At 42.8% G+C, this 144,179-nt stretch overlaps 1 protein-coding gene across 1 annotated transcript; it reads left to right on the plus strand.

Moving 5' to 3' along the window:
- The first annotated feature begins 1,718 nt into the window (after positions 1-1,718).
- rad18 (RAD18 E3 ubiquitin protein ligase) lies at positions 1,719-81,558 on the plus strand. Its single transcript, XM_083772287.1, has 12 exons — positions 1,719-1,845; positions 13,814-13,892; positions 15,018-15,079; positions 17,156-17,226; positions 28,090-28,766; positions 29,772-29,871; positions 37,503-37,690; positions 41,100-41,170; positions 41,473-41,533; positions 52,939-53,070; positions 54,765-54,843; positions 80,797-81,558. The coding sequence occupies exons 1-12, from the start codon at positions 1,804-1,806 to the stop codon at positions 80,894-80,896; spliced, it is 1,662 nt and encodes a 553-aa protein (XP_083628413.1). The 5' UTR covers positions 1,719-1,803; the 3' UTR covers positions 80,897-81,558.
- Positions 81,559-144,179: the final 62,621 nt, after the last annotated feature.

Raw genomic sequence — 144,179 nt, forward strand, 5'->3', positions numbered from 1 at the left:
ACCAAAAGGGGTTCCCGCCCAAAATGGGTTTCAAGGGCGGCCCACCGGGCATTTTCCCTGTACGTCAAGTGGCCAGTCCAGGCCTGATATCGGCCTAATAAAATAGGTTGAAAATGGGTGACATTACTTACTCCCAGGCCAGAACCCACCTCACCCCTGCTCATTTTGATATAGTTTGAATGGCTTAGGGTTGACGACGGACAGAGTACAGCAACTTGAAATGGGCCTGGTCTACAAGATATCACCACCACCTGTCAAAATACTTCCTTAAAGGGATTGTGAAATTAGAAAAAAGGTTTTGGAATTGTTCTTGTTTTTTTTAGGTTTTCTAATCTCAATTGCACCCAAAAAACATGAACTTTTAACATTCAGTAGATTTTCTGTGATCTGGGGTTTTCTGGCTCAAACAGGTGCTCTGATTTGCCGGCAGTAAGTGACATCACTTACTGCAAATCCCATATATGTCAATGGGATTTGCCAGCAGATGTCACTGTTTCACTGTGTTGCCTGTTTTCATTGTAGCTCAAAAGGCCCCAAAAAACCCAAAGAAAACTTCAGACCACAGAAGATCCACTGAAGGTTAAAAGTTCAGGTTTTTTGGGTGTAATTGAGGTCATAAAACCTAAAAGAAAAAATAAAAATAAAAATAAATGAAAATGAATGTCATAAAACCTTTAAAGTCCACGATCACAGCACCAAAAGGAGTTCCACAAACCACGTTCAACACAGATTTGGCCCAAACAAGGGGTTAAATTAATTTCGCTCTCATGCCACTAAAATGTGGAATGCCCTACCAACTGCCATTAAGAAATGTGAATCCCTAGACTCCTTCAAAACCGCTCTCAAAGAGCACTTGTGGCCGCTGCAATTTGGCCCCTGTAAAAAAAGTTCAAGTCGAGATCCACCCCCCCCCCCTTTTTTTCCTATACTGTAGTGTAGGCCTACACGTTTCCCCTGTTTTTATAACGGTGTATATGAGGATTTTAGTTTTAGTTTTTGCATAGAAGTGTATATTTGTGTTGAATGTCTTTACATGTTCTGATGATGAGTACCCTGATGTAAAGTCTTTAGTGCTTTTTCTGGTTTAGCTGAAGATTTTGTATTGACCTGTGATTTCCTTGAACTGTACCCATTCTGCAAACTGTAGGCTATATGTTTTCCCCCCTTTTACCTCCTTTATGAATGATGCTTTCCTGTTTTTAGGCTATATAGAAGTGTATTTTTGTACGTCTCTAAATGTTATGATGAATTGAACAAGGTGGACCCTCTTGTAAACAAGTGTAATGCTTAATTGGGTCGTCCACTCACAGTTAACAGTCTTTGTATTGAGTTTGTGCTTGAAATGTACTGTAATTCTGCAAACTGTTAATCAATCAATCAATCAATCAATCAATCAATCAATCAATCAATCAATCAATCAATCAATCAATCAAACAAACTGTTAATCAGACCAGTGTGTGTCCAGTGGAAACCTCGTATGAATCTGATCTCAGGTCAGAATGGGTTAATATCAATGAATCAATTAATCAATGAATCAATCAATCACAATTACAAACAACAACTTAAATAAGTTCAAAGTGTTGCGGCCGGCCCTGTTAACATTGAGGACCGCCTAGGCGTCCCGGACCCCTTGTTGAAGACACCACCGGATGTCACGGGGTCTATAAAGGAAACGGTAGTCAGGTGGCGCGGGACTGAAATGGTTGTTATTGTTTATGGTTTATGTGCTGTCCTGACTCCTGTCCACAATAAAAGCAACCCATAGACCAGTAAGACCACAACGGGCTTCACAGAAGTTTAGGCATGGCTTCTCGAAATGAAGCGGAGTCCACACGGTGCCTCAAAGTAAGTTTTATTAACAACAGTCAAACGTTAGCCCCGTTTGGAAGCTCACTCTGTGAGGTGGGAATTGGGATGCTACTGTAGCCGCTTTCGGGACCCTATAGTTTAGCAGCGGTGGCCGAACGGTTTGCGGAGCGGTCTTGATATCGGACCGGCACGTTAAAATTACCACCGGCTGAAGTGCCCTTGGACAAGGCATTGGAACCCCTACCATGAAATGTTCTATGAGCAGGGCCTGGCTGTAAACAAGTTCTTAAGCTTAGTCCAGTTACCCTGGGTAAACATAGTACCTTTACTTTCCTTACCTTTTCTATGTACCCACGTCCCGAAATCCCGAATACAGAAAAGGTATAGGTTCCCGAAAAGGGGGTAGTGTGTTCCAAACGGGGCTATAACGTTTGCAATGCATGGCATGCTATTGCTAGTTAACATTATGTTACTTAGCAGTTTAATGCAAATGTCAGTGCAGCTGGTTTTGTGTACAACTGTACATAGTTTACGTCTCCCCTTTTCTTTAACCACTCAAGACCCCCCGCCCCAAGCGTATTAGTCTATAGCCAGAATGTAAACCCGGACATGTTGAGTACACCAACGTTTTATGTTATACTTATAAATGTTTAGTATGGGTCCCCAGTAGCCCTACAAGCAGAACCCAATGCTACTGAAGTTTCTGACATTTCTTAGACCCAGAGCATTGGGTCCTATTCCACCTCCACCCTGCCACCGGGTATGCACACACATGTAAACGTAAACAACTTCGGATAAGTCCTTCTGCGCTCTTTGAGGACTTTTCTTTTCCGTGTGAGGGCTTCTGAATGTGTGAACTTTAAGTACCTATAAATACCGCTGCGAATATCTCCTGTGGCGCTTGTTTGACCGATTTGGTCGCTTTGATTCTTCTCTTCCTTCCTTGTTTATTGACACCTCATTGTACCGCCTATCTAGCTAGCTAGTGGCGCTATAGCTATGACAGAGCAGATCAGAGGCAGGAACGTAGCCGGCACAAGCCAACCCCGCAGCGGGAGGCGGTACAATTGGATGTCAATAAACAAGGCAGGAAGAGAGGAATCAAAGCTTCCAAATCAGTCGAACAAAGTAAAGTTTTACTTAGTAGTACTAAGTAAAAATACTTAACGGCTTCCGCGACACAAGAGAATTTGCAGCGGTATGTATTGGTACTTATAGTTGACACCTTCAGAATAACGCAAAAGAAGACGTCAAACGGCGCGGACACGATGTTACAGAGGATTTTTTGTCCGTGTTCCAACATTCCCATACGAAAAAAAGTAACGCACAGGGACTCTACAGGTCAGCCCGGTTCGGTTCGGATTGGGCTGACCCAGGGGGTTCCGAGAGGGGCTAGGTCCCCAGCATTGATTGATTGAGTGAAATATTTATTAACAGTTTGCAGAATTACAGTACATTTCAAGCACAAAGACTTAACTGTGAGTGGACGACCCAATTAAGCATTACACTTGTTTACAAGATGGTCCACCTTGTTCAATTCATCAAATGTAGCATGTAGAAACTGACTTGCATATGTTGAGCAATTTTCACAATTAGCATAATATGTGGCCATACCATTAACATCCTATAGAAAGCAAAATATTCAAAATTTCATCATGCTTTATGTAGAATGTGATGTGTCAAACTAGGGGATTTTCATGATGCTGAATCCATTTCAAACATTATTAGTTTTGCAAAAAAACACTAATTGGGTTTAAAACGGCCAAGCCCAAATGTGCTGACATCATCACATTTGTGATGACGGTCACTTATGCCAATTATGAAAATTGCCCAACATATGCAAGTTAGCATCCGGCAGTTTCTACATGCTGGGGACCCATACTAAACATTTATAACATCAGTTTCTACATGCTGGGGACCCATACTAAACATTTATAACATCAGTTTCTACATGCTGTGGACCCATACTAAACATTTATAACATCAGTTTCTACATGCTGGGGACCCATACTAAACATTTATAACATCAGTTTCTACATGCTGTGGACCCATACTAAACATTTATAACATCAGTTTCTACACGCTGGGGACCCCTACTAAACATTTATAACATCAGTTTCTACATGCTGGGGACCCATACTAAACATTTATAACATCAGTTTCTACATGCTGGGGGACCCATACTAAACATTTATAACATCAGTTTCTACATGCTGGGGACCCCTACTAAACATTTATAACATCAGTTTCTACATGCTGGGGACCCATACTAAACATTTATAACATCAGTTTCTACATGCTGGGGACCCATACTAAACATTTATAACATCAGTTTCTACATGCTGGGGACCCCTACTAAACATTTCTAACATAAAACCTCTTGTGTACTCAACATGTCCGGGTTCACAATGGGGCTCCATCTATGGGCTGGCTACTAGACTATATAATTAAACTAACCTGAGTTGCTCTTAGCCCCAGTATGTTCCCTCAGCATTACGCTCATTCTTAGCGTAGTGCTGAGGCGTGTGTTAGTATTTGTCTTAGGGGTCAATGATGGGCAGCTGTTTGTGCTGCAGAACCCCACTAGCTGTCACGATTACACATTTTTAAGTTGATGATTAATTGTCACAAAAATGCCCGTGATTAAAAATGTGTGAAGTGAGGGGCGCTCTTGTAGGAGAAAAATAGCCGATATTTGCTAATCTACGACGTAAATTCTCCATTCTATGGCAATGGGAATTTAATGTTTGTGTAAAACGAAAATCTACAATGATAACTAGCGAGCGCCCCTCAAAAATCGTGAAAATAGCTGATCTAAGCTTACAAAACGTCACAAAGCAATGTGTTGTAACTGTAAGTAACCTTGTAGATCAGCTATTTTTGGAAAATGTATGAAGTTTTTTCAACATGGAAAGATTATGATGAGGATCAAGGGATCATGACGATGCAAAATCATAAATGACTGATATGTTGGACAATGTGATTATGTAATTTGTGACAGGCCTAATAGCCCCACTGCCATGTGGAAGAAAAAGCTGTTTGTTGTTGTTGTCTTGGTACACCAATGTTTCTTGCTTTAGATGGTAGTTGTCGAGGTGATGTTCAGAAAGAATTACACATTATCTTTCCTGCTCGCTTCTGGGTCTTGGGAGGGAGTTGGAATCGAGATATTTAGAATAGATCCTATTTCTGGTTTGACATGAATTGTGGACTGAAGGTCAAACATTTGAGTAAGCAGACAGGCTCCATTAGCTCACTGGTAAAAAATTTCACCACTTGCGCAGGAGACCGGCCGGGGTACAACTTCAAATCCAGACGGGTATAATAATAATACACTGATGCACAAACGTACCATTATTATTTTTAGTTTGATCATTTAACCCATTCAGGACAGGGAACCCCTTTTGGTGTTTTAAGCATTATCTTGTTATACTTTAGCTATTGAAAAATAGCAGATCTACAAGCTCATAGCGCAGCACCGATTGCAGTGCTACGATCTTGTAGATCTGCAGTTTTTGAAAAATAGTGAAAATGTGGCGCAAATCTTTGAATATATATATATTCTTTCAGAGCGAACGTTTTTTAACTAAAATCTTTGCTTCTGGGGGGGTCACTGGAGGAAGTTAGGAACAACATATTTTCAAAAGGGGATCGGCAGACGATTTACATGTATTTTTGGGGGTCCTTGACATGAAAATGTTTTGACGATCTGACAGAAAACTGTCAGGATTTAGAAGGCATGTAGTTTTTTTTCTTTTTTTTTCTTTTGTGGCTTTCGCCTTTATTTTATATATATATATATATGTTTTATGGAGGGACAGACAGTAGGCTGACAGGAAACGGGGAGAGAGATGGGGGGGGAAGACATGCAGTAAAGGCCGTCGAACCCGCGGCACACTGCCAGACTGGATTACCAGCCAAGGTGCCTGGACCGCTGAGCCACGGCCCAGGCCCTAAGGCCCTCATTTATCAATCGAGTGTAAAATCTGCCACAGATTCGAGTGCAGGTTTCGTAGTACACCCACGTCGCCACGGCATTTATAAAGTGATCGCAAACAGCTGATCCTTCCTTAATTTCGTTCTGACGTTAATAAATGTCACGGCTGAAATCTATCTGGCACGCCCTATGAAATCAAGCCTCGCCCTCGTTTTTGCGACATGAACAACGGCAATACGTTTCCTGAAACCATGGTTACATGAAAAAATAAGGTTCTCCCGTGCCTTGCTGCCCGCCTCACCCCCCTCTCTCATACACACGCACAGACGCACAGCACGCACACGCAACTTGCAAGCCCAACTAACTGGTGTGTTGTTAAATAAAGAACGAACACCTGCATGAATGAATTAAATGAAGTTGTAGGCCTACCCTGTCTGTTTCCCTCTCACCTCGCTTGCCTTGCTGTCATGCATGCACGCACGCACCTACATGACACATTAAATAAAGCTGTCTGTTTCTCCTCTCGCTTCGCTTCCCTTGCTGCCCGCCTCACCCCCCGCACGCACGCATGCACATATCGCAATTTGCAAGCAACTTTCACTGTGTGTTGTTAGTTGTATATTAAATTATTAAAGTATTTTTAATTTAATATACAACAAGATATATCAGTGAACGAAAACCTGAACCTGTGAACCATAATTAAATAACAAATAGGCACACACACGCTGCTGTTTTGCAGGTGCTCCTGTCCTGTCTGTCTGTCTCTCACTATCACAGTGGTCCGTCCGTGACCAACTGACCATGCACGTTCGAGGCTTGGGTGATATAGATTTTTTGATATCGGTATTGATACCGTGAATAATATTGCGATTATCGGTATTATCGATTATCAGCGTTTTTAATTTGGCTGGAACCCGAAATGCTGCCACACAGCAGTATTTCCAGATGTTTTTTTACGAACCAACTTGCTAGGACTTGTTACTCTCACCGGCGCCATGTTTTGTTTGCTTTCCTGGGCGGAGGCGGTCCGACAATGCTGCTGTCGCCTCGTCGCCGTAATTCAGCGTCAGTGCCAGTCAATGCATGGACACTTAAGTTACTAGGCAAATTATAGTTGTTTAAAATTAAATACTTGTAAATTCATCACACAGACACGAGACACACACATACAGTAATGTAGATTTTTATTTAAAAGAAATTCCATATTTTTACATGACGGTACAATTACGATATTGGGTATTATCGGTATTCGATATTATTTATATACTCCAAGATATTACCGATATTGATTTCAAATATCGCGATAAACGGTAATATCGATATATTGGCCAAGCCTCGACAGTCTATTTAGATTGCCTCGCAGTCGTAAGTCGCTGCAGTGGCCGGGCTGTCAACTGTCATTATATGAATGTGCAGCCAAAACCGTATATAGCCTCATGTGGCTGGTGGTGGGCTGGCTGGGTTGCCTGTTTATTAGATTGCACATACCATACCAACGTCCCATCATGGAAATATTTCAGCACAGACAGCTCAAATCCTCGCATGTATGCGCTCATGACACAGACACAAAGACACATCGTTGATGTATTCCTTAACTTTTTTTTTTTTTTTTTTTTTTTACATGTAGCCCATATACATACCTTTTATATAAACATTTTAGGAGTGAATACATATATGTTTAGATGCCTGTGACAGCCTCTCAGCTGGTCAAACAATGCTGCTCCGCTGTTCTACGACAGAATAACTGGTGAGGACAAAGCGTACGACAGCTCCCGACCAGACGTGACTTTTTGTCCTACTAAGTTCAATTTCAAGCTTTGGCGGAAATGTTAAATGCCGAAAAAGGTCAAATGTACGCACGGTTGATAAATGAGGGCCTAAATGTGTTTTTGTCTCCACCAGGCCGAAGGCATGGGGGGAGAGTATGTTTTGCACTCCGTCCGTCCGTCCGTGTGTCCGTGTGTCCGTCCGCGTGTGTGTCCGTGAGCAGCTAATCTCCGGCACCGTTAACCCGGTCGATGCCAAATTTTGCACACACACTCCCTGGATGCCAACGATGAACCTCTGCCCCAAAATTTCCAGAACGGCCTGTTATAGCGCCACCAGGAGGCCGCTTTGTGCAAAACAAGTTTTTGCACAATACACCTACAGATTTTGTCCAAACATCGCGCAAATTGGTACACAGTCTCTCTAGAGCCATTCAACGAAACGGGTCTTTCAGATTTCTCAGACTCCATCCTGATTGGTTAAGATTGGCTTCCAAAGTTCACAGGAGTGCTCAGTTTCATTTACTTTTGTTGCCCTTTTATCCAACCACCAGATGAAGGCAAGCTGCAATGTCCTACATTCCTATCCTGGTGGAGACCTGTGCCCAGAAGGGCACTTTTTCTAGTTTAAGATGATTTGAAGGTTGTTCGCATGCTGCCATGCTGGCGGTGTGCTAGCATATATGATATATCTAAATGACAGCGGTTTTACAAAGGCCCGCCCGGCAGCACAGTTTAATGAAATTTATTTGTGCGTGTTAAGTATTTTCTGTTGAATTATTCATGACAAAGTTGTAAAGTATGTATATGTAAAGTATGTATATCCATAACATAAACGAGCATCCATAGCAAACAATTCACTAGTACTTTGTTTCAATCATTTTGTTATTATTTTTCACAATTATATAACCTGATCTTCTTCTTAAATACACTAGTTTGAACTCTACCGTCATATGCATAGTTGCATACATCTGTCGCGCGAATTATCAAAACATTAGAAAGTAGACTATAGCCGGCGTATCAGATTGTGAAAATATAATAATAATAATAATAAATAAAAGTATTGAAAGAAAGAACTAGTGTATTGTCTGCTAGCGTGCTGCTTGCTTATTTTATGGACATACATACTGTTGACTTTTACAACTTTGTCATGAGTAATTCAACAAAAAATACTTTTAATAAGTAACTCGCACAAATAAATTGCATTAAACAGTGCTGCCAGGCGGGTCTTTGCGCAAGCGCTCCGTCATTTAGAATTAGGCGGTGTGCCATTATGAATGTCGCACTCAAAGAATGGAAAGAGCACTGTGTTCATCGTACTTGGTTTCATCATCATCATCATCATCGTCTCTTTATCTGTATAGTAGTGTCCAATACAGTATATGTTAATTTTTTCTAATTAATGTTTCTAATGAGTGCCCTTTGTCACAGGAAATGGAAGTATTAACACTATAGCCAGTAAGCTGTGACATTCTCTAGACCATTTTGTGTTTCCATTATTTTGTGGGAACAGTTTGTGGAAGGCTGGTTCCTGTTACCCCTCCCCCCCAGCCCCCCCCCCCCCCCCCCATGCTCCCCCATACAGAACTGCGTTGTTGAGATGAGTGAGAAAGAACTGTAATTGCTTGCACAAAGCCCTGACTTTGACCTTCACTCTATCAAATAAATACCCCGTTGGAATGAATGGGAACGGCAAATCTGAAGCCAGGTCTAATTGGCCAACATGAGTGTCTGACCTCATTAATGGTTTAAGTTGTGGCTAAATGGAAGCAAATCACAGGCATTGATGTGGAGTCGGCCCCCCCCTCCTCCCCCATCCCCCTTTGCTATGATAAGATTTTCCACTATTCTGATGGCTTTTCCCACTAGTTGGAATATTGCTGCTGCAAATGTCTTTCTGAAACATGAAATGGCGTTCCGGTTCCACAAAGGACAAACACTGTTGGACACAAAAAAATTCTAGAATATCTTTCTAGGTGTAGCATTAAAGTGAGTGGCAAAAAAGGGAGTTTAATGTCGTTTAATACAATCAGATATTGACTTTTCTGTTTGGATGTACTGTATTTTGGATGGTCTGTCAAGGCCAGAAAGTAGTTTCTTGCCACTTGGTAGGCGTTCCCGCCAGTGGCGGATCTACTAAAGGCAAGAGCAGGAAGCTGTTGCCTAGCTGTAGCATGGCTAAGTTTCTGCCTCCCCTACAAAGAACCGTTTATTTAAAAACGATATGCCTCCTATCCTACTCAAGGCGGACATGACAGTGTATCAGACAGAAGAATACACATCTATTCTCTGTGTGTCCTCCTGCGTCGCAGCGTGTCTGGAGGGGTTTGAGTCTTTTCACACTCTGGTGTGAAAAGACTCCCTCTTCACAGTGACGACGTATAAACACCACACACACGTCCCGACGTCGTCACCCCATTCTTCATTTGATTGTTGAGAAAGCAGAGCAGAGACAGCAATAGCAGAAAAAAAAAGTTTGTCCAGGCCAGGGTAAACTTATTTTAGGCTACCACCATGGCACTGCGGCCGGCCGGGTGCCTGCCTACCTTGTATTGGCTTTGCCTTAACACTAAGCATAGCCTCTTAGAGTATATATGAATAGAGAGGGCATCCGAGTTCTCCTTCCATCCACTTGCATTAAGTTGCTCAAAAGCGCATGAGGCGATTTCACTCCTCTTTCCGGGTAGGAACAGAGTGCATTCTGGGATGGATTTGCCCCAAACACATGAACGCGCTGCCGTTGAACACGCACGAACGCGCACGAGCGTGCTGCCGTCGTGAACGTGCACAATGATAGTCAACGGACCAGCGCGTTCATGTGTTTGGGGCCAGGCTGCAATACCTTCATTCGGCCACTATGTCCATTTGGCCTCAGGGTTTCCTCTGGGTGCCCTCTCTATTCATATATACTCTTAAGCATAGCCTCTGTGGGGGGTATTTATATGCAAATATCATGACCAATGACATTGCAATGGCATTGCAATGAACATCAATTATGACGTTTTTTTTAATTTAATAATTCAAATATGTTGTAGTATTGCAACGCTGGGTGTTACAGGGTTAATCAAATATTTCTTTGACCATACAGGGCAATGGCATCTTTGTATGTGCGTTCCTCGGCCAAACATTCAGACAGCATTACATTCACAGAAACCCACCCAATGATGGAACTGCATAACTTTCGATTAATTACGATTAGTTATTAAATGTTAACGACTACCGACTAATTTCTTAACGGCGCTTAACGATTAACATCCCTAATATGGGCCCTGTTTTCGTCAGTGCCTTATCTCTAAACTGCCCTATGACTTCTTGCAGCTCATAGCTCCGTTGTTGGAATGTCACAGAGACCAGATCTAAGTTCAGATCTAGAACAGAATTTCTCTGAAAGCTTGTCTGTAAATGAGTGGCATCCCGTAGCCTTGACCCCCATAGTGATTTAAATGCTTTGAGAATGCTTCATGTCAAGTAGCTGATCAATAGCAGGCCACCCCCCCCCCCTCTCCCCTCACACCATCATCACTGCAAGGCAAGCTGCCAACACAGTGAACTACATTTATTTTATTTCACACTACAGCACCAAATGGTTATTGGAGGAGCTTAGCATTATTGGTGACATGTTTGACATGATTATTTCAGCTCTATTAAAAATGGTCTGGTATTTTATAATTTGTAAAAAGGGGTGGAGTAGTAAGGGTTTGAAAAGAAATCTGGATCTCTTGGCATGTCAATGTAATTAGGCCAACTGATTTCACTTCACCTCGGGATGTAAACATCATTCCATTCCTTTCTTGGACACATTTCAAAACCCTTCCAGCCTGCAGGCGCCACTGGAAAGAATGTCTTTTTATGCCAATATTGCTTTTTGTCATAAATCAGCTATAGCAAAGTAGTGTAACAACGTAGGCAACAAAATACTAGATGGGTAGTCTAGTCGATGTAATAGACCTATTATTTTCTGAAACTTTTGTGAGATAGATTACCATGGCGATATGCCATGGTAATTAAGCCATTTTGGGCGGGAACCCCTTTTGGTGTTCTAAGCATTATGTTATACTTTAGCTATTGATAAATAGCAGATCTCTAAGCTCATAGCACGCCACCGAGTGGCACGCTACGAGCTTGTAGGTCTGCTATTTTTGAAAAGTTGTAAAAATGTGGCGCAAATCTTTGAATATATATTTCAGAGCGAACATTTTTAATTAAAATATTGCCTTCTGGGGGGGGGGTCCCTGGAACTGAAGCCTTCCAAAATGGGTTAACCCATTCTGAACGGGCACCCATTTTGGTGTTGGCATCATGTTATGCTTTAGCTATTGAAAAATAGCAGATCTACAAGCTCATATCGCGCCACCGAGTGGCGCGATACGAGCTTGTAGGTCTGCTATTTTTGAAAAATCTAAAAAAAACGACATTTTTAGAATCTGATCTCAGGTCAGAATGGGTTAATCAGACCCAGTGTTTGTCCGGCGGAAACCTCGTATGAATCTGATCTCAGGTCAGAATGGGTTAATCTGCAGTAGACAGTGAGAGGTTGTGAATAAACAGCTTAGCTAACAACACTGTAGAGCTCCAGAACCTGATGTTAGATATGAGGGGGCAGTGATCCAGGAGTCCCGGGTTGGTGTTGGTGTTGGCTAGCCTGGGAAGCATTCCTTCTCGGGTTTATGATCCGGTCGGGGAGCAGATGGTAACATGACGTACATGTCGTAGTCACTGATTTGTAGATCCTCAGGCAGTGTGTGGACGGGATGTGCTCACCTGTGATGTATGATGATAAAAGAGTGCCCTTCACTTCACATGAGTGTTTGTTTTGTCAATATTTGTCTGGTGTCCAGGCTAGACATTTGAATGTGTGCCCATTGGTTTGGGTGGCCAGGTGTCAAGTTGACACATGGCCGTAGGTCAGACTAATTGGATGTGTGGATGTGCATAAGATCAGGATAAATCGGCCTTCCCCAGGATTGACACACACACACACACACACACACACACACACACACACACACACACACACACACACACACACACACACACGGGGTGAAACAGAAAGCCTCTGTCACGAGTCATGATGACAGCATGATACATCTGCTCTGGCTTCTACAATGTTTACTTCTCTCCTCCATGTGGTGATAACTATTTGGAGCTTATACATAATGCATGGCAAGCAGCTGAGTTTATGTCCATGAGCCCGGAATAAATGAATGGAAACCATCTCTCCTACCGAGGCCTGCTACATAGGCTTCCAGCTCTCAGTAGACAGACTAGAGAGTGGGCTTTTTCATGTGAAGGACCCCCAAATTGACGCTAATCAGCTTGCGGACCCCCATTTCAAGAGATATACCAGGGAGTCAGGGACCAGTGATTCTCAACCTGTTTAATTTCAAGGACCTCCCCCCCCCCAGTTTGACATGCATTAGTCTACGGACCCCCATTTAAGGACATTTTTATCTCTGAGACCCCAATTTATATTCATCAATGTTGATTTTACTCTTGGGTGTACACATGGAAGCAAATGGACCCGTTAGGGTCCACTCCGTTTGGTTCCATTTGTACACTCTGAGTTACAGCCCATAAGTGTCCATTTGGTTCCAAACTATCATTTAGCTGAGGACCCCCTAGAACTCCCTCAAGGAGCCCCGGGGGTCCCCGGACCCCACTTTGGGAACCACTGGGCTAGGCACTTGGAGAAACCAGCAAGCGATAGACAGGCAGGCTGCCTGAGACTCGAGCAAACCGCTTTGGAGGGAAAAAGAACTGATGGATTACAGGATGGCGGATGAATGGATTACAGGAACGATGAATGAGACGGACTATAGCCTTCTACGTTTTACTGGGTCCTCCTCAGCCAAGTCTGACTCTGGGAGTTTTCCATGTTATATTTAGCCCCACAAGCAACTCGGATGCTATTATAATGCTATCTGCATCTAAGTTGCAATACCAACAACCCCATTCATGGAATGGGAAAGTCTTAAACCCGCCAAGTTTGCAGCTCTACGGAAAGCTTATCCTCTTTGTATCTGTTAAGTCTTTGTTTCATAAAAATCCACCGGCGTAGACATGATGTTATGACCTACTTTCTGTCAATACATTCTGTGCAGTGATTAGTGTTCAAGTTTGGAAGCGCTCATTGGAAATCACTAAATGGCCCTGTGTACCAGTACCATTCCGAATCGAAATTGCACGTAATGCAGGAGGGTGCTTCCAAACACACAGAAAGATAATCTCTGCACAGAATTTATAGACAGAAAGTTGATCGATGCTGTGTTTGACTGATGCAATTCATTCTATTTTTTTACAGGATCTCGATGACCTGCTCCGTTGTCCCATTTGTTTAGATTTCTTCAATATTGCAATGATGACAAAATGCTCCCATAATTGTAAGTACAAGCAGTCAGCCATGGTTATCCCCTGAAATACAGTTACAGTTATCCAGTATACAGTTATCCCCTTGTACTGTAAGTACAAGCAGTCAGCCATGGTTATCCCCTGAAATGTGCGAGGTCTTGATGGTTCAAGGTTGTCTTTATTTGTCTCCCTTGGGAGAAATGTGTCTTGGAAAAAAACACCCAACATGCACAAAACAGAGATATTGCACACATTTCCTTGATAAAGTGCAACTAGTCAATAAAGTGCTTTTGGCAATCCCTGAATCTCTGAGTCAGTAACGTGCATTCGGCAATCTCTGATTGAGCATTTTGATTGACAGGGGAACAAAAGAGTGTTTAAATCTATTATACACATACCGTGGAGTTCTATACCTCCTACCGGTCATGCGTAGGCCTAGTAAAACATTTATGTAGCCGAAAACTATACTACTAAGAACTACTTTTGTCGTTGTGTTTTAAAGTTCCTTACACACCAGTGTGATTTCTGTTTGTGTGTGTGTGTGTGTGTACACCCACACAGGACGTGAATATTATGCAGTGACAATTTTCATTCCGAATTTGGTCATTCTTTTTACCTCGCCACCGAACATTTCTACACTACCGTGTGGTCCTAAAAAATTGGGTTAAGACGAGGTGCGCAATCCCAGCAGACTATATAAACACGTTATTATTATACAACCTGTAATCAATGCATGGGGGTTTAATAGTTAGTAGACTAGATAAAATAAGGCTGCTGGCTATATTTACAGTAGCTAGATTCTATATTTACAGTAGCTACATTCTAGATTCTCATGCACTCGGTGTGTTAGGAGTATGCGTGTGTCATCTTGACATTGGTGGTCACTATTACTGTAGATTTGGGGTAATGAATGAAACATTAAATTCAATTCAATTAAATTAAACGGGGCAAGATCAATTTTACATTTTGAAATATTAAATGTCCAGAAAAATATATTGTAGTATTTTGGCGTGTGTGTGTTAAAGCCATTCTGTGTTGCCTAGAACTGGAGTGAGCCCCTAAAAAACACGAATTCACCCATGTTAAACTTAACTGCATTCACCCATGTTAAACTTAACTGATTTAAAGTAATGGAAATCTTGTGTTTACATTTACAGTTTGCTCTTTGTGCATCAGGAAGAGTCTTTCAATTAAGTTGCATTGTCCAGTGTGCAACTCGGTAAGTACGAATGTTGCATAAACAAACAAACCAGGTTCCTGACTTTAGTTCCATCAGTGGTTCCCAAAGTGGGGTCCTTGAGGGAGTTCCAGGGGGTCCCCTGACTCCCCACCCCAGCTAAATGATAGCTAGGAACCAAATGGACTCTTATGTGTCTGTAAACACAGTGTACAAATGGACCCCAACGGGTCAATTTGGTTCTATTTGTACACTCTCAGAGTTAAATTAACATTTATTTTACAATAAAAATTGGTGGTCTGAGGGATAGAAATGCCATTAAATGGGGGTCTGTACGTAGACTAATGCATGCCAAACTGAGGGTCCTTTAAATTAAACTGGTTGAGAATCACTGCTAGAGCGTTCTCTCATGGGGGTCCTTGGCATATCTTTTCAAATGGGGGTCCACGGGCTAATTGGTGTCAATTTGGGGGTCCTTGACATGAAAAAGTTTGGGAACCACTGAGATTCCACGTTGGATGGATGAAAGACTGGCATGCAGCCTTTTATTCAGTTTTTGTTTATTTCTGGACGGGAACCCCTTTTGGTGTTTTAAGCATTATGTTATGCCTTAGCTATTGAAAAATAGCAGATCTACAAACTCATAGCGAGCTACGAGCTTGTAGACCTGCTATTTTTTTTTTTAATCGTGAAAATCTGGCGCAAATATTTGAATATACTGGTATATTCTTTCAGAGGGAACGTTTTGAACTCAAATCAGGAAACTTTTAGGATTTAGAAAATTTCTTTTTCATTTTCTTTTAGAATTGACCTCAGGTTTAAATGGTTAAAGAACTTCTATTCCTCACAGAAGCCCTTCAGTTAGTTTTATTAGCTATAATCCTAGACGCAGGGCACTGCCACTAAGTGGTCCCTTTACTTTACCCTTTACTCTGCACTTGTGAAAACATTAATGAACAGAGCCATTGCATACTGGGATGTCCTCCCACATTTGACTCCAACTAGATAAATTAAATTTAGTGCCGGAAGTGCCTTCAAAATAGAAGCTCTGGGTGCCAGAGTTGTCTGATCGCTTTTACTTTGAAAGCCATGAAACAGGAAACACTTTCCTAAAGAAGTTGACTTTACAAAGAGACCTCAGATCCCCGATCATCTTAATATATTTTTTTACACTCCAAAAAGCGTTCATATTTTGCGGGAGAGACGGATGAGGAGCAGAAATGAAGCGCCAGCATATCGATCCATTCATCACCACGGAGAGCGCCTTGGATTAGGAGATACGAGTCATTCTTTCCGCCGCGCTAACATGGGAGTCAATGACAAGCTAATAGTTGCACTGAGCGTTATCATACGGCAAGCGAAAAGCGAAAAGCCAAAAAAAAAAAAGGAAAAATTCTGAATATTCTTATCTCGCCCCGCGTCGCTGGGACGTCGCTAGGACGTCCTCACACGTCAAAGGTACTAATATGTCGGGATCCTTATGACGTTCTCAGACGTCCTATGTCTTAATTGTGTTTTAACTCTTTCAGCGCCACCTGGTGGTCACCAGTTTAGGCTCTGAGTGCCCATTATAAAATAAATAATTTGTAATTATATTATGCATGTAATGTGCATGTCATCACCTGTACCCCATTTTAGAGGAATTCTCAAAATATGGATGAAAATAAAATAAAAAATATATTTTTTAAGAAAAATAAAAATAAAATAAAAATCCATTACAAAGACGGCAATAAGACGGGATAACGTCCCTGGCACGTGGGCGTGCCCACACAAAAACAACATTTTAACAAATACTGTATACTTTTTTGAAAAAATTATACCTCCCTTATACTGTATAACAATAAGACCTATTGGTCAGGTTTTAGGGTGGAAAGAAATCACGGCACTTCATCTTTAAGGAAGCAATAATCAGAAAGGACATTAGATTATTAGGCTATTATTATTGGTATTTTTGGACCGACAAATCTTATTTTACTGTTAATGTAAATGTTGTTCTCCAAGTTTGTGTTTATGCTGTACTACAATTTCTGATTATTGTCATGTTTTACTAATAAACAACAAACATTCCATTTCAAATTGAAGCTCATTACAGTTTCCCTTCTTTTCCCTCTGCTGTAGCCAATGACAGAACAATGTCTACAGAACAACCGGGCATTGGATGAACTGATTGTACCCTTTCAAGTTGTCAGGTAACCATTTAGCCAATATTTTACCAACGACTTTTCTACTTAACCCATTCTGACCTGAGATCAGATTCATACGAGGTTTCCACTGGACACACACTGGTCTGATTAACCCATTCTTGACCTGAGATCAGATTCTAAAAATGTCATTCGTTAGGGTTAGGGTTAGGGTTAGGGTTTTTTTTCAAAAATAGCAGACCTACAAGCTCATAGCGCGCCACTCGGTGGCGTGCTATGAGCTTGTAGATCTGCTATTTTTCAATAGCTAAAGCACGACATGACGCTAACACCAAAATGGGTTACCGTTCAGAATGGGTTAACCCATTCAGGCCTGACGTCGAAAAAAAAAAAAAGTTTTCTAAATCATGACAATTTTCTGAAAGATTTGAGGCACATTTTAACGATTTTTCAAAAATGGCAGACCTACAAGTTCATAGCTTGAGCTATGAGCTTGTAGATCTGCTATTTTTCAATAGCAAAATGGGTTAAAATGAGTAGTTGCTTTTGCATAACTACTCCAAAGTATCAAGTTTAACGTGGCTTTACAGTGTGAAGGCATAGAAGATCTCATAATTACAGACAGTTTGGGGTTCGCTCGTTTTTGTTTTCTAGACCGTCTGAGGGACGGGCGTTGTCAAGAGGCTATAGGTTTTCACTTTCCTTCTCGTTTTTATTTCCCCTGACGGCACTCAAATTGGTTTTTGGGTGGCCTGGTGCAAAAAAATTACATTTTCGTTTCGTACAGTCGTTCCTGACTGTACTGTACATTACCATGACCTTGAGAAATGAGATTAACAGATTATTTCACAGGATGCTATCCTTATTGACGATTATCCCTCGGGAGACCAATTTCCTAACTTTACAGTATGTGTATTTGAGAAACACTCGTCATCATCATATCTTGATCCACCCTTGGATCCAGGGGTCTTTTTGTGAATACAACGGGGATTTCATTTTCATCAACTGAGGTCATTCAATGTTGTCTCTTTTAGTTGTCTGTTTTTTAAGCTTAGGGGCCTATTGTTTCTATACATTTGAATTTTAATTAAAAAAAGAACAGGTGGATGTAATTGTACCCAGAGCTTGTCTAGTGGATAAAGGAATGTCCTAGTATTTTTAGATAGTTGATATTTTCCTTCATTGGACTGTTGTAGGAGTAAACAGTTTATTTTCTTCCAGTTTCCTCAACCACTTGTCTTAATCGCTTATACTTTGTTGACCAGATAATTGGGCGCGAGTCTGCAGTTGTAACTGCAATCAATGAGGAGTTTGGTCCACACTGTGGGAGCCGGGAGGTAGAGAACAGCCTGAGACGTGTCGAGGATCATCCCGGGTGATTTCTGGCGAAGGTTCAGACAGCGTCCCTGTGTTAGCTGATCTGAGGTTCTAGGATTGCATCTGGCTTAAGGCCTATTCATAGTCTGGATTTTTGGTGGTGAGGTGACCACCGAACTACAACATGACGTCACGAGCCATGGTGAAGAGCAAACCACCGCCAAAAATAGCAGCCCTACAAGCTCATAGCGCGCCACCGAGTGGCGCGCTACGAGCTTGTAGATCTGCTATTTTAGATAATTTTAGATAGATAGATAAAGCATAACATAATGCTAACTCCAAAAGGGGTTCCCGCCCAAAATGGGTTTTAAATGAGTATTAACTCTGACAAAATAGCCAATCGACAAGCCTTTAGATCTTTGCAGGTCAGTATTATCAAGTATAGATAATACTGAATTTGCAGCTCATCAATAACTTAATTCATCCTATTGTGTATGATGGAGGACACGACAAATTAAAATATCTGAGATACAACTTTTTTATTATCACAAACGATAATGATTGTCAGCGTCCCATATTGTGTCTTAACTGATGCATAAAAAAACTCACATTCACAATATGACACAGTCTATGGAGAGAATAAAATGATAGCTGCACATTATCTTGTTAGCCCTTTAAATGCTGGAGTGCATGGAATGAAACTGTAAATATCATGTGTGCTGGCTGAGGCCGGTCATCCCTTCATGAGGAATATCTCCCATGCCTCCGCTAATACAATAAAACCATAGCCTCCTATTAGAGTTATCGTCTTATCGATGTCACATGTTTGCTCAATACCTCATAACATGCCACACACGGTACAGTATAATACCTTTTGTGACCTCCTTTTCCTCGAGTCAATATTCTTTGCTTCAATGGAGTTATGAACTCCCACAAAATCAATTTCCTGTAGTGTCGGCAGGCCACAATGCCGCTGCCTCTCTGGATCAATCAGCATCGTGCCGTCGCCACTGAGACTAGGGCTCCTTTCAGGCTGCAGGATTGCAGATTTGCCATCAGTGGTTTTTGGAGTGAGTGGTTTATTATGGAGCCGCTCTTCCCACTGCCCTTTAATTTCCTGTTGTCTGGTTCTGAGCTTCTTAAACAGTTGCATTCATTCATACATGTAGTTGACAAGTAGTTCTGAGCTTCTTAAACAGTTGCATTCATTCATACATGTAGTTGACAAGTAGTTCTGAGCTTCTTAAACAGTTGCATTCATTCATACATGTAGTTGACAAGTAGTTCTGAGCTTTTTAAACAGTTGCATTCATTCATACATGTAGTTGACAAGTAGTTCTGAGCTTCTTAAACAGTTGCATTCATTCATACATGTAGTTGACAAGTAGTTCTGAGCTTTTTAAACAGTTGCATTAATTCATACATGTAGTTGACAAGTAGTTCTGAGCTTCTTAAACAGTTGCATTCATTCATACATGTAGTTGACAAGTAGTTCTGAGCTTTTTAAACAGTTAGAATCATTCATACATGTAGTTGACAAGTACTAAAGAAGTTATATAGCGATAACATTTAGCTTTCTCCAGCTACTTTCTCCACCATTTAAACTGTGGCAGACCTATCTGTCTAAAGCTTAGTCTTCCAAATTCGTTAGCTAAATATGTGTTGTTTGGGACTATGGTATGCACTGTTGAATTCATATTCCGTTTATAGTCGGATAATCTGGGACGCGCAGAGAGTGTTAGAGAGGCAGGGGCTGACATCCCGTAAGAGGGCACTTTTGGACACAAATAGCGAAAATAGCAGATCTACAAGCTCACAACGCATCGCGCTGCGGCGTGTTGTGAGCTTCTAGATCAGCTATTTTCGGGGCGCAACCCAGTACTCTTTAGCTAGTGGAGATGCGGTGTACGATATGAATTTCTAAACACATTTGTTCAATGCAAAATGCTGCGCTCAAGTTCAGGAGACTTCGGGGGAAAAATGAATGCTGCCTTCCTGCATGGCATGGAAAGGAGAGGCATTTGCATTTCTTTCACCATAGTAAATGCTGCATTCGTGGTCTGGAGAGGGCACTTGTTTTACAGACGGGTAAAAGTTTTAGGCTTAAAACTGCCTCCATCTCATGGTTTCCCTTCTGAACAACAAACTCTCAAAGCACTCTGTAAACGAATGTCCTCTGTGAGTGCCGGGGTTGGCTGTGTGGCAAATTGGCAATATGATACAGATGGAGATTGAGCGGGTAGTCATTTAACAATAGTGCCCTCCTTCTCCTTGGTGCTAGAAATGGCTCCAGAATTCCCATCTTCATTACGTACATTTGTAGCCTGAAAATGCTAATTCGTTATTTCCCTTTTCACTCTTTTTGTCAGACCTGTTTTATGCCAAAAAGCTTTGTCAAGGTAGGTCTTGTCAAAAGAAAGGACTAAATAGTGACTGAAAAACGTGTATCCTCACAGACAACATTATGACAGCAGTGTGGCCTTAACCCATTCTGGGCAGGAACCTCTTTTCATAGTGTGGCGCGCTACGAGCTTGTAGGTCCGCTATTTTTGACAAATCGTGAAAATGTGGCGCAAATGTTGACGTTTTTAACTCAAATCTTTGCTTCTGGGGAGGTCCCTGGAAGGGATGTCAGGGGTTAACCGGTTAACCGGTTAGCCGACCGTTAAGAAACATCCGGATATTTTTATCAGCTTTAACGGTTAATTTGCATAATAATAAATGCGTGTTCTGATCTTAAATCCCTTTATTTTAGATCGTTTTTAGTAATAGTACAACATAAACATTACAGAGACTGTAGTTGTCACTGTACAATACTTTAAAACAGTTGTCATGTTGCACACATGCCTAAAATTGCTATTTGCGCCGCCCAGCTTGTCGCACTCCAGGCTGCATGAACAGCGCTCGGGCTCTGTTTTCTGCTCCCTCAATGTCCCCGTTCTCTGTTGTACTTCAATGGCTAGTTGGCTACAAGTTACAACGGTAGCTTTGCGGTAGTCAAAATGTAAGCGAGTGACAGCGAGACGAGATGAACACATGTCGACCGTATCAATGCAGAGACCTACATTATTAAATCCATTATTGGCCATTTGGCCTGGAGGGAGAACGTTTACAGCCGCTGCTGCCCTCCTATCCGTCTCCACACTGGCACGGCTTACGGCTATCAAAAGTTAGCCATGTGCTATCGATGTTTGAGGGTTTTCTCGTCAGCGAAAAGTCAACAAACGGAACACGGTGACATGCATGCTGATCTTCCTTAATAATAAAAAAAGGCTTAGCCCATGCGTCCAGTGGCTTTATAGTTATAGGTTGCTCGGATCTGGACTGGATTTATTTATGTTTTGTTGGACTAGAACCGGCGGACCTCTGTACTGTAGACGCGCAGATGCATGCATCATGCAGATGCGATGCGTTGTTTATTGATGATTAAGCCAGAAGCCTACAACAATTTATTTATATTGTTAAATGTTGCTTTTTTGTTTGTCTTTTATAAAAGGAGCATAAATAAATGTATGCCATTCGTCTACCAACTTTAATTATGTAGCCTATACATGCATATTACATTTGGGGTAGCCTATTAAAAAAAGAAAAAAATCAACCACTATCCGGTAATGAACCGGTTAATCCTAACGGGTAACCGGTTGGGAAACTATCCGTTACTGACATCCCTAGTCCCTGGAATGACATATTTTCAGATGGGGTCGGCGGCCAATTACATATATTTTTGAGGATTCTTGACGTGAAATTTTTTGAGAACCACTGACATAGAAACACGAGGTTTCTCTGAAAACTGTCATGATTTAGAAGACATTTGTAGAATCGTCCTCAGGTCTAAATGGGTTAAATGTCTCAGGCTTTTATTGTCTCCACCAGGCGATTGCATGGTGGAGAATATGTTTTTGCCCCTGTCCGTCTGTCCATCCGTCCAAACTCTTGGCACCGTTGACCCCGTCTCAACGAAACTGCACACACACTCCCTGGATGCCAATTCAGAATTTTCCAGAAAAAAGAAAATAAGCGCTTCATGGGTACTTTATGTATAAAACTGCAGCCAGGTGCTCTTTGGAGAGGGTTTCAATAATACAGCACCCGAGTTCTTTAAAAGTTCTATACCTTTTGAGTAAAGATCAATGATCAACATTGGCTTCCAAAGTTTGCAGGATTGGCCCGTTTTGAACAAAATGTCATGAATGCAATGAGATTTTGCTCGCACATTCCTACTATGCCGAGGAATAAATCCCAACCTTTTCACATTGGCCTGTTATAGCGCCACCAGCAGGTGGATTTTTGCTAAACACATTTTTGGAACAAAATGTCTCAAATCATGAATCTGAAGTGAACGTCCAATTGCTGTAGACGAAATGGCACCCATTTCACATTGTCCTATTATAGCACCGCACCGCACCAGTAGGCCACAATAACCTACCTGACCTGGTTGAGACCTGTGCACTTTTGGGAGCACTTTTTTCTATTTATGTCTCAATTAGTCTACTCTGGTTCTAGGCCCTAGATTGCTTGTTTATTGTATATTGCATTTATAGTGTCCCGCCCCCACCTGTCCCCTCCACCTATTTGTCTTTTCTTTTCATCTAGCAGTGGTGGAGGAAGAGTTATATTGTCTTTGATCTTCACAGACTGGGGCCCAAAAGCCATTCATATTCCACAGTGCCTCGCTTGAGAGCAACATCCTTAAACTTATAAGCAGTGCAATTGCACATACACTGAAGGGATCTGGCGTTTGGCTTTGACTCAATTGCCTGGAGAGGTCCAGGTGGGTAATATGCCCTTCCTTGTAACATCTTATTTAAGCCAATGAGAGATTTGTTTTTTTCTGTGCCAAGAATGCTTCAGTCAAATCCATGTCCTCACAGAAAGATTGGCAGAGTTGGTCTACGCTAGTACACATTAACCCATTTTGACATGAGATCAGATTCTAAAACATGTCTTCTACATCCTGAGTTTTCAGAAAAAGCTATGTTTCAATGTCAGTCGTTCTTCGATTTTTCAAAAATAGCAGACCTACAAGCTCGTAGCTATGAGCTTGTAGATCTGCTTTTTTTCAATAGCTAAAGCATAACATCATCATCATACTATAATTCACCGAATGTGTGTGTGTCCGTGTGTCCGTGTGTGTGTCTGTCAGAAACAGTGCCGTAACTCCTTACTGCCTGCACCAATCGCTCCCACTTTTCACACAGGCATTGACCATATGCATATGGATGGATTTTTTTCGATTTGACACATTAATGATTATTAATTAATTTATTAGTCAATTACAAACGCACCCGGGCGCAGTACCCTTTACGGCCACAAGGGGGGGGGGGGGGTGTAATATCTCACAACGGGTAAGGACTAGTAATGCTAACACCAAAAGGGGTTCCCTCCCAAAATGGGTTAACCCATTCTGAACGGGAACCCATTTTGGTGTCGGCATCATGTTATGCTTTAGCTATCATAGCGCGCCACCGAGTGGCGCGCTACGAGCTTGTAGGTCTGCTATTTTTGAAAAATCGAAGAGCGACTGACATTTTTTTTAATCTGATCTCAGGTCAGAATGGGTTAATCAGACCAGTGTGTGTCCAGTGGAAACCTCGTATGAATCTGATCTCAGGTCAGAATGGGTTAATGATGAAAGACAACAGTGGAGACTGGCGATGGTAAAATAACTTGCCTGACTTGGGACGGGTATGATAGCTGGAGGAGTTGTACGCAGCACATTTAAAACCCGAACATCATATTGAGGGCAATTAAATTCTATTGATTTGCGTTCTTGATTGTTTCAACACAATCCAATCATGATGTGGCCTCACATGGATAACCATGATGTCTCTATTCAATTTGGACGTCAAGCCTCATTAACGATGCCATGATGAGAACAGCTTGACACTAGTACTGTGGTAGAGGGATAAATACAAGATTAACTTCTCCAGGACATGCAGGCCAGCTGTGGCTATGTTGACGATGATGACAAAATAAATGTATCTGTAAATTACAGAACTCTGTGTGCGTGCTAAGCAAGGGATAATGTATGACACGCAGTGTTCATGTTACTTTTAAAAAGTAATTGGTTATAGTTATAGTTGCTAGTCTGAAAAAGTTAATAATACTTGTTAATAAATTGTGAAAGTAACTACTTACTAGTTACTTTACTTTATAAAAAAATAAAGGTTTTAAAAATATATAAGATTTTCCAATTCAGACATTGTTTTCAAGTAAAATAAATTCCTAATTTCACTGGTCCAGTTGTGGTTTGTTTTAAGCTCTACTCTAAAAAACAGGAATAGAACACACGCCAATAGTACAATATCCAAAATCACAGACAATGATATGGATATAATATCTGCCCATGCACAGACAGGCCTAAAGTAATTACCCTATGTTAACCAATCATCATCATTCTCTTTCTCATGTGTTTCACTCTGGGAGCGCACTCAGCGCACCATGTCAGTTTACATGACAGACTCCACCATGTCAGTTTACATGACAGACTCCACCATGTCAGTTTACATGGCAACAATTGTGAAAATAGCCGATCTACAAGTTCACAACAAGCTTGTAGATTGGCTATTTTCACTATTGCCACAATTCAAATGAAATGGCAATGTCAATTGAAATAATATAAATGCTTTTTAACCTTCAGATAATGAACGCATTTAATTTTTCCATCTACACCAAACAAGTGATCTGCAAGCTCACAACACATCACACTGCATAACTGTGTTATTCACATGGAATACACATGTAATTCCCTTTGACCTCATGGGGTCATTGAGGGAGTCACCAAGCTAGATGTGACTGTAATGCCCCTGACCAATGAGTAGTGGTCAGGGTGGGCTACATGGGGGGGGGGACCCCTTAATTTAGGCGTTTCGCCAATAGCGTCCAGGAGGGATTACCCTCCAATACGCCTCAACCCCGCTCGCGAGACACGAGACAGCAGTGTGCATTCTGTTGTGACTGTATATTATTAAACTGCATGGGTCTGGACTCCGGAGCTTAAACAACATGTAGGCTACATCCTCCCAGCTCCCAGCCTTTACTCTGGCTGGCGGCTGCCGTAAGTGCCGTGCCCCGGTGCCCGATGCTGCTGAGTGCGGGGACTGTGGGAGCATACATTATAACGGGAGGAGGTGATTTCCACCCGGCCGCTGTTACTACTTTGCTGGGCCAAATTGATTCACATGTTGCTCACATTTTACAGGTTAATTGGGCAGAATCGTCCCGAGAAATCGCCTAATAAAAATATTCGGCGATTGGATTCATATATTCGCGATTGACGATGTATTCGTATCGTCACCCAACCCTACTGTATTATTAAATAAACTGCATGGAGAGGCAACACATGGCCCTTTTCCCCTCTGTATTATTTATAACACATGGCCCTTTTCCCCTCTGTATTATTTACAACACATGGCCCTTTCCCCCTCTGTATTATTTATAACACATGGCCCTTTTCCCCTCTGTATTATTTATAACACATGGCCCTTTTCCCCTCTGTATTATTTACAACACATGGCCCTTTTCCCCTCTGTATTATTTATAACACATGGCCCTTTCCCCCTCTGTATTATTTATAACACATGGCCCTTTTCCCCTCTGTATTATTTATAACACATGGCCCTTTTCCCCTCTGTATTATTTATAACACATGGCCCTTTTCCCCTCTGTATTATTTACAACACATGGCCCTTTTCCCCTCTGTATTATTTACAACACATGGCCCTTTCCCCCTCTGTATTATTTACAACACATGGCCCTCTGTATTATTTGAGCAGGGCATCCATGCAGGTATGTGCGTGCAGATCCCTCCTAATGGGGGGGATGAGGACAAATAAAAAGTTTTCAATATGGAAAGCAGGACCATTGCACACCTCATTGATTCCATTTTATGATCCAGTAATGGCCCTGCCGCAATTTGTTTGCTTTCCACCGTCCCAAGATTGTGGCCAACTGCTCTATTCTTCCTCGCGTAACGGTTAAGTGCAAGATAATTGAACACGCATAGTTTATGTCAAAGAGCTCACATTACTGTTGGCAGTATTTATTGCCAAGTGTATGTATATATATATATATATATGGGTGGCGTGTGCCTGTGATACATTGTATACATATATAAATATTGTTTTAATGTGGCTAAATTAGATTTTTTGCATTTATCCCACTATTCTGAATCTGTGAGTGAAAGGCAGATGAGATAATATCACTAAATTGGTGCCATGGTACATTTCAGCTTTGAAAATGGATGTGGAAGATTATTCATTTTTTTGTTCTGGAATAAGCATAAGGATAAGCATAATAAGCACAAGCTCATAGGAGCTTGTAGCTCTGCTATTTTTGAAAAATCGACTGAAATAGAAACATGGCTTTTTCAGAAAACTGTCTGGATGTAGAAGACATTTTTAGAATCTGATCTCAGGTCAAAGTGTGTTAAAATCTATTAACTAAAGCTAAAGCCCAAACCACACCACTTGCAAGAAAATGGTTCTAAGGTACAACCGCACCAATCAGAGCATGTGAGCGGAGCGGAGCGGCCGATAATTCCGCTCTTCGCTCTCGACGGCTTTTGTTACGCTCGCTCCTCGCTCGCTCAGCGCTCACCTTCATTTACGCATGGAGCGCTCCCCGCTCCGTGCTTGCTCCGAGGCTACACTCAGATGCCCGCTCCGCTCAGCAGAAAGAAATGACGGGGGAAAAATAAAATTCTGTTTTCCTGAAATTGGCTAATTAAACCTGAAGGCCTTCATTTCAGACCGCATGTTGCAGCAACATGCAGTCTTTTTTGGAGCATGAGCATGAGCATGATAAATTAGCCGTGCCGTGTGCATTGAGTGGCTCGGAGCGGAGGACAGTTCTCGCTCCGGAAGTCAATCTGACACATTTAAAAACCCGCTCCGCGCTCACGTCAAAATCCCCCCGCTCCGCTCCTCGCTCCGCTCCGCTCACATGCTCTGGCACCAATGCAACTCCTTGCAACTGCCATTGGGGATAATGGTTGCAAGTAGTTGCATGTTGCAAGGAGTTACATTGCGAATCATCGGTGTGGAATGGGTTTAAGTGAGGGCGTATTATTTGATTTAAAAACAACAAAACAATTTCTTGGCACTCAAAGACAAAATGTGAATGGCAAGTTGGCAACACGGAAATGTGTGTGGAGGAATTAATTGACAAAATGGATTAAAATATGCAAAATATGTATGCAAAAAGGAAAAGGACCACCTCCAACAACCTGCAAATGTGTTGGTTGTTCTGCCTTACATTTCAGCTTTGAAAACGGATGTGGAAGATTATTCTTTTTTTTGTTGTGGAATATACGCACACACGCACGCACGCACGCACGCACGCACGCACGCACGCACGCACGCACGCACGCACACACACACACACACACACACACACACACACACACACACACACACACACTCACAGTGACACAGACACACGGCCAACACAGACAGGCACACACACACACACACACACACAAACAAACTTATTTTTCTGGCAGTCCATCGATGTCAAAGATGACGTGGGTAGCTTCCTTAATGCTTACGAGTTTGCTCGTACAAATTATATTCTTGTTTTATCTTCATCTTCCAGGCAGCATTTGTCAAAAGCCATCGGTGACACCCCTCCACTGTTCCCAGAAACGCCGCCAGCAACAGCCGTCGGTTGCAGAACGTCAAGTCAGAGGGACACCCCCAAGAAGGACGGCTCCATTCTCAGTCACTTTTCCAAAAAGCCTCCCAAACCCCTCGACACTACAAAGCGTCCCAGACCCCTCGACACTACAAAGCGTCCCAGACCCCTCGACACTACAAAGCGTCCCAGACCCCTCGACACTACAAAGCGTCCCAGACCCCTCGACACTACAAAGCGTCCCAGACCCCTCGACACTACAAAGCGTCCCAGACCCCTCGACACTACAGACGCGCAGCAGTCTTCTCCCGCTGCCTCCCGTGTTCCGCAGGGTAACGAGAAAACGCACCTGCATACACAAAGTGCTCCACCTACTCTCACCGCAGAGCAGCCAATGGCATCAGAGGTTGTATGCGCTCCCACTGCAGAGCAGCCAATGGCATCGGAGCTTGTACGCGCTCCCAAGCGGAAGTTTATTAAGTTGGAGAACCTGGACATGGACTACCCGATCTCAGCCCCACAACCGTCCGATGCCGAGACCTTCTCTCCAACAGAACCTTCTCAACAGACCTTCTCTCCAACAGAACCTTCTCAACAGACCTTCTCTCCATCAGAAGACAAGAAGCCGGTGATTAAAGGTGAATTAATTAATGTGCTGCCTACCGAGACGGGGGTGCATATTGGGCCATTAACCCATTCTATGAGCTTGTAGATCTGCTATTTTTCAATAGCTAAATTATAACATGTTTAAAACACCAAAAGGGGTTCCCGCCCAAAAATGGGTTAAACCTCAGTGTATTCATCTGCGTGAGAGAGCAAAAACAAAAGTTAAATATTCAGAAAATATGGAGGATCCGGTTCATAAGAGTTTTGTATTTTGTCACGTGTGATCCATTAAATTCTGGGCGGGAACCCCTTTTGGTGTTGGCATTATGTTATGCTTTAGCTATTGAAAAATAGCAGATCTACAAGCTCATAGCACGCCACCGAGTGGCGTGCTACGAGCTTGTAGGTCTGCTATTTATTTTAAATCAAAAATCGACTGACATAGAAACATAGCTTTTTCAGACATTTTTAGAATCTGATCTCAGGTCAAAGTGGGTTAAAAGCTATTAACTAAAGCTAAAGCCCAAACCACACCACTTGCAAGAAAACCGTTCTAAGGTACAACCGCACCAATGCAACTCCTTGCAACTGCCATTGGGGATAATGGTTGCAAGTAGTTGCATGTTGCAAGGAGTTACATTGCGAATCATCGGTGTGGAATGGGTTTAAGTGAGGGCGTATTATTTGATTTAAAAACAACAAAACAATTTCTTGGCACTCAAAGACAAAATGTGAATGGCAACACGGAAATGTGTGTGGAGGAATTAATTGACAAAATGGATTAAAATATGCAAAATATGTATGCAAAAAGGAAAAGGACCACCTCCAACAACCTGGTTGTTCTGCCTTAACAATACTCTTACCATACAGATTGCATTCAAATAATGTTTTATTCATTCAAATACGTCCTGGATTAAATATTCGAGTTTACATTTTATATTTTATTGCTGTTGAGTGGTCGGTGATGAGTGCTGTGTGAGGTGATGCATTTATTACATTTAATTGGTATTTTATTTTGTCTTTTCCTTTGTACTCAGTGGAGTGCCCTGTGTGTTCTATAGGCATCGCTTCAAACGTCATCAACAAACACTTGGACACGTGCCTCGCCAGCGGACCCAAGAAGAATAGCTTAAGGAGGTACTGAAAGGAAGCACTTAAACTTAGTTAGGCATTAGCAGATGCTAATGTAAGATCGGACTTGGTGACAAGTGCCAAACAAACAGGGTAAACGTTGAAGTAATTAAGAGTGCAAAGGAAATTAAAATGGGCTGCCACGGGTTCGGTCGCCCCAATTCCATCTGCATAGTGAGTAACAGGTACGGTCGCCCCAATTCCATCTGCATAGTGAGTAACAGGTACGGTCGCCCCAATTCCATCTGCATAGTGAGTAACGGGTACGGTCGCCCCAATTCCATCTGCATAGTGAGTAACGGGTACGGTCGCCCCAATTCCATCTGCATAGTGAGTAACAGGTACGGTCGCCCCAATTCCATCTGCATAGTGAGTAACAGGTACGGTCGCCCCAATTCCATCTGCATAGTGAGTAACAGGTTCGGTCGCCCCAATTCCATCTGCATAGTGAGTAACAGGTTTGGTCGCCCCAATTCCATCTGCATAGTGAGTAACAGGTACGGTCGCCCCAATTCCATCCGCATAGTGAGTAACAGGTATGGTCGCCCCAATTCCATCTGCATAGTGAGTAACAGGTACGGTCGCCCCAATTCCATCTGCATAGTGAGTAACAGGTACGGTCGCCCCAATTCCATCTGCATAGTGAGTAACAGGTACGGTCGCCCCAATTCCATCTGCATAGTGAGTAACGGGTACGGTCGCCCCAATTCCATCTGCATAGTGAGTAACAGGTACGGTCGCCCCAATTCCATCTGCATAGTGGGTAACAGGTACGGTCGCCCCAATTCCATCTGCATAGTGGGTAACGGGTTCGGTCGCCCCAATTCCATCGGCATAGTGAGTAACGGGTACGGTCGCCCCAATTCCATCGGCATAGTGAGTAACAGGTACGGTCGCCCCAATTCCATCTGCATAGTGAGTAACAGGTACGGTCGCCCCAATTCCATCTGCATAGTGAGTAACAGGTACGGTCGCCCCAATTCCATCTGCATAGTGAGTAACAGGTACGGTCGCCCCAATTCCATCTGCATAGTGAGTAACAGGTACGGTCGCCCCAATTCCATCGGCATAGTGAGTAACAGGTACGGTCGCCCCAATTCCATCGGCATAGTGAGTAACAGGTACGGTCGCCCCAATTCCATCGGCATAGTGAGTAACGGGTACGGTCGCCACAATTCTATTTCGCCCCAGCTTTTTTCCGCTGACCTCACGCCGACAGCTCGGTGTGGTGGTTCTTGTATTCTTTATTTTGTTTTACTGAGAATAAGGTTAGAAATAAGTTTAGGGTTAAGCATAGTTTTACTGGGGTTAAGTTTAGGTATAGGGTTAGGTTTAGGCATAGTTTTACTGGGGTTAAGTTTATGGATAGGGTTAGGTTTAGGCATAGTTTTACTTGGGTTAAGTTTATGGATAGGGTTAGGTTTAGGCATAGTTTTACTGGGGTTAAGATAAGGAATAGGGTTAGGTTTAGGCATAGTTTTACTGGGGTTAAGTTTAGGAATAGGGTTTAGGCATTTTTTTACTGGGGTTAAGTTTAGGAATAGGGTTAGGTTTAGGCATCGTTTTACTGAGGTTAAGGTTAAGAATAAGTTATCCGTTTAAGCATAATTTACTTGGATTATTTTAGGAATGCCAGGCCGCGCTGTTCCGCCGGCTGTACGCCCGGGGCGAGTTGGTAAAGGGGCGAGTTGTTTTGTATTCTCATAGTGTAGCTAGCATCTACCTAAATGTGCATACAGAACCAATGTGTGAGGTATAGTTTTTAGACTGCAGCAAAAAAAGAAAAGGCGGAGTAAGTCGGTGCTGACTGATGTGATGGGTGAAGGTCATTCATTCCACGTCTTCGGAGCCAGGAGGAGGGAGAGGAGTTTAGTCACTGACGAGACCTAAAGCCAGGAGGAGGGAGAGGAGTTTAGTCACTGACGAGACCTAAAGCCAGGAGGAGGGAGAGGAGTTTAGTCACTGACGAGACCTAAAGCCGAAGTGAGAAGCTGAACGCAGAGGGATGGGGAGACATAAAGATGAGGTTGAGGAAGTTGAGGGATGTTGAATACCACGCATTCTGGATCTGTGGTTTGTTTTTCCATTTTGGTGTTGCATGTAATACTTTAGCTATTGAAAAATAGCAGATCTACAAGCTCATAGCGCGGCACCGAGTGCCGCGCTAAGATCTTGTAGATCTGCTAGTTTTGAAAGACTGTGAAAATGTGGCGCAAATCTTGGAAAATATATTCTTTCAGAGCGAACATTTTTAACTCAAATCTTTGCTTCTGGGGAGGTCCCTGGAACAACATATTTTCAGATGGGGGTCGGCAGCCAAATATACATATAATTTTGGGGTCCTTGACATAAAATATTGAGCACCACTGATATAGAAACATAAGGTTTTTCAGAAAAACTGATTTAGAAGACTTTTTTATTTATTTCGACGTCAGGCCTAAATGGGTTAAGACTCGATGGCAACAGTTGGAGAGAAACGGGAAATGACAAGGGGCTGAAAGATGGGTATGAACGTACAGTACCAGCCACTTTGCTTGTTAACGTTTGTTCCCCTGATGAAGATACTTATCTGAGGGCAGTGCTGTAAACTAAGTATAATTTGAGGTATTTACTTTAGTATTTACAATTTTCGATACTTGCCCAATACATCTCAGAGGAAAATATTGTACATTTACTCCACTACTAATTCTATGAAAAGTTACTTGATTTTGGTGATTTAAAAACACACTAACCACTTCAGCAGCCCTACTGTACATGGATTTGTTTTTACGTCCAGGACAGGCTTCAGACGTGCCTCCTCAGGAGACTTGGCTCAGCTCTGAACCCATTTGTTTTGGCGTTAGGAACCCGCTGCGGGTCTGGGCCGTGGCCAGGTATGGCCCGACGGCCCCCCCATCTCTCTCCCCATTTCCTGTCAGCCTACTGTCTATCCCTCCATAAGAAATAGAGGTGAAAGCCTAAAACGACTGCCTTTTTGCTTACTTACTATTTGTGATAGTTCTTGACGTTCACACAATGGCCATTTTGCTCTCGCCTCGCCTTGATGGGGTCATAGGTGTAGCGGACCCAGCTGGCCATGAAAAAGGTTGAAGACAATAATCAATAAACGCATCAAATATCAGCAACACACATTCCCATAAACCATAATTACATAACCAATAAAACCTAAAACTACCGTATCAAAATGCAACATGAAAATAAACCTCAAAATAAGACGCTCAGACCAAATATAAAGTCACCTTGTACCCTTTCCAGCTGGGTGCTAAAGTGGCATGTGCTTCACTGCTTGGCATCCATTCGTTCCAATAAAGTTTGGCCATCCGTCTCTCCGTTCCTTAGGCTTTTTCCTCTTAAGCCCTTTCCATCCGGTGACGGTCCATGGTCCACAAACCATTTGAACACTTCTGTTCTGTTACTCTGCTGCCATAGTGTCCCTTCCTCAACCTGAGGCAGCATTTAAACCCCAGTACCACAGCCCAGCCTAATTCCCCATCACCAGATTCTCTGCAGCTGGCCCAATTATCATGACAAGATAGAGCTCCACGTTTTTGCATACTGTATACCCCCAAGAAAAACACCTTCACATTAAAAGTCTCGACTGCGGGTCCGTTACAATAGGGGTGTATGACAGGTGCAAAATGACTGCGGTGTGAATATGGTCAATGTACATATGTGCCGTTTTTTAAGAACGTCACATGTCCTGCCATTGGCAATTCAGTAGATTGTCGGAAACGGAACATCGTCAGTGAGAAAGTTGGGCATGTGCCAAGGTGTTAATATGTTAATTCTATTCAGATACCCTGAATAAATACCGAAAGCGATCCTGAAAGCTTGAAGAGTTGTAATTAGGGCTGCGAATCTTTAGGTGTCCCACGATTCGATTCGATTCCGATTCTTGGGGTGACGATTCGATTCAAAAACGATCTTTTCGATTTTTCCGATTCTCGATTCAAAAAAGATTTTTTTTCGATTCTAAAGCAGTTTTTTTATTTTTATTAAAAACAATTAAATAGAATTTTAGCATGATCTACTCCAGTCTTCTGGCATGAAAGCAGAGTACATTTAGTAAAAAGCTTGTATAATTGTAAAGGTTTTATCAACTGAATGATTTAAACACACAAAGGTTAAATCCAAGAGTAAGAACATGTCTCATTTATTTAGCTTGCACAAATTTGAACCAGTACAAAAGTTAAAAAATCTCTTCTCACTCAATACCAGAACAATACATTAGTATTAAAACAGGTGTAAAATAAATACAATTGGCAGGCTTAGCTTAGCTGGTAGTAAATGCACTATGCAGAAACCCAGGCCATAATGCATTGCATGCACAGGTACATTAAATGTACCTGTGCATGCAATGCATTATGGCCTTTTTTTTCTTCTTTTTTTTTCTTGCACAAATTTTGTGCAAGAAAAAAAAAAAAAAAAAAAGAAGGAAAATGAGAATCGATTCTGAATCGGACGGCATTAGAATCGTGATTCTAACTCGAATCGATTTTTTTTGATAGGCCTAGTTGTAATGGCACATCTGTAGGCAAGGGAAACAAAGGTTGTAAATGTTGTCATTAAGATGTCACTATGGATTAAGTCCCACTGGAATAAAGTCACAGGATACATTCATAGGACATTATTTCAGATTCCGTAGTGTTGATGATTATATTGTATATTATTGGAATCTGTTTCAGAAAGTAGCTTGCCAGTAGCACATCATTATATCAACTTGAGTATACTCTGTTAATTCTCACTAAGACTGATGAGTTTTTTATCATTATTCATAACTAAAATGTTTTGGATGTTTAAAATATTCCACGTCTTGAATCCCTCCAATATTTTTCCAGTATCAAGACTTAATAAAATTGCTTGATTGTATAGTCCATGACAGATGTCTTGACGCATTAACCCATTTTTGGTGTTAGCTTTATGTTATGTTTTAGCTAAAAAAAAAAAAATCGAAGAACGACTGACATAGAAACATAGCTTTTTCAGAAAACTGTCAGGATGTAGAAGACAATATTAGAATCTGATCTCAGGTCAAAATGGGTTAAATAACATATATTTTCATTCATCTCGTTAAGAGGCTGTCTGTGGTGAATTTTTCACGAAGATTAATACACATACTTTGTCAATTTGCGGTTCTGGTGATGATTGGGCATGTTTGTGTAAAGGCACAGCACACTTGATCTACAGTGGACCTTGATGTCATAATGATGGATTGCGTAAGTTTCTGCTCCCTTAAACTCTCTCTAGAGGAAGGCATCATTCCAGACGAGACAGCACGGAGAGAAGTTCTATGCTTCCACCTCGCGTAGTGCGTTTTATTCTCCTCTTGGACTGTATAAGTGAAAAATGGACCAGAGAGAGAGAGAGAGAGAGGCAGGCCAATCTTAGACAACCCAAGTGTCTAGTGGGTTTATTATATGATATGCCCTGACTGACGAGTAGCAGTAGAATTACTTGAAGTACGACTTTTAATATCGGAGGTGAAAAGTACGTTTACATTTATTTATTATTGTACTCTCAGTAAAAGGATGTTCACTGGGGCTTTTAAACAGAGAAATGTTTCCAGTCAAAACATTTCATCGTTTTCCTTTCTTCTTTTTTTTTTAAGTCAAAACTTTTGACTTAAAAAAAGAGAGGAAAAGGATGACCACAACAGGACCACAATGGAAACAAGCACCCAGCAAGTTTTGTGTTCTGCTTTTAACAACGTTTGTAAACCTGAACCCATACCTCTGTTACAATCTGCAAATTGTTAAAAGTATTCAATCAATGAATACAATGTTTGTATACTCGGCCTGTGTCTCAGAACCCGTCTAGAATGTTTCTATTGCATTCTTTTTGTATTAATGCTTTACAGGAATACCTGCAGTTTCTATTGGTGTCACTGGTTGGTACCAATATTATCTTGAGCGTTAGTGAGGACCAATTATGAAGATAGGTTGAAAATGGATTAAGTCGCCGTTTAATTAACATTCCAGAACTGTTTAATACTATAATAATCATGATGGCCTATACGTACTGTTCTGATCTGGGTTCAAACGGGTTGGTTTATTACAAACGTTATCAATGTGGCTATGATGTTAAAAGTTATTTTTAGATTAAAGACTAATTATAAGGGTTGGATCAAGCAGATAAATTTAACCCATTTTGTGGGGGACCCCTTTTTGGTGTTTTAAACATTGTTATAATTTAGCTATTGAAAAATAGCAGACCTAGGTCTGCTATTTTTGAAAAATCGTGAAAATATCTATTTCAGATTTTATTGTCTCCACCAGGCCGAAGGCATGGGGGGAGAGTATGTTTTGCACTCCGTCCGTCCGTGTGTCCGTCCGTCCGTGAGCAGCTAATCTCGGCCACCGTTAACCCGGTCGATGCCAAATTCTGCGCACACACTCCCTGGATGCCAACGATGAACCTCTGCCCCAAACTTTCCACAACTTTATAGCGCCACCAGGAGGCCGCTTTGTGCAAAACAAGTTTTTGCACAGTACACCTACAGATTTTGTCCAAACATCACGCAAATTGGTACACAGTCTCTCTAGAGCCATTCAACGAAACCGGTCTTTCACATTTCTCACACTCCATCCTGATTGGTTAACATTGGCTTCCAAAGTTCACAGGAGTGCTCAGTTTCAAACAAAATGCTGCAAATCATGAACACATCGCGTGATTTCCGTGAAATTGTGCACACACATTCCCACTAGGCCGAGGACGAAATGCCACATGAACAATTTCAACTCAGCCTCAAGGTGGCGCTATAACTGGCCGAAAAGTGTTTTTACCTCTAACTGCACGGATCTGTGGTTAACTTTCTATGCCAACTCCCTAGAGGCCAAGGAAAAACCTTTGCCTGGAATTTTTCACATATGCTCTTTATAGCGCCACCAGGAGGCCGACATATGTAAAACACATTTTCTATTATTACTCCTTCAGATTTTATCCAAATTTCACGCAAATCGGTACACATGATCTCCATAGTCATGTGATCAATATATTCTCATATTCCATCCTGATTGGCCACAATTGGCTCCTACAGTTTTCAGGAGTAGCCCGCTTTGTACAAATCGCCACAACTCCTCAACGCAGCGTCCGATTGCGATGAAACTGTGCACGCATATTCCCACTAGGCTGAGGAAGAATCCTGGTGGAGACCTGTGCCCAGAAGGGCACTTTTTCTAGTTTTATTTTATTTTGAGGTCAGGCCTAAATGGGTTAACCCATTCTGAACGGGAACCCGTTTTGGTGTTGGCATCATGTTATGCTTTAGCTATTGAAAAATAGCAGATCTACAAGCTCATAGCGCGCCACCGAGTGGCGCGCTATGAGCTTGTAGATCTGCCATTTTTGAAAGATCGAAGAACGACTGACATTTTTTAGAATCTGATCTCAGGTCAGAATGGGTTCATCAGACCAGTGTGTGTCCAGTGGAAAACCTCGTATGAATCTGATCTCAGGTCAGAACGGGTTAAAGCTACTACCATGTTCTCTTGCGGTTGCGCAAATGACAGCGATGGCTTCGTTCAGACCACAGGCCAATTCCATTTGTTTTCCAGCCGTTTCAAAAAGCCCTGTAGCGTATTCTGTGAAGTCGGGATTTGACTTTGAAATCAAATTCGACACACCCCTTTCTGTTGCAGTTCTGGAGGTCCTAGCATGCGTCCGATGGGGAAGCTAGTCTACCACCTCCTTTCCCTGCAGAAGCTGAAGAAAAAGCTGAAGGAGTGCCACCTCTCTGTCGACGGCTCTCGGGAACAGCTGGAGAGAAAGCACAAGGAGTTTGTCCACATGTTCAACGCCCAGTGCGACTCGCTCACTCCCAAATCAGGTAGGAGCTCTCCCTTAGGTCCGCAGCTAGGGGGTGCAAAAGGGTGAACTCTGCATTTACCTGTCCTGCCTACGGCCACGTTGGATTCTGCTCCAACAAGGGGTTAAATTAGTTTCGCTCCTATGCCACTAACATGTGGAAAGCCCTACCAACAGCTGTTTGGTGTTAGCATCATGTTATGCTTTAGCTATTGAAAAATAGCAGATCTACAAGCTCATAGCGTGCCACCGAGTGGCGCGCTAAGAGCTTGTAGGTCTGCTATTTTTGAAAAAAATCGAAGAACGACATTTTTAGAATCTGATCTCAGGTCAGAATGGGTTAATCAGACCAGTGTGTGTCCAGTGGAAACCTTATATGAATCTGATCTCAGGTCAGAATGGGTTAATCAGACCAGTGTGTGTCCAGTGGAAACCTCGTATGAATCTGATCTCAGGTCAGAATGGGTTAAGACGGCCCAGGCCGTAGCGTAACGGTCTAGGCACCGGACTGGTAATCCAGTCGCAGTGTGCCGCGGGTTCGACTCCCGGACCCGACACGGCCTTTACTGCATGTCATCCCCCCATCTCTCTCCCGTTTCCTGTCAGCCTACTGTCTGTCCCTTCAAAAATCAATAAAAGGCGTAAGCCGCAAAAAAAAAAGAATGGGTTAAGACATGCAAATCCCCTGACTCCTTCAGAACCGCTCTCAAAGAGCCGCTGCTATAGAGAGTATGCACATGCATGATTTTCCCATCAGGACACGCCCCCCTCATCTAGACTGAGTGGCAAAACATTGAGCAGCATGGAGTGTTGGAGTTTGGAAGCGCTCGTTGGAAATCACTCAACCGTCCTGCGTAGCGTACCACCTGTTTCTAAATGTCACATAATGCAGGAGGCAGCAAAATGTTAGTGTTATTGAAAACAAGCACTTCCAAACTCTGACACTTAGAAAAATAATCAAATGCAGGGCATTTCTTTTTTTTTTTAAGATATTTTTTTGCGGCTTACGCCTTTATTGATTTTTTAAGGGATAGAAAGTAGGCTGACAGGAAACGGGAGAGAGATGGGGGGATGACATGCGGTAAAGGCCGTGTCGGGTCCGGGAGTCGAACCCGCGGCACACCGCGACTGGATCACCAGTCCGGTGCCCAGACCGTTACGCTACGGCCTGGGCAAATGCAGGGCATTTCTTGACAGAAAGTAGCTCATAACGTTTCTATGGTGGATTTTTATGAAGCTTTTCGTACGGCTGCAATGTTGGTGAGTTTAACATTGTTTAATGCAATCAGACAGGACTTTTCTGTTTGGATGAATGGGCTGTCAAGGCCAGAAAGTAGTTTTTTGCCACTCAGTGGGCGTTAACTTCCAGGTACGATGATGTCACGTGCATACACTCTATTCGAAACTAGACCCTGTAAAAAAGTATCCCTCCCCCTCATTTTTCTATACTGTACACCAGGCGTGCCCAGAAGGTAGATCGTGATCTACCAGTAGATCACAAAGGCTGTGCAGTGCAGGTAGACCACATGACATGCCCTAAAAATATATTGTTTAAAAAAAGGCATCTGCCACTTGAATTAAGGTGACTTGATTGACATCAAAAAGTTATATACAAGGAAACCCTACAAATTCAAAATGCTCCCCCTGTTTCCCATTCCAAGTGTGTCTTATATGTAATGCCATTGCTGATGGTCCCGCCCCCCTACCAGGGGCCAGGAAATGATTCCCCGTTCATTTTCCTCATAGACATTTCAAAACGTATTTATTTAAAGACCTTTTAAGCCTCGTACAAAGACAACTTGAGTTGTGACAAATCATGACGACAAACAAAACATTTTGGTCCGAATGCATTCGTTTGAAAAACTGCTTCTTGATTAGTCGATTTACCTGCATGAGCAAGATTGAGTCAGTTATATGTTCTAAAATATCGGTTTCGATATTATATTGTATAGTAATTACGCAGCTCTAGCAGTTTGGTTGATTTCTCTTTGACAACAGTAGAATATCACTAGTCAGTCTTGAACAGGAGAGAAGAGGGTGCGTTGTTGGAACATTGTGTATGTCTGCTTCTCTAATGAGTGATTGTGCATATACTTATTTATTTCGACGGGACAGCAGCACATATTAATCGACATTACATACAAATGCAACGTAAATATATATACCGGATTTCCCAAAGATGCTACTTTTCATCCACAGTTCCCACACAAAACATAAAATCGAAACAGGCAGGCAGTGACGCATATCGCACTACGAGACGAAGCATAGAAACATACGTATGCTTCACAGGCAGGCAGTGAAGCACATTACCCCATTTAGGCCTGCCGTCAAAATAAAAACTCAGTGGTTCTCAATATTTAATGTCAAGGACGCCCAAAGATTATCTGTATTTGGCTGCCGACCCCCATGTGAAAATAATGTAGTTCCAGGGACCCCCCCAGAAGCAAAGATTTGAGTTAAAAACGTTTGCTCTGAAAGAATATTTATTCATCGATTTGCGGCACATTTTCAAAAATAGTAATAATCTACAAGCTTGTAGCGCCGCACTCGGTTCCGCAAATACGAGCCTGTAGATCTGCTATTTTTCAACAGCTAAAGTAGAACATAATGCTTGACACACCAAAAAGGGTTCCCGCCCAGAATGGGTTACACTACGGGACAAAGCATAAAGAAAGATGCATCTCTCCTTCATGGAAACCCTGAAACTGCAGAGCGAGAGAGAGGGCTTTGGATACAGAATGACAGTGTGACTGTGCGACTGAAATCAACACTTGGGGAAAGAAATATGAATCCGTCTCTAGTCCTGAAGGGAGCAGTTCTCTCTCTCAGGTGTTGCTTAGTGATACTTGGAATTCAAGAGCAGAGATTCTGATAAAGGCTGCTGCTGGGAATGTTCTCCTTGTACCTGGTTTTATTTCATTTTGCCACACGCTGTGAAAATAGCCGCTACACAGGCTCACAACATGTGGTGCGCTGTGAGCTTGTATTTGGGATATGTTCGGTGCGTGACATGGACACATAAGTAAATATAAATCAGGCCATAGACATTTTGTGTGCACGCTGGCGTGCTCTTATCAGTAAACCCCCTGTTGCATACACATTCACACTTCAGAGTTCCTCTGGACATAGCCTCGGAAACCCAGACGTTTTATTTCCTGGACATAACAGAATTTAAAATTTCCCCAGAACACAAAGTGTTCCAGGAATCTGCAGGTTATATGCACAGGTTTTTTTTTAATTTGATCTCACGGCTTCCTGTTTTTTTACTATGTTGCATCTCCTGGGATGCCCTCATTTCCTGAGCAGTGACCTTGTGGGCTAAGTCCTTTTTTGGTATGGAGAAAAGCACTGCCCTGTATACAGTACAAACAATGTACCAACAATGTGTGTGTTGCAAGGATCACAGAGTTCTGCTCACACTTTGTCAACAGCTCAAGATATTGCCAAAGAAGTGGAGGCCAACGAGAAGACCAGAAGTCAACTGCAGCGGAAAGCCAAACCTGTGTGTATTTTACTTAAAAACTTAGAGAAGGATTGCCATGACATAAAAAAATGTCCAGTCATCCGTTTGTCTTCACATTTACGCTCATTATTCTTTACCATTTCATGTCTGAAAATGGCTCCTGTTCACATTAACTACAGATCCACAAAATGTATGATTAATTAATGTCTACAACTCTGGTTTACAGTAATTTATTATTCAAATGAATTTCTATAATTCATATAATTCCGTTCTTTTGCTTTATGCTGTCTGGCTTTTGGGTAACAGGATGCTCTTTTTTTTGTCCGTTCATTATTCACCAGGTCATGGTTTTCTCCAAGAATCAACCCGAAGAAGAAATTGATACCATGCATTCCAATTATAGTAAGTGACAGTCTCATTTTTATTATTGAGTTGTTGACCTTCAGTTTCGGGCTTCGGTTGGTTGGTTGCGTCGGGGCATATTGGGGTGGAGGGTGTATAGAATTATAAATCCAAATGCCTTTCCCAATATGCATAGCTACAGTGAATGTGCCAAAACAACTCTAACAAAGGCTGATGCGGCACTCGCCAGGGTGGGGAAAGATACATTAGATTAGAATATCAAATATGTTTTCATTAAACACATTTTCTCTTGAGAGTGCTTTTTGGTTTGTTTCATATCATAAAGGATGAAAAGGACATGTTCTATTCTCCTCATCCTCATTTTATTTTAGAATTTTCAATCGGTCTATACGTTTCTCTTGTGAACTTGGAAATGGACAATTGGTTTTGGATAGACCAGTTACTGAAATCACTGAGTTTTAAATCTTTCTGTAGGAAGACAAATGAGATGGGTGAAAAAACGAAAATGAAGAAACAACATCCCAAGCCACCCAAAATAGTGTTTAGTTGACGTATTTTGAGTTCTGGAAAATGCAGTAGATCCTAAAGCGCTGTATATTTGCCTTGGAAGCCGTCGGTGACCATCGTTGGAAAATGCTAGAACATTCTGTTCCCCACTTCACCTTGAGTGGTACTCCAGCTCCCATTTAACCCATTCTGAACGGGAAACCATTTTGGTGTTAGCATCATGTTATGCTTTAGCTATTGAAAAATAGCAGATCTACAAGCTCATAGCGCGCCACCGAGTGGCGCGCTACGAGCTTGTAGGTCTGCTATTTTTGAAAAATCAAAGAACGACTGACATTTTTAGAATCTGATCTCGGGTCAGAATGGGGTTAGGGCCGATTCATACTCCTATTTTACCGCTGTTTCGGCGCTGTAGTGCCGAAATGATTTCGGCTCGTCAGAAATTTTCAGTAGCACCGAAGAGCCGACTTTAGGACGGTACCCGCCCCCCCCCCCCCCGAACCTCAAATGACGTCACATTGTAGGCTTTACAGCGCCGAACCGACTTTTATTCGGCTCTAAAATAAGAGTATGAATCGGCCCTTAATCAGACGAGTGTGTGTCCAGTGGAAACCTCGTATGAATCTGATCTCAGGTCAGAATGGGTTAAGAGTGCTTTCTTACCAAGAAGCAATTTTGTTCATGTGGGGATGTGAACCACGTTGGGATTGCTAATCTCCAAAGAGCGTCCCTCCCAATCGATGCCAAGGTGGCTCGCTGGACACAACAGCTCCCTGTATTGATCTTACCTTCTTCACTGTTCATTATCAAGCCACCTGCAATACCCTTTCACTTTGCAGCACTATTGTCAAGAACAAAATAAGACCTTGCCGTAGGGTTGACCGACACGTCGCACTACACATTCTTTTTGACCTGAAATCAGATTCTAAAAATGTCTTCTACATCCTGACAGTTTTCTGAAGTCGTTCTTCGATTTTTCAAAAATAGCAGACCTACAAGCGAGTGGCGCGCTATGAGCTTGTAGATCTGCTATTTTTCAATAGCTAAAGCATAACATAATGCTAACATCAAAAGGGGTTCCCGCCCAAAATGGGTTAATTATTTTTGTGCCATCTACGTTTCCCCACCTTCCCCACCAGCGATGCGATTTTTAGCTCCGTCGAGCCTCCATTATAACAGGATTTTCAAAGCGCCGTATCTCCAAAGGTTCGAGAGATGTCCATGGTGCGCCTCTGCGCACCCATCGATCGTAAATCATTAAGTGAGTTTGTACCACATCGCTGAGAAAATGTAGCTGGTTGTACTGCTAGCTAAAGGTGGTGAGCTAATGTAGCTGGTTGTACTGCCAGCTAAAGGCTGTGAGCTAATGTAGCTGGTTGTACTGCCAGCTAAAGGCTGTGAGCTAATGTAGCTGGTTGTACTGCTAGCTAAAGGTGGTGAGCTAATGTAGCTGGTTGTACTGCTAGCTAAAGGTGGTGAGCTAATGTAGCTGGTTGTACTGCTAGATAAAGGCTGTGAGCTAATGTAGCTGGTTGTACTGCTAGCTAAAGGCTGTGAGCTAATGTAGCTGGTTGTACTGCTAGATAAAGGCTGTGAGCTAATGTAGCTGGTTGTACTGCTAGCTAAAGGCTGTGAGCTAATGTAGCTGGTTGTACTGCTAGCTAAAGGCTGTGAGCTAATGTAGCTGGTTGTACTGCTAGCTAAAGGCTGTGAGCTAATGGGAGTGGTGGTGTTCTCCTCCCGGATGCCCCCACCTTCCTGTTTAACCCGGAAGGGAAACAAGCTCCGCAGAGTGGGAGCAGACGAGCGGCATATCGGCAGTGTGAGCATGCTAACACTAGATGGCGCTAAAGGAGTTAAGTGTCTCGTCAGCGACTCGCTGACACGGCAGCGTAGCCACAACGTGTAAACGGGAAGCGGATTTGGTCTCGTGCATCTTCCCAACCAATCCGACACAAATACGACACTGTTTTATGAAAGCATCTGGAAAGATACGCAACACTGTTGGCATACATAAAGTTGAGGTTCCTTTCAATGTTACTGTACTGTAGGTCGACACTCAAAGCATAAATTGGCCATGGTTTTTCACCACCACACACACACAAACACACGCTCATAATTAACCCCCCACGAGTGTGATTGTTTTCATCCCCTGCAGCCAGAGGTTGAGTCGGGGCAGGGTGGTTGTGGAAGTGGAGCAACATGCCATGCCATTTTAACATGAGATTAGGGACGGGTTCCACAGAAAGTGGTACCTCTTTTCCTAGAAAAAAGCTGTCTTTAACAAAACCAGACTTTGACCTGACACGGGTATTACACAATCGACCGTTGCAAGTCGGTACATTTCTTCTAAGTGATCAGTGATCATTACTTTTAACGCATTCTGGACGGGAACACGTTTTGGTGTTTTAACTAAGCATTATTTAGCTATTGAAAAATAGCAGATCTATAAGGTAGGTCTGCTATTTTTGAAAAATCGTGAAAATGTGGCACAAATCTTTGAATATATATTCTTTCAGAAGACTTTTTATTTATTTCGACGTCAGGCATGTCTGAACATCAGTGTTAATTCTGTTTACCGGTATTTTGAAACGTCCTAGAGGATAATCCCTTGAGTTGCAGTAACTCGTTTTCAAGGGGATTCCTCAAATCATACAGTACATGTTCCGGCGTACGGCATGTCCTTTAATTAAAGTTTAATTACATTGAATGAATTACCTCCCTCCTTCTGTCTCACTGTAGCCTACAGCGTGGATTTTAATGCTTTGCCAGATCATTATGGATAACACATGTTTCACAAATATTTCCTTGCACAGACAGTCCAATCAAATTATTACGTTTATTGTAGCGGTAATAATTAATTATTAATTAATGCTTTCTTGACGTACAGGCTGAGGCAAGGGCAAAGTTACCAACATGCAATACGAAGCGATTCGCCAACGGTCGTTGACTAACTATAGACTAAGTCGGCCAAGGTTTTTGATATTTAGTTATTTACAATTTCAGAAGACTAATTAGGACTAAGACTAAATCTCTTCTGGCAAAATTAACTTTGCATTAAGACTAAGATTTTGATATTTAGTCGACTAAGACCTATTTGACAAAACAATTTCACACAGACTAAAATGGTGTGTTCAAAAGACTTAAGACTAAATCAAAAAATATTCCGAAAAAAAATAACACTGCTGAACATCAGGTAATTTGATGTGCACCCATATGACAAGGCTGACAAGTTCCAACACCTGTCCGCAGCAGCCAATAACATGGTGAAGAACTCGCAAGCATGTTTGATTAGAAATGCCATGTCTCCTTGACAACAGCTCGTCAATGTTTAGATGGCAGTTGCTCAGGAGGTAGAGTGGCATTCCGGGAATTGGAGGAAGGTACCTGGTTGGTTCAGTCTCCCCGGCTCAGTAGCCGACTCCCTCAGGCTCCTTGCCGAGTTGTCGCTGATTAAGACAACGAGCAACGAGCTAATTGCTGCCGTGCACAGAGACTGCTTCAGTTTTCGGGTCATCAACTCCTGTGCGTGCTGGATGGATTTCCCACTGTAAAATGTAATAGTTTTAGTAGTTAAAACGCTGGCTTTAATCCAGCTGCTCATGTGATGTCCCCCCTTCCGTCAAGCCAATTTAAATAAATGAAGAACTGTGTTCTGACGGGCAGACTTCAACATACGGCAAGACCAGAGTTGGCTAAGAATATGTTAAAACGTATTTTTTAAAGACGCAGGTCTTATTTAAAACTTTTGTGTTAAAAAATTAGGAATCAACTGATTTGTGACTGCATCCACTGCACGCTTTGCTGTGTATAATTGGTTTTTGTGTGAGTGTGTGTGTAATCTAGTGTATTTAAGGAGCGAATATTAACTTGTATTGTCTTTAGGAGTGAATATTAACTTATATTGTCTCTTAACATAGCAGACTACAGACAGTACATGATCTGTTTGAATTGGCTTTTAATGTGACTTTCTGAGGTAAGTCAAATGATCCCCCCCCCCCCCCCCCCCCGTAGAGGGGCTGAAAAAGGGCAGTGACTCACTGGTCAGAGAGGTAAGAGCTATTTATAGCTGCAGTGCTGTGATGACTGCTTGCTTTATCAGAGGAGGCTGTGGATGACGCACTGCCCTGTGTGTGTTTGTCGCCACACGCAACAGCTTTATCTTAATCTGAGGAACAGATTTCCATTTGTAACAGAAACCGTTGTCCACTGCTCTCGTTTGTTATTGTGCCAACACTGTCAGTGTGTGTGTGTGTGTGTGTGTGTGTGTGTGTGTGTGTGGCAAGGACATTCTAAGACGAGTTAGTCCATGGCATGATGGACGTATGTATGGTCACTCTGGTATTGAGAGCAGATTTCACCATCTGGTGGCACTGACTGGCCTCGCTCGCATTATGCTAAAGTGTCCAGTCAATCAGTATGGCGCAAGCATGACTATGCCAGCTGTCAAAGATGTCATTATCTCCTCCAGGACAATAGGCGTGCGTGCGTGCGTGCGTGTGTGTGGCTGTATGGATCATGATGACACACGCTCCCCATACTTGGCCGGCAGTGGCTCAAGTGTACTTGAGCAAGACACTGACCCCCTAATTGCTTCCCATGGATCAGGTTGGTGCCCTGCGTGGTTTCCCCCGTCATCGTCGTGTGAATGTAATGCACACTAATTGTAAAACACCTGGGAAAAAATGCACCATTTACCAGATTGCCTCCTGCATTTTCTTCAAAACAGTTTTTACTACTACTTTAGCCAAAACCCATCCAAATTGGTACCCAAATTATCTCATGTGATAAACATGTATCATTCAGATGTTTCACATTTTCCAATTGCCTATGATTGCCTTCCAAGTTCCAACATTTACAGGAGTGGGGCCATTTGTCACAAATAATGACATTATTTTGACAAACAATAATTACATTTGCTGGCAAAGTAGCCTGCAGTGCTGGTCTGCAGTGTTGCCAGGTCTGCTTATTTGGGCTTGTTTGGTTATTTGGGCTGATGTAATGGGGCTCAAGTGGTGAAAGTGGTTGCTTCTTTTGGGCTTGTTTTCATAGACGGTGGAGTATTTACACTCATCAGGCGCTATCGGACTTCTTTTGCTGCCTAATAGGCGCCGAATCGGCTCCGGTGGAGAAGAGAACTGGCTCTTGTAAAAAGCCTACCTGGTTGGAGGTCCGCCATCGAGACCCCACAACTTACTTCAGTGTGTGGTGGTAGCGAAAATAGCAGATTTTCGCAAAGTCAAGCAATATAAAAGCAACTTCCACAAATCTTTAAAAACATAGGAAAACCAGCCCAAAGTCACTTATGATGATCAGACTTGGCAACACTGCCTCTATACACTGTAGTTAAAATATCTTTGGAGAGTACTTCAGTAGCATTATGGCTACTGAAGTTCTTCTGAATTTAGTACGGCCTTGATGAGTTCAAGGAAGTGTGTGTTCATGAACTGGCCACGAGTGTAGGCTTGTACATCTGTTTTCAGCGCAAGACATGTGCATAAATTAAGATGTATCATTGGTCAATAATCGGGGAAGGTGATGCTTAAAATATCAGATATTATACAAGTGTGTGTGTTGTGGGCTTGTGTATCTGTTTCCGGCGTGTGGCGTGTACTTTAATTAAGTTGAATTAAATTGAATTAATTATGGTTTCCTACCTCTCTCCTTCTGACTCACTGTAGCCTACAGCGTGGATTTGAAACCTCTGCCAGATAATGATGGATCACACATGTTTCACACATGTTTCCTTGCACAGACAGTCCAATCAAATTATTACGTTTATTGTAGAGATTAATAATTTATGCTGTCTCGACAAAGCAAACACATCTACTGCTGTAACTTTGATTTACAATGCTGAGTTGATGTACAGGCTGAGGCAAGCGCAAAGTTACCAACACGCAATACGAAGCGATTCGCCCAACAGTCGAGTCCCCTAAACCTTGTGACCCATAGAAAGGTGTGACCCGTTTCCCAGGAGACCAATAGACTCAGGGAGGGAGACCTGTTTATGAACACAGCGGTACTTTGTCGCACGGCGATGTTGTGCTCCTACAGTACAAGCTCACAGCCCGTTGCCTCCACCGGTATTACACATAATCGGTTCAGATTCAATAACCACCTCCCAGGTCTGTAAATCATTAAGCTCCGGGGCACTTCCACACATACACTATGTGAACCGAGGGTCTCTTCTCCAGCTACACTATAATTATAATGCAATTATTTCACTGCGGATTATCGGATCCCATTTCGTGTCACGATTCATGAATTACCCATTTGCTTCCCTCGTACCCTCCCTCTTTTACATGAAGAGTCTCCTCCCGACTATCTATAGTCACCTGGCAGTTCAGGGTCAACCAGGAACCTGCTATTGCTAGTAGGTAAACATTGCATAGGGGGCTCGGCACACAGCGTTTATTATTAGACTATGGCCTTTAGTTTGACTGAGGAAACGCTTATCGGCAGTGGCATTCATGAGTTTGTAACTTTGACATAACTGTGTCTGTAGAGCTGGTGTTAAAAAAAATGTAATCATTTTCTTGGGACACGGGGTGATTAGATTTTTTCCCATTTAATTATGGCTGTCATTAATCAAACTTGCATATTTTTATATTATATACAATGGGGTTTGCGTTCGGATGTAGCGAAGAAATGCAAGTGAGGATGCAAGTTGTGATTGGCCAGAATGAGATGATGTATGATAAGAGCAATAATATATTATGTATGACTTCACACGGGTGTGTTTTTTTCTTTTATTTCTTTAATAAATATTAATAGGTTGGGAGGGGTGACATTCCAATTTACAATTTAGGCATTTAGCAGACGCTCTTAATCCGTGAGCGATTTACAAAAGCATGGCATACATCACATATATAAAAAGTAGTTATCATGAATCATGTATAAATTCCCCTTATTTTTGAGCGGTGACTAACCGCTCCATTACGTAGCAATGTGTGTATCTATGTATGTCTGGCCCTGTCGGTCTGTGTCTGTATGTCCGAGCACTGAAAGCTGCAACACGGTAACTCTGTCATTTCTCGACTGTTTCGGACGTAAGGGAAGGCACGCCGGAACCCTGGCCGGCCCCCTGGCCGGCCCCCTGGGTGAGTTCCTGGGGGTCTGGATGTTCCGGGGACCCCCCCACACGGTAACTGTCATTTCTCAACGGTTTTGGACGTGCGGTGGCTCGCCGGAATCGGGCCGGCACACCCTGGGCGCGTTCCTGTGAGTCTGGAAGTTCCAGGGACCTCCTGGGGACCCCCACACACGGAGTTGCACCACTCACTTATTTAAAGCTTTTATGACATTCATTTCAATTTATTTTTCTTTCTTCTTTTAGGTTTTATGACCTCAATTACACCCAAAAAACGTGAACTTTGAACATTCAGTGGATTTTCTGTGGTCTGAAGTTTTCTTTGGGGTTTTTTGGGCCTTTTGAGCTACAATGAAAACAGGCAATACAGTGAAACAGTGACATCTGCTGGCAAATCCCATTGACATATATGGGATTTGCAGTAAGTGATGTCACTTACTGCCGGCAAATCAGAGCACCTGTTTGAGCCAGAAAACCCCAGATCACAGAAAATCTACTGCATGTTAAAAGTTCATGTTTTTTGGGTGCAATTAAGATTAGAAAACCTAAAAAAAAACAAGAACAATTCCAAAACCTTTTTTTTAATGTCACAATCCCTTTAAGAAATATTATATTAAGCGGTTGGGAGGGGGTGACATTCCCCTTATGTATTTTTTCTATGGTCTGTTTCTTAACCATTATTGCGCGATAAAAAAAATACTATCTAATGAAATCTATCCTGGGATTCTTACCACCTTTTGCCTGCCTTGTATCCATTCTGCTCATCCATGTCAGGTAGTGAAAGTTTTTTTGTAATACATGTCACCTGGAAACACAATTTCCCTAATCTTTCCTTGTCTTTGTGCGCCGCCGAAACCATCTCTTTCTAGGCAGAATGTGATATTTTAATCCATTCTGGACGGGAACCCTTTTTTAGTGTTTTAAAGCATTATGTTATACTTTAGCTATTGAAAAATAGCAGATCTACAAGCTCATAGCGTGGCACCGAGTGCCGCGCTACGAGCTTGTAGGTCTGCTACTTTTTTGAAAAATCATGAAAATGCGGCACACATCTTTGAATATATATTCTTTCAGAGCGAATGTTTTTAACTCAAATCTTTGCTCCTGGGGAGGTCCCTGGAACAACATATGTTCAGATGGGGGTCGGAGGCCAAATACATTAAAAAAAATTGGGGTCCTTGACATGAAATATTGCTCACAACTGATACAGAAACATGAGGATTTAAGAAAACTGTCAGGATTTAGAAGGCCTAAATGGGTTAACAACCGCAGAGGTCTTCCCATTAACCTTTTTAGCATGTAGACTTGTGACACCCTGCGCCGCTCTGCCTACTGATAATTACTTCTAGTTACAATCACAATGGAACTCTGATTAGGACCACATCAAACATGTGACATTTTGTTAAAAGGTTTGCCTCCCAGGGATACGCTGCTGCCATCAGGCTTTTCCATATTTTGTCCAGAAATGTACAGTCACTTCTCTGTCACAAATTGTGCACACACACACACACACACACACACACACACACGCACACACGCACGCAACACACTTTGGTCAGATATTCAGTAACATAGTCGAACTGGTAAATGACGTGTCATTTTGATGATGTAACTATAATCACCATCATCTAAAGCCCACATTATCTCGTACACATCTTCCATGTTCTCACCTTCTCCATAAGCTGCATTTCTTGAATGATACTTGAATCATATTTATTTTGTTATAAAGAACCTCTTGGTTGCATTTCTTTCACCACATTGCCTTCAGCACTGTTAATAATAATAAAACTTGTATATACTTTTATTGTATAGCACCATTCAGAACTGTGTTCTCTGCTCTCGGGCACTTCTCCACATATTTCCAACTCCAACATACTCTTTCCAACCCCAACAGAGTGCAACAAACTATCATTTTAGTTCAGCACAAACCAGTCGCTGATGAAACACTGTTTTTGCCCATGCAAAGTACTGTAGCCTGCAGCGCTGGGCTGCAGTGTTGCCAGGTCTGTTTATTATAAGTGACTTTGGGCTTGTTTTCCTGTAATGTCGCTTAAATATTCATAGTTTATTAGTTGCCGGTTGCTTTTAGTTTAGGTTGGGCTTGTTTCTGAAGTGTAGTGGATTATGTGTGCTTGCTTTCACGATTCTTTTTTTAAATACCGGTAGCTGATGGATTACTCAGGCTTCCCCAATAGGCGGCCCGTGGGCCATTTGCGGCCCACAGAGCGCCCCCTTGTGGCCCATGAAAGAAAAATATATATATGTTTTTTTTTTTTTTTTTTTTTTAAGTGTCCCAGATATAAATGGCATTAAATGGGGGTCAGTAGCCTATGCATGTCAAACTGGGAATCCTTTTCAAATGGGGTCTTGCCCTGAAAATGAATTTTCAGGGCAAGACCTCGACCTCGCCCGTGCAGACTCGGCCCCCAGCCTGGTACGCTAGTCAAAATATGGCCCTTGAGGAAAATTAATTGGGGAACCCTGGATTACTGTATTGGGGCCTAAGTGGTGAAACTGGTTTCTTCTTTTTTTTTTTTTTAAGATATTTTTTTGCGGCTTACGCCTTTATTGATTTTTTTAAGGGATAGACAGTAGGCTGACAGGAAACGGGAGAGAGATGGGGGGATGACATGCGGTAAAGGCCGTGTCGGGTCCGGGAGTCGAACCCGCGGCACACCGCGACTGGATCACCAGTCCGGTGCCCAGACCGTTACGCTACGGCCTGGGCCGGTTTCTTCTTTTGGGCTTGTTTTCATAGACCTGGTTGCTTGTTTCACTCACAGAATCTTATTTCGACAGCGTTGCTTTGGAGTTGATCGATAGGTATTGGAATTCACAGTTGAGATTGAGAAAAATAAGGAATTGGTAGTTTGGTGAATTTCATTAAACATTTGTTTACATTGTTCATCTGTCATGTGTGTACCCAACTCTTCCACCTCCGAGCTGCAAATTAAGCTGGTTTTGGTCCAAAACGCAGCCTGGAAGAAGAATTGGAGATATTACGACTCTAAAAGCTGCGTTCCCAGCTGTCCCAGACAAGTGGCATTTTGAGTCGTGCAAACACTCCAAGGAACAGCAATGTCTGTGTTCACTTACCTACCTATGTGTTGGTTCGCCTGTGTGTTGGGGTGGGGGGGGGGGGAGGGAGAGAGGGAGAGAGGGAGAGAGAGAGCTCCACCAGGCAAGGTCAGGTTGTGGCCTCCTGGTGGCGCTATAATAGGCCAATGTGAAAAGGGTGCCATTTCTTCTCACAACTTAAATGGCAATTAAATGTGTTCCACCTGTCAGCCTAGTAGGAAAGTCTGTGAAAGATTTCAAGTAAATTCCATGCTGTGTTCATGATTTGAGGCTTGTGTTGAAAACAGGCCAATCTTGCAAACTTTAAAAGCCAATGTTGGCCAATTAAAATGAAATATGAAATATCGGACCTATCCGTCTTGAACACATGACGATAGAGATGCTGTGTAACGATTTGCGGGATCTTTGGACAGAATCTGGATGTGTAATTTAAAAAAAAGTGTTTTACAAAAGTCTGCCTCCTGGTGGTGCTATAACAGGCCGCTCTGGAAATGTTGGGGAAGAGGTTCATCGTTGGGAGTGTGTGCAACGGGTTAACGGTGCCGGAGATTAGCTGGGGACAGACGGATGACTGACGGACACACACACACACACACACACACACACGGACGGAGTGCAAAACATACTCTCTCCCCATGCCTTCGGCCTGGTGGAGACATCAGCGACGAGGGCGTTTGGACCAGAAGGCGTCGGAAGACGATCCTGGCGGTTAAAGAGTTTTAAACAACGGGAAGTGTGCTAATCGAGACTTCCCTCATTTGTCTCCTAGGAAAGAAACACAGCAGCGAGTACTCTCGCCTGGTCACCCAGGTCCGATGTCGCATGGAGAGCAACAGATGCTCTCAGGTCAAACGGGAAGACCGTGAGGAAGGGGAGGAGGTCAACGATGCACAGACTGCAGGTACCGGCGTGGAGACTGGAGTATAATACCACTGGGCAACTCTGACGATGGAGAGGTCCACTATAGTTCCACACTCACTCCAGAGGGAGTCCACATTGCATATTTCTGTCATAGCAAAAATTGCCGATCTACAAGCTCAGTGCCGCGTTTTGAGCTTGTAGATCTGCTAGTTTTGCTATATTTTAATTGAAATCCTGAATATTTTTTTTCTATTTTTTCTAAAAGTTTCCTTTTTTATTTAATTTCAAATGCATAGTTTAGTTATAGTTATGTTACATTTACGAACTAAATACATTAACATTTTATTACTAGTCATTCGCTACTAATATAGACCGGAGTAATTAAAGCGGTCACCTTTGCACGTTTGGATTTTAACAGCTGAAATCGATAATAATCGGTAATCTGATATTTACTTGCCCATGTGTGGTATAGGTGGTTTCCAGCCTGTCCAGTCCCCCTCAGCACTTCTCACAGTCATCGCTGCACGCACGAGCACGCACGCACGAGCACACACACACACACACACACACACACACACACACACACACGTGAAGTTAGTCGTGCCTGGTGATGTTGGTTTAAAGTGCTCTAAACAAACAAAACATATTCATAGACCTTGGAGGGGCGAGTGCCCCTCAAAAAGAAAGACAGTTGTTCAGCCTTAAAACCAGGGATGCCTTGCATTGTTTTTTTAGTTTTTAATGACGGCTACAGTTATCTGTGGTTTATGACTCATGTTTCTATTTTATTTTTATTTGTGGGCTGATTTCTTGACTACTGTAGTCATGGCTGCCAGTTCCCACCTGAGGTTGTGTGGGAGTTCAGACTGATCCAGACTGCACAGAATAACTGGCAGCTTGCATAATGCCGTCGGACTAGGACTCAAGTCTAACATAAACAGGTCATCACCGGAACCTCCAAAAAGGAGGATACCATCTCCCACAATGCAGCAGCAGCTCGCATACATCCGAGAGGGGTGATTCCCCTTGGGCTTAACCTCCTTCCAGGAGAAGGTCTCTGGAGTGATTTTCCACAGGTCTTTGATGAGAAGACCGTCCCAGCCACCAAATATGTACAGCTCTCTGTTGTAGGTAAAGGCTGAATGACCTTGGCGTCCTTTTGGAAGAAGCTGTATAGATGGTGTGTTCAGCCAGAGGTCGGTCTCCGTGTCAAACACACTGATGGTGTTGTAGTACTGAGTCTGACCCGACCTCCCGCCCCCAAATACAAACATATTTTTCCCGATGATGGTGCCAGAGTGATGTGATGAAGCAGTTGGCGGAGTTCCTCTGGTGTTAATTAAACTGCAAAACAATGGAGTCCCTGAGGTCCACGTTATACATGGCTTATGTTGGCTCAGTGGCAAGAATGTCACGCAAAGTTTGGCCCATCCACAGAGCCGATCAGTTTACCATATGAGGGGAAAGCCGATAACTGTTGATCTTCCTAATATGGAAAATTGATCCACTGGTGCAATCACGTATTGTAATAATTACACTCGTGTGAAGTGAGGGGCGCTCTTATCATCATACAGTACATCACATTCCGTGCTCAGCCAATCGGCTCAGCACATTCCATGCTCGCACGCGCGCGGTTCGGGACCCACCCCTATTTGTAACAGTATTTCTACATTGTGGTATTATTGGTACTTACTTTTTACTTAATCCACCACTGATCATTTATTTCTCTTTTAGTGCAAGCTGCAGAGCTGAAGGACAGCATGCCGTCGGACGAGACTGGGGGAGATGTGACGTCGGACGCCTCCGTCTGCAGGTGAGCTATCCTATCCAGAGCCATACAACTGCATCGTGTTGCCTCACATAGTTTTGTCAAATTATGTCCACAGTTAAGTTAATATCCATGCACCACTGAGGGGGGGTGCTGTGCTCTGTGAAATCTGTTCTACAATGCTGAGAAATGGGCGCTGTGTAGAAATCAGAAAGTTACTTGGAATCCCCAGGTTTCTTTATTGCCACATGAACTTCATGGGTGTGCAACCTTGAAATGAAGCACCATGATAGTCTTGTCTTGTCAACCTTCATTTTGCTTTCCAAGATATTTAGATTGTCCAAGAAAGAATATAACCTTTTCCCTTTTTTAATTTCTTTCACATTGTTATAATATATAATTATCATTAGACTTGGAGAGAAATAATCCACCTATCTACCAGACTCCCTTCCTATGTCCCAGACTCCCTTCCCAGTCAGAGTTCAGAGTTTTAATGAATGTAGAATTATGTGCAGGATGTAATTTACATGCAAATGTGGGGGACTTGACTAAATTTTTAAGTAAACCAAAAATCCTCTCTCACACACCTGCTGTATGCCAGTGGCCCAGTGATCACCCTCCTTTGTGCAAAGGTTGCCTATCGCCTGGCCTATACTTGGTATCCCTGCTCTTCTATTGAGACACTTAACCAATTTTGACCTGAGATCAGATTCTAAAAATGTCTGTTTGAAAATGACAGTTTTCTGAAAAAGCTATGTTTCTATGTCAGTCGTTCTTCGATTTTTCCAAAATAGAAGATCTACAAGCTCGTAGCGCGACACTCGCGCGCTATGAGCTTGTAGATCAATAATTTACAATTTAGGCATCTAGCAGACGTTCTTAATCCAGAGCGACGTACAGGCAAGAAGAAAAACATGGTAATACATGAAAATAGCCATCATGAATCATATGTATTTACGTAAGCTAAGAACCTAACAGTTGAATATCTGTATAATGAAACTATGCGTATACACTATAGAGTGCTATGTCTAAGTTACATAAGTTGAGCCTATGCATTTGCCTGTAAGGTCATCGAGGCTATGGCAAGTGCTACGGGCGCGGGAGACCCGCATTCAAATCCAGGGTAGAACATGAAACATTAGAAGCTTACATAGTGAAGCTTTATGGTCAACGCTGCTGTGTTTAGATCACATACTGGACCGCAGACACCAGACATCTTCTAGTGGTCCCCCACCATGGGCAGTTTCGGGTCATAGTACTGGAGTACAGGCGCTGAGCAGACCAGCGTCTTCACCTTCTCAAAGGCCTCCTCTTGTTGTGGGCCCCACACCCATGCCACGCTATTCTTTAACAGCTCATACATGGGTTGAAGTGTGTGAGATAGGCGAGGCAAGTACCTCCCCACATAGTTTACCATCCCGAGCACTCTTTTTAACTCGGACACGGTTTGGGGAGTTTCCAGGTTGGAGATCGCAGACACTCTCTCTGGGCACGGAGCGATGCCATCCCTGCTGATAACATGGCCCAGAAAGCGTAGAGAGCTCTGTCTGAGTTTACATTTCTCACGGTTGAGCTTTAAGCCAGATTTCTGGATGGTCTCCATGACCCTGTTCAGACGGCGGTCATGCTCGTCCATCGTAGCTCCAAAAACCAACACGTCATCCATAAAGATGACTGTACCATCGTGGTCGTGCAGCAGTTCTTGCATTTTTCTTTGGAATATCTCCGCCGCCGACGTGATCCCAAATGGGAGTCGTTTAAAACAGTAGCGTCCTTTTGGTGTTATGAATGTAGTCAGTTTGCAACTTTCCTCATCCAGAGCTATCTGCCAAAACCCACTTGCTGCATCCAGCGTCGAGTACACCAAGCTTCCTGCTAGTTTATGCAGTATGCTGTCGATGGTAGGCAGTGTGTATTTTTCTCTTTTCACACTTTTGTTTAATTTAGTAAGATCTACACAGATCCTTATTTTCCCTGACGGCTTGATAACAGGCGACACTATATGGCTGAGCGTTTTCTTTGAGGACTATTTTCACGGGCTCACTTTTAAGTAGTCCTAATTCCCCATACACGCTCACCTCTCCAACGTGTTGGATCAGGCCCAGGTGACTTGCAACTGATCTACTCAACAAATTGTCACACGTAGACTTTGCAACTATCAGCCTGAAATGGCAATCTTGTGTCTTTCTGCCCTTCTGCACTTTGATCTTGGCCATGAACTGTCCCTTGTGGCCCACTCTTCCTCCTGGACTGTCAAGTTTAGTAGCCACATGTTTGAGATTTGGTTTCACACGGAGACGGTTATATGTAGCCTCATTCAGAATTGTGGTGTCGGCCCCAGAATCAATCTTAAAGTTGACTGCAGTCCTGCATATCACTAGTGTAGTACGCCAGGGCGGTTCTGTATCTGTGATGACTTCATCTACCCTCTCTCCATTGTGTTACAGTTATTGAACTCAGAAATATACTGTCAACATCCTCTGTCACTTCTTGAACTTGTTTGGTTCTGCACTTAGTCGCAAAATGGCCAATTTTGTGGCATTTATTGCATTCTTTACCCTTAGCTGGGCAGTTATCCTTGTTGTGTGTGCGTCCGCACCTGCCACAACCCCTCTCACTGCCCCTACGTTCTGACGTGGCTACAGTGTTTTTATTTTTCCATTTGTTTTTAAATGGTCTTCGTTTCATTTCGTCAACATGCCCTGTTGCAGCAGTCTCATTATTCTGGAGTTTCACTAATTCAGAATGTCTGGCCATATCAACTGCTTTTTTCAGAGTCAGATCACTGGTCATCTGCAGTTTCAACGAAAGATCTTTATCTTTAATGCCTATGACAAGCCTGTCACGTATCTCCTCCTCTTTATCAGAGAACTCACAGTGAGCGGCAAATTCATACAGACGTCTTATGTACTGTTCAATTGACTCACCCTGCTCCTGCGTGCGTGAATGAAACCGGGCACGTTCGAAAATGACATTGCGCTTCGGCACAAAGTGCGTGTCAAACAGTCCCATCACTCGATCATAGTCGTTGGCCTCGTTGTATCCTTGCTCGTCGTCCTCGTCAACCAAACCAAACGATTTATAAACTTGTTCAGCCTCCGGTCCCATCGTGTAGATCAGCGAGCACACTTGGACCTCAGGCGGCTCCTTAACAAGCCTCGTTGCGATCCTGTACTGGGCGAAACGTTGCTTCCAATCCGGCCAGTCTTCTGGTTTGGCAAAATCAAACTGCACCGGCGATGGAAACTTGGCCATTCTGGATTAATATCCTCGACAATTCAATATCCCGACTAATTCCGATTTTATTCTGACACCATGTGAGGTGTATAACCTTATTTAAATGAATGACTGCGGAGGCGCTCTTTATTGTGTCCACACTCTTGGTTTATTCACTCGATAGTATGATGTGATTGACATGAATAACAGCTGTGTCAAGCTGTATCTTTAATTGAGCATTAATCATGACATCAACCAATAGGCTTACGCCACAGTCCCTGATCCAGAACTGGACGCTATAATGACAACGGAGCTAAAACGGACTGCTAAAATTAATGTGACTTTAATGACATTAAAGTAAATTCCCGGACGGTATGCAACATTGTCGCATACCGTCCGGGAATGGCTCTGCAATAGACCATTTAGCCATATGGCTGGCCAGTTTGGAGGGCCATCTGTGGAAGCTTGCTGCAAGCTAAACAGACATTGTAATAATGAACAACACTTTATATATTTTGTGTCACTTAACCCATTTAGGCCTGACGTCGTAATTGAAAAAAAACGTCTTCTAAATCCTGAAATACCTGTGTTTCTACATCAGTGGTGCTCAACCGTTTTCATGTAAAGGACCCCCAGAATTATCTGTATTTGGCCACCGACCCCGATCTGAAAATATGTAGTTCCAGGGACCCCCCAGAAGCAAAGATTTGAGTTAAAAATGTTCGCTCTGAAAGATATATTCAAAGATTTGCGCCACATTTCTATGAGCTTGTAGATCTGCTATTTTTCAATAGCTAAAGTATAGCATGACACCAAAAGGGGTTCCCGCCCCAAAATGGGTTAATATGCCTTTAACTGTCTATCAAAGACCTCCTGCTTCAATTGGGGTGCTATTATTCGTGCACCTGTCCATCATTTACGTTGACATTTTGGTTGCTTTGCTGTGGGAACTTAAGGCACAGGCCAGGGCTAGGAGTTTCACATTTCGGGGTACATGTCATGTCAGCAATGAACGGGAGAGTGTCTGGATCGTGTATAATAATGTTTTTATTCTCAGCGATGACCTCAGTGGGAGTATTTGATTATTGCTTTCATAACATACAGTATATGGACCTTGGACAGAGTTCTTTCAGCATTCTTAATGCTGTATCGTTTTACGGTCGGTTATTGTCGTTGGGACATTTTTAGTCTGTAATGCAGAGCTTCGTTCTTGGCATGTGTCCAGAGGAATAATTAATACATCTGCACAGAATTGATTCTGGACGGGGTGATGGCCGACATCCATCATGAGACCAACCAGACGATGAATTAGAAGTTTGGAATAAACAGTTGTCATAATTGTGGAAGTTGTAAATTAAAGCTATGCTAACTATGTGACAAGTCAAGTAAATTATTGAAGCACATTTAAAAACGACAAACGTTGACCAAATTGCTATTCAATTAGAGTCGAGACAACTCAAATCAGACAAGACGTGTATAAAATAAAATAACGGTTTGCAATGCAAACCAAAATATGAGACTTTAAAAGTGTTGGTTAGCTGAATTGAGCTGAATACAATTGTTGTTGGTGGTGAATTGTGTCCCAAAAAACATGCCTCGAAAGCTACACTGCCTAGATTGTCGGGAAACTTAATCCGCTGAGCAACCCTACTGATTTCGATGACCTTATGGCCTTTTTTTACTATGGTGCCACCCTTAGGCCAAAGTGTCCTCTTCTCAAAATCTATCAGATTGCCATGATGCAACTTGCCATGAGGGACAAAATGTGAGTGCACGTATATGCTCCCTGGAAGATTATTTGAGTGATCTCATGACCTCCGCCTCGGGCCAAAATATTATCTTCTCACAAGCTATCTCACGATCTAATTGGAGGATTCCAGGAGCCTACTTATGCTGCGACCCCATTTATTTTCCTCTAGCGCCACCCTTCAGCAGATTTGTAGTTGGGCGTAACTAGAACAGACTCTACGGACTTTTAGACCGTGCATGACTCCACAATGAATAGATTGCGGGCCAAAGATGGCACCATTAATTGTACATCAACTGTATCTGCTATTGGCCCTTTAGGTCATCGGTCCTATTCGCAAAAATGCTGTTCAATGATACGCCTGCCCCCTTTTTGCATCTTTTTTTTCCCATATGAAAAATGATTATACTTTTTATTTATGTAATGATGCATGTTGACTGATTTATGCCCCAAAAAATTGCTGATCTACAAGTTCACAAGTTCACAAGTTCACAATGGGTCGCATCAGTTGTAGGCATAAGGTTTTGTTTAGCAGGCGTTATGTAGGTCAGGCCTAGCAAAAACATGAAAATGTAATCTGTACAGGAAGAAAAACATAGAAAATCACTATACGTTTGAGATATTATTATTTTGTGAGTACCCAAAGACGCTTTGGGCTGTGGGACGCTTTCGGGGCAACAAATAAAAACAACTTTATTAGAAGGGGGGGGGGGGGGGGTCACACTAGCAGGGAATAGAATCTATGGGTTAGTCTGGGAAAGCAATATTGAAGAGGTGGGTTTTAAAGGTTTGGCGGGTGGAGTCATCCGAGTGTTTTGGAGAGTGCATTCCAGGCAGAAATGGCAAATATATAATTAGAAACAATCTCCAGATAGGAAACAACGAGAAGAAACACTTTCATATAGCATATTAATTATTATTAAGTTTTAGGGCAGACTCAAAGATAAAACAAACACGATTTATGTTTTGCATGTGGCTTCACATTTGAGGACATAGCCCGGGTTTAATTGCTAAACTGCTGATGATGCAGTCAGAGGGACCAAATACGATAAAGCTTCGCCTTACTCCATATAGCTGGAGGATTGTTTATCTTTTTGTTCTGCAGCACAGAGTTAGAAATTAACTTTTTTCGCTCAGGGCTCCCCCCCTCCCCCCAAATAGATTATTTTCTTCCGTCTTTTTTTTTTGTCTTTCTTGCATTTCTGCGGTATCGAAATGTTAATGATAAACGGTTATTAATATCCTTATCATTTATTCAATTAATGACCTTGAAAACGGTTTGACTTCATTTTGATTATTAAATTCACATCACTGTTCTAGATTTCTTTTGATAGAAATGGTAATTTTCAAATTAGTTCCGAAGTTATTAACTGCTGCTGGGTCTGGGTTGGGCTTTTTAATTAGTGCGAACAACTACATGTTTAAAGCATAGAGCTATAGAGGGTATGCTCATGCATAAAGTGAGTGGCGCAGTGAGTTTAACGTCGTTTAACGCAATCAGATAAGACTTATGTTTGGCCTGTCAAGGCCAGAAAGTAGTTTTTTGCCACTCAGTAGGTGATCCCGCATAACTTCCGGGTGGTATGATCTGATGATGATGTCACACATGCATACCGTACTCTCTATTGATTAGGTAGCAATTTAGTATGTTCAAAATACCGTGACCATGTACTGTATCTTCTCCAAGAACGCGTGACGTGAGGGAACTATCCAAGGAAGATTAGAGAAGGAAGTGACACATTGGTCACGTGACAGTGCTGCGCCATGACACTTTCATGGGAGCCAAATCTCGCACCGGAAGTTACATGAATACAAAGCAGTGAATGGAGCCGGCTGGACCAGCTCATAACAAACATTATTTATGAACCCTCGAGACCTGTGTCATATAATCGGTTCAGGCATATAAAAGAAGACGTATCACAGGTTGTTTTCTATTCACTTACTTTTCGATGTGCACAGAGCGCACAGTACATCATTTTATTTGAGGATTTAAACGGCAGCGGGTATCGTTTCTGTTCCGGGGGTATCGCGAGATTTGGCTGCCAGACAGGAAACGTACAGTCAGATACTTGGTACGTCTTTAGATACCTCTATAAAATTACACAGTGTACACATCGAAACGCAACACAGCAGACAATAATGTGTTCCAACAGATTGTGTGCCCCTGGTTTTTCCCTAGTGGGACTGATTGAGGGTAGCTACTGGGACGTAAGTCGGGACTTGATCACTCCCGGCTGGGTCGCCTGAGTGAGGGGTATGATGTTGAGAGACCAGAAACCCTGTTGAGCTCAGGATACATCACTGAGGATACGTCCCAGGTGCATCCATGCGATGTTTTTTTTAAGTTATTGTTAGATGTCTTCTGTTATTTGCCAGAAGCGATTGCTTTACAAAATATCTCAGAAATAGTGTTTGTTCATGAGCTGGTCACAGAGCTCTCACTAAGCTCTTAATGACTCCAGAGCATTCTGCCAAATGTCCGGGTGCAGTTTGGCTATCATGGTGCGTTGAATCTGCCGTCTGGAATTGCGTGATAGCGAAAATGATGTTGGTGAGACTTTACCTCCATTTAATATACCTTGACTATATCCATCCAAGGACTGTCTAAAGAGGACGAGACGCGAAGAACGTACGGGCGACGCCATGGTTACTTACTTACTAAATATTTTGTTATCCCACGATTTTGTAACCCATTTTTCACCCCTGTGTCAATTATCTAATGTGATCCTGGGCTCTACACACCCCTCCACCAACCTAGTCCCCATATATGGGGGACATGGGGAGAGCAACGGACTTGAACTCATGCTTCCTTCATGCCTGAGTGTCCAAGTTGCTCCTCTAGAAGAGTATACTCCTCTACGATAAAATAAAAAGAATAAGACCATTACTTCGTCAAACAAACTATCCAAAATGGTCAAACATTGGCCAAATTGTCAATTATCTCCTGTTCAAATGTGATTATTGTGGTGGGTCGCGTCCTAAAAAGTTCGGAAACCCTTCCCTTACGCTATTCTAGACGAAGTGTTCTCAACCTTTTTGGCTGGGGACCCCCGGAAAGTCTTTGGTCATGTTGAAAAATCGAAGAACGACTGACATAGAAACATAGCTTTTTCAGAAAACTGTCAGGATGTAGAAGACATTTTTAGAATCTGATCTCAGGTCAAAATGGGTTAATCCCTGTCCCTGCTGATGAGCTTCTTTTCTAAGCCGTCTTCTCATCTCTGTGTTGTCTTATCAACCAAATCTCCATTTAAACCAAAAAGACTACTATCCTTGTCCAGGCTAGACATGCCTATGAAATATGCTCCTTTTAACGGTACAAAGAAATGTGTCTTATTTGATTTGTCAGGAGTATACGTAATGTTTTTGGCCAGAAATTGGCTCCTTCCTCCTATTTGTCGTTTGTTGTTGGCTATGATGGTACAGGTCAACTGTGTAGCGAACACAACCATTACTCATTGCATTGCACGTAGTAAAATGCGTACAGAAGGGGTGCTTACAAGAGACTCGGTACTTGCACAACCTGCCAGGGTTTGAATCCGCAACTCCATCGCATGTCTTCTCTCTGTCACTGTTGCTGTCAATTAGAGGCTTTAACTATAAATTTAATAAAATCGTACAAAAGAGGGATGTTGTTTATTTACTCCAAACACCTTTGTGTAGTAATAATCCTGATAACTTTTGAAAGTCTATATGTTACTTAAGCAATATTACACGAGAGGTTGTGGGTCGACATGATTATTGCCACGACAGTGATGCGGTCAGGAACGAGACGAAGTCGAGTTCCGCAAGCATCACTGAACTGGCAATAATCACGTTAAACCACACCCTCAAGTGTAATATTGCAATTCTACAACAGTTACCCTTAAAACTAAGAATCGCTGAAAGAATATATTTTTTTAATGACAGATGTAGTCACTACGACCACAAATGTCCCAAGAAACTAGCTAGCCTAGCCACCGAGTTTGCTATAGCGCTCTGGGAGAACAAGGCAGCTGAATTATTTGTTTTGATTAGGTGGTCAATGGTGCTGGTTTAACCCACGGCTAGAAGGATGTTTCAACCAATCAGATTGCTTCCTTGAAACGACCTGTGGGAGAATACTCCTTTGATAAGTTTCACTATAAATTGGTTTGATTTCTACTGTGGGAGCCTAAAGGGAGACATAGACTGCATGGTTGAACTGAACATGGTCTTTTTAGTCGGTTCTCGCAGGAATTCATAAAGTAAAATATTTTACGACTGTGCATCTCTGAGATGAGAGCTTCTATGTGTGGTTTGGGACCGGCCAGATGTCTATAGGCCCCTTAAACGTTCCCTCGCATGACCGTGATTTATCTCGACTGTCATATTTTGCCCCCAGCGCCTCTCCATATATGGCATGAACGGTGTGGTCCTTCATAAATGCCATTAATGGCCCCTGTCACTTAAAAGACGTCAATGTCTTTCCCTGGGTTTTGTTCGCCACATCTTCTTGAGTATGTGCTTTGATGTACGATGGCCCTGGCTACGTACGCCGACATGATTTGCTGGTGTCTCCTTTGCAGTACTTCATGGCTTACGGTCTCATATTACAGCAGGGCATCTCTGCAGGGGCACAGGAGGAGCAGGCCTTGTTTCTCCACTCCATCTTCCTCTCCAGTTCTCTCACCACCACTGTTTTCTTCCCATCTCCCATTGTTTAACATCAACTTTAGTTCACAGAATGGTGAAGTTAACACCCCCATCGCCCAGGACGAAGTTCTTTGTCCTTTCTATTAGTAGCGCCCGACGCCCAAGACGAAGTTTTATCCATAAGACTGAAGTTTATTGATAGAGTGGTTTGGCTACATCCAGAGTAGTAGAAAAAGAGAGTAATGACAGGCTTTGATCTCGCCGCCAGGCGGAAGTTGCCCAGCTGGAGCCCCGGATTAGTTCCAAACATTCTGTGCTCCTCCCAGCTCAGTTTATACTACTCTGGCTACATCTAGCTGCTACAGCCACATCCGGAACAACATCCGGTCAGTCGGTAAAAGTGCTCCATTGCTATAAATCGACTGGGTGCTATAATTTAATGGATTAAATAACCCTGGGCAATTAAGGTGTTAATTAATTGCATTATCCCAGGTAATAAAGATGAACTGTACATCACCACAAAGAAGAAGTTTCTTAGGTGGTTATGTTGGGCTGTTCCGTGGTGTGTTTTCATTTATGTAGATGGAGAATGACTGGCGAATAGCTGCTACAGGATAGTTTATCAGATGGGCAAGTGTGCTCTGGGGTTAGCTCTGGTCAAAGACGGCAACCAGATAAGAGAATTATGATTCCAAAAGGTCTACAATAGTTGTAAACACTCCAAAAAATGTTAAAGTACTCCCTTTTGATTTGAGAGAAGCCTGGCGTTCTAAGCCTAATCCCCCTGTGGGGGGGAGAAGAAATGAATGAAGAAATAGCTTATGTTTTCCCAGGTCCCATGTGGTCCCGTAGATTTATGTTGACCCGACAGTCCAGTCAACTCTGCAAAGCTTATTTTTGCTTTCCTGCAGCTTTAATTCTCAGGGTTCTCTGTCACGCCATGCAGCCTCCTCATGCAGTGCCGCCCACTGCTGCTGCTGTGGCATCAGACACCCCCCTGTTCCCCTGTTGCATATCTCCTCCCGAACCACGCTTCATTACCATGCAACCTGGCAACCTGCGACGTCTCCAGAGCTGTAGCCTTTTTCACCTCCGAGCTGCTTGTTATTGTGCTCGCGCGTTTCACTGTGTACTTTAACCCATTTAGGACTTTGTGAGACCACATTCTATAAATATATTCTAAATCATTTTTTTTTTTAAACCTACTGTATGTGTTTCTATAATCATATCGGTGGTTTCTCAAACTATTTCATATCAACAACCCCTAAAAGAAATCAGATGTAATCGCCCCGCCGACCCCCATCTGAAAATATTTTGTTCCCCGGAGGGACCCCCCAGAAGCAAAGATATGAAGTTAATGACGTTCGTTGTGAAATAATATATACTGTACATCCAGAGATCCAGATCCAAGATTTGCACAATGTTTTCACGATTTAAAAACTTAATACCAAATCTACAAGCTTCGTATCGCGGCACTTTGTGCCGCGCTCTGAGCTTGTAGATCTGCTATTTTTTCAACGGCTAAAGTTTAAAATTATGGTTAAAGTGGATGAAAGCTACCTCTTAAACCCCACGGGGGTCCGGGAGGGAAAATCAAAAATATCGGAGTTGGAACCTGAGACCTTGACCAGCCCCATTTACCCGCTGAGAGCTGTTCATGAGGTGGACATCCCCAATCCCCCACCGGCGGGGGATTGGGGCTCAAAAGGTTTTAAGGTGACACGGATGCGTTCCCGTCCTGAATGGGTTAAAGAGATGAGGCCTAGAATGTGGCTGTCGCTGAGTCGCTGACCCCGACCGCTGTTCTGCATCTTGTGTTTATAATGTTTCCCCCCACGGTGACACACACAGTCTGTGGTATTGCACGGTTATTATTTTTCCTTTTGAAATGTTTGTAATAATTTTTAGTTGCAAGTATCAACTTTTCTTCTGTGCTGTAAAACCATAGGAATAAACTGAACAGGCACTGCCGAGCACAGCTGCACATCCAGCCTCTCTGCTTAAGGCCACGTGCCTTCTTCACGGGGATTGTGTTCGTTTAAAATGTATTTGGCAACAGATTACCTAAATACCTGCATATTGTTGTAATCAGTAATATGGTTAAGTACTTTAGATTGCTCCAAAATAAAACATTCTAGTAAGTTAACCAAGGGTTACAAACGGGTTATATATATATTTCCAAATTAAAATCATATGCAGGATTAATCTGTAACTGACTACATTTTGAAAGTATTTATGTGCAGTAAGTAGCCTAGAAAAGGATGACACGGAAAAAGTCCTGGGGACTTGTCATTGTGGTCCTATGAATTCGATTACTCAACATGGCATGATGCAAAACTAGATAAAGTGCCCCTCGGGGAACAGGTCTCCACCAGGGCAGGTAAGGTTAACTGTGCCGGAGATTAGCTGTGGACACACACACACACACACACACACACACACACACACACACACACACACACACACACACACACACACACGGACTGAGTGCAAAACAAACTCTCTGACCCATGCCTTCGGCCTGGTGGAGACAATTAGCACAATAATAGGTAGTGTTATCTACAAATAACACTACGGGAGGTCCATTTACCTCCCCCTGTGGTCTCATGACGGTAACCTACTGTAGATAATGGATATGATGTATAGTTTTGATTTTATCGGCCATGCGGTAGCTGTCTGAAGAAATGGAGAGGCTAGTAGAACACCGGCCCAGAGTATGAGATTAGATACCAGCCACTAAAGGTGATTTATCATGCCATAATATAAAGTATGGCTATCAGTGATGGCTCATGGAGCATTCAAATACTCCTTTTGAGTTCTCGGTGGTGATTTAAAGGCTACACGGCGGCGAAGCCACAGCTATCTCAAATAGCTTCAATCAAATGCTGTGCTGCTTACTTGATCATCAAGATTGAATCATCGTTTTTTTTTTGTTTTTTCTCCTCCTCTTTACCTTTTAGTTCCATTCCAGATGTCTTTGAACCAGACTCCGAGAACATTGAGTGAGTAGTTCTTTTATCCTTCCATCCAGTATATGTGTTTATTCATTGACACATACTTGTCGTCAATGGCAGACAAACGGGTGGATTTGAAGTGACGCTTGTATGCATCGATGCCATTCAATGGTAGTGAATTAAAACCCTGACTAAGAAAGGAAAGAGGCCGCACAGCTCATAGTCACGATGCTATAAACTTTATTATTCCAACGTTTCGGCAAACTGGTTGCCTTCTTCAGGGTATATGAATAGTGAATTAAAACCCGTCACATTTTTTTCTTTCTGCACAGACAGACAGAATATTCTGTAGGCTATAATACTATTACACTGCACTGCAGTGTTCTTCTTTCTTAAGCAATTGATTAATGTACTCGTCCTCATTTCGATCAGGGCTTCAGTCTCCTCATTCGACCACGTCTATCCACAGTAACGGGACATCTTTGCGCTGCGTAAAATATGCTTTCTCCGTCTCCAACTGTGTTCAGCTCCTCACCCGCCACATTGTTTGCTTCATTTCCTTTATTTACTGCGGATTGCATTCACACCTGCACCGAATCGTAGTCAAGTGCGATTGGAAGCGAAGCGAAACCCCTGTTTTTGGGCGGAGTAAAATGCGGTTCTTTGCTGCGCATTAGGATTCGAATGAGCCTTCACACCTGCCATTTCTGAAAATGCGCAACAGGATTAGTTTTAATCGCAGCACAGCTCTCTGGTGAGAATATGACCTTACTGTCGAAGTGTCCTTGAGCAAGACACTGAACCCCTAATTGCTCCTGATGTACTAGTTGGTACCTTGCATGGTTTCCGCTGCCATCGGTGTATGAATGTGTGTTTGAATGGGTGAATGTAATGCACAATCTCTGTAAAGCGCCTTGGATAAAGGCGCTATATAAATGCACCATTTACCATTTATTTGTGTCCGCGGCAATCTCCCAAAACCACTGGACTGATCAGCGCCACATTTCTATTGCACAGTGCCAGTTAGTAGGCCCAGGAAGTAAAGCAACCCCTGAATGCATTTCACATGTTATGATGAATATCACGTCGGGCAAGACCCACTGTACGCTGTGCATTGCTGGAATTTGGCGGTAGTACCGCTCAAATAAATGACATTGACGCTTTACAAATCGGTTTACATTTCTCCGTGAATGAAACAATTGTTGTGATTTGGTCGAACAATATCTGGGGGAAATACAACCGACGGATATTCCGGGCCGACATTTCCGGCTATGCAATCTCTGCCTTATATTGTCAGTCTGTGACCAGGCTTTTCTCTTCGCAAATGAGTAAGGCTGGGACCGAGGCTAGGTGAATATTGTTATACTTACTGGGCTGAAACCGAAACTTTGCATCATTCTATCCAGGAGGGGGAAAAAAAGGCATAAAACATTGAAATTATAGCAAAAATGCAATACAGTGAGGACATGAATAACAAGGAATAGCAAGACCCGGATATATTTCTACTTGCAAAAAAGATATTTCAACCTTACTACTACTTTGTACTACTAGGACTTTGCAGAGGAAATTATGTACATGTATAATGATTAAAATTATATTAATTTAATCATTTAGATTTGGGGGATATCTTTCACAATAATAAATGTGCATGTTCCAGACATTCTAATGATCACAAAGAAATATACAGGCTTACTTTTTTCAGGGTTAAAAGTTAAATGTTAACTTTTAAGATTTTGAAGTTGTGTGAATTTGTGCCTCTGTGGGGGGTATTTATATGCAAATATCATGACCAAGACTAAACAATGAACATCAATGATGATGTTTAGGTGGAAAAAAACCCGAACTAAAATATATTAATTAAGTAATTAATTAAAATAGAAATGTTGACCAAAAGCATCGCTGGGGCTTCCAGGGTTAAAAGATCAATTAAAAGCAAGAGTGTAGAAGTAGTAGAAGTAGGTCTTGAGCTGTGCTTTAAAAATGTCCACAGAGGCTGCCTGTCGAAGGTATAGTGGGAGTTTGTTCCACGCCGTCGGCCCGAAGAAGCAGAATGCTGCTTCACCGTGTTTTTTAAGTTGCCATTCTTTTTAGCCACAGCAAGCAGGCCAGCAGTGTTAGACCTTAGGGGGCGGTTTGGGACATATCTAGGCAGGCAGTCATGTAGGTAGGAAGGTGCGAGACCATTGAGAGCTTTATAAACGAGAAGCCATTGCAGAGAAGCTAAAACTGGAGTAATATGTTCTCTCATCTTAGTTTTAGTTAAAACTCTGGCTGCCGCATTTTGGACAAGTTGTAATCTGTCAGTTGTTTTCTTTGGCAGTCCAGAAAAAAAGTGCATTGCAGTAATCAAGCCGAGCAAAAACAATGGCGTGGATCAAGCGTTTTTTTCATCGTCCAATGACAGATTCGTGCAATATTTCTAAGGTGAAAAAAAGGCAATCTTGGTAACATGATTAATGTGTGAATTAAAGTTCAATTCAGAATCAATAACGACCCCCAAGTTCTTTACTGAACTGTTACTTTCAAAAGTCTGCTCATTATTGATTCTGTCTGCTCACTAGAACCGATTATAAGAACTCGATAGCCATAGTTCTGACTCCATTAGCCCCCTCTAGTTTAATAGACCACAGTGCTGTAGTATCTAGAAGAGACAGTAAAGTATGTGTACAGTGAGCTCGGACAGCTCTGTATGAATTGACACATCTGGTGTGAAATATGTATTTATGCATCGTCCTCCTCCTCTACTCTCCCTGCAGTCTGCAGTCTTCTCTCTCATTAACACACCGTGCCATAACTCAACCCCTTGCAAACGATGGATTATAGAGATTGACCCACTGGATCATAACTCATAACGTACTCTATAATTAGTTTATGTACTGTATCTCGCACGGCATGCCAAATTATCATGTCATCATAACGGCCAATGAACACCTAGATTTTTATACATTGCAATGTGTGACACTTCCAAATAATGATGGTGCTTACAGTGCTGCAGTTATCGAAATGTCAATGGGCTTGTTGGGAACATTGGCTTTTGCGTGTTCTGGTTTTTTATCATAAGACACAATTACTGAATGCCAAGTGTCCAGGTTTTGTTCAGAAAAGGTATGAGACTTATTTACTACGACACTATGGCACATTAGGAGTCCAACTACTAGGGGTTCTCAATAGGGGTGCACGATTATCAAATTATGACCGATATCCGATCTCCGATTATTGGCAGGGTCATATCTGCTGATACCGATTCTGACCGATTCCGATATTATACAGAGGACCACAATGGAAACAAGCCTTTTCCCTAGGAGCTTAGCCCAAAGTCTGTTAATAAAGTATCCAATCAAACAACTACTGAATGAGATGAGTACAGTACACACATTAAATGTGGAATTATTTGTCTTTTTTCTTTATTTTTTTGCTGGTGAAAACCGATTAAATAATGTGTACTATTTTGGGACCAATTCCGATACCAATATGACGTTTTTATGGCCAATTCTGATTATTGTACTGATTTAAATTGTGCATCCCTATTTCTCAATTGATTTATTTGCAAGGACCCCTTAACCCATTTTGACCTGAGATAAGATTCTAAAAATGTCTTCTACATCCTGACAGTTTTCTGAAAAAGCTATGTTTCTGTCAGTGGTTCTTCGATTTTTCAAAAATAGCAGACCAAAAGCTTGTAGATCTGCTATTTTTCAATAGCTAAAGCATAACATAATGTTAACACCAAAAGGGGTTCCCGCCAAAAATGGGTTAACTCAGAGTGTACAAAACCAGCATGGTGTTGAACCCTGGTCAAGCTATTAGGACCTCAGAAATAAACAAATTGATCTCATTATTATACAGGTACTGTATGAATGAATGCATTTTTATTTTCGTGTCTTGTCATAAAGACCCATCCCTTACGGGATTATAAAACACCAACAACATAAATAAACAATATCACGTTCACTTCCCACACAGAAGTTACACCAAGTATTTGATAAAAAATTATATCACATAAGTTTTCTTTGTCCGTATGTCCCAAGCTTTCTCTATATATTCTGCTAATGCAGTAATACTGTAATTACTATACAAAAAATGTCTTACTTTTACACTCCAACATGCCATTTGATATGGCTAAATGGAGTGAATCCTCATGGTTTTTGGGCTTAAAATATTGGCATGAAGCAAATATATATATATATATATATATATATAGTAAAAAGCACTTTAACATGGATGACAAATAAATCGGTAAGTGAGAGTGCTACAATTTCCAACCAGACAGTATATAATTATCTAGTTGTAGAAAATGGCAGGAAAACGTGTTGGACAATAATAGGACAAATATTGGACTCGGCCAGTAAGTGCACTGAACCATTATGTTTGTCTGTCAGACGTCTGTGAGAAGGAAGAGGATCGAGGCTACCATTGTCACAGTTTCAATTCAAGTCGAGGTGTAGCTTTAATTTGTTTTTGACAGAGTGACAAAGTAGCTCTTTACACAGCTGGGTTCCCCATCATGAATATCTACTCCGATGTGCTGTTGGCCATGACTTATTGACTTGTCATAGTTTTTTTTCTTCTCATGTCATCACAGTGCCCTGGCGGCTGGCGGGGTCCTCTTATCCCATTTTGGACTGAGGTCGATTGAAAAACCCATGTTTCTATGTGCTCAACCTTTTTCATGTCAGGGACCCCCAGAATTATCTCTATTGGGCCACGGACTCCCCATCTCAAAATATGTAGTTCCAGGGACCCCCCCCCCCCCCCCCCCAGAAGCCAATATTTTAGTTAAACATGTTCGCTCTGAAATATATATTCAAAGATTTGTGACACATTTTCACGACCTTTAAAAAAAATAGCAGACCTACAAGCTCGTAGCGGGCCACTCGGTGGCGCGCTATGAGCTTGTAGATCTGCTATTTTCCAATAGCTAAAGCATGACATGATGCTTCAAACACCAAATGGGGTTCCCGCCCGAAATGGTTTATGACAGGAATACAAGTGTTTTCCTGTATACTGTACGTGTGGCCAGAGTGGTGGAAATTGATTCTGCACAGTTGTTGTTGTTAATGTAGTGGCCGTAGTTTGGAGTTCTCTATCCGTCAATTGGACTGAATTGTTCACCGGGCCCTTTTGACTGCTGGGTGTAGACGACGTCACGGCTGTTGATAAGAAGCACTGGAGTGTGTCCTGGCAGCCACAATCGAACAATACAAACCCATGCTGTTATAATGTATACACAGGCAGGCCTACTTCCTGGGCATGACGTGGGTTTCAAATTGAATACCGTACCCTAGTCTTTGAAACATCCTACTATACATGCGCCACGCCTCTGCGTGTGTGTGCGTGTAATGCACGTTACTCGAGAACTGTTTCACCCACCGACTTCACATTCGACACACGCGTTCCACCCCCCCCCCCCCCCCCCCCCCCCCCCCCCCACAGGGAGTGCAGTGGCCGGCATCGAGTCGGTCGGACCCACGGTTCTCCAGAACCACCACAAAAGGCTCTGGTCAGGCTCTGCCAGTGCGCCTAATGAGGCCAACTCCTTTCACCTGTGCGATTTCCAGCCTCTGCCAATTGAGGCTCAACCTCCAATCAGGCTCTGCCAGTGGGCCCAGGCACATACACAGATCTCCATGTGGGACACCGGCTGACAGTTAAAACAGATGCTATGACGACGTATATCATTAGGTTCCCAAGTTGCATCGTTCCCAAGTAGGCCGCTGGCCGACTGCGACGGGCACGTACAGGTCTAGTGAATATTAAGTATCCAAGACCACTGGTCTCAAAGTGAGGTCAAATGTGAGGCAAAATGAGCAACAGTTTAAATGCTTAAGGCCCGTTTCAAAAATGACGATCTACAAACTCGTCACGATAAACGAACGAGTTACGACACGTTGGGAGCTTGTAGATCTGTAATTTGGTTATTATGAGTTATTTCTCTCCCTGGCACAGCATCTTTTCAAAGGGGGGGGTCCACGGCAAAATACATTTAAATGGGTGCGTAGCGTTACTTAGTCCGACGTCCCAATAATCGAGGGAGGGGGCGAGGGAGTGTTTGCTCATTCTAGGTACTCCAAATATCACCTACGGCTCTGCTACAATGTAATATACATATGCGTTGTGAAGTTTGTGAACCCACGTGAGCCATGATTGTCACAGGTTTCGCGGATTCATAGTTTTGCTCGTTTACATGGAGACGGGAGGATACGGGCATTTTCAAAAATGTCCACTTTGGAAGGTGTTTTCACTTTGTTGCATTCTCCCGAAAACGCCGTTCTCGTCTAAAGGGACCCCAGCAAACATACTTTAGTTTACCGTTTTCTATGAACGCCGTTCTCGTCTAAAGGGACCCCAGCAAACATACTTTAGTTTAGCGTTTTCTATGAACACCGTTCTCGTCTAAAGGGACCCCAGCAAACATACTTTAGTTTACCGTTTTCTATGAACTCCGTTCTCGTCTAAAGGGACCCCAGCAAACATACTTTAGTTTACCGTTTTCTATGAACTCCGTTCTCGTCTAAAGGGACTCCAGCAAACATACTTTAGTTTAGCGTTTTCTATGAACACCGTTCTCGTCTAAAGGGACCCCAGCAAACATACTTTAGTTTACCGTTTTCTATGAACACCGTTCTCGTCTAAAGGGACCCCAGCAAACATACTTTAGTTTACCGTTTTCTATGAACACCGTTCTCGTCTAAAGGGACCCCAGCAAACATACTTTAGTTTAGCGTTTTCTATGAACTCCGTTCTCGTCTAAAGGGACTCCAGCAAACATACTTTAGTTTACCGTTTTCTATGAACACCGTTCTCGTCTAAAGGGACTCCAGCAAACATACTTTAGTTTAGCGTTTTCTATGAACTCCGTTCTCGTCTAAAGGGACTCCAGCAAACATACTTTAGTTTACCGTTTTCTATGAACACCGTTCTCGTCTAAAGGGACTCCAGCAAACATACTTTAGTTTAGCGTTTTCTATGAACACCGTTCTCGTCTAAAGGGACTCCAGCAAACATACTTTAGTTTACCGTTTTCTATGAACACCGTTCTCGTCTAAAGGGACTCCAGCAAACATACTTTAGTTTACCGTTTTCTATGAACTCCGTTCTCGTCTAAAGGGACCCCAGCAAACATACTTTAGTTTAGCGTTTTCTATGAACACCGTTCTCGTCTAAAGGGACCCCAGCAAACATACTTTAGTTTAGGGTTTTCTATGAACATTGTTCTCGTCTAAAACGAGCCTTAGTGTTTAAGTGTCCTTGAGACAGACTCTTTGTCTGAACCCCTAATTGCTCCCGATGTGCAGGTTGGTGCCTTGCATGGTTTCCTCCACCATCGGAATGTGTGTGAATGGTGAATGTAATGCACAATCTATGAAAGCGCCTTGTATTGGGTAAAAGTTCTATATAAATGCACCATTTGCCTGAAAAACATGAAAATGTTTGCAAACCACTGTCCCTGGTACCACTTGAGATGGTGTTTTCTTTTTTTTATTAACTGTAGCACCTATAAGCTCCCTATACATGTTTTGACAGCTGACATCCTCCAAAGACCGATGCGATCAAATAAAGGGCGCTCATGGAAACATTTTCTTCAAGGTTCGGTTGAGTGAAAGGCAAGTGGGACCATAATAAAACATAATGGCCAGTGCAGTGTGTCTGTCTTAAGGTCACTGTATTTCTCCTCCGTTATGGTGCTTGTGCAGAAGATCCAAGGCTCCACTCCGTCACTGTCTGTAATGACCTTTTGGTAAATTCAAAACCGGCCAATGTTTATTCCGAAATGTCTCATAGTTCCACACAACACATCTTCCATATAGCCATTCATATCCCGTAGTGCTGGAACCTTGGAATGCCGTGTTGACTCAAAAGGGTGGCGGGAGATGATTTTATTGTCTTGTGATGAGTGTGAAAGGACATTTGGCCAACAGCAAAACCAAACCGCTCCTATCCTCGGGCTTTTTCTCTTTAACACGGCGAGGAATTTGGCTCCAGAAAAGCTCTCACTTTCTACGTGGTATACTATACAGTACACAGGGCACATCTTTACCTTTTTGTTACATGTGGATTCCTCACAGAAATTCCAGCAGTGGAATTTTGTTTTTACTATTCATCCAGTCGAGATAGCATGGCACAGGACTTAAGTCATTGACTGCAGGGTAACATGTCGGTAGGGTAAACAACTCCAGAGAGCCTTCATGTTGAGCCCTAAATAGTTCCACATGCACTGAGGTTTGCGGGCCCCCCTCTTGTTCCTGGGGCCCCCCTCTTGTTCCTGGGGGAGTTCTGTTATCTGAGCATTTCCCCCAGAGGAGAGAGAGAGAGAGAGGGAGAGAGAAGTTTTTCCTCCTTCCTGTCAGAGCAAAGTAATTCCATTCCCCTCTTTCCTCCTCCTCGCCTCCATCAAACGCTGCGTGCCTCTCCCTGTGAGAGTGTTGTACACGGGGCCAAGAACCTCAAGAGCTCGCCCAGTGTTTGTCAGTTCATGTGAAATGGTGCCATAACTTAACACTAGTGAGACACTTGAGCTGCCGCCGCTGCCTCACAGCGGGGTGTCTCCATCTGTCCGGACGCCCCGCTCCCTCTCTGTTCTAGTCTGACACCGACACACACACACACAGAACATTAGCACCGTTTATTGACTTTCATTTCACGTCAAGGACGGCCAACTTGATTGTGTATTTGACCACGGATAGGACCCCCATCTGTAAGGGTTTGGTGCCAGGGCCCTCATAAGAGACAATCTGTGTTACCAAATGGCACCATTATTCCAATTTTAGTTTTTAATTTTCGTGATTGTTCAAAATGTCAAATCAATCAAAGAAAATAACAGAGTTTGCAAACCGGCTATTTTGAATCACTGCTGAAGCATAAAGTACGGTTAAATTGGTCCAACACATTTTGATGCTATTTTAACTCTCTTGCTGAGGACCCCCTGGAACCCCTTCCACTGTTGTCTTATTTCCTTTCCCATATCCATCCATGGATTCTACTGACTTGTCCCAACTCCCCGCTGAGTACTAAATAATCGCTGAATTTATGGGCAAAGTAATGGCATGGGTATGCGTGCGTCTGAACTCAAGGTCTTGTAATATTTTCTGCTTCTCCATTGTAACTCGCAGAGGGTGGCATTCACTCAAGAGGATTTAATAGTCGAGTATTGGCGGAATTAGCTAAAGCTAAACTTATTTGGCTTATTACAAGTTCCTTTGAATTATATCCAATGTGTTATGTGACTGCCTCGCATTTGTTCCTTTCTGAGGCACATTTCATTTCATGTAAACTGTAGTGTAACCTTTCAAGATTCATGCATGGGCGTGCCAAGATACAAGTAGGTGTTGCTTCTGAACGTCAACCTCATTGAATGAGACTAGGCTTCTGAGAGCAAGTCTGTACATGGTTTGAATGGCGAGTTCTGTGTTTAACATTGAGGGAGGGGAACCAGTAGATTAAATGGTAACACGTGATGCTCTCAATAAGGCGCCGCCGCCGCTGTGTCCGGGATCCGCTCAAAATTCCGACGGCACATTATTCCAACAAGGTGGCTTCGCGTGAGGTCAGGGACGGAGTTATAATTGGGCAAGTCGGACTAACGCGCTGACTTGTAATAATGATGCTGTCCCGTTGCGTCCACCAAAAAAAAAAATCCGTCCTGATTTGAAAAGGCAAGACACTTACCCAGTGTACTGAATTATCTATAGCTGGCTCATATGGAACCTTCTGGGCTGTCGGTCAGGACATGGAGACAGACAGGACTTTGTGTTATAGACTTAACTGTAGGTTCCAGGCAAGTCAAGAACATGATGGGCACAAACAATGTTTGGGTGTGGTCTAAACACAAATCAAAAGTATATTACATGAAGACGAGCGTTATCATACAAGGCCTGGCCCTATACCTACATCTCGGCCATGCTTAAGCCGTACAACCCACCGCGTACCTTCAGATCGTTGGGGAGGGGGTCTCCCGACTCCCATGACATCAAAGGCCTTCGCAGCCAGGGCACCATATCATACCCCATAATCTGAGGGACGCAACCTTAGTGGCTCTTTTTAAAATCACTGTTTTAAAAACCCACCTGTACACACAGGCTTTCCCCTAGATTTATTTTATTGTTTTTACTGTGATATTATTTTATTTTACTGCTTCTGTGTACTGCATTAACGATTTATTGTTGCTGTATTCCACCCAAGTGCCTCTTAAGCTGGTGTACTGCATTTTCATATTCCACTGTAAAGCACTTTAACTCTGTTTTGAAAAGCGCTTTATAAATAAAGTGTATTCATATTCATATTATTATTATTATGTCTAAAACACTGAAAAGGCACACAGCATGTACAGCATAAAAAGGCTACAAATGTTCCTTGCAATGAGGTGGAGAACGACAACAGGGCCTCTATAGAGCGGCGAGCGCACCTTTCCGAAAGCCATTTCACTTCTGCCCATAGGGGTCGCCACAAGTGCGCAAAGTTGCACTCTGTCGTTCGTACATTATTTCCAACCGCTGCTTCTTTGTGTCCTCCGATCACTAGTGTGCCCCGTGAGTGACACAGCCCTGGATAGGCCACCCGTCCTGGCAGAGATCTACGCTTCGAGGAGCGCGTAGTTTCAGCACTGAAACTTCATAATTGGTTCCTAATAATGTAGGAAATGACTTTTACTTTCTAACATTACAATAAATGACTTAGTTACGGTGTACTAAAAACTGTCCCTCTAGACGCCCAGCAGGATAGCATATTAATTATTGTTTCACTTGAAACAATATTGTGTGATGACTGATGAGTGAATAATACGCTTGAGGAATAATTTAGTCTTTTTGATGAAGAGCTTCCATTGTGATATTTGGGAGGTTTTCTTCCCCCTTGTCATAATTATTCTATAAATGGATGCTCTAAAACAAAATGCCAACAAACCCAACCCCTATGTTGCATGTTCTGCATAATAATAACTACGGCCGGTTTAGTTACTTTAGTTTCTTCTTTTTACCAGCTCAGTGGCCTAGTAGATAGTAGGGAGTCTAGGGACTTTAAGCAACGACGGCTACGGCAGTCTGTGCCGGCAACCAGAAATGGATCAGTGCTCGATACATAAACCTGCTCTCCGTCGCAGCCCTTTCTACTACGGCAGAACCTACACTTACACGTAGTGTCTACACAACGCCATGTCATAACCATGTCTATTGAAATTATAGCTGTCATAATGCTGTGTAATGTGTTGGCATGCAATGAAGAAATAACACTAATACCATACAGTATGTCACATTAACCATGTTTATTAAAAGTGTTTTAGAATAACACAGATTGCTCCAGCACCTTCCTCTTTCCACTGCTGATCATGTCCAGTGCATGTAAGAATTGACACACGCTGCATAGCCGCGTCACCATGGGAACCAATGTCTCTGTCGCCGACCGCTGTTTGCTTAACCATTTTGACAGCTTCGGCGATGACGTCATAGGCGCCGTAAATCCGGCCTAGTGGAGCCATCCTGAAAACCGTCGTTGCTTAAAGTCCCCTAGTGTCTGTCCTGGAGGTCGGGGTTCGATCCCCGGCCGGGTCACACCAAAGACTCTGACAAATGGGACCCATTGCCTCCCTGCTTGACACTCAGCATCAAGGGTTGGATCGGGGGCAAGTCCCTGCGTCATGTCCACGGGGTGTACTTCTTGTACATCGAGCTGCCTCGCGCTACAGAAACAGGAGAGCCCCGATGGGCCTCATGGCTAGTTCTTTTGATTTGTATTACCAATTTAAGCCCTAGTCGTACGATGATGAATAGTCAAAATAGTCTATCTACAAGCTCACAACACGTCACGGTCACGCATTGTGAGCTAACCCTAAATAACCCTGTGAGCTGCTATTTTAGAACATTTTTGCCTTTTAAAACATGCCCAAAACAAGGCCCCCAGATTGAGAGTGCTTGGAGGCGCTTGCAGTCACACAGGGGCTATGAATATTACTGTTGACTGTATGAATATTACTGTATTGACGTTATGTCTTGACTGGTGGCGACACAGAGCCCCAGCGGGGGATTTGTATTCATTTGTAGTCGTTTTCTCATATCTCTGTTGTTCTGGAGTTCATCCACCTGGAATAATGCATAGTGAAAAGTCAGTTTGGCAGATTTGCAACCTGTAAACGGCTTATTTTTCTTTTTTAATTACACTGGAAAGTTTTTCTTTCTTTTTCTTTTTTTTCCCCCCCTTCCTCTCAAATCCTTCATGTGACTCCTTGGGATTACCTCCCTGGTCTGCTATTAACCGCCAAGAGGAAAGGGAGAAATAGGCAACTTCAAGGAGATTTGGGAAATATACATTTTAAATTGCACACCTACAGAATTCAAGTATTAATTCATTTAAAATGTATTTCTTCATTAGACGGCTGAAATAAGCATGTTTCTGCAATGATTTTTTTTTCATGTGGTTATCAATTTCAGAATGACCAGTACCAATATTTAACAACACAGCCAGCAAGTAGGTCAACTTAATTGTTTTTACCTTTTGTGGCACTGACACTTTTTTGGGGGTGTGACTGGACAGTGCTAGTCAGTTAGGCCAACTGTAAGTGATTGATGCACAATTTGCACATCATGTCGGCAAGAACCAAACTCTGAGGGTTCAAGTTTTGTCTGTCGTGTGAATTCTGTGTGCCTGACATACTGTGTATACATTCACGAAAACCACAGTTGAGACTTGGTGGGTAATGGTGTAATTTATTTCAGTACATTTCTATTTCTATTTCTATTTCCCCAACAACACTGCCATCCTAGTCCTTTCTCTGGTCATCTCCCGCCTCGATTACTGCAACTCCCTTCTCTTCGGTCTCCCCCACAAACTCCTCCATAAAATCCAACTGGTCCAGAACGCTGCAGCCCGCATCATCACCAAAACCCCTGCCATCTCCCACATCACCCCCGTTCTTCACCAACTCCACTGGCTACCCATCAAATACCGCATAGACTACAAGATCCTCCTCAACACATTCAATGCCATCCATAACCTCTCCCCCCCTTACCTGTCTGATCTCATCCATATCAACACTCCCACCCGGTCACTCAGGTCTGCCTCCTCCACCAACCTCACTGTTCCCCCAGCTCGTTTGTCCACCATGGGGGGTAGAGCTTTCAGCCGCTCTGCCCCTCGCCTCTGGAACAGCCTTCCCCCCGACATCCGAAACATGGACTCACTCCCCACCTTCAAATCCCACCTCAAAACTCACCTTTTCAGACAAGCCTACTCCCACCTTGAGTAGAAGTCTGCTGCAGGCCTTTTGTGTGTTTTTTAAACTTGCTGTATTTTTAAACTTGCTTTATTGTTTTGTATTTTTCTGTTTTGTTAGGCGACCTTGAGTGACCTGAAAGGCGCCATATAAATAAAATGTATTATTATTATTATTATTATTCTGCTCCATCAACATGAGTCGGGGGGGGGGGGGGGGGGGGGGGAAGAAAAAAAGTATTCTCAACGGTGTTCATTTCCTTTCAGAAACATGACGCCCCAAACTACTTGCTCCAGAGAGGAAGATGCCGCCGACCCTCTCATCCCCCTCAAACGCAAGTGCAAAACTCTAAGAGAAGACCGCTGAGGAGATCAAAATGATTTTGTTTGTTTTGTGGGGTTTTTAATTTTAAAATTCTGTTTTATGCAGTCAGTTGTTTAAAGGAAATACGGGTCGTTGTTAAAAATATTTGTCATACTCCGTCATTTCACAGCTTCAATGACCTTTGAGGTACTTGACGAGCATAAAAATAAATGTTTGAGCTAATTGCCAATGCAAAACGGTCATGTGTGTAGTTTGCATGTTGTCCCCGTGTCCCCTAGGGTAGGTACCCTCACATAAATCGTGCAGTAATCCTGGTCTCGATACTGCCTCCCTCTGGCCAGATGGAGGGCAAAGGGACTTGTTGGAATAACTTGTTCCTTCCATATGGACTTTCCTCGGTTGGACGTATCGTGTGGAAGGAACAAAACGGGTCAGTACTTAGGTCAGTTTGTTGCTCTCCCCAGGTTGGCAGAGGGAGTGTAGCGCCCAGGATTGCACTAGAGTTGACAATTGACACTGAGTGAAAAAAAATGGGTTACAAAAACGGTGGGATAACAATTTGGTAGAAGAAAAAAAGGCTAAAGATCCACCCTGGGACTTGCTGTAAAGTATATATTTGAATAGCGGCTGTATGAATGGCTCAAACTAAAAGCCCTTTATCCTTTTGTGTTTGGCTGTCAGATAAACTGATAAACCTTTCAGCCGTTTGCGTCATGTGTGTCTTGTTTGCTGCTTCCTCCGATTATCAGAGCTGTGACACAGACGTGGCAATTGTAATTCTAGCGGAGCACCTATGGCTCTCCCATCGATCTGTGTGCGCGCACATTGTGGGGTGGCGGTCTAATTCAATAAACTGGAAATAATAGGTTTCTTAGAAATGGCCTGATAAAGGCTGAGCGGGAATAAATAAACAGGGGGAGGGGGTTGCATCTGGCGTGTGAGGGAGAGCGAATTGGAACACTTTCGGCACTTTTCGATTGAAAACCTGCCTTGCCTGGAGGCTGAACAGGACGATCACGCTGAGACTTGAGTGACTCTGACCCCCAAATACAGAGACTCTCTGACAGAGACTATCCATCCATCCAGGCAAAGGTTGTAGAGCATTTCCATGCCGGCGTCACAGACGCCACTGGACACATCACCGTGACGTGACATGCACATTCCATCACACACACACCCCTCGCTTCTGCGCCTCCTTACCTTCCCCACACACAGCTGCAAAACGGGTTATCCCGGCAGGAACAGCAGGCATGTCACTCTGTGTTTCAAACCACAGCAGAGTGCCATGCCTGGCTCTAGATCCACGCTTGGACTTCGGGGAGGCAGCAGCAGGCTGTTATCTTGGGTACCAGACCTAGGAACCATCCACACACATTTTCCACGATTTCCGATGGAACTCACCCGCACCCTATTTGTCTACTACTGAACGGAAAAACATTGAGCGGTTGCTGGGGGAAAAACACTTTTGATGGAAGCGGATAAGGTTGCCTCGCCTCGGCAAAGTGAAACAAACTGGAAGATTGACAATTTTCCATGGTAATTAAATAATGATTTTTGTTCCTGGTCTCTGCCTAAACAAGCACTCGCTGCATGAGCTGAAAGAAGCTGGGAAGGTGCTTTGATGCATCGTGGTGTCTGTGCAGAACTCAAATAGCTGCAGACAGTACTTTATTTTCTGTTTGTGTGCTTGGCCTTGGAGTGTCAAATTGGTGAAGGTTTACCACCATAGGATAATACATGCAGTCGCAGCAGCCAATGTGGTTATTTAGTCTCTTAATACTTTTCATTGGTTCAATATTTATTTATTAAGCCCACAGACATGGGCATTAACTTTTTGAAATGTTTTAAATAAAGTGAAAATGGCAGATCTATGAGCCCATGATGTAATCGTCTCTTTTCACTACTGTTGTACAACACTGTGAGGCATTGGTTTTCAACCCTTTTCAAATCAAGACCCTTTTTTATTATTCAGCATTTGAGCCACAGACCACCATTTGAGCCACAGACCACCATTTGAGCAACAGACCACCATTTGAGCAACAGACCACCATTTGAGCAACAGACCACCATTTGAGCAACAGACCACCATTTGAGCAACAGACCACCATTTGAGCCACAGACCACCATTTGAGCCACAGACCACCATTTGAGCCACAGACCACCATTTGATGAGATTTAGCCTCTCAGACCCAAAACCATTCCTCACTGTATTGATGTGGCACCATAGGAGAGAACAGGGCAAACGATCAAAATAACAATTCTTCTACTTTTTCTAATATGTAGTCGTCTTGTAAATCAAGTAATGCTGATGTTTAACAATACTTTAACTATTGAGAGCGTACAATGAAACCAAATGGACCCGTACGGGTCATTTTACACCCTCAAGAGTTAAAGATCTAGAAAAAAAAGTCCATTAATTTTGGTTACCAACTCTCCATTTAGCTGGGGACCACCTGGAACCCCCTCACGGACCACTGGTGGTCTCCGGACCACTGGTTGAAAACCACTGCTGTAAGGCATTGGTTTATGAAAAAACAAACTTTGAAATATGGAGATACGATTTCTGCCTGATGGAAACAATATGAAATATGGAGATACAAGGTTCTGCCTGATGGAAACAACATGTAGTAGCCTACCGAGTTTAAGTTTGAAATCACAGAAGAGCACAGTGGCCTACAACAGTAATTTAGTAAATCCCAGCCATCTGGCTCTGACACAACTAAAGCTTGAGGTATTTGCAAATAACAGCTCCTGTTTGATCCAGGTGTGCTAGGATTTAGATTGTGTTCTTATTGAAGAAATCCCCCCTTTTTTTTCTCTCTCTCCTTTTTGGAAATGGTGAGTTTGGCCGAGTGAATATGATGGGATCGAATACCCCATTGTTGGAACACCGAGGGAGGCCTACAGTGGTGTAAAGTAACTAAGTACATTTACTAAAGTACTGTACTTAAGTACAATATTGAGGTCTTTGCACTTTACTTGAGTATTTACAATACTTTTACTTCTACTCCACTACACCTCGGCTCTAGATATTGTACTTTTTCTCCACTACATGTATTTGAAAACTTTATTGACTTTTTAGATTTTGGTTATTATTACAAGACAATCGTTATGATTAACCACTTCAGCCCTCATTTTTGCCCATCTACATTTTTGCCCATCTACAAGCTCAGCTTGTGGATCTGCTATTTTCAGACATTCTGTACAACGAGTACTTTCGACTTTGGGAACTTTGAAGTACATTTTAATACCAATACTTTGGGACTTTCACTTGCAGTGTTTCTACAGTACATTAGCAGTATTGACACATACTTTTACTTGTAGCAGTGTTTCTACAGTACATTAGCAGTATTGACGCATACTTTTACTTGTAGCAGTGTTTCTACAGTACATTAGCAGTATTGACGTATACTATTACTTGAGTGAAAGAAATGTGGGTACTTTTCCCACCACAGGAGGTCTAGTTTCTTCCTCAGAATGTGCTAGTATGCATTCCATGTCCCTCTTCCAAAAGGTACGGTACAACCATGACAGCCTTTTGTCCAAGTTAAGAACCAGAAAGTCCTAAATGATTGAAGCTGCCTCTCTGCAGATGTCCTAAGACATGGATGACCAATCTGAATGACATGGTCAGAGATTTAACTTAATCTTTTCCTTGAGGGAAAGTATATCACAGAGCATCCCAAAGAACCCCGCGATGAACAACACATTCTGTCCCCCTGACTGCAATTCATTTAGACCTGACATTCTACAAATGTCTTCTAAATCCTGACCGTTTTCTGAAAAACTTGTGTTTCTATATCAGTGGTTCTCAAACATTTTCATGTCAAAGACACCCCAAAAATATATGTAATTGGCCGCCGACCCAGTGACCCCCACCAGAAGCAAAGATTTGAGTTAAAAACGTCCGCTCTGAAAGAATATATATAAAAAGATTTCCAACACATTTTCTCCAGTTTTTCAAAAATAGCAGATCTACAAGCTTGTGAGCTTGTAGATCTGCTATTTTTCAATGGCTAAAGTACGACATAATGCTTGAAAAACACCAAAAAGGGATTCACGTCCGGGAATGGGTTAAAAGCATTGCCCTATAAGATCCAGCTGAAATTAATTATGCATGTTGAAATATGCCAGTCTCTTTATACAGCAGGCCATCTGATACGGACTGTACAAGCTGTCAAAACAACTGTCATGGTGATAGGCCGCTATACAACATCTGGTAAGACTGCTCCATTATTCCTCTCTTCTGCTTTGTTGACGGCTTGTCAGAAAGTCGAATACTCACGAAAAAATGAAGGCCTGGGTGCCGAAGCTCGAACTGTAGGAGGTAGTCCTACGTACTGTACATGTACATGTGACTTGCTGATGCGTGGTCAATATATGCAGACTGTTGACAGGCAGCTACCTGCTACCTTTAAACACATCTTAAATCTGAGGACTTTTTTGTATACTATTTAAATTAAATAGTCTTGAGGAAAACATGCTTATTTGTCCTAAAGTGGCTGCAAACGATTGCTGCTGTTTTGATAGAACAGGCAAAGCAATCATCTCTAGTCTGGAAGGATAGCTGTTGTTGCAATCAGTTATCCAATCCAAGAGACAAGATGAAAGTTATACGGTAATCAAAGCCAGGAAATTAAATGATTACTCCATAATTACCTTTAACGAGTTTACACTAAGGAAGTTACAGACTGCCTGATTAGTTGGTCGTGCGCCTTGTTGCGCAGTGAACAAATAGCCAATCTTGGATCACAATGTGCTATGAGTTTGTAGATTGGCTATTTTGTGTGTGACACCGGCACACAACTAATTATAAAACCGGCTTTAAAAGTAGTGGAGATATTTTTATTCTAAATTCTAAATGTCATGCATGCTATTCTACTTCTCGTTAGGTTGATGCATAGGTTGTATCCTCACTAGGTCTGCATCGTGACCCTATTCTAGGCTGACCATTCCAAGCATGGCTACCTGGAATTGTTCAATGTTGTGAGTTTTAAATTAAAATGATTGCAGTTTACTCCCATTTTTACTGTCTCATCAACAACATTTTTGAGGACACGGTTTTCCAAGAAGTGCGTGTGGCCACTGGTTCAAAGAACACAAGAAGTGCGTGTGGCCACTGGTTCAAGGAACACAAGAAGTGTGTCCAGGCCATACTTATGATGTAAACTGTGTGTGAACTGCAGCTCCTGAGAACAGATATATTGGTCTTTGTCTTGGTCCTTTTCCAGGTAGATCAGTGTAGTCAAAGTCGTACGATTAGTCACACACGTTACTGCAGTGAAATTTGTTCTCCGCATTTGACCCATCTCTTGGAGCGGTGAGCCGCAGCATGCGCCGCGCTTGGAAATCATCAGTTGATTTGACCCTCAATCCAACCCATTGATGCTGAGTGCCAAGCAGGGAGGCATTGGGTTTTTACAGTCTTTGGTATGACCCGGCCGGGGATCGAACCGGCGACCTCCCAGTTTCAGGAAGGACACTCTAACCACAAGGCCATTGTCTGGTGACAGATAAGAGAGACATTTGCAATATATCATCAATGTTGGGAAAAGTACTCACTTTTCTTTACTTAAGTAAAAGTATCAATTCGGCATTCAGTACATTGTAGAAATACTCAATGTACAAAAGTATTGCCAAATTCGAAATGTGCTTATCCTAAAAGAAGCTCTCGTCACACAGATTTCGCTGATGAAATGGCGCTTATCAGTCAATCCTTGGAGTACGCTCAGCCTCTCCTTCAATCTCTTGAGCAGGCCTCCAACTGAGTTGGTCTTTATCTCAACGAGACAGAAACTAAATACGTACATTTATGCAAAACCAACAATAACTTCGCTATTAAAACACTTAAAGGACCACTTCAACACTTTATATCTTCATATAATAGGACCTCATTATAATCATGATAAAATGGCACCATTGTTTTGTGTCTCATAGGAGGGCTGTGGGCAGTTGAGAAACCCGTCCACCAGTGAAAAAAATCTCACAAATCGTTACACAGTATCTCTATAGTCATGTGCTCAAGTCGGATCTGTCCGATATTTCATATTCCATCCTAATTGGCTATAATTGGCTTTCAAAGTTTGCAAGATTGGCCATTTTGAACAAAAGAAAATTAACGCAGCGTGTAATTTACGTGAAATCTTTCACACATTTTCTTACTAGGCTGAGGAATATATCCCACCCTTTTCACATTGGCCTGTTATAGTGCCACCAACAGGTTGATTTTTGCAAAACACATTTTTGTAACAAAATGCCTCAAATCATCCAATTGCCATCAATGGTGTAAGAACAAATGGCACCCTTTTCACATTGGCCTATTATAGTGCCACCAGGAGGCCACACCTGTCCTGGTGGAGACCTGTGCCCCTTCAAAACTTTTGTTTTGTTTTCCCAAACATTTTTTTTAATAAGCAAAAAAGAACAGACAGACAAGCTCACAACATGTCATGGTGTGAGATAGTACAGTAGATCAGCTGTTTTCACTAATTGTCGTACAACCATTTTCTGTAGGTCTTAAATGGTTAAATTCCCTTTGTTTCACCCTGCATTTTCCTCAAAGTGTCCCCTATCATTTTGGAAGGCCTCACTGTTTGTCTGCCTGCTGACATTGGCCGATACTTGCAATTTGAAATGAATCCCACCCAGCGAGCTGAAATAGAATGGAAATAGATTTTTCAGCATTTCTTTCTTCCAAAAGTAAGGGACACTTTCATGCAAATAAATGGTTATTTTGCATATTTTACCAGCTTTGTTTTTCCAGAATATGTTTCATGGCATGCAATGACTGTCTTGAGTGACATTCTACCACAAATATACTGTACTATTTGTTTCATTTCTCAGTTTGTTTTGACATGGCACACGTCTCTCTGTCATCCAGATGCAATTTCATGATTTAATGGGAACATTATGACAAAGACAACTGATTTCTAAATCGTGCCTGCAGTTTATAGGCAATCATCAGACTCGGTTCTTTTCTTTTAGAGGAGACTATTTTAAGTTCCGGAGACGTGCAGAGAATGTTAGAGAGGCACTGACTGTTACTGGAGATGCAGCCACTACACAAGTAAGACGCGCAAACACGGGAAGCGAACGCAGCTGTGTGTGTGTGTGTGGTTGTTTGTGTGTGTGTGTGTGTGTTTGTGTGTGTGTGTGTGTGTGTGTGCTACAGCTGCGCCCTTTGGTGGCGGGTGGGTGGTGTCACAGCGGGACAGACACACAGACACACAGACATGAGCTGCAGGGTCTCATAGTTAGTGCTCAGTGCGTTCACAACTTCAATTTCTACACAAATTATTTTTAACAACAAAATGCTGCGTTCAAGGTTGAGGTTTTCATTTTGTTGAACACTTGTTTACACTTTTCAGTGTCAAGTCTGTGTATATAACACAATGTATATATACTATATATACATTGTGTGTGCGTTCACGCGCTGAGAGAGAGGGAGTTTATTTTTTTAAAGCATGACCTCTAGAGGGCAAGCCATCTTGTGTGTGTGTGTGTGTGTGTGTGTGTGTGTGTGTGTGTGTGTGTGTGTGTCTCAGTCATCAAGATGGATATCTTACCTTACATTAATTTCATCAGCTCAATGATCCCGCTGTCACATCCAACAGGATATTGGCAAATTAACTAAACTTCTTATCACGCTTCAATTAAAAAGAATCGGGTAAGGGGATGGGCATGTCCTCATTTTCATGAAGTTTCAACTATTGGTTATATATACGGTTACTTCCCGGACAGCAACAATATAGTATATCATATAATTAAATATACAAAAAAAAAATAACAATAAAATGTTTTATGGTCATGATTTACCAACGAGCCTGGATGGGTTGATTCTAGGCTTAAAATATGAATCGGTGGAACCAGAAAATGTGTGCTACTGCTATGCCCTATACCAGGGTTGGGCAACTGGCGGCCCAAACTGGTGACCTCGCCACAAAGCGGTGACCTCGCCGCAAAGCGGTGACCTCGCTGCAAAGCGGTGAGTGTGACCTTGCGGTGACCTCGCTGCAAAGCGGTGACCTCACTGCAAAGCGGTGACCTCGCTGCAAAGCGGTGAGTGTGACCTTGCGGTGACCTCGCTGCAAAGCGGTGACCTCGCTGCAAAGCGGTGAGTGTGACCTTGCGGTGACCTCGCTGCAAAGCGGTGACCTCGCTGCAAAGCGGTGACCTCGCTGCAAAGCGGTGACCTCACTGCAAAGCGGTGACCTCGCTGCAAAGCGGTGAGTGTGACCTTGCGGTGACCTCGCTGCAAAGCGGTGACCTCGCTGCAAAGTGGTGAGTGTGACCTTGCGGTGACCTCGCTGCAAAGCGGTGACCTCGCCCCAAAGAGGTGACCTCGCTGCAAAGCGGTGACCTCGCTGCAAAGCGGTGACCTCACTGCAAAGCGGTGACCTCGCTGCAAAGCGGTGAGTGTGACCTTGCAGTGACCTCGCTGCAAAGCGGTGACCTCGCTGCAAAGTGGTGAGTGTGACCTTGCGGTGACCTCGCTGCAAAGCGGTGACCTCGCCCCAAAGAGGTGACCTCGCTGCAAAGCGGTGACCTCACGCTGACCTCGCCGCTTTACGGTGACCTCGCGGTGACTTTGCCACAAAGCGGTGACCTCACGGTGACCTCGCCGCAAAGCGGTGACCTCATGGTGACCACACGGTCACCCATTGTCTTTTGTTAGTCCCAGGAACCATTAGGAGGCCTTTGTCAGAGGACCGCAGGGATCTCACATTGACCTTGGGGGGCAGAAGATCACAAATGTACGGAGGGGCCAGGCCATGTAGGGCTGTAAAAGTAGTTTAGGATTTTAAAATCTATTCTAGCCTTGATGGGCAGCCAATGGAGTGTGGCTAAGACCGGGGTGATGTGTGCTCGACGGTTTGTGTTGGTGAGAATTCTGGCTGCTGTGTTCTGTACGAGTTGAAGTTTGGATAATGAGGATCGAGCTGGATAGAGTGGTATAAAATCCGTTACAATAGTCAAGGCGGGATGAAACAAATGCGTGCATGATTTTTTTTCTAGGTCAGAGGGAGTGAGAATAGATTTTATTTGAGAAATGTTGCATAAGTGATAAAAGCATGCCTGGGTAACTTTCTTTACATGGGACTCAAGGGTCATCCTGCTGTCAAAATGTACACCCAGGTGTTTGACTGTTGGTTTTACATTTGCTGCCAGTGGGCCAAGGGACTGTCGAATAATGTGGGAACTAGCTTCTGGGCCAATGATGAGGATTTCAGTTTTGTCTGCGTTGAGCTGTAGAAAGTTTTGTGCCATCCAGTTTTTTATAGCGGATAGGCAGTCATGCATGATTGAGAGTTTACCGAGGTTGTCTTGCTTGAACGAGAGATAGATCTGAGTATCATCAGTATGACATACCTTCAAAGCTGTTAATAAGGGAGCCCAGGGGGAGCATGTAGAGTTAGAAGAGGATTGGACCAAGTATGGATAAAAAGATCAACAATATGTACACATCACGGAGTGAGACAACAAATGAAATGTCAATAAAGCTGCAGCCTCTTGCTGAAAGAAAACATGAATAATCTGTCTGGCAGGACTGAAAGCAGCTCAGAGGATTGGAGTGTTGGAAACCTCCCCAAGACTCTTTGGCTTTGTAACGTTGCTTAGCTGGAACTGACTAACCGGATGGTGGAGGGATAGTTGTTTGTATTGTCCATATATGTTTATTTTATTTATTTGATATGGACATAAAAGTTACATTGCTCATTGCACAGTTGTACAAATTGTAGATTTGATTTAGATCGTTTACAGTGTGCTAGTTTTCACCACTTGTCCACAGGAGACTTTACCAAAAAAATTCAGTGACACTATATTTTAAAAAACACCCAATCAAATACAAAAAAAGTATACGTTCTAATAATATTTACAGCAAAATTACATAATCTACAAAACACAAGTAAACATAATCACTCTAGTAACCAGTCAGAAGCTATACATGTGAACACAGTTGATTTGATTTCAACCATAGTTTGAGTCCTCTGTAGAACACGTTACCATCCATCTCTAGTTTTAGAACCATAGTTTGAGTCCTCTGTAGAACACGTTACCATCTGTCTCTAGTTTTAGAACCATAGTTTGAGTCCTCTGTAGGACACGTTACCATCCATCTCTAGTTTTAGAACCATAGTTTGAGTCCTCTGTAGGACACGTTACCATCCATCTCTAGTTTTAGAACCATAGTTTGAGTCCTCTGTAGAACACGTTACCATCTGTCTCTAGTTTTAGAACCATAGTTTGAGTCCTCTGTAGAACACGTTACCATCTGTCTCTAGTTTTAGAACCATAGTTTGAGTCCTCTGTAGGACACGTTACCATCTGTCTCTAGTTTTAGAACCATAGTTTGAGTCCTCTGTAGGACACGTTACCATCTGTCTCTAGTTTTAGAACCATAGTTTGAGTCCTCTGTAGGACACGTTACCATCTGTCTCTAGTTTTAGAACCATAGTTTGAGTCCTCTGTAGGACACGTTACCATCTGTCTCTAGTTTTAGAACCATAGTTTGAGTCCTCTGTAGGACACGTTACCATCTGTCTCTAGTTTTAGAACCGTAGGCAAAGAGTTCCATAGTTTGCTCCCTTTACTGAGAAGGCAAACTGTCCGAATGAGTTGTTACGCCTATAGGAACTATACAGTTACCACTTGTTGAGGCTTGTGTGGTTGCTCTACCAGAGCTCGGAAGTCTATCAACCAGTCCAGAGAACAAAGGTGAAACATGACCATGTAAACAATTTGATAGTAGAAAAAAACACAACATTTTCAAACGTAAAAAGGTTGTGTGTTTTTTAAGATGCCACAAAGGTGCCAAAGATACCTCATCGGTTGTTGATCCGATGAGATAATAGTAATATTACAGTAGGCTACCGTTAGCCTAAAGCATTTCACATTCTTGTAGGAGTGAGTATCAAATAAATCCTCTTGAATATACTATCGATTCTTATATAATATAGAGTATAACTTAGGCTTAAATGTCTTGATCCACACAATGCCTCCGGCTGTGAATGCATGATGACAGAATGAAGTGCTTATTACTAGGTTGTCTTGACAGCTGCGGACGTCTCTCTCTCTGGGGTTAAACTACGTCTGATCTTTTCACAAAGACATGTAATGTGTGGAGAAAATGCAGAACGACCTTGTGTAACCCCTGTGCTAATCTCTTAGAGTAGAGGTTAATTACGGGTTAAAGCCAATATCAACGTCTACTTAACATTGAATGATCTTGATGGGGGTCTCACCTGAGGCACCGCTTTGACACGGACTTGGTTTCGTAGATAGCCTAATACCTCTGAGCAGTGTTGTGTTAAATTGCACTAGAGCCAGTACAAAGTGCAATACAACCCAAAATGTTCATGGATTATGGTACACCTTAAGCCATTTAAATCCTGACAGTTTTCTGAAAAACCCATGTTTCTATCAGTGGTTCTCAAAAAATGTCATGTCAAGGACCCCCAAGATTATATGTAATTAGCCGCCGACCCCCATCTGAAAATATGTTGTTCCAGTGACTCCCCAGAAACAAAGATTTTAGTTAAAAATCTGGTAAATGGTAAATGGTGCATTTATATAGCACCTTTATCCAAGGCGCTTTACATAGATTGTGTATTACATTGGCCCATTCACACACACATTCATACACCGATGGCAGCTGAAACCATGCCAACGCCAAACCGCACATCAGGAGCAATTAGGGGTTCAGAGTCTTGCTCAAGAACACTTCGACACTAACTCTGGGGGGAGCCCGCCAGCCCGGGTTCGAACCGGCAACCTTGCGGTTACCATCCAGCCACCGCCGCCCTGAAAGAATATATATTCAAAGATTTGTGCCACATTTTCACGATTTTTAAATTCTATTTTCAATAGCTAAAGTATAACATAATCCTCAAAACACCAAAAGGGGTTCCCGTACTGAATGGATTAAGCCATTTTATTTTTACACACACTGGTAATTCGGCGATAATATTCTAATGGCATCATATCGTGTCTGTTTACAGTGGTGTTGTGGACTAATTTAATTCCAGCGTACACCTGGCATCATCTCATCGGTTCACCAATTCAATTTGGACGTAGAAAAACCCCCCAAAATAACCTTCCTGGAAGCTGAGTTTATTTGACGGTATCTTCAGTTGATGATTTCAAGGGTGTCCATGTTCATCTTCTTCATCTTCCACCTGCACCGATAATATGACATTCTGAACGGGAACCCCTTTTGGTGTTTTAAACATCATTTTATACTTTAGCTATTGAAAAATAGCAGATCTACAAGCTCGTAGCGCGTGTTGGGATAAAATAGACCTTTTAGCAGTCATAGCAGATGTCAGAAAGATTCCTATATAGTGTTTGAAAAAGTAGAGACACGTCAGAATTCTCCAGGACAGACAACCCCTCTGGCCTGCGCTTCAAGGGGCGCCCCGATCAACGGACTGATCGAATCTGATTCGATCATATCTCATGTCTCTACTTTTTCAGACACTATATAGGAATCTTTCTGTCACTCTGTGACCTTGCTTGAGCACAGCTAGGGTGCACACTCTTATGAGTAATGGTAACTGCTTAACCCATTCTGACCTGAGATCAGATTCATACGAGGTTTCCGCCGGACACACACTGGTCCTGATGAACCCATTTTGACCTGAGATCAGATTCTAAAAATGTCAGTCGTTCTTCGATAAAAAAAAAAATAGCAGATCTACAAGCTCATATCGCGCCACCGAGTGGCGCGATACGAGCTTGTAGATCTGCTATTTTTCAATAGCTAAAGCATAACATGATGCCGACACCAAAATGGGTGCCCGTTCAGAATGGGTTAAGTTAAAAGGTCTACTTTATCCCAACACGCGGCACCGAGTGCGGCCTATTTTTGGGGCTCCTTGACATGAAAATGTTTGAGCACTGACATTGAAAACAGTCAGGATTTAGAAGGCATTTGTAGAATCGAGCTCGAAAGCTATGGTTTTTTGACCCCAGGGGTTAACTGGGGACAGGGAGGAACTCCTTATAGGTCAGCACACTCTATAGTAGGATTATATATAGATATTTGAATTAAGTGAATTCACTGAATATATAGAATTTCCCAAACTATTACATTTTCAAGATTTTTTGTTTAATTCGTTAAAACATCGATATACAAGCATTCTCAATGTCAAATTTTTTATTGCGAAGACCATGGATTTCGCGAAGAGATCATGGATTTCACAATGCCATGCCAGACTTCCCGGTCCTTCATTGCCACCCCCATAGTTCCTGCTTACTGATGCATGTGTCCCTAGCGATGACATCAGGGAACGACAGTTTTCTACCTCTGGTCTGCTTTGAGGCAGGACTCCAGAGAAGAAGGGAAGATATACTGTATATACTGTATAGGTTACGAGCTCATGATGCATTGAAGTGACACATTGTGGGCTTGCAGATAGGCTGTGATGGAATAGCCGAAATATAAATTATGGTCAAAGTGCATAAATTGTTCCTTATTTTGCTGCGGCGCCCCGTCAAGGACCCCACTTTGGGAACCAGCGATGTATACATTTCTTATTGTGAAACATCAAGGCATATGTACAGTACAGTATTGTAAAGCAATCTGGCCTGAAGGCAACATCAGTCAAGGGAATTAAGTGTCTAGGGTTCAAAATCGAAGTATAATGTAATGGTCCATTACACAACGAACACGTACCCCCTAAAAATGCTGAATCATGTACTTGGATATAGATATTACTTTCCTTGAAATTAGTACGTGGTGCAATTTCCCAGCTAGAGTCGTTGGCTCATCTATTTCTTCTTTCTTCTATTTAAAGATTTAATATAACCTCTTCTCATATATCTCAGCTTTGGAATGTAATTTTCGGAGTAAAAGCTCCAGGTCGAGATAAAGTGATTTCAGCCTTTCTATTTAGGGAAGATGGAGTTGGAAGGATCCATAAGGATGTTCAGATGTGGGGCGGCAGCACCCTTCAATCCCTGATAATTGGAATCTAAATGGAAAGGTGATTGGAGGGATTGGACTCTGATTTCATCTATTTAGCTGTCAATTCACATAAGGCTCATTCATAGTCTGGATTTTCGGTGGTGTTATGGACCTTCGTCTAGGGTGAAGGGACATGACACAATTTGAGAGGAGACAGGGTGAAAAGAACTTCAATTTATTTGTAGCTGCTCTTTTCTTTCAATTGCAGAGACAATTTGTACAATTCTGGTTCACAATTCTCCCATTTTTAGCTTCAGAGTGCAGGTGCTATTCTAACAAAACTAATCTAACTAGAAATCAAAAGTTTACCCCTACCTAAAGGCCCTAACAGAATGTTAAACAAAATTACAATACTAAATCCCTAACTACCCTAACTAACCAAAATTACAATAAGTTAACAAAAGAAAAGACCTGGCACCCCTACATGGTGGAGGTAGGAACCGGGCTTCTTAAACAAGGATAAATAGTTGGTTTTACAGACTCATAGATAAATTAAAGATTACTTCAAACGAAAACTGGACTAAACAAAACAAATCATAACTTACGGCAATGAACCAGAAACAATAACAAACAAAATCAAAAGGCAGGCACAAGAGAGGACAAGAGGGATCGATTCTCTGCTGCTGAATGCTGTCGTCCCCTCCAGAGCAAGAGTTCAACTGAGACTTTATACAGAGACAGGAAGAGTGCCCAGCCAACAGGAAACTGGTGTTGTCAGGGAGAACCAATAAGGAACAGAGGGGGCAGGTCCAATCAGGGACCTGTCACTCAGAGCCATGTCTGTCAATTCACTTGAGTACTGTAGCAAACGAAAGACAACTTGTTACATGCCATAAAACATCATAACAAATATCAAACTTATAATTATTATCCTAATTTAATAGCCACCATAAATAATAATTATACTTAAACAAATAACAAATAATCAAAAGGACCGTGGTCCGTAACAGTGGTGAGGTGACCACCGCTCCGGTGGTGAGGTGACCACCGCTCCGGTGGTGAGGTGACCACCGGAGCTGAAATAACGTTGAGCGGTGGTGAGTAAAAACAGAGAGAAGGGCTGGAGCGGTGGCGGTGGTTTGCTCTTCACCGCGGCTAGTGACGTCATGTTGTAGTTCGGTGGTCACCCCACCACCGAAAATCCAGACTATGTATGAGCCTTTAGTAGATGTTTGCACCACTAGCATGTCTGAGAGTTCTTTTTAGATTTTGAAGTTGATTATTTTTGCCCATGAAGCTTTCAGAAGGTTCCCCTTCCATGACCATCATAATCCATCACCATTCTATAATCTCAGACATTATTTACATCTGAAAGAATTTCTAAATGTGAATTTAAGCACGTGCCACTTGTGTCTGATTTTTTTTTAACCCATATAGGTCTGACGTCAATTTAAAAAAATCGTAAAAGTTTTATGAAATACCTATGTTTCAGTGGTGCTCAATGTTTCATGTCAAGGACCCCCATAATTATCTGCCGCGGACCCCGGAAATATGTTGTTCCAGGGAAGTATAGTCCAACATTACTAATCCTAACCCTAACCACACGCGGAAGCCACAGGTGAGTTGGCCACGTATGTCGGGACTGTTGGTACGTTGGACTCCGAGTAGAATAGCAACAGAGTGGCGACAGAGTATAACGTTGACTCCCATTGTAACGATAGAATGCGGAATTGCACATTCTATCAATGGGATAGTTCCGATGTTTGGAACTATAGCCCATAGGCACCCACTTTGCGTATGCCCCTCTGCAAGAACCCCTCTGCGGGCGATAGTGGGCCGAAAGTCCTGCACTTGATATGATACAGTATGATATAGTACTTTATTGTCAGTTCACACTGAAATTTGTCTTGCGACCCAGCAGCCAAGTATGCAGAACACATACTATTACACACACATTTGACATAACACAAAAAACAAGACAATTTACATAAAGACAAGAGCAATATCCACCGCTCAGATTACTCCGTGGCAACTACAACTCCTGATTAAGTCGTAGTAGCCACGGAGTAAACTAAGCCTTAGATTACTCTGTGCGACTACAACTCCTGATTAAATTGTAGTATCCACAGTCTGAGCGGTTGCTGTCCACTTCATTTAAGCTTAAAAGCAACAAGTTCCAAACAGCATACACATGGTTAAAATGATCACAGCAAACTAAACCATCACTTATTCTCATATAATAAATGATGATCCTCTGAATAATACATAAAATAGCAGCTTTTAATCTGTAGGTCATTATAGGTTTGTTTGTGTTGGTAATTTGTAAACAGAGTAAAACAGACATATAATTTGATTTATGATGGGGTAGAGAATTAAGTTCCAAATAGCATTATTCCTCTAGTCTAAACCTACAAATCAAACTGGTTAATAAGAATGTAAAGTATGTGCTTATATCATACTATAATTCAGTCAATGTCTGAATGAATGAATGAATGTCAGAAACACCGCCGTATCTCCTCATTGCCTGCACCAATCACTCCCACTTTTCACACAGGCATTGGCCATAATAATATGGAGGTCTTAACGAAGCCCTTTTTTCGATTTGACACATTAATGATTAATAATTAATTTATTAGTGAATTAACCTCGCACCCTCACACACCTCCGCCCCTTAGCGACACCTGCATCACAGGCCACCGTTCTCACCGTTACCCCACTGGCATGCTTCCTCTAGCTACCGCCGCAACACAACAAAGAGTGCCCTATACAATTTGGCGCCGCTGACTGTGTGTGTGTGTATGTGTGTGTTGCATCCTTTGGCCGTCTTCTCCTACTAAACTACACCGTTTGCACACATCTCACCATGCACAACAGCAACAGCTAGCCTGTCCACACATCAACCACTACTTTGCATTCATAATTCATATATCATATATTTACAGTACTACGGCCTTCACAGTGACCGGGATATTTCCAACCCCCTCAATGTGCAAACTCGCTGATCTGCTCCACACCACCTCAGGCCCCTCCCCCTCTGGCTGCTGTCCTTTGCACGGACAGGCGATTGACACTCTTAGTAACAGTAGCCTACACATCGACACAATTACTACATACAACAAACAACATGCCACGAAGAACAGCCTCAAGGACCCTAGCGCATTCTCCAACGCAGTGTTTCTCAACCTATGTACCGTGGCACTTTACTGTGCCGTTTGATCTGTCCAGGTGTGCCGCGAGATTTGTCAGAAAGTAACACTTTTCATAGCCTAAACATCTCGGGGCACATCGGCATTAACATGCTGCGTTAACCCGATAAATAAATATCGGGGTCTCACTCTGCACAGAGCCTCTGGGTCTGCAGCGGCCAGGAGGGTGTGTGTGTGTGTGTGTGTGTGTGTGTGTGTGTGTGTGCGCGTGTGTGCGCGTGAGGAGAGGATAAACAGTCAGCAACACGTTAAATTTCTACTTCTACTAAAGAATGAGGCAGCGATGGAGCCATAAGTCCATATCCATAAATTCGGGGACATAAATTGCGCAAAATACTGTTAAACATGACGGCAGCAGCCTGCTGCATCCTCCTAGCTGTTGTGTGCTAAGCTAAATGATCATACGGAACCACAACAGTCAACACGGCTTTGACCAGGGTTGCCACATTGACTGAGAGGGAAACAAGCAACCAGGTCTATGAAAATGTTAACAGGCCAGATCAAGTCAGAAAAAGTCAGAAAATAAATCTAGAATAAGAAACAATATTGCTGACTGTCAAACATCATTGTCCAATGTTGTTTTAGAGCAGTGGTTCTCAAACATTTTCATGTCATGGACCACTAATATTCTATATATATATATTATATACAATATATATATTTACTATATACACCGGTATATACAGTATACAGTGCCCAACCCAACTTCCCAAGACCATCTGTAAACAATTCCCCACACTGAACATAATTTGCTGTTCATATATTCAGAACGGGTAAGGACTAGTAATCCTAATTTATATGTTCTAGACAAAATCCAATGATTAAATGAAACATTACCCATCCATCACATCAACTTTGGGGGTTTTTCCATAGAAGAACTTAACCAACATAAATTGTGGTCCTACCTGACAAGCTGTGATCCGCAATGACAACGCAATTTTCCGGTACTTACTGTAATTTAGTATTGCATTTCTGGCTTTGTATGTATTTATTTTGGCTGACTGTTGCTGGAGTTTAAAGTTTAGTTGAGGATGACATTTTCCTGGGATTCCCGTGCTATATTCCCACGGGATGGGATTACATTTTTTTATTATTCCCGGGATTGGGACGCGAATCACGAGATGGGAATGAATTCAATTCATTTTTTTAAGGGGCGCCAGGCCCTCCTATACACAGGTTTAATGTTTGTCTTTAGTTCAATGTTTTTTTTGTAAACGCATTGACAATGAAGGGAAAATGTCATATGTCATTTACGTCATATTGTCTCTTTATTGTTAATAGCGTTTAATGTTTGCACCGTTTCACCATTACATCTCCTAATCAACAGTACGGGTGTCAACATGAGTTACACGTAAAACTTACCTGATTGTATTAAGTCTGATTGTATTAAGTTTGTTTAATGCGAATGTGGCTCAAGAGATAGAGCAGGTCGTCCAATGATCCATGGGTCGGCGGTTCGAATCCCGGCTCCTCCGGTCTACATGTCGAAGTGTCCTTGGGCAATACACTGAACCCCAAATTGCTCCCGATGTGCTCGTTGGTACCTTGCATGGCTTCCGCCGCAATCGGTGTATGAATGGGTGAATGTAATGCATGCACAATCTATGTAAAGCGCCAACATGATTTTTTTTAACTTCACTGGGATTTGGAGAGGATGTGTTTCTGTGGAAGTGGGACGGGACTGGAGTGAAAATGCCCCCCTGTGTCTGTCTCTAAAGCTGCCTGCCGTCAGTCAGACCATGGCTCCAAACTCCAGCTCTATACTGTGAGTCTGACCATGGCTCCAAACTCCAGCTCTATACTGTGAGTCTGACCATGGCTCCAAACTGCACCACTATACTGTGAGTCTGACCATGGCTCCAAACTGCACCACTATACTGTGAGTCTGACCATGGCTCCAAACTGCACCACTATACTGTGAGTCTGACCATGGCTCCAAACTGCACCACTATACTGTGAGTCTGACCATGGCTCCAAACTCCAGCTCTATACTGTGAGTCAGACCATGGCTCCAAACTCCAGCTCTATACTGTGAGTCAGACCATGGCTCCAAACTCCAGCTCTATACTGTGAGTCTGACCATGGCTCCAAACTGCACCACTATACTGTGAGTCAGACCATGGCTCCAAACTGCACCACTATACTGTGAGTCTGACCATGGCTCCAAACTGCACCACTATACTGTGAGTCAGACCATGGCTCCAAACTGCACCACTATACTGTGAGTCTGACCATGGCTCCAAACTGCACCACTATACTGTGAGTCTGACCATGGCTCCAAACTGCACCACTATACTGTGAGTCTGACCATGGCTCCAAACTCCAGCTCTATACTGTGAGTCAGACCATGGCTCCAAACTCCAGCTCTATACTGTGAGTCAGACCATGGCTCCAAACTCCAGCTCTATACTGTGAGTCAGACCATGGCTCCAAACTCCAGCTCTATACTGTGAGTCTGACCATGGCTCCAAACTCCAGCTCTATACTGTGAGGACCAACCATTTCTGCCTGGCCAAAATCCATACACTGAGGACAAAAACAAGACCTGAGAACTATTAGTGGACAGCTGATTGGCCGTTGCGCGTATAGAGTGCGACCCTCAATCACCCATTGGAATGTAAATGCGTGCCTTTCAGCATTTGTATCCTACTCTCTTTAGAAGAGGGACCACCGCTCATCTGCTGGAAAAAACTTTAGGGAGGTGCTGGAGCCACAAAAGGAATATGAGGGAAAATAAAGGGAAGCTCCGCACACTCAATCTGCGCACAATCGGTTTATTTTTTTGCAAGCTTTCGGTCTACTGACCTTCTTCAGGCATAATCAAAAAATGACAAAGGACAGATATATATGTTCATCATTTGATTGGATGATTGATCACACCTATGTCAAACATTTCAATTTGAATGATAACTCATGGGAGTTGTAGTTCTCAGTGAAACTACAGAACACCCAAAGACACCAAGTGTCCATTTAGACAAGAGAAAAACATCACAAGGAAAAAACATCAGATATTTACAAACGAAGTAAACAAAAAACAGAAAAAACAGAAAAAAACAAAAGCCAATAAAGCAATCAAATGCAAATATCAGGCACATAGCCATCATAAAGCAAAGAGCAAATGTAATCTTTTGTCATCTGTTTATATAACAACACTCATATCGAAGTCTACATTGAGACCTAAGGGTTGTAAACTTTCTAAAGTGTGGATCCAATAGAGCTCTCTCTGGCATAACCTTCTGTCGACATCACCCCCTCTCTGAAGAGTAATCTGCTCTATTCCCTGGAACCTAAGGGAGGAGATAGGATGAGAGTGATTATTAAAGTGACAGGCTACGGGGTAGTTTTCATCTATTCGTCTGATTGAACTTTTATGTTCACTGATCCTTTGTTTTAAGGGACGGATAGTTTTACCAATATAGATTTTATCACATGGGCATTTTAACAAATATATAACATTTTTTGTGTTGCATGTGATGACACCCTTTACTGGAAAGGCTTTACCTGTTCTGGGATGTCTAAAGACATTAGTTTTCAAAGTGTTGTTACACTGGGCACAGTTGCCACAGGGATAATTGCCTGGTTTAAGGGGGGCCAGGAGAGTCTGTTTTGGTTGCGGCAATATGTTGGCTCTAACCAATTTGTCCCGTATATTTGGTCCTCTTTTATATACAAACAGAGGTGGATCCTTAAAATGTTGTGTGAGAGCTGGATCTGATGTCAAAATATGCCAATATTTCATGACTGTGCTCTTAATCATGTAGGCCTGGGGAGTGTAGGTAGTGATACAGGAAACTGAATATTGTTTTTCCTTTTTTACACTTTTTGTCAATAAAACAGATCTGGATGTATCTAGAGCAATATGGTAGGCATTATCGACACATTTACTAGAGTAGCCCCTTTCTTGGAAACGTTTTTTCATTTCCAGGGCTTTTTCTATGTAATCTTCATCAGAATGGCAAAGTCGTCTTAGTCTGTAGAACTGACTTTTTGGTAAGCCATTTTTTAGAGCTTTGGGGTGAGCACTACTGGCTAGAAGAAAAGTGTTACGGTCAGTTTTTTTCTTAAATAGGGTAGTGATGAGGCCTCCATTTTGTTGCTCTATCCACATGTCTAGGAATGACACTCGTTGCAAGTCATATTCAAGAGTAAACTTTAAATCAGGATAAACACCATTAAGGAATGACACAAAGTCTACCAATTCTTCAGTTTTGCCCTGGAAAATGCAAAATACATCATCAAGATATCTGTACCATTTAAGGATTTTCTGACAGAAAGGATTTCTTTCAGGATTGAAAACAAAGTTGTACTCAAAAAAACCCATGTATAGATTGGCATAATCTGGCGCAAAAGTGGAGCCCATGGATGTGCCTTTTAGCTGTAGATAGAAGTCCCCAATAAATGAGAAGAAATTGAGTTTAAGGACTAGAGAGGCTAATTCACAGATAAATTCACTGGGGGGGAGTTCAGTGCGATCCTGGAGATAAAAGCCTAAAGCATCTAGTCCTCTTTCATGGGAAATATTTGTATAGAGGCTTTCTACATCTAAGGTAACCAATATAGTATCTCTGGGGAGATCTTTGATTTCTGAGATTTTATTAATGACATCAGTGGAGTCCTTAACATATGAAGGAAGGCTAAGAACATAAGGCTTAATAAAATGATCAACAAAATTTGACAAAGGTTCCAAAAGGGAGTCATTACAGGCCACAATGGGTCTGCCCTTGGGTTCAGTCAAACTTTTATGGATCTTGGGCAGCATGTAAAAAACAGGAATCACAGGGTATTCACAATTAAGAAAATCATGTTCATCTTTTGTTATCCAGTCCAGAGCTAATGCCCTATCTGTGACATCTAGAATTTTCCTTTGGAAATCTGATGTAGGATTAACCTTAAGTTTCCTGTAGAATTGTTCATCATTGAGCTGGCGGTAGGCCTCTTTCTTATAATCAGCTATGTTCTGTACAACAATCGCACCTCCCTTATCGGCAGGTTTGATAATGATGTCATTATCCTTGGAAAGTTCTTGTATAGCCATTTTTTCATCAGGGTTCATGTTTGAATGAGAGAAATTTGTTTTGTGTGTTTCCAAAATATCTTTTTCAACCACTCTACAAAAAGTTTGGATGGAGGGATTTTCACATCCAGGATTGAATTTACTCCGGTTTCTAAACACAGGTTTATTTGATCCTTGTGTTTGAGAATTACCAAACATATGTTTCAGTTTAATCTTTCTAAAAAAACGAAATAAATCAGTTTTAATTTCAAAAGAGTCAACTGTGCTTGTAGGGACAAAACTTAGTTCTTTCGACAAAGCAGAAATTTGAGCAGTACTAAGTACCTTGTTTGAGAGGTTAATCACAGGAATTTCACCGACTGGCGGGTGTTGGGTCGGGTCTTGGCGTCTGGATTTCTTCTGTCCACGCCTCGTCTTCCTCTTCCTCTTGCTCTGCCTCTGCCTCTCCCTCGCTGGTCGTTTTTTGGCTGTTGTCTCACCGCCTGATGCTGGGTGCCCCAAGAAGAGTCAGAATCACTGGGGAAGTCACTTTCAGCTGTGGTGGTGTCAGCCTGCTGAGGTGTCTGGGTTCTCTCAGGTGTGCAGGGGGGCTGGGCTTTTTCTTTAACACATAGGAAGTCATAGACAGTGCCCTGCTGGTAGTCTGCGGCATCCCTCTTGTACTTCTTGATCTTTTTGAACATCAGACCATCTTCATACGATTTTAAGTTTTGTTTCATCGAATCATGGATTTCAGTTAAATTATCACCAATTTTCTCTCGTATTAGTTAGAAATACGCGTCCATCTCCATGGCTATACTTTGAGTGAGTACTGGCGCAACAAGCGCATTCCTCAAGGCCTTCGCCTACAAAAAGCACCTACCATCGGCAAAGAATCAAAAGATTTTGTCAAAAAATGGTGTGAAATCCTCAATAAATGCTCCATGGATTTGATGCTGCTTGTGATTGAGGAGTCTACAAGGCAAAAAGAGGACATTTTAAAAGACATTGAAAATCATGAAACACTAATACGAGAGAAAATTGGTGATAATTTAACTGAAATCCATGATTCGATGAAACAAAACTTAAAATCGTATGAAGATGGTCTGATGTTCAAAAAGATCAAGAAGTACAAGAGGGATGCCGCAGACTACCAGCAGGGCACTGTCTATGACTTCCTATGTGTTAAAGAAAAAGCCCAGCCCCCCTGCACACCTGAGAGAACCCAGACACCTCAGCAGGGCGCAGGCTGACACCACCACAGCTGAAAGTGACTTCCCCAGTGATTCTGACTCTTCTTGGGGCACCCAGCATCAGGCGGTGAGACAACAGCCAAAAAACGACCAGCGAGGGAGAGGCAGAGGCAGAGCAAGAGGAAGAGGAAGACGAGGCGTGGACAGAAGAAATCCAGACGCCAAGACCCGACCCAACACCCGCCAGTCGGTGAAATTCCTGTGATTAACCTCTCAAACAAGGTACTTAGTACTGCTCAAATTTCTGCTTTGTCGAAAGGACTAAGTTTTGTCCCTACAAGCACAGTTGACTCTTTTGAAATTAAAACTGATTTATTTCGTTTTTTTAGAAAGATTAAACTGAAACATATGTTTGGTAATTCTCAAACACAAGGATCAAATAAACCTGTGTTTAGAAACCGGAGTAAATTCAATCCTGGATGTGAAAATCCCTCCATCCAAACTTTTTGTAGAGTGGTTGAAAAAGATATTTTGGAAACACACAAAACAAATTTCTCTCATTCAAACATGAACCCTGATGAAAAAATGGCTATACAAGAACTTTCCAAGGATAATGACATCATTATCAAACCTGCCGATAAGGGAGGTGCGATTGTTGTACAGAACATAGCTGATTATAAGAAAGAGGCCTACCGCCAGCTCAATGATGAACAATTCTACAGGAAACTTAAGGTTAATCCTACATCAGATTTCCAAAGGAAAATTCTAGATGTCACAGATAGGGCATTAGCTCTGGACTGGATAACAAAAGATGAACATGATTTTCTTAATTGTGAATACCCTGTGATTCCTGTTTTTTACATGCTGCCCAAGATCCATAAAAGTTTGACTGAACCCAAGGGCAGACCCATTGTGGCCTGTAATGACTCCCTTTTGGAACCTTTGTCAAATTTTGTTGATCATTTTATTAAGCCTTATGTTCTTAGCCTTCCTTCATATGTTAAGGACTCCACTGATGTCATTAATAAAATCTCAGAAATCAAAGATCTCCCCAGAGATACTATATTGGTTACCTTAGATGTAGAAAGCCTCTATACAAATATTTCCCATGAAAGAGGACTAGATGCTTTAGGCTTTTATCTCCAGGATCGCACTGAACTCCCCCCCAGTGAATTTATCTGTGAATTAGCCTCTCTAGTCCTTAAACTCAATTTCTTCTCATTTATTGGGGACTTCTATCTACAGCTAAAAGGCACATCCATGGGCTCCACTTTTGCGCCAGATTATGCCAATCTATACATGGGTTTTTTTGAGTACAACTTTGTTTTCAATCCTGAAAGAAATCCTTTCTGTCAGAAAATCCTTAAATGGTACAGATATCTTGATGATGTATTTTGCATTTTCCAGGGCAAAACTGAAGAATTGGTAGACTTTGTGTCATTCCTTAATGGTGTTTATCCTGATTTAAAGTTTACTCTTGAATATGACTTGCAACGAGTGTCATTCCTAGACATGTGGATAGAGCAACAAAATGGAGGCCTCATCACTACCCTATTTAAGAAAAAAACTGACCGTAACACTTTTCTTCTAGCCAGTAGTGCTCACCCCAAAGCTCTAAAAAATGGCTTACCAAAAAGTCAGTTCTACAGACTAAGACGACTTTGCCATTCTGATGAAGATTACATAGAAAAAGCCCTGGAAATGAAAAAACGTTTCCAAGAAAGGGGCTACTCTAGTAAATGTGTCGATGATGCCTACCATATTGCTCTAGATACATCCAGATCTGTTTTATTGACAAAAAGTGTAAAAAAGGAAAAACAATATTCAGTTTCCTGTATCACTACCTACACTCCCCAGGCCTACATGATTAAGAGCACAGTCATGAAATATTGGCATATTTTGACATCAGATCCAGCTCTCACACAACATTTTAAGGATCCACCTCTGTTTGTATATAAAAGAGGACCAAATATACGGGACAAATTGGTTAGAGCCAACATATTGCCGCAACCAAAACAGACTCTCCTGGCCCCCCTTAAACCAGGCAATTATCCCTGTGGCAACTGTGCCCAGTGTAACAACACTTTGAAAACTAATGTCTTTAGACATCCCAGAACAGGTAAAGCCTTTCCAGTAAAGGGTGTCATCACATGCAACACAAAAAATGTTATATATTTGTTAAAATGCCCATGTGATAAAATCTATATTGGTAAAACTATCCGTCCCTTAAAACAAAGGATCAGTGAACATAAAAGTTCAATCAGACGAATAGATGAAAACTACCCCGTAGCCTGTCACTTTAATAATCACTCTCATCCTATCTCCTCCCTTAGGTTCCAGGGAATAGAGCAGATTACTCTTCAGAGAGGGGGTGATGTCGACAGAAGGTTATGCCAGAGAGAGCTCTATTGGATCCACACTTTAGAAAGTTTACAACCCTTAGGTCTCAATGTAGACTTCGATATGAGTGTTGTTATATAAACAGATGACAAAAGATTACATTTGCTCTTTGCTTTATGATGGCTATGTGCCTGATATTTGCATTTGATTGCTTTATTGGCTTTTGTTTTTTTCTGTTTTTTCTGTTTTTTGTTTACTTCGTTTGTAAATATCTGATGTTTTTTCCTTGTGATGTTTTTCTCTTGTCTAAATGGACACTTGGTGTCTTTGGGTGTTCTGTAGTTTCACTGAGAACTACAACTCCCATGAGTTATCATTCAAATTGAAATGTTTGACATAGGTGTGATCAATCATCCAATCAAATGATGAACATATATATCTGTCCTTTGTCATTTTTTGATTATGCCTGAAGAAGGTCAGTAGACCGAAAGCTTGCAAAAAAATAAACCGATTGTGCGCAGATTGAGTGTGCGGAGCTATCCTACTCTCTTTGAAAACCTTTAGTGCTACAATTGTGCGCAGGGAGACGGCAATTAACACATTTTGCCTGCCCAAAATGTAATTACTGGAAACGCCACTGGTGGGAGTGGGATGGGACGGGAGTGACAATGCACCCCTGTGTCCGACTCTAAAGCTGCCTGCCGTCAGTCAGACCATGGCTCCAAACTCCAGCACTATACTGTGAGTCTGACCATGGTTCTGTGGCTCCAAACTCCAGCACTATACTGTGAGTCTGACCATGGTTCTGTGGCTCCAAACTCCAGCACTATATAAACTGTGAGACTGACCATGTGGTTCTTAATGTAATGGTCGTGTTACTTGTGTAGGGCTGGGTGACCTGTTACACATTTGTTCCATGATTTGGTTAAGTTACTGTAGGAAAGATATTTTGTATTTTTGGTTTCCTTTAGGTTTGGTCAGAACCATATTTAATCTTCTTTAATGAGTCTTTAATGTTTGTTTGTAGTTGTTTGTTGTAGTTTTGGTCCCCAGTGGTGCCCGTACCCTGAGGTAATGTTGTCTTAAAAGATGTCCAGTGTCCAGTGTTGGCAGACAGAGTCTCTGTGATGATACATCCACTATCCAGTCTGACAAGGGCATTCATGCGTAATTTAATATTTTGTAGGGGTGCATCAGCAGCATAATTGCATTCCGTCTGGTTGGGTTCCAGCTGGAGAACTGTGATGCAGTTATCCCCCCCTGGTTGTCTATCCTTTTCTTGTCTCTCGCAACTTGTCAAAATATTGTCTTGTCTTGTCAAAATATGTTGTATAGGCCTATAGGCGTCACTGAAGAAACCTGACTGCAAGTTGTCAGTGTTGAAACGACGTCATCAAGATACTCAGATGTAGGCTATTTATTTAATCTTCTAAAGTCCAAGTTGCATGACAGGCCCAATATGAACATGCCCGACATCAGTACACATCATCCCCTAAATTATTTGATTGAGTTTTATTATGAACAGCCGAGAGTAATGCCACAGGGGGTCCCACAGTGCCGTAGACTCCGTGGGGGGTGGCGGGGCTCGAGCCCCCATGAGGAATTGGACCTGAATATAGCCTATATATTCGCCTCGGTTTGTCCCGTCGCGCCGCTCCCGTTTGCGCAATTCTCTTCTTTCCATTGACTTTGTATGTAATCACACCTCAGGCCCCCATGACGATTCTAAAAACATTTCGTCTCCCTCAGGGCTCGAAATAGCGACCATTTTGGTCGCAAATGCGCCTGAATTTTAATCTTTGTGACCTAAAAATATATTTGGGAGCACCAGTGCCACTACAAATAATTACTGTGGTGCGCCTGGCTACAACGATCGATTGTAGAAAAACGGGCGCTCTGAGCCGCTCTCTGACATCCACTGCACTGCTCCTGTTTGCTAGCTGCACTAGCACTTGATGCTAACAAACCAACGTGTGGTGTGTGTAGTTAACTACTCTTTGACACAACGGTACGGGACAACGTTGAGCGCTGCATCACTCACATTCCAGAGCGCCTCGGCTCGCAACTTCACCATGTGTCAGAAAGTACATTATTTCAAGCGTTCAGATTCAGAAAAGACCGGAGCCTCTAGCTCCGGAGGCGGACCGGCTCAGCTGTGTGTGTGTGTGTGTGTGTGTGCATGCGTGTGTGCGCGCACAGCCGCACACGCATGCAAGAGAGAGAGGGAATGAGAGAGAGAGGAAGGGAGAGAGAATAGCAGACTTGTAAGTGTTTCTACATAGCAGCAGTATTGATACTGCAGAGTAATTTATCCACCACTGATTAGAAGTGAGTATAGGCATAGCTATGAATATAATGTTTTACATCGAAATTATTTTATATTAGAAATTCTAATATATGATCTAATTAGGCTATGAAGGTGAAAAACACAAAACAAAGAATAAGAAAACAGGTGATGTGACTGGCCGGAATCAGTGTAGACTAGAGGGTCCTCATCTGGAGATGTTTGATGTCTCTTTGAAGAGATGGATGGATGAGGGACAGACACTACATTTTAAATTCTGGCATGCATTTTTATACTTTGCTCATTTTATGTTATTTGTAAACCACACGTTATATTATTGTTTTTATGAATGTAAAAAATTGATTACATATTGGTGCTCCTTAGATTTTGGTGGGTGCTCCTAATTTGGTAGCACAAGCGCTACCAAGTAAAAAAGTTAATTTCGAGCCCTGCTCCCTGTGACCCGGTTAGTGCGGCTGCTTAGCTCCTGAATACACAATCGTTCAGTTTGTGATAAAAGCATGAAATTTGGTACACTTATAGCCAAAGGCATTACCAAAAGATTTGGATGTGGAGGCATCTTGAATTTTCATCACGGCGCCCATGGCAGCCATTTTTCAAAATGGCCGCCAGCAACAACTGTTTTCTAATGAGTGATGGATATAAAATGATATTGCTGACACAATTTGTTGAATTTATTTGCCATACGTACTTGGTAATGTGTTTTTGGGATAATTGAACATTCTCATTGAAAATTCAAAATGGACGCCATCCTTTCTAGCTGGTTAGTTATGGATGATCTCTGTGTCGAATTATACATTTTTGTTGATGCAAAATTTGAATTAGGAACTTTAGAATTTCTAAAGAGCTTCCTTCTATCTCATAAGACTCATTAAAGATAGAGTGCTGTGATCCCCCCCCTGCCCCCCCCCCCTATAAAACATCTTCAGGTACTATATGATTATACTAGGAGGAAGATTTATTTCTTATTTCTATTTTATTTTTCAGTGTACAGAAAGTGTTCAAATTATGTTTTCATGTGAGTTTTCAACAGCTCATTAAGTATACCTGGTTATCACCTTAGCACCACCCACCTGAACTTAATTAAGCCTCGCCCACAGTGTTGTATGATAATGGGGGAGGGGTTAGGGTTATGATGTCACACAAATGGTGTATTTTCGATTAATTGGGCCTTTTGACTCAAATGCTTTCAGCTTTCAGGAAGAAACCAAAAATACACAGAGAAGACATAATATTTGAATATTCTAACCACATCTGGGGGTCTATTATAGTAATGTTAACGCCATAGACACATACAAAACAGAAAAAGTACAAAAACTCCATCTTTAAGTGAAGCCAAACCTAGGGTGTTGCACAGGGAAGACTATTCACACTCACCTTCACAGAAATGGAGGGCTATCAGTGTGCACTGTAACTGAGCTTTTTTGCACATGCACTGCCCAACACAAACCTTACTGTACATTTTCAAGAGATGTTCATACCTGGTCTAACCTGCATAGAATAGAATAGTCCCCACTCCTTTGGGATGTTTGTTGTCACATATGTAATATGTATAGCCCTATACCCTATTATAGTATGCACATAGGTGAGATTTGTCCTCTACATAACAACTAGGAGCAGTGAACAGCCATTACCTTATGTGGTATGTCATTTGAGACTGACGACAGTTTCAACAGGACATAATCTCAGGAAACAGTCTTTTTCCCATGGCCATCAAAGCTTGATACAGTGTGACAACCCATATATCAGCCCCATAGGGGCAGCAGTGGCTCAGGAGGTAGAGTGTCCTTTCCGAAAGTGGAAGGTCCGGAGTTCGATCCCCGGCTCCCCCAAAAGTAAATGTTGAAGTGTCCTTGAGAAAGACACTGAACCCCAAATTGCTCTCGATGAGCAGGTTCTTGCATGGATTCCTCCGGCATTGGTGTATGAATGTGTGTGTGTGTGTGTGTGTGTGTGTGTGTGTGTGTGTGTGAATAGGTGAATGTAGCACAATCTCTGTAAAACGTCTTGGATAAAGGCGCAATATACATGCACCACTTATACCATAGAGTCAGAAACATAGTCAGTATACCATAGAGTCAGCACCAGATTCAGGACCATAGAAGTCAGTATACCAGAGTCAGGACCATAGTCAGTATACCACAGAGTCAGGACCATAGACAGCACCATAGACAGTAGACCATAGTCATTGCCGTAGAGTCAGCACACAGCACCATAGTCATTACCGTAGACATAGCGCCATAGTCATTGCCATAGATAGTCAGCACCATAAGCAATTGCCGATACTTAGCAGCCCATTAAATTGCAGCAGGGCTATGGCAGGAGAAAGCACGCAAACTACCAGTGTTCCATGCATTGACGGGTTGTGACACTGTGTCAAGCATGTTGGCCACGGGAAAAAGACTGCGTGGGCTGTATGGGCTCCTGAGCTTATACACATGCCCTGTTGATATTCAGTTGTAAGGAAGCTTATGGCCAATTTCAAAGTTCAAAAATTTAAGTCTGGATCATAGAAAAATGACTGATTTGACACCGAGATCACCCATATCAGACAATCATACAAGTGAAGGCTGCCATCTTGAAAAATGGCAGCCATCTTGAATATTCAATGACAATTTTCAATTATGCAAAATACACTTACCAAGTACTATATATGGTAAATGAGTCTCAAATATCATATATCCATCATTCATAAGAAAACAGTTGTTGCTGGTGGCCATCTTGAAAAATGGCGGCCATCTTGAATATGCAATGACAATTTTCAATTATGCAAAAGACACTTACCTAGTACTATATATTGTAAATGAGTCTCAAATATCATATTATATATGTCATTCATAAGAAAACAGTTGTTGCTGGCAGCCATTTTGAAGAATGGCTGCCATGGGTGCCATGTTGAAAATTCAGGATGCCTCCACATCCAATTATCTTTGGGATGCCTTTGGCTATATGTGTACCAAATTTCATGCTTTTATCACAAACTGAACGATTGTTATGGCTATATGCTGCACTACAGGGAAGCCACAGGTGATTTTTAACCGGCAACGCATGTGCATGCCACGGACCACGGTACACTGCTATCACGGACCACGGTACACTGCTATCACGGACCACGGTACACTGCTATCACGGACCACGGTACACTGCTATCACGGACCACGGTACACTGCTATCACGGACCACGGTACACTGCTATCACGGACCACGGTACACTGCTATCACGGACCACGGTACACTGCTATCACGGACCACGGTACACTGCTATCACGGACCACGGTACACTGCTATCACGGACCACGGTACACTGCTATCACGGACCACGGTACACTGCTATCACGGACCACGGTACACTGCTATCACGGACCACGGTACACTGCTATCACGGACCACGGTACACTGCTATCACGGACCACGGTACACTGCTATCACGGACCACGGTACACTGCTATCACGGACCACGGTACACTGCTATCACGGACCACGGTACACTGCTATCACGGACCACGGTACACTGCTATCACGGACCACGGTACACTGCTATCACGGACCACGGTACACTGCTATCACGGACCACGGTACACTGCTATCACGGACCAAGGTACACTGCCGTCCGCGGCTGCTAGTTACCGCGTCTGGACCGGCGGCCGCCCGCACGCTGCCGCACGGACCGGCAGGAGGAGAAACACTTCCGCGGCTGTTGCTTTTGCCGTGTGTCACAACCCCCCCACCACCCCCCCCACCCCCACCCTCCCAGCAGTTGTCACCCCCCCCCCCCCCCCCCCCCCGGCAGTGATGAAGCCACTGCTGGAGAATGCACTCACTCCTTCTGGTTAAATTAACTACTGAAAGTATAAAAAACTGAACTGAACGTAAATGTTTACACTTTCAGTTAACACTTCAGATTTGACTGTGCCTTTGAAAGATGTGCCTAACACCATGCACTCATTGCACTGTATCTATCACACTACTACAGGGCTCTAACAGGGTCTAGAAAATCAAATGGCATCATTAAATGAAAGGTCCCTCTGGGCGCTATTTCTGTAGCGAGACTGTCTCGCAAAGGTTGACCAAAATTGTTTTGGGAGTAATGATTTCAGCATAGCTCTGGTCCATGCCACTCTCTGCTTCCTGCCCTCGCATGAAATGCAGACCAGCCTCTCCTCTCCTCTCTGTAGCGAAAATAAAAATAACGTTTTTGCTACTCACCAATACAAAGACGAGTTGTGTCATTGCAAAGTGAAAAACCAGTGAAGCTAGTTTCAGCAGGGACATTTTTCACCTTCCCTCTTAGAGCCTGCAATCCAACAAATTATTATATGCAGCTATTGAAGAGGAAAATAATTGTCTCTCCAGTACTATATAGCCATACTGCCCCGGTACTATAGAACCATACTGCCCAGGTACTATAGAACCATACTGCCCCGGTACTATAGAACCATACTGCCCCGGTACTATAGAACCATACTGCCCTGGTACTATAGAACCATACTGCCCAGGTACTATAGAACCATACTGCCCCGGTACTATAGAACCATACTGCCCCGGTACTATAGAACCATACTGCCCCGGTACTATAGAACCATACTGCCCAGGTACTATAGAACCATACTGCCCCGGTACTATAGAACCATACTGCCCAGGTACTATAGAACCATACTGCCCCGGTACTATAGAACCATACTGCCCCGGTACTATAGAACCATACTGCCCAGGTACTATAGAACCATACTGCCCCGGTACTATAGAACCATACTGCCCAGGTACTATAGAACCATACTGCCCAGGTACTATAGAACCATACTGCCCCGGTACTATAGAACCATACTGCCCCGGTACTATAGAACCATACTGTACTATAGAACCATACTGCCCAGGTACTATAGAACCATACTGCCCAGGTACTATAGAACCATACTGCCCCGGTACTATAGAACCATACTGTACTATAGAACCATACTGCCCAGGTACTATAGAACCATACTGCCCAGGTACTATAGAACCATACTGCCCCGGTACTATAGAACCATACTGCCCCGGTACTATAGAACCATACTGCCCAGGTACTATAGAACCATACTGTACTATAGAACCATACTGCCCCGGTACTATAGAACCATACTGCCCCGGTACTATAGAACCATACTGCCCCGGTACTATAGAACCATACTGCCCCGGTACTATAGAACCATACTGCCCTGGTACTATAGAACCATACTGCCCCGGTACTATAGAACCATACTGCCCTGGTACTATAGAACCATACTGCCCCGGTACTATAGAACCATACTGCCCCGGTACTATAGAACCATACTGTACTATAGAACCATACTGCCCTGGTACTATAGAACCATACTGTACTATAGAACAGGGGTTCCCAACCTTTTTTGGACCAGGTACCCCTTTTGCGGTAGATATTTTTCCAGGTACCCCCTCATCCTCGCAACACAGATAACAATATATTTACAACCACAAGCAGTGTTTCCTGCAGGAAAAAGCTTTGGCATGGTGCTGGGCGCAGGCCGCAGGGGGGCCTTCTTGCGTCGAACATTTTGATTAATTAATTAATTTGATTCAATAATTAATGAATAAGATTAATAAATTAAGATTGATTTGTATTATTGCTCTTGTATTGCTATTGGAGACACTGGGGGGACACTGGGCAGGCACTGGGGAGGCACTGGGGAGACACTGGGGAGACACTCGGGAGGCACTCGGGGGGGACACTGGGGAGGCACTCAGGGGGACACTGGGGAGGCACTGAGTGGACACTGGGGAGGCACTGGGAAGGCACTGAGGGGGCACTGGGAAGGCACTGAGGGGACACTGGGGAGGCACTGGGAAGGCACTGGGGAGGCACTGGGGAGACACTGGGGAGACACTGGGGAGCATGGGGAGGCACTCAGGGGGACACTGGGTAGGCACTGGGGAGGCACTCGGCTGGTCACTGGGGAGGCACTCAGGGGGACACTGGGGAGGCACTGGGAAGGCACTGGGGAGACACTGGGGAGACACTGGGGAGGCACTGGGGAGACACTGGGGAGCATGGGGAGGCACTCAGGGGGACACTGGGGAGCATGGGGAGGCACTCAGGGGGACACTGGGGAGGCACTGAGGGGACACTGGGGAGACACTGGGGAGGCACTGGGGAGACACTGGGGAGGCACTGGGGAGGCACTGGGGAGGCACTGGGGAGACACTGGGGAGGCACTGGGGAGGCACTCAGGGGGACACTGGGGAGGCACTGGGGGGACACTGGGGAGGCACTCAGGGGGACACTGGGGAGGCACTGGGGAGGCACTGGGGAAGCACTGAGGGGACACTGCAGGAGGCACTGAGAAAGGCACTGGGGAGGCACTGGGGAGAAACTGCAGCCACTGGGGAGACATTGGGGAGCCACTGGGCAGACACTGCAGGGAAGACACTGGGGTGGCACTTGGGGAGGCACTGGGGAGGTACTGGACATTTCATATCACACACACACACCATGATTCAGGGTGGACACTCAGGGGGACACTGGGGAGGCACTGAGTGGACACTGGGGAGGCACTGGGAAGGCACTGAGGGGGCACTGGGAAGGCACTGAGGGGACACTGGGGAGGCACTGGGAAGGCACTGGGGAGGCACTGGGGAGACACTGGGGAGACACTGGGGAGCATGGGGAGGCACTCAGGGGGACACTGGGTAGGCACTGGGGAGGCACTCGGCTGGTCACTGGGGAGGCACTCAGGGGGACACTGGGGAGGCACTGGGAAGGCACTGGGGAGACACTGGGGAGACACTGGGGAGGCACTGGGGAGACACTGGGGAGCATGGGGAGGCACTCAGGGGGACACTGGGGAGCATGGGGAGGCACTCAGGGGGACACTGGGGAGGCACTGAGGGGACACTGGGGAGACACTGGGGAGGCACTGGGGAGACACTGGGGAGGCACTGGGGAGGCACTGGGGAGGCACTGGGGAGACACTGGGGAGGCACTGGGGAGGCACTCAGGGGGACACTGGGGAGGCACTGGGGGGACACTGGGGAGGCACTCAGGGGGACACTGGGGAGGCACTGGGGAGGCACTGGGGAAGCACTGAGGGGACACTGCAGGAGGCACTGAGAAAGGCACTGGGGAGGCACTGGGGAGAAACTGCAGCCACTGGGGAGACATTGGGGAGCCACTGGGCAGACACTGGGGAGGCACTGGGCAGACACTGCAGGGAAGACACTGGGGTGGCACTTGGGGAGGCACTGGGGAGGTACTGGACATTTCATATCACACACACACCATGATTCACAAGCCCCCTCAAGCTCAATTCACAAGCCCCCCAGTGTCTCCCCTCTGGGGAGACACTGGGGAGCATGGGGAGGCACTCAGGGGGACACTGGGGAGCATGGGGAGGCACTCAGGGGGACACTGGGGAGGCACTGAGGGGACACTGGGGAGACACTGGGGAGGCACTGGGGAGACACTGGGGAGGCACTGGGGAGGCACTGGGGAGGCACTGGGGAGACACTGGGGAGGCACTGGGGAGGCACTCAGGGGGACACTGGGGAGGCACTGGGGGGACACTGGGGAGGCACTCAGGGGGACACTGGGGAGGCACTGGGGAGGCACTGGGGAAGCACTGAGGGGACACTGCAGGAGGCACTGAGAAAGGCACTGGGGAGGCACTGGGGAGAAACTGCAGCCACTGGGGAGACATTGGGGAGCCACTGGGCAGACACTGGGGAGGCACTGGGCAGACACTGCAGGGAAGACACTGGGGTGGCACTTGGGGAGGCACTGGGGAGGTACTGGACATTTCATATCACACACACACCATGATTCACAAGCCCCCTCAAAAAAAAAAAAAAAAAAAAAAAACTTTTTTTTTTTTTTTTTTTTTTTGAGGGGGCTTGGGTACCCCCTGGCTATGCGTCGCGTACCCCTAGGGGTCCGCGGACCCCACGTTGGGAACCGCTGCTATAGAACCATACTGCCCCGGTACTATAGAACCATACTGTACTATAGAACCATACTGCCCTGGTACTATAGAACCATACTGCCCCACTATAGAACCATACTGTACTATAGAACCATACTGCCCAGGTACTATAGAACCATACTGCCCTGGTACTATAGAACCATACTGTACTATAGAACCATACTGCCCAGGTACTATAGAACCATACTGCCCCGGTACTATAGAACCATACTGTACTATAGAACCATACTGCCCAGGTACTATAGAACCATACTGCCCTGGTACTATAGAACCATACTGTACTATAGAACCATACTGCCCAGGTACTATAGAACCATACTGCCCAGGTACTATAGAACCATACTGCCCAGGTACTATAGAACCATACTGTACTATAGAACCATACTGCCCAGGTACTATAGAACCATACTGCCCTGGTACTATAGAACCATACTGCCCCGGTACTATAGAACCATACTGCCCCGGTACTATAGAACCATACTGCCCCGGTACTATAGAACCATACTGCCCTGGTACTATAGAACCATACTGTACTATAGAACCATACTGCCCTGGTACTATAGAACCATACTGCCCCGGTACTATAGAACCATACTGCCCCGGTACTATAGAACCATACTGTACTATAGAACCATACTGCCCTGGTACTATAGAACCATACTGCCCCGGTACTATAGAACCATACTGCCCTGGTACTATAGAACCATACTGCCCTGGTACTATAGAACCATACTGCCCAGGTACTATAGAACCATACTGCCCCGGTACTATAGAACCATACTGCCCCGGTACTATAGAACCATACTGCCCAGGTACTATAGAACCATACTGCCCCGGTACTATAGAACCATACTGCCCTGGTACTATAGAACCATACTGCCCAGGTACTATAGAACCATACTGCCCTGGTACTATAGAACCATACTGCCCCGGTACTATAGAACCATACTGCCCCGGTACTATAGAACCATACTGCCCCGGTACTATAGAACCATACTGCCCAGGTACTATAGAACCATACTGCCCCGGTACTATAGAACCATACTGCCCTGGTACTATAGAACCATACTGCCCCGGTACTATAGAACCATACTGCCCCGGTACTATAGAACCATACTGCCCTGGCCGGCGGGCTAGCATGTTGAGGACTACTGATGAATAGCATAATGTATACATACTGTAGCTACTGTGCTTGATTTACAAATTGCCTTGGGATTCCATTAATTCCAGTACAGTAGGGCCTTAATTAAACTGAAAAGGATTAGGGATGTATGCATTTAGGGATTAGGGATGTATGCATTTAGGGATTAGGGATGCAGTGACCTTTTTCACTAAGGTTTTAAAAGTGTTTTTGTAGGGTACAGAACCACACAAGACACATAAAACAAAGTGTTTGTGTAGGGTACAGAACTACACAAGACACATAAAACAAAGTGTTTGTGTAGGGTACAGAACTACACAAGACACATAAAACAAAGTGTTTGTGTAGGGTACAGAACTACACAAGACACATAAAACAAAGTGTTTGTGTAGGGTACAGAACTACACAAGACACATAAAACAAAGTGTTTGTGTAGGGTACAGAACTACACAAGACACATAAAACAAAGTGTTTGTGTAGGGTACAGAACTACACAAGACACATAAAACAAAGTGTTTGTGTAGGGTACAGAACTACACAAGACACATAAAACAAAGTGTTTGTGTAGGGTACAGAACTACACAACCACATTTTAATCAATGGCCAAAGCTTGTTGGACAAAAAAATAACTCATGATATGAAATGATTAAAATGAGTAGGCTTTATTCACTGTGGAAGAAGGGACATCCGCACACTGTGCGGATGTCCCTTCTTCCACATTGTATGCTCTCTGTCATCATCGCACCTGCTCCAAATTGCCTGCCGGGTGTGCGGAAGTCTTCTCTCTATTAGGCTTTATTCACAAAATGTGATCAGAGCAGAATGTGGACAGATTGCTGTTGCAGTAATCAGAGAAGCATTAATTATGCCGGTTTTCTCTGGCACACTGGCTTGTTTTTTTTCCCTTCATAAAAGCACATTCTTCCTCCTGTGTATTTTGAAATGTTGTCTTTGTTTTGATTTAACGACGTGTCTTCAATGAAAGAAGAATAATTATATGAAGAAAAATAATCTGTACAAGCCCTCCTCCCTGGCCTACAAGTGGACATTTTGGCCTAGACTGAAACAGGACTTGAACTCCCCTAATGAACATGTATACATAAAGCTTATTTTACAATGTCTTATAGTCATTTATACTCTTATATGTGGTCTGTAAATCATAAGGTGAGCTGTCTGCGTCTCTTGGGCGAGCTGTCCGTCTCTTCCCTTTACCAACGCACCCCTGTGGAAAGTAGAGACATCTCACCCCGACATCACCGGGTGAGTTATCCAGTATTCTGATGGTGGGGGCAGCTCTGATATGAGTTGGGATTGAGTTCCAAAGTGAAAGGGCGGCCAGCCGGCCACGAGAAGGCCCTGTCACCCCAAGTTTGCTTGTTTACTGAATGTACCGGTAACTTCGGTATGGGCCTTGTTTGACTCTGCATATTATCGGATATCGGCAAAATGCTCTAGTCAATCAATAGGTCACACCATATCCATTGGTCTGATTGTACAGTGTTTGTTACTGCATGTGTGTCAGTGTCGACACCAAATGCTAAAAAGAATGTAGGGAGACACTTGGAAAGTACATTCCAAGGTTGGGGAAAATCAGTTATTGTCCATGGCCAGTATAACGGGTAACAAAAAAAGTAATTTATAATGATGCTGAGGTTATAAGTCTAGAGAGAGGCAGGCAGCGAGAAGGGTGATCCATTTCATGACGGCAGTAAAATGGTGTTAAATAAAACTCCATGGAACATTCATAACAGTACTCGGGAGAATTTTAAAAGGTCCCGCATTTCTTAATTTGTGAAAACCCTGCCATATGTCGCATTTTCCAACATCTAAGACAAAGTCACTCACACTGAAGTGGAGTCACTGAGGACGTTTTGGGCGCTTACTGTAGGTTGATGCTTGCATTCATATTTATTGCCCGATTCTCACCCGTTTCCATGAATCTATTTCTGTCCCTTCATGAGGTTGTCCCAGGATGATCCTGACGGAGGGTGAACCGAGCGAACACAGCGTGGAATGCGTTTTTTTCTTTTTTTTTAATGGACTCTCTCGTGACTGCAGTACAGTCAGTTGTCATGGTGATTGCAAATATGCATGGATGCCTTGGGAAGGAGTAATCAGCACTTTTGTTAATCATTTAAGAACATTGTGCTAATCATTTTAGTGGCTCGGAAATCAAATGGTCCTGTGGGGAGCACGCACCACCGTGTTCACTCTGTCAAGTCTATTAACCGTGACAGACTGCTCTGTGGGGCTTTGGGACGCAATATTATGACTCTGCAACTGAGGACACGCGTGCTTTTAAGCGTTATTAGTTGCACTCTGCGTCTAATCGAACTTAATCATGCTGCAGGAGATAATAATAATGTGCAGTGGTGGAAAAAAGTACTTAAGTAAAAGTACCATTACTGCAATTTAGATGTACTTCAAATGGCCGAAATGTATAGGGTTGAAGTGGTTAATGTATGTTTTAAATCGCCAAAGTAACTCATAACTAAAGTTTTCAAATAATTGTAGTGAAGTACAACTTTTGGCTCCGAGATGTAGAAGAGAGTAGAAGAAGTACTTAAGTGAAAGTACTTAGTTACTTTCCACCACTGATAATGTGACATGATATCAGTATACTTGTATACTCTTACCAGTATACCAGGTATACTCTTATAGTCTGGTATACTCTTAAACCAGTATGACTGTGGTCTCTCTGTGCTGTCTTCCTGTACTCCAACAACACGTTACAACAGCGTTGTAAACTTGATCGACTGTTTTCAGGGATTGTCCCCCCCCCCCCCGCCCCCGGAATAGGGATACTGTGATCTCATCCAGTCCATATCCTGTTGACAGACAAGCGTATGAAAATCTAAATGCAAAAGTGTTGCAAAGAAAAACAGAGTCGTGTCTTAAGTTCACAGAAATTCTTTCTCGTCCGTGGGAGTATGTTCACATTACGTAATTAGTGTTTGGATGAGTGCAAAGTGCACACAGTAGGAGCACTGCTGTTTCTGCTCTAATTGATAGCAGGAAAGGGACCTGGAGTTTGTTGGGGAATGAGGAAATATTGCAAAATCAAAGTGAGGCACAGCTGGATTTTCATTAATTTCTCTAATTTCGGTATAATTTCTTGCCTCCAGGGTTGGCGTATGGTGTTGTTAAATTGAACACAGACGTGAACAAACTGTTGGGTGCTTGCGGCACAAACATTCCAGTTAAAGTATAAAGGAATGTAAAATGCATGGAACGAGTCTTCCTGTCATATACTGTACTTGCTGTGTTGAGTGTTTGGGGAACTTTGTAAAAAAAAATATATATATATATTATTCAGGATGCTTTGTTGTTCAGCCAATTAGTGCAGTGGTTTCCAAAGTGGGGTTCCATCTAACATAGATTTTACAATATAAATTGGGGTGCCAGAGATGGAAATGCCATTAAATGGGGGCCGGTAGACTAATTTATGCATGTCAAACTGGGGGTTCTTGAAATTAAACCGGTTGAGAATCACTGCTAGAGCCGTGAAAATGTTCTCTTATGGCCGTCCCTGGCATATCCTTTCAAATGGGGGTCCACGGGGATAATTATAGTGTCAATTTGGGAGTCCTTGACATGGAAAGTTTGGGAAGCACTGAATTAGTGCACAAAGACCATGGGCTCCATTTCCGTCACCGCTAAACCCCTTATCCCTAAACTTCTTTGCCTTTTTTACTATTTGTAAAAACATTTTTGAATAGTTCAACTAGCCAATCTACATTGACACGTTGTGAGCTTGTAGACTGGCCATTTTAACTATTCAAAAATGTTTAGCAAAATAGTAAAAAAAAGGCAAAGAAGTTTAGGCATAAGGGCTTTAGCGGCGACGAAAATGGAGCCCAATGTGTTTCGTAATTGTGAACCGCGAGGACCCAAGTTTAAATCCGATTCCCAGTTTTGTCTCTCATGTTTCTCCGCTCTCTGCCCTTGGATTCCTGTGTCTCTACAATCTCCTGTCTAAGAACTTTCTTTCAAGCCATAATAAGAAAGATTTAAACATCCGCTATTTACTGCGAGTGGCACTATTATATTGTGCGAACAAGTAAGTGAACTACTTGAGGGGGTTCCAGGTGGTCCCCAGCTAAATGACGGAGAGTCGGCAACCAAATGGACCCTTAGTACAGATCTTTAGCTCTCGAGGGTGTAAAATGAAACACAATTAAATTTTGTTTCATTTTGCACTCTCAAGAGCTAAATTATTTGAAACATCAAATGTACACCTAATTTACAAGAAGTTTACAAAATGAGAGAATGTAGAAGACCTGCTATTTTCATCGTTTGCCTGTTTGCTTGAAATGGTGGTCCGTGGCTCAAATGCAGAATAGATAATGGGCCTTGAAATGGCATTGGAAAAAGGGTTGAAAACCCCTGAACTAGAAAGGTGCGCTTTCTGACTCCCAGCTATTGCCTGTACAAAACATATTGATGTTGGCCTACAAAGAAAGCAACCAAAGGTATGGCACCTCCATACTTTACTTTATTCATTTATTTGGTCGGGACAGTGTATATTGATGAACATTACATTAAAAATGCAGTGTAAATATACCAGATTTAGCAAGACTTGCTCATTTCCATCTGTAGTCCCCAGACATCAAACATCAAACAATACAATACCTTCAAAGCCTGATCCCCCGATCCCAAAACGGTGTAACAAACTCCCCATTGCAGACTCACTCATCATCTTCTGCCGTAAATCAAAAGACTCACCTCTTCAGACTCCACCCGTAGCACTTGCCCTAGCCTTGACGATGTTGCAGGCTTATGCAAAGGCTAAAATGTAGCCTTTGCATAAGCCCCCCCCCCCCCCCCCATCATCCCCAGATCATATTTGAACTGGGGATGTCCCACCCTGACAAGCAGTTTTGACTCCGTTCCACAAAATGAAAATAGCCTAACTAAAAAAAAATGTGTAATACCTCTGTCGATACAGGCTTCACATACTGTACGACATGACAGTAATCCTAATATAAGCTCTATGGAGCTCATTAGGAGCCCTGAAATGAGACATTGTTACAATGGCTGTCGGTACATCTCTGCCTCAGAAAGGATCACAAAATATGCTGCTTCTGTCTGCCTCTGTCAAACAGATTGGTTCACCCCGTCTCTACATTATGGACTGTCCTTGTAGACAAGACTGGTTATATGCAGGGGCACGAACGTACGTATACATGCTAGAATTGTTTGCTTTAATTTACATGCGGAAGATTTACTGTATCTCGAAGGGGCATAGAAATCATCTCATTTGCAACTCCACTGAGACCGAATTTTAATAGAAATCAGCCTTCCACAATACATGGATATCATTGTCATGCAACTACTGTATTTTTGCCACACTGTAAAATCAGAAATGATCATTTAACTCTGAGCGTGGCACAAATACAGTACGTGTGTGCACTTTCAAGAGTTTCAAATGGATAAAATGTAGACTGGGGATTTTTTTTCTGTGCTGTGAAACCAATTCAATTCCCCAGAAGTGACTAACACTAACAGAACGGAAGATAAAGAAATAAGGCTGTTTTCCTTTGCGATAGCCTGCCTTTTTAAACATCCCAGGAATGCGTTGGACATCAGTGATCTATCACTGTTAATGATTAAATGCCACAGTCGCATATACGTTTGACGAGGCTGTCTAGATTGTTCTGTGATTGCAGTCTTCAATGAGATAATAAATACAGTAATTTGACTCTACCAACACAACTCCATATTTAGAGTTGATATGGCGTCAAGCCCAGCTTCCTTTTTGTAAAAGAACTGTTATCACACATAGCTTAAGCGTTCCACCTTTGAACCGTGAAACAATTTACATTTCCTTCCACATTCCCCAGTTTTAATTGTATTTCACTGAATATGCTATGTTCATACTTCATACACTTATCAACATCATCTGACAGAACGGTACAAAAACACATTACATGACATAAATGATGTTGGCTTGTTATCCATATTTATTTGTGTTGTGGTCCCTACTGGAATATGCGTTATGCATAGATATTATTTTCACTAGTTTGGGTCCCGGGCAATATCTCTCCTTTGGGTATCGACCAGAAACGTTTGGGAACCACTGATTTACAAGTACGTCCCCTGGAGGTTATATCTTCCCTTCTTCTCTGGAGTGCTGCCTCAAAGCAGACCAGAGGTAGAAAACTGTCATTCCCTGATGTCATCGCTAGTAGGGACTGGAAAGAGGAGAGGTCGCACAGCTCGTAGTCACGATGCAAGTTTTTATTTCCAACGTTTCGGCAAACAGAGTTGCCTTCTTCAGGGAATGCTAGTAGGGACTCATGCATCAGTAAGCAGGAACTATGGGGATGGCAATGAAGGACTGGAAAGTCTGGCGTGGCATTGTGAAATCCTTGATCTCGACCGCGGTCGAAAAATGATGATGATGAGTATGTCTCAGGGACTCGCCTCCAGTCCAACACTTGCTGCTGAGTGCCAAGCAAGGAAGCATTGGGTCCAATTACAACATAGTCTTTGGTATGACCCGGGTCACCCGGCCGAGGGATTGAGACCCTCCGTCTCAGGGAACACCAACTGAAACAAATCACGAGGCTACTGAGCTGAGAAGAGACGCAACGAGTACAATAATCTATCACCGGTTCAAGGGCCCATATCTGTGTGTGTGTGTGTGTGTGTGTGTGTGTGTGTGTGTGTGTGTGTGTGTGTGTGTGTGTGTGTGTGTGTGTGTGTGTGTGTGTGTGTGTGTGTGTGTGTGTGTGTGTGTGTGTGTGTGTGTGTGTGTGTGTGTGTGTGTGTGTGTGTGTGTGTGTGCCCTTTGTGTATATGTCGAGAACTGCCTTTCTATAATAATAATAATCTTTATTGTCCCGAAGGATATTCATCTTCACAGGTCTGTTCAACACCAACAACAAAAGCAGCACATAGTACAGAAAAACATTACACCAAGACAATATACAAGAACATGAGTTCCCCACTGTGTACAGAAACCCTTCTATCGGCAGGGCAGTTTGTTTAATGCCGCGATGGCTGAGGGGACAAAACTCCTACTGAAACGAACCTTTTTCCAGGGTAAGGTTCTGTATCTTTGTCCTGATGGCATGAGGTTGAAGAAGCGATACAGGGGATGATCAGTGTCACGTGATATTGAGAGTGCTAGCCGTGTGATGGCATTATTGTTCATATCAGAAAGTGTTGGTGTGGGAAGTCCGATAATCTTGGAAGCAATACGGGTAATACTGAAAAGTTTGTTTCTGTTCTGTAATTGACGTCAAACTCGGTGCATCTCTCAGTGTGGCGGTGTGAAGTCGGCCTCATCATCGGTTGTCATTGATCATATGCCTAATTGCTGACATCAGGGATCTCGCATAAGAGGAACAAAACAGACAGATACATAATAATAATACCGGTAATACCATGATTGCCTGATAATGCCAGTAACTTCTTTTCTCCTCAGTAGATTAACGTTCCACTCGACAGCTTTGATTTTCCACCATACCGTGTATCCGAAATCATTTCAAGTGGTCCATGAGCTGCAGAGGAAATCAATGTGTTCCTGGCAGCTTTTTGAATGATGATTAACTGCTCATTTAAAATCTTCCCTCGTCGTCACTCAGTAAAACTAAAAGTTTCACAGACACAGGGGAGTCTCCTTTAGGCTACTTGGGCATGCGGAGACAATAGCAATTCCGAGCTCATGCAGGCACTAAAATCCCAATGAAACGGCTCATTATTTTTAACCCATTTTGGGCGGGAACCTCTTTTGGTGTTAGCATTATGTTATGCTTTAGCTATTGAAAAATAGCAAAATTTGCACAAAAAAAAGAAAAATAGCAAACATTTAGGCCTTCTAAATGAGCTTGTAGATCTGCTATTTTTCAATAGTTAAATTATAACATGTTTAAAACACCAAAAGGGGTTCCCGCCCAAAATGTGTTAAGCTATTATACAAGTTGACTCCCACCAGTACACTGGAAAGTTTGCTAGCAATTTGCCTCCATTTGTTTTCTCACCTAACAAAAGAAGGATGCAGTGGGATTGTTAAAAAGTGAGCTATTTGGACGACAGCAGTGGTTCTCAAAGTGGGGTCCGGGGACCCCCATGGGTCCTTGGGGGGGTCCATGGGGTCCCCAGCTAAATGATAGATACTATAGGAACCAAACCGACTCTTATGGGTCGGTGACTCTGAGAGTGTTTAGTTCCATTTGTATACACTCTCAGACTTAGCCTAAATTAACATTGATTTGACTATTTTTACAATATAAATTGGGGTCCCAGAGATAGAAATACCATTAAATGGGAGTCAGTAGGTGTAGCGTAATGCATTTCAAACTGGGGGTCCCTTGACTAAAGAAAAGAGGACGCACAGCTCGTAGTCACGATGCTAGAAACTTTAATAAACCAACGTTTCGGCAAGCAGGTTGCCTTCTTCAGGGTTATGAAAAGCAAAAAGAATAATATGCCAGGGGGTCCCTGGCATATTACTTTCAAATGGGGGTCCGTGGGCTAATAAGTGTCAATTTGGGGGTCCTTGACATGAAAAAGTTTGAGAACCACTGACTGGACTAAAGTACAGGAAACTGGACATTAATTAATCGTTGGTGAGCATAATCCGTCGTTCGTAGTGAGTATAATCCTTATTCTCCGTGCTTTATCGGGCTAATAGAAGGTTGGCTAATAAGATCAGATTCCACATTTCATGTGAGGATTAAAGCTTTGTCTCAATTAAATGAGATTAGAAACCACTGACTGATTGTATCTTCTTTGAAGTAAAGTGGATGGTCAAAACGTAATTACCCCACCGCCGAACAATAACATGATTACACTCCAATGACTTCTGCAGATTAGAACTTGAATAATCTGAAAGCAGCAGGTCATGTCAGTTGAACCTATAGATTGTAACAGTTACATACTGTAACAATCTACACATCCATGACCTATACTAAACATCCTTTTTGTCAAACCATATAAACACTGGTATATATTTTACCTAATGTAAAAAATATTTCTCATCAAAATACGACATACGAATATGACAACTTGAGGTACTCTTTTTTTTTTTTTAATCTAAAAATAGATATGCTGGGGGGGGGGGGGTTATTATAGTTGAATAATGTGGGTATTATAAAAAGGTTCCCAGCTCAATTTATACATTGTATATATAAAATAAATTGAGCTGGGAACTTCTCCTTGGGTCCACCCAGGGAAATGTGACATTGTATATATAAAATAAATTGAGCTGGGAACTTCTCCTTTGGTCCACCCAGTCCTGGGAAATGTGATAATGAGCCAGTGGAAAGAAAAAGAAGAAAGACTTGTGGGTGTGTGGGATTTTTCTCTATCACTAGCCTCGGTAGTACCAGGCATTTATTTCCGTTCACATTCGGCTCAACTCTATCACTAAACACAGGGTGAAATTCACCCGAACACCTTAACCTCACCTCACCAGGCTTTAAGTTTCCACCTCGGAGGAAAGCCTGGTCTCTGTTACAAAAGTGCCGTGTACTGAACCGGTCTGGAGCGGATGATATCGTTACGTCATGTTGTAGTCATTGTTTTGTAGTCATCAGGATGATATCGTTACGTCATGTTGTAGTCATTGTTTTGTAGTCATCAGGATGATATCGTTACGTTATGTTGTAGTATTGTTTTGTAGTCATCAGGATGATATCGTTACGTCATGTTGTAGTATTGTTTTGTAGTCATCAGGATGATATCGTTACGTCATGTTGTAGTCATTGTTTTGTAGTCATCAGGATGATATCGTTACGTCATGTTGTAGTCATTGTTTTGTAGTAATCAGGAAGATATGGTTACGTCATGTTGTAGTATTGTTTTGTAGTCATCAGGATGATATCGTTACGTCATGTTGTAGTATTGTTTTGTAGTCATCAGGATGATATCGTTACGTCATATTGTAGTATTGTTTTGTAGTCATCAGGATGATATCGTTACGTCATGTTGTAGTCATTGTTTTGTAGTCATCGGACAGAAACAATCATCCGGAACTTCCTTTTCCCTCAAACCGGAAGAATAACAATAAAAGCTAGTAGCTTTTATTGAGAAAAATCGTTTTGAGGGAAAAGGAAGTTCCGGAAGATTGATGACTACTAAACAATACTACAACATGACGTAGCGATATCATCCGCTCCAGAACGGATCAAAAACCCGATCATAAGCCCCAGGCTACCAAACACCTGGTAGAAATAAACAGGGATGTGGGCAGGGAATCAAACCTATACCTTCTATGATGTCACTGATCATCATGAAGATACTGAAAGACTATACCTCAGACATCAACAACGTTTAAAGTTACAAAAATGTAACTGTATGTAAAAGTATCCCCCTGTAGTTACTGCTCTAGGGGTTAAGCAGTGTAATATATGTGTAATCATTGTAATGTATGCATGTTCAGCCCTATAAATCCTCAGATATGTCCTATCTTTAACGTGTATGATGAATGGTCGCACGGTTCATCCTCCTCTATCTCGGCACTGTCAAAACAGGAATGATTAATCCATTTAGGACGGAAACGCATCTGTGTCGCTTTAACGTTTAACCGCACGTTAAACCATTATTTTAAACTTTAGCTGTTGAAAAATAGCAGATCTATAAGCTCATACAAGCTCATAGCGCGGCACTCGGTGCCGTGCTATGAGCTTGTAGATCTGCTGTTTTTGAAAGATCTTGAAAATGTGGTGCAAATCTTTGAATATAATATATTCTTTCACAGCGATTGTTTTTTACCTAAAATCTTTGCTTGTGGGGGGTCCCTGGAATAACATATTTTGAGATGGGGGGGGTCTGTGAGTCAGAAAACTGTCATGATTTAGAAGGCATTTTGTAGAATCTGTTCTCTGATCTAAATGGATTAACCCATTTTGGGCGGGAACCCTTTTTGGTGTTTTAAAGCATTATGTTATACTTTAGCTGTTGAAAAATAGCAGATCTACAAGCTCATAGCGTGGCACCTATGAACTTGTAGGTCTTCTATTTTTGAAAAATCGTGAAAATGTGTATCAAATCTTTGAATATATATATTACAGAGTGAACATTTTAACTCAAATCTTTGCATCTTGACATGAATTACTGAGCACCACTGATACAGAAACATAAGGTTTTTCAGACAACTGTCATGATTTAGAAGGCCTTTTGTAGAATCTGTTCTCGGATCTAAATGGATTAAAAGTGCCCCGCTGGGTTCGGTGAAGGTTTTGCCACAGAAAACAGACACAACACAGCAGAAGGTTGTCTCAGGTCGAGCTTGAAACTTTATCTCAGGACAATGTCAGACACAGCCACATCTTTGTGGCTCAGTCCCTAGGCGACTTCAAGGCCAATTCTCCATTGATTTGCTGCTACGGCTTATCGATTTTCTGTAATGGCATTCGTGATTCAAGGTTTTTTTGCTATACAACGTTCTGACAAGTTGTGTCAATCTGTGGCACTGAATTATTCTACACTCTGTGCAATGCATGGCAGGTAGGGTGGATTATTCCCAAATATCAGTGGGGGAAGAAGTACTCAAATGTTTTATTTAAGTAAAAGTATCAATATTGCAATTTAGAATGACTCTTTTACAAGTAAAAAGTCTGGCATTAAAAAAGAAAATCACTTAACCACGAAATAGCCCACCCAATGTACAGAAACCAGAACTGACATGTTGTCCTATACACACTGGGGATTGTTTTCTGCTTGTATATTATCTATTAGGCTACTTCAGAATCAATCAGAATTCATCTTTAGTGTGTGTGTGTGCGTGCGTGTAAACCCAACACACATCCCATAGCTTTAAAATGCACGGGCACACATTCCCCACGACATGCTTCACTGATGTCAGCGTCTAAGTGGTTTGTTAACCCACCGTGACATTCTGGGTAATAGTCTGGTGGTCCGACATGGATTGCATTTGAAAGCAGAGCCAGAGTCATTGCCCCCCCCCCCCCCCCCCCCGTGCACAGTCTGCACACATTATTAGAGCTATGGTGCTATGGATGCTGTCCTGTAGGCGTGATTTATGAAGGATCACCAAACCAAGCCGTATACGCACGGTCGCACACATGCACATCACTGCACACGCACATCACACACACGCACGCATGCATCATTGCATACCGTACATACACAAACACACACATACACGCACGTGTAAATGATAGCTATTCCCCAGCCTGCCTGGCAGTTAACAGGTGTGTTTTAAGGTAATGGTCCGAGGCGAGGGCAAGGGTCAGCTATTTCGGTATTTAACCGCACTTATCATCCTCACTGGAGCGCTGCGGCATGGAGAAGCATCGTCTGGCAGGAGAGCCACATCATGTTGAATGTTAATGAATGTCACCACCAGCATCCATCCATGCAGTATGCAGATTCTTACTAAATAAATTGGTGTTAGTATAGGCTATAGTTTTCTGACCCGTTCCATCGTATTAATTTAACTCTTTGTGTGCCGTCTCTGTCAACAATATACAAACGAGGGGCACAGTGGGCAGTCGGTATTAGTAGTTTTCTGACCTGTTCAATCTTATTCTTTTTTTTTTTTTTGTGCCGTCTCTGTCAACAATATGGCCTACAAACGAGGGGCACAGTGGGCAGTCGGTATAGCACTGCAGTCACCTCACAGTTTGGAATAACGTGTTCCTTCCACGCGCTATACGTCCAACCGGGGAAACTCCACCCTGTCCGGTCTAAATGGGTTAAAATGTATCCTTACACCCCTAGTAACTTTCCACAAACTCCAAACTCCCTCAAACTGTCCCCATCTCCCCCGTCTCTGCTCCATCGTGCAGCAAAGTATAAATTCGACATTACTTCTGGATTTAGGGATTTGGTGGTCAGTCCTCACACCGGGCCAACAAAGGCAGCCCACTGGCAGCCAATTTGTTTTCTGTACTGCTGAGCAGGCCATTTCACGGTTTCAAACCGGTAGTTCTCCAGCTGTCCCTTTAATTCCTTCCTAGTTGTTGTCGGTACAATTCAATTTCTGGGACGCTAAGTCGGTTGTTTTAGAGCACAGTCAGCCATACTATTATGTATATTTACGGTGAGTCACAGTATTTTGGGGTAAAGCCAGGTGTAACCCATTGAAACCTGGAACACATCAATGTCACCTTAACTTTTAACCACTTTAACCATTATTTTATATATATATAATATCATTTTAAAGCGAACGTCTTAAACTCACATCTTTGCTTTCTGCGGGGTCCCTGCATGGAACAACATATTTTCAGATGGCGACCAGTCGGCGGCCAAAATTCATATAATTCTGGGGGTCCTTGACATGAAAGTTTGAGAACCACTGAGTCACTGACATAATAGAAACATGGGTTTTTTGAGAAAACTGAAATGTTGTTTTGTAGAATGTGGTCTCGGGTCTGGGTGGGTTTAAGCGGTGTTATACTGCAGACAGCAGCAGGTGCAGAATGGCTCCTGGACGTCAGAATTCCCCGTTCAGCCTTCTGGGCGAGTCTGGTTCTCATTTTGTGGAGTGTGACTGTGTGACAGGACGGTTCCCCATTTATAGCCCTATGGTCATTACTGTTCCCTTCCCTCCTCTTAGTGTCCATACGAGAGATAAATATTATCTCCCAAAACAGCTAAACATGAATGTATATTATTTATTTAAAGGTATATTCAGTTGATTTAACTTTTTCAAATATCACTTATTTTTTTGTTTTGTTGTGAGAATCCTCCCTACTATAGAGTGTGCTGACCATATAAGGAGTTCCTCCCTGTCCCCAGTTAACCCCTGGAGGTAAAAAATAGGTTTCGTTTTTGGCTAGGTGGCCCAGCCTTCATCCAATCAGGATAGAGAGGGGCCTTCTGCCAATCACGATCGAGCGGGGGCGGGCCTTGGTGTGTGTGCTGTTGGCCTGTCGCGTGTCTCCCCCACTGTAGTGCGGCATGTGCACATCTTGTTACCGAGGTGGACCGGGGGGTTTTCGAAATCACCCAAATCACTGGATGCTCCTTTAAATAAGTATAATGGTCTATTATACAAATTGGGTTCAGGTTATTTAATCTTTTATACATGTGTACTGTGATATACGAACATATATAATAATATATACATACATTATACACTGTCACACTGACTTAAGTTCATTCTGGTCTTTCTGAGCATGCTCATTTCCAAGGCGCTCCAACTCCAAGGCGCTTCCAAGACGCTCATTTCCAACGTGCGCCAAGGGAATGTTATTTGTTAGTTTAGCACATAGAGCACGTTTTTTCGTGCATTTCACAGATCCGAAATCCACAAAAAAAAAAACGTGGAGCAGCAGCAGTGATGATGATGATCTGTGAGTGTTCAAAGATCCAATCTGAACCGTCCAGAGTTGATCATGATCACTCATGAGTGCTACTGTACAGTGCTACTGTACAGTGCAGCGGGTGACTCACAGAAAGACGGTGGAGGAGAGGACGCAATGCTGTCAGCCCGCTGATCAGTGAACGCACACACACACAGTGGCATGCACAGATAGACACTAGGGGGTGCTCTAGCACCCCCTGCCCTTTTAGCAATTTTGCTAAAAAGAATATATATATATTTTTTTTTCTTAATTTGTAGTGTGTGGACCATGGTGACATTGATCAAATCTTGATAAAAAACGCTTCTATACTATATTATTTAGATAAATAGCAGACCTACAAGCTCGTAGCCCGCCACTCGGTGGCGCGCTATGAGCTTGTAGATCTGCTATTTTTCAATAGCTAAAGCACCAAAATGGGATCCCGCCCCAAAATGCGCTGCACAAGGTGCCCTTTTTTTTCCACTTGAGCACCTGCCCCTCTAAATGTCTGTGCACGCCACTGCACACACAGCACATAGTTCCAAGAATACGCAATTATCGCTACATACCAATTTATTCTCTGGTAGCCTACAGCGTTGCGTCCGGAATCCTACTATAAATGCGTCACGTCTCTGCATGCGTAGTTGCGTACGTGTGTGCATACGGTTGTAATGCACCTAACTCGAGAACCGTTTGACCCACCGACTTCACATTCGACACACGCGTTCCACACCCACGTTTCTCCAGAACCACCACAAAAGGCTCTGCCAGTGGGCCTAATGTCTTGAGGCCAACTCCTTTCACCTGGGCCAGGCTCTGCCAGTGGGCCTAATGAGGCCAACTCCTTTCACCTGGGCCAGGCTCTGCCAGTGGGCCTAATGAGGCCAACTCCTTTCACCTGGGCCAGGCTCTGCCAGTGGGCCTAATGAGGCCAACTCCTTTCACCTGTGCAATTTCCAGCCTCTGCCTCAGCCAATTGAGGCTCAACCAATCAGTCTCTGCCACTGGGTCGAATTGCTTGCCAAGTACACTTTTCAGTTTGCAGACTTCACACACACACAGGCACATACACAGATCTCCATGTGGGACACCGGCGGACAGTTGAAACGTATCATTAGGTTCCCAAGTTGCATCGTTCCCAAGTAGGCCGCTGGCCGTCTGCGACGGGCACGTACAGGTCTTTAAATGCCATGCCATGCTGCTGATGCGGCTGATCCATCATCCATACTGTAGATGGATGATGGATGAGTTCAATAACTCTGTCGCTATGGGTTCAAGCCTGGGTTATCTTTCGTCGCACGATGTCGTGCAGATAACATTATGCGATGTACTGTACTGTACAAGACCACAGATGGGACACGTTGTCAGCCTGTAGATCAGCTCTTGCCTCTTACACAATGTAGCCTACAGTATGTACGTGCATTGTGCAAAGACGAAGCACAAAGAAATCCATAATAGCCTCGTTAAAAAGTTGATACTGTAAATGCGATGTCCCCCATATCTCTGTTTACTGCTTTGTTTAAATTGTGTGTGTGTGTGTGTGTGTGTGTGTGTGTGTGTGTGTGTGTGTGTGTGTGTGTGTGTGTGTGTGTGTGTGTGTGTGTGTGTGTGTGTGTTCAACAGTCTCTCTCTGTCTCTCTCTCACGACCTTGATACAATCGGTGTGTTGCACCCAATCGGACTTTTTATAAAGTACAGACCTAGATCACCTTTCCAGCGGAAGGGGACCCGCAGCGGGTGATAAAAAAACGTAAAGACGTAAACATATATGCCCGCCCCTATGCCCTATCCAATCAGAAGCCTTCCCAGCCCCAAAGCTGTGCTGCGGAATGCAATGATGGGATTTAAAAGTATTGTCCATTCGGAATGACCATTTCCCATGTAAACTTGTAGCAAAAAACATTACTTCCGAATTATTTTATTCTGAAGTATTCATTCAGAATGAAAAGCCATCATGTAACCGCGGTCATTGACTCCTGGGCCAGTGGCGTTTCCAGGAATTACATTTTGGGCAGGCAAGATGTGTTAATTGATGTCCCACCGCGCACAATCAGTAGCACTAAAGGTTTTCAAAGAGATATACCTGCCAGACAGTAGGATACAAAGGCTGAAAGGCATGCATTTGCATTCCAATGGGTGATTGAGGGTCGTGCTCTATACGCGCAACGGCCAATCAGCTGTCCACTAATAGTTCTCAGGTCTTGTTTTTGTCCTGTATTTTGGCAGACAATGGATTTGGACCATATTGTAGATACTGTATGCCTCTGTCCTGGGCAGTGGCAGATGATCCTCTTATAACTAATATCCTAATAACCCAGACTAATATCACACTGTCGCCGACGCCGGCAGGCAATTTGTTTTGCCAACGGTTGATTTGCGTCTGGCTTGCAGGCTACCACACACACTGTGTATATATTGTGTGTGTGCGTGCGTGCGTGCATACACCTGTCATCACCTTCATCGACTTCCAAAAAGCCTTTGACACCATACTACGATTACACCGGGACACACTCATGAACATTCTCTGGCCCTATACGGAGGTCATGAGAAGATGGTCCTGGCGATAGGGGCAAAGCTACAGTCAGACTCAAGCCAAGATTAAGTCCCATGATCTTTGACCAAAGAGTCCTATAGGGCCTATAGTATAGGCTATGGGTGACACCACGACCCCCCCCCCCCCCCCCTTCCTGTTTATTGTAGCGATGGACTCATTGTCAGGGAGGAGACACTGGAGTTCATGCTGCTGGTCCCAAGGAATTAAGACACGGCCAAAGCATTTCCGGGGGTCCCCAGCCAAAAACGCTGAGAACCCCTGCATCAGACGACCACACGGACTGAAAAGAGGAGCACGAGCACCACATACCGATACGCTGATACACTGTGGCACGACAGCAGAGCTACCAACACTGCAGAGGGCAGCCATTCAGTTGGGCAGGAGTCTTGGGTTGGTGTTGGCCAGCGCTGTTTAGATGAGAGTTGTGAGTTGTGACATCACAGGTTCCAGTCCAATGGCGTCTTCTATTGGCGAAGAGCATGGCGAAGAGTGACAGTCCTGGAGCGGAAGTTGGCCGAATGCACTGGACTCAGGCAACATCCCAGCTTTAATGATCTTAAATCCCTTTATTTTAAATAGTTTATTAGTGATAACATTAGAACCACTGCTAAAGTTTGTTAAACAGGTACACTGCATAGTTTCGTTTAACAGAATACAGAGTCAAACACCCTGCCTCGTTAAACTTTCTTAGTCTGCTAGACAGGGTTTTGGGGTTAGCTTTAGGCATAAAGGTTAGGATTAGACATAGTGTTTGTGAGGTTAGTGTAGACTCCATCAAGGCGAAACACCTGGGAAAGAGGGAGTCCCCTGAGTCTGCACTCTGCCAGGCAGTGGAGAGGGCAAAACCATTGTCATTGTCTAGGGGGAAAGGAATGCAACATAAAATGATGGGAGTGAAATGATGGGGTTATAGTGCAGACAGCTGAGGAACCAATGGATGTAACTGGTTTTGTCAGAAGTACTTTTTAACAACTTTTCATTGTTTCAATATTTTCTTTTAAGCGACACACAGACAGCTTATTCAATAGCGTTGATTTATGGAAAATAGAGTTGGCTAGTTGTTTCTGCCCTGACAGCGACGATATATGATGTTATTGCAGATTGTGTTCTGTTGAAATGTTGGATACACTGCTCACAGATGTTATACTGTACGTCCCCTGCGGCTTATCTCTATAGGGGGAAAACATCAACTGATGGAAGTGAAACCCATTCTTATTTAAAACTATAACGACATATATTAAAGACACTTTAACAAAGTCATAAAAGACACAATATATGGAGCAACTCGGAGAAATGAACAGAATCTTCCTAAAAACCTAACCTTGGTGTTTAATCACTACTAACCTTAACAAACGCCAAATAAAGTTTCAACAAAGCCCTGTACTCAAATAGCACTTCATAGCGGTATACAAGAAGCTGGCTTCCGTGGCCCAGTGCTCTCTTTTCCCATAACTAGGATGACACACAGGACTGCATACAGATGTGTGGGTGGACAGCATTATACTGCAAATACGCCTACCAGCCAGCAATCAGTAAAATGTCAGCACCGGGAAGTGAACACTCACAGGCACGCACACACACACACACTGACCCAATCGCCACACCATCCTTACACGCAGGGGGCGTAATTATACCGTGAGGCAGACAACGCGACTGTGTGGGGGCCCAGAGGCAAGGGGGGCACACGGCCGCCCACCCCGTGCCGTCTGTAAAATAAACACATGCAGAGATGCAATGACAGTTGAGTTGAACAAAGTTTGGCGGAGGGGAGTGTGCTGTCGGGGGCACTCGCTGATCAGCCTGCGTCGGGGCCCACTGACATCTAGTTACACGTCTGCTTACACGTGATGCATTCAACAGTGGTTGAATACTCTCGTCCAGAACGCATAATCACCACCTGTACAGAACACCTTCGGAGGCCGGCCGGCCTCTTCATTTATAAATGTATAAAATGTAGTCTACTTTGTCACATCCACGTAGACATCTACAATACCCTTACTTTAAAGTACCAAAAATCCTTAACGTGGTTGGACGGATGCATGTCTTTCTGCTACAAAGCCCCAACTGATTGGAATCTAACTATCTCTTAGGTCTATTTCACCCTTCAGTCGCTTCAGGAATTCCCTACATTCACATCTTGATTCATCTTGTTTGTGCTTCTAAACTGACGAGTACCATTATTGACATAATACACTGTGCCCGTCTTTCCTCTGTTGTTCGACAGCTGATGATGGCTGGTTGGTGGGTGGAAGAGGGCATGCAAGCTATCTGTGTATACTGTATATTTTACGGCTGTCAAACGATTAAACATTTTAATCAGATTAATCACAGCTTAAAAAATTATTAATCATGATTGATCACCATTCGCACTGTCCAAAATATGCCATGTTTTTCTGTCTATATTGTTGTGGGAATGGAAAGAAAAATGACAGAAGGCCGGTTATATACATTTAGCATACATGTACATGTATGTTTACATTCTTTATAACAAAAAAAGTGTGGCAGGATGGTGTCTGTCTCTCATCCCGTCGTCGTCATGTGATTTGAGCCTCTGTCTATTGTGCAGCCTTTTATGGCAGTAACGTACATTATGTTGGTTATTGCCATCCAGATAGGGCTAGATAGTGCATTAATTGCGTTAACATTTTTAATCTGATTAATTTCACAATTGAATTAACTCAGTTAACTCACTAATTTGGACAGCTCTAGTATATTTATCTGTAGGCTATCTGTGTATCAGAATCAACTTTATTGTCACTTCACAGTTTTAGTAAGTACAAAAGTTGGTGAAATGTGTTTTTGTTCATAGTTCCCTGCATCCCCCCCCACTGTATTTGACCAGTAGAGTATGTGTCATATAGCGTGGTACCTCTGTATTTGACCAGTAGAGTATGTGTCGTATAGTGTGGTACCCTGTATTTGACCAGTAGAGTATGTGTCGTATAGTCTGTATTTGATGGAAAACGGACTATGACTGGTATGATAGAGGGGAGGATGGAGATGAGCAGCCTGTCTAGTGTTGTTTGTGTATTTGAGAATTTGTTTGAAAGTAATTGTTAAAAGGTTTGGGAATACAGTCTGGGGGTATGTTTGAGTTTATAAATAAAGGTGCATATTTGGTAACTGTTCATCTGGAAGACAGTATAAAGTAACTTTAGCCTTTTGAAGAGTGGAGCGGAGTGATCAAGACGTTCTGAAAAGGTAGCAGTTCTTACAAATCTCTTCTGTAGCAGATGGTTACTGTGGAGGTATGAAACATGTGTACAGCTGGCCCAGACAATATTACAGTATGTTAAATTACCATAAGTGGTTCTTAGGGAATTACTGAAGTGCTATATAGCACCCAGGGTTCTTCAGTGGTTCTTAGGGATAGTTGTGGTGCTATATAGCACCTCAACACAATTACTGAAGTGCTACCCCCAGGTCAGATATGACAAATAACTGAAATATACCAATACATTACTGAAATTTTTATACATTTTATACTTAAAAATAGCAGGGAAATTGATTTACACATCATGAGGCCACTTGGAAAATCTGACAATGTGTGAACGTGTGACAATATTACAGTATGTTAGATGTGGATAAATCAAGCTATAGTATAATGTAAGCAGGCAGTTCTGGTTTACCAGACTGCTAATTTTCCTGATGACACCGAGTGACCTATAGAAACCTTTTTGGAAATGAGATTGATGTGTTCTTTCCAGCTATACGTTTCTCGTCTACTAAGACTCCTAAGAATTTAGTAGAGGATACTTGTGATATCTCTATCATTTATGATAATTTTACAAATGTCTTTACAGTATTTTGTGTTTTTCTTCCCTCACTAAATGCAATAAAATTAGATTTTTTTACATTTAAGGATAACTTATTTGCTTGGAACCATGTGGATATGTGGAACCATGTGGATATTAGTTCCAAACCTTCATTGGCTTCCCCTATGAGGGAATAAAAGTCAGTGTGTGTTATAACTAAGCTGGTGTGGGAAACAAACAAAGTATGGGAAACAGCCTGGAGCAAACGGAAGGTAAATCATTAATATAAGCAATAATAAAGGAACCAAAATCGACCCCTGGGGGGCTCCTGACAATACAGTTGTCCTGCCTGATACTATACCATTTACTGAGATATATTGTTTTCATAACTCTGCAGCCAACCCATAGTGTTTCAACTTCTGTAAAAGTATATCAAAATTTGACTGTGTCAAAGGCCTTGGATAAGTCCAGAAATATGCCCAAGGCAAACTCATTTTTATCTCTGGCTGTATATGATCAACAAGATGCAGTAGAGCCATGTAGGAGGAATGTTTTTTCCTGAATCCATACTGGGGTTCATAAAGGATTTTCGGACTTTTGTGAAGAAATACGTTTATATACTAACTTCCCCAAGACCTTTGAGAAACAGGGTAAAATTGATATTGGTCGATAGTTTGTAAAACAACCAGGATCCCCAGATTTGAAAAGGGGAATAACTTTAGCAACTTTCATACCAGAGGGAACTATTAGCGCAGATATATGTTAGTGGTGTTAGTGAAAGAGCTAATCTCTTTGATTAAAGACGTGCCGATTTCAGCCTGATTGATTGAAATTTTGAGGTCAGATATAATTTCTAGTACCTCAGAATTAGCCTGGCTAAATAAGCCAGACAAATATCACACTGTCTCAAGGCAGGAAAGAAGAAAGTTTGAGAGCTTTTTACCACAAAAAGTAAGAGTTCAGAGCTCAGACCGATATGAGAAGACTACAGATCACACTAAACAAGGCAGCTAGAATGGTCTGACCTGAGATCAGATTCATACGAGGTTTCCGCCGGACACACACTGGTCTGATGAACCCATTCTGACCTGAGATCAGATTCTAAAAATGTCAGTCGCTCTTCGATTTTTCAAAAATAGCAGACCTACAAGCTCGTATCGCGCCACTCGGTGGCGCGATATGAGCTTGTAGATCTGCTATTTTTAAATAGGTAAAGCATAACATGATGCTGACACGAAAATGGGTGCCCGGTCAGAATGGGTTAAGATGTGGGTATGAAATAGACACGGGTGAACTGCATAACAGAATGGGATGGCCCACAGCACTTGAATGCATAAGAAAACAGTACCTTGCATTGATTTCTAAAATAAAATCTAATAAACCAGTAAACATAAAGAATAAATTAACTTTAGTTCGCGAGACATCAGGTCAAGACACAAAGATATTTATGTTCTACCAACAACAAAAAAACTAGTATGGGAAGCCGATCTTTCATTTTCAGGGCAGTTAAAATATGGAACTCATCACTATAGCTGGGATTGCTTTTATTGAATCACTATTATGTTGTGATTTCTGTTAAGCTTTGTTTTTTTTTAGTTCTAGTTTCTGTGTTGGTATGCGGTCAGGTTTTCAGCTGGCTCAGGGAAGAGGACGACCCTGCCATGCATAGTCCACCATAGATAGGTGAATGAACTGTATCTGTCTGTGGGCAGGCATATGCTGTGCCTGTGTGTGCGGTTGTATGAGTTGAGGATTAGAGGTATAGGCATTTTTGTTACGCTGTAATATTTGACTCACTGTTGTCGTTTAGCATCAGTGCAATTTGAAATGCAATGTACTATTTTATAATGTCTTTTGTAATGTTTTAATCTATTTCTGGACTCGTGGAAGATTAGCCGAAAGGCTAAAAGAGATCCAAATAAAAATAAAAAAGTTCAGATAATTTAGACTCTTGTATCACAGTGTTTGTGAAACAAGAGTCTAAATTTTGCTCACATGGGTTCCCCTTGAATACAAGCTTATAAATGATGGGCCCCCCCCTTGACAATAAGATGCTGCATCTCAGGGGGCTGTCCAAAAATCTGAAAAGCTTAAATCTTAAATGTAGTACATTTGCATAGAGTTAATGTTCATCTTCATTTCATTCACAAGGCAGGAGTGCATAACGCATTCCAATTATGACACTTTTCACACACAAAGCAGTGCGTGCGCGCGTGTGCGTGTGCGCGTGTGTCTGTTAAGAAAGATGTGTCTGGATCCACTCGTCAATAATCTGTGTTTTAATACGCACACATCAATGTGGCTCTGAAGAACTCGGCGTCCATTTCTGGTGCCCTTGGTTTTGGTTCCATTTCATGAAATAAAAACAGCCTCTGACGTACAGTATATAGCTTCAGCGTGTCTCCATGTTCCAACTGGCACATTGTTGCTTGTCTCCATTTTCAACTTTTTATGTTTTTACAAGACACTCTTGAATTCTTCATTCAAGAGTGTCACAACCAAAAGTAGGGAAAATAGCAGATCTACAAGCTCACTAGCTATTTAGATTACATTTTGTATAATGAAAAAAATAACGGTTTGGGACAGACATACAAGATTTCCACCCAACAGCGACGACATGCTCAGTACGGCATGAGTGCTATAGTGCATTTACGTTCACCTTCATTTCATTCATTCACCGCAGAAATGCATAGAGCATTCCGATTATGAAGCTTTTCACTCACAAAGTGAGTGAAAAGTGCAGGGGGTGTGTCGTGTGTTGAAAGCCGTCTCACAAATCAATGTGCCTGTCACTTAGAGTACAGAACAGAACTCGGTGTCCACTTCTGATGCCCTTGGCTTAGGGTCCATCTCCCCAGCCTCAACCTCTCCCGCCCACGCTGCATCCATTAGTCAGGATTACAAAGCAACACCTCACCTCTCTGTTCTCCCAGCATGTCCTTGGCTTGCATTACGCTTTCAAGGATTCAGCTATACTGTAGGAAAAGAATATCAATTGTATCCCTCTGGATGCTATATGTTTCATCTGAACACAATCGGCAAATGTAACGGGAACAATTCGCTCTCAGGTAAAAGAATATAGACCACATTTAGTGGGGAGAATTATGGTGTCGCCTAAAACGGCAAAATATATTTGGGTTTTTAAAGTCAAAGTAAAAAACAACATGACTAAAATACACCCAACCAGACCAAAGTGGATTACATTTTCTCAGGTTCAGGCTCAGGTTTTGTTTTTGTTTATTTGGAGCTATATTTCCTGAGCATTAATTTCACAGAGTGATAGACAGGAAAGAGAGTAGGCCTATAGGGATTATGGAGTCCGAGTGGTGACGAGAACTGCAGTGCACTCTGTCATTTTCACCTCTACCACTCGTTATTGGATATATTAACACCAGATTAGGGTAAGAAAATGGTTAATCCGGAATTCTCCTTTAAGTAGACCAGTGGTTCTTGAGGGGGTTCAAGGTGATCCCCAGCTAAGTGATGGAGAGTTGGTAACCAAATGCACCCTGCAATGCACTTTTTCTGGAGAAAACAACTGAGAGATTACAACAGTTTTAACTAAAACTAAGATGAGAGAACATGTTACTCCAGTTTTAGCTTCACTGCATTGGTTTCCGGTTGTTTTTAGGATTGATTTAAAAATAATTTTACTTGTTTTATAAAGCTCTCAATGGTCTTGCACCTTTCTACCTACATGACTGCCTGCCTAAATATGTCCCAAACCGCCCCCTAAGGTCTTCCACTGCTGGCCTTCTCGCTGTGCCTAAAGAAATGGCAACAAAAAAACACGGTGAAGCAGCTTTCTCCCCCTTCGGGCCGACGGCGTGGAACAAACTCCCACTATACATTCGACAGGCAGCCTCTGTAGAAAAATGTAAAGCACAGCTCAAGACCTACTTCTACATTATTGCTTTTAGTTTATCTTTTAAATTCCTTGTTATTCATGTCCTCACTATATTGCATTACTGCTATTATTTTAATGTTTTATGCCTTGCTTTTCTTTTCTTTTTTCTCCATTGCTCTGTAAAGCACTTTGAGCTGCATTACAAATGAAAGGTGCTATACAAATAAAGTATTATTATTATTATTATTATTACACTTGATAGTGTAAAATGAATGAAACCAAATGGACCAAGAGTAAAATTATTGTTAAACATCTACATTAAGAATTCTATACAATTTAAGAATGTAGAATAATTGTTATTTTGATCAATGACTGTTATCTCTCCTGCGGTACCATGAGGCATTTTCCAACATCAATACAGCATGGAATTGTTGATAAAATTAAATCCGACGACAACAAAACATACAAAGTTTTGTAGGTCTGGGAGGCTTAAATCTCATCAAACGGTTGTCCGTGGCTCAAATACCAAATAAATAACGGATCACAGAGAAGATTGTGTACACATCTATATTTAGGCCATGCAGGTCCTCGCTGTCAGGCATCAAGGCAAACATCAAGGAAGAGAAAGAACATCTGCACACTAGTTTCTATAGAGCTCCGAGACTTACTTTATTTAGAGGGAATGTTCCCTCTAAATAAAGTAAGTCTGGCCCAGGCGGTGGCGTAACCGTCATGGCGTAATCCAGTCGCAGTGTGCCGCGGGTTCGACTCCCGAGCCGGACACGGCCTTTACTGCATGTCTTCCTCCATCTCTCCCCCGTTTCCTGTCAGCCTACTGTCTGTCCCTTCAAAAAACCAATAAAAGGCGTAAGCCGCAAAAGAATATCTTAAAAAAATAAAGTAAGTCTCAAAGTCAAAGTCAAACGGGTTCGACTTCTGAGCCCGACGGCCTTTGCCACGTGTCACTCCACACCTCTCCCCCCTGTCCTGTCTGTATACTGTTCCCTATCAATAAAGGCCACAAAAAAGCCCCAAAAACTATTATTTTTATAGTGTATATTTACAACTAACATAGCTGCTCTACTGGGACATTTCCATCCTATGGTCAGGTATCAGGTATGACCGGCACTGGTTTATAATTGTGGTATTACTGCCTGAAGATCAAAATTCAATTTCTACCCTGACCACACCCTCTAGCTCAGGCACTCCTGGGGACGGCGGTGGCTCAGTCATAGGGTGGCTGGATGGCTGGATGGTTGGAAGGTTGGCAGTTCGAACCCGGGCTCCCCCAGAGTTAGTGTCGAAGTGTCCTTGAGCAAGACACTGAACCCCTAATTGCTCCTGATGTGCTGGTTGGTGCCTTGCATGGTTTCCACTGCCATCGGTGTATGAATGGGTGAATGTAATGCACAATCTATGTAAAGCGCCTTGGATAAAGGCGCTATATAAATGCACCATTTACCATTTACTCCTCGCAGGCTGCCAGCTGGGTTCAAACCTCAGGTAGGACATGTAAGTTACAGATGGCAGCTTGAACATGTAGTCCAGAATAACACATTGTTAGACGTCGTTTTCATTCAAGTCTCCATTCTATATGATGAATAAGTGATGCTGAAGTTAATTCAATATAACCGTAAAAGAGTAAATCATGGCTAAGTGCTTTGTGACACTTCAAACGACAAAGAACAGGAGCCTTCCGACTCTCTCTCCCAAATTGAAAGGGGGCATTGGATTAGAGGTATTTGTTGAGTTTGTTTGTTTCATTTCCATTAGGCATCCAACACTATACCCACAAGTGCCCCTTTGAGTGGGCACGCCTATCACAGAACGGAGGGAAAAAAAACACCTCTTCAA

This window comes from Protomyctophum parallelum (assembly GCF_964188405.1).
Source record: "Protomyctophum parallelum genome assembly, chromosome: 8".
Lineage (NCBI taxonomy): Eukaryota > Metazoa > Chordata > Actinopteri > Myctophiformes > Myctophidae > Protomyctophum > Protomyctophum parallelum.

Coding starts and splice junctions, on each gene's coding strand:
- rad18 (XM_083772287.1), top strand. CDS start 1,804: ATGGCTTCTCGAAATGAAGCGGAGTCCACACGGTGCCTCAAA. Junction 1,846..13,813: donor AGTCCACACGGTGCCTCAAA/GTAAGTTTTATT, acceptor ATTTTTTTACAG/GATCTCGATGACCTGCTCCG. Junction 41,534..52,938: donor TACCATGCATTCCAATTATA/GTAAGTGACAGT, acceptor TTTGTCTCCTAG/GAAAGAAACACAGCAGCGAG.